The sequence below is a fragment of the Lacerta agilis genome, chromosome 9 (genome assembly GCF_009819535.1).
Source record: "Lacerta agilis isolate rLacAgi1 chromosome 9, rLacAgi1.pri, whole genome shotgun sequence".
In the NCBI taxonomy this organism is placed as follows: Eukaryota; Metazoa; Chordata; class Lepidosauria; order Squamata; family Lacertidae; genus Lacerta; species Lacerta agilis.
In genome coordinates this window covers 30,628,012-30,772,190 of record NC_046320.1, presented here as the reverse complement: position 1 = coordinate 30,772,190, position 144,179 = coordinate 30,628,012, and the positions used below count along the sequence as shown (strand labels likewise).

General features: G+C 40.9%; 2 protein-coding genes across 2 annotated transcripts; one reads left to right on the top strand and one right to left on the bottom strand.

Annotated features, from left to right (window-relative positions):
• Positions 1-59,943: 59,943 nt before the first annotated feature.
• ANXA10 (annexin A10) lies at positions 59,944-90,126 on the top strand. The gene is made up of 12 exons (XM_033160301.1): positions 59,944-60,140; positions 68,430-68,511; positions 70,219-70,313; positions 74,855-74,968; positions 76,997-77,087; positions 78,603-78,682; positions 79,924-79,977; positions 80,061-80,154; positions 81,177-81,272; positions 82,083-82,141; positions 87,997-88,119; positions 89,885-90,126. The coding sequence occupies exons 1-12, from the start codon at positions 60,123-60,125 to the stop codon at positions 89,951-89,953; spliced, it is 975 nt and encodes a 324-aa protein (XP_033016192.1). The 5' UTR covers positions 59,944-60,122; the 3' UTR covers positions 89,954-90,126.
• Positions 90,127-91,790: 1,664 nt separating this feature from the next.
• On the bottom strand, positions 91,791-137,855 carry DDX60 (DExD/H-box helicase 60). The gene is made up of 38 exons (XM_033160303.1): positions 137,814-137,855; positions 132,635-132,841; positions 131,347-131,407; positions 130,654-130,843; positions 128,878-129,219; positions 126,295-126,411; positions 125,214-125,375; positions 123,767-123,919; positions 122,463-122,604; positions 121,020-121,175; positions 120,351-120,459; positions 119,721-119,836; positions 118,579-118,742; positions 117,949-118,201; positions 116,746-116,918; positions 116,256-116,420; positions 115,294-115,443; positions 113,658-113,777; positions 112,239-112,334; positions 111,364-111,479; positions 109,923-110,056; positions 109,631-109,740; positions 109,427-109,531; positions 109,163-109,285; positions 108,652-108,779; positions 106,625-106,777; positions 105,942-106,080; positions 105,481-105,633; positions 103,269-103,373; positions 102,326-102,526; positions 100,727-100,831; positions 99,670-99,811; positions 99,196-99,317; positions 98,548-98,695; positions 97,904-98,046; positions 95,374-95,525; positions 94,640-94,702; positions 91,791-92,391 (listed from the first exon to the last, which is right to left on the bottom strand). The coding sequence occupies exons 2-38, from the start codon at positions 132,753-132,755 to the stop codon at positions 92,292-92,294; spliced, it is 5,232 nt and encodes a 1,743-aa protein (XP_033016194.1). The 5' UTR covers positions 132,756-132,841; positions 137,814-137,855; the 3' UTR covers positions 91,791-92,291.
• Positions 137,856-144,179: the final 6,324 nt, after the last annotated feature.

The following is a 144,179-nucleotide window of genomic DNA, read 5'->3' as shown; positions in this document are numbered from 1 at the left end:
GAGGAGATACATGATGAAAGTGTTTCAGTCATTGCGATGAAAATGATGGAAGATCAACAAGCCGTAGTATTTTATCCTATGAGCTATTGAGAATATCATCTTTTAAGAAGCATTGCATTTCAGTATTCATGCGTGATTTGATGATTCCCAATATAATTTTTAAGAAGCTATGTCAGAAAAGCTACAGGATTTACCTACAGCATTTGGGTTCCCACATGAAGCCAATAAATTCCCTGTGTGAAGAGAGGCAGAAATTACACCAGTGGATGTAGACAAAGAAAGCAGATTTTTTGACTACAACCCAACCAAATGGCCAATATAATGGTTGGCCAATGTAACACCAATTTTTAAAAGGTGATCTGGGGAGATCCAGGAAATTACAGGCAAGTTAGCATTACAGGAAAGTGTTTTTGCCAAGACATACACGGAAGGATATGCAAATCTCAAACTCCAGAATTGGGGTTAAACACGGAATTAGGTAAGAGCAAAACATGTACAGTATATAAAGTGCTGCTAAAATATGGAAAGGAATAAAATGAAATGTTAATCCCACCCCCCAAAAATGCACATACAGTAAAAATATGAATAAAATTACAAAAATAAAGGGATGTAGTTCTCATCTATATAACATAATGTTGTGACAAACAATAATTAGAGACCAAACACATTTCAACTCACAAGGGATTTTCCTCAGTGGTCAAGGAACTTGTAACATATTTGTCACCATGTTCGTTACTTGGTGTACTTAAAGTCATAGGAAAAAGAAAGTGCGCCCCCTTTGAATTCTGTGGTTTTACATATCAGGGCATAATAACAATCATCTGTTCCTCAGCAGGTCTTAAAATTAGGTACATACAACCCCAGATGAGCATCAACACATGACATATTACGCTGTGTCATGATTTGTTTAACAGAAAAAAAGCCAAAATGGAGAAGCCACGTGTGAAAAATGAAGTAAACAGAACCGGGGGGGGGGGGGCCTGCCGGGGAAATAGCCCCAGGTGCCTTTTTTTAAGGGGGTGCTGCACATTTGGCACATTTGGTGCCTCATGCCACCGTCCTGCCAGTTGTGTGCCATTGTGCTGACCAGCAAATCATTCAGATCAGATCCCAACTATACCCTGATTATTAACCCCCAGACAACCAGATGACTGTCAGATATTTGTGAAGCAATGTGCAAGGTACTTTCTCAGGAAGACAGCACAACCCACATGTCAATCATCTGATGCCATAATGGTATCAGGTAGAAATAAGGAAGCTGTCCGCCTACCTGTCAAAGTTGTCCCCCGGAGTGGGGACTGATAATGGTTCACTGGGCGTAAAAACCTTTTGTACCCCAGACAAAGACTCGCTGAAGGAGGGACACAAAATCTGGTATGTGCCCTGCTATCATTCTCCAAGACCTAGAGACGGTGATGCTCCTTAATTGCAAGTTTGTGGCACTCTCAAAGAATTTTCATAAGTACACTTCCAGGCTACTTCCTTAACTTCAAGCCCTGACTTCAATCCCTCTTTGTTCTGAGTTATCACTCCAAGCACCGCACAGTGCTCTATATTTTTATATGATAGATTCTTCTGGCAGGTACTATAAGATTTTTTAAGATGAAAGAGATTGACATGAAACAGCGCCTCCCCCTTTCTCTCATACACACACTGTTTGGTCTCTTTGATGGCACTTGCAGACTCTTCAGGCTTTTGCCTTGGTTCTCAAGCTGTGGCAATTCAGATAAATGAAATTTTAAATAGATCATTATGTACCCACTCCCGCAGCACTGAAACCAAAGTGAGATTTGGGCAGTGACTGACTGAGGCTGGTTGGAAAATGCATTTGAACCCACCTTCGCAGCCAGAATGAGTCAAAACGGGCTGAAAGTGGACAAATCTTGTTAGACATCAGTGAGGATTTGGGAGGCCAGCTTTACAGAAAAAGTTGATAACAAGATATAATGATGTGGTTTTATGTAAAACATTTGCCAGGCATATCGTTGTAGACACAGTTGTGATTAAAATCTCTCCTCTGTTTTTTTGGTTTTGTTTTAGCATTCTCAATTAAATAATGGGAAAAGAATTTGCTTTCAGAAATGATCAAAGGGGAAAGAAATTTTATTTTAATTCTCATGGGTGGGGGCTGGATTTTGTTGTACTTACCTTACTGTCAAGGTAATAAATGTGTATTTTCTTTCATTCTACAGACCATGTCTTCAGTATAATTCAGCCTTCCCAGGTGCCTGCACTTCCTGAAGGCCCCATGATATCCTTGGCTGGGCATTTTTTGTAAGTTTAGAACTGTGAGGAGACTGCGTAACATGCACCTGATATCTGTGTTGCTGTTTTTGTTAACAAGGTTGGTTAAATAATGCAGATGGAGTTCATGGTGGAAGGGTATGGGACACCATAATACTTTACTGAGTAAACTGAACCAGCAGAGTATATAACTTGAGGCAAAAAAAAAGGAGAATCATCAAATTGTAGAGTTGGAAGGTAGATTTTGTCTTTCATTCTTCAGGCCTTATTCATAGCAGGGATAGATATAGAACCAAATAATAACTTTTATATATGTTTTGATACTATCACTGTTTGATTGTTTTAAATAGCTGTTTTTTCTGTTTTAAGGAGTTCTTATTTTTATTTGCAAGCTGCCTTGAATCCTGTGAGGGGAAAAGTCACAGTATAAACAAATATAATCAGTGCTTTTTTCTGGGGGGATGCGGGGGTACGCATACCCCTAAACATTTTATGAATCTTTGTACTTTTGTCCATTAACTGTATTTATTTTTCCCCATTTGAACTATAAAATGATGATTTTCTTGAGTTAAAATGACAGTACCCCTAAACATTTTTTAAAGAAAAAAGCACTGGAAATAATAATAATAATAATAATAATAATAATAATAATAATAATAATAATAATAATTCTGAGGAAAAACTACCTCAGAATTCCACAGCCAATCAGAGCAGAAACTACTTCAGTGAGGATCATACTGCTCTGACTTCTCCATGACCTCTCTTGGTTAGCTGAGTAACATTGAGAACAGAATTATGTACCTATGCAGTGTCCAGTAATTTCTAATGAGAAGTGTTTGTTGATGAGTCAAGAGTCTCATATTTGGATAGACTAGTATTATGAAAAGTTCTAAAAGGGGGAAATGAAAGACTCTGACCTCTATATTTTACCACAATAGTCTGTCAGGTTATGGTTGGTGTCCCAAAGCATTATGCTTAGGAGATATTTGAGTGTACAGTGTGTGTGTGTGTGTGTGTGTGTGTGTGTGTGTGTGTGTGTGTGTACGCGCGCGCATGCACACATGGATGTGCGTGCATTGTAAAGATCTAATAGATTGAATGCATCGTAAGGAGCCAATTGATTGTGAAAGCAGTACCAAACTACCTTTGAAGACCCTCACTTCACCCACACCCACCCAATTAAAAAAAAACCCACTTATGGCTTGCAATCTCCATGTTTCCCAATGTTCTGATATGTGTTGAAAGCTGACTTGTACAAAGGGTAGTGGGTTGTTGAGAGCATCATTCAATTCTTCTTCAGTGTTGCCAGGCAATTTCTTTATCTGGATTATTGAGGCTTTCTCTGTCTCCAAAGACAAAAGCACTTCCAAGATAATTGCAGTAGGACCTTGAACACCGATTAACATCTCGGTTATTGCAGCTGCAATACCATCAGAGCCTTGCATATTTATTTTTCCCTAGGTAAACATCATATTGAATATTGTGCTAAGAGGTCTACTTTTGAAAATTCTGTGTTGAGAGAGAGTTTGTCATTCATTCAAAATACATTACTAGCATGGGTATAGAAAACATGGTCAAATATATGTATTAATATATATGTATGTATAAAACATGGTCAAATATATGTATTAATATATATGTATGTATATATATATATATATATATATATATATATATATATATATATATATGGTCTTTTTCAGAGTTTGATGAGGGATTTCAAAGGATTTGAGCATGAGCACCTACTGTTAATATAAGTTTATTTGAACTGTTATTGATTGATTGATTGATTGATTGATTGATTGATTGATTGATAAGGGCTGGAATGAGAGTTATTTAATCCTAATTTAAAGCCATTTAGGCTGGTAGCCATCACTGTCTGCTTAGTTTAACTATGTGCTGTGTGGACTTTGTTTCTTTACTCCATTGGAGAAGATTCTCCATGAGGAGAAGATGACACCAAACTGGGAGGGTATCAGAATCTGCAGAAGACAGAATCGGGATTCAAAATCACCTTTATAGACTGGAGAACTGGGCCCAAGCTAACAATATGAATTTCAACAGGGACAAATGTAAGGTTCTGCACTTAGGCACAAAGAACCAGATGCAGGACACCTGGCTTGTGGACCACAAGCTTAGGCAACATTGGGATGCAGCAGCAAAAAAATAGCTAATGCTATTCTAGGCTGCATCAACAGAAATACCGGGTATAGTATCCAGATCAAGGGAAGTAATAGTACCACTCTAATCTGGCTTTGTCAGATCACATCTGAAATACTGTGTCCAGTTCTGGGTGCCACAGTTTTAGAATAATGTTGACAAACTAGAACATGTGCAGAGGAGGGCAACCAAGATGATCAAGGGTCTGGAAACCAAGCCTTATGAGGAATGGTTGAATGAGCTGGTTATATTTAGCCTGGCAAAGAGGAGAGTGAGAGGAGAATAGCCATCTTCAAATATCTCAAGGGTTGTCATATGGAAGAAAGAAAAAGCTTGTTTCTTCCTGCTCTGGAGGGTAGGACTCAAACCAATGGTTTCAGATTACAAGAAAGGGCTAGTGTGGAGGACTCCCTGGTCCTGAATGGGGTAACTGTTCCCCTGAAGGACCAGGTGCACAGCCTGGGAGCCATTTTGGATTCACAGCTGTCCATGGAGGCACAGGTCAATTCTGTATCCAGGGCAGCTGTCTACCAGCTCTATCTGGTACGCAGGCTGAGACCCTACTTGCCCGTGGACTGTCTCACCAGAGTGGTGCATGCTCTAGTTATCTCCCGCTTGGACTACTGCAATGCACTCTACGTGGGGCTACTTTTGAAGGTGACCCGGAAACTACAACTAATCCAGAATGCAGCAGCTAGACTGGTGACTGGGGGGAGCCGCCAAGACCATATATCACCGGTCCTGAAAGACCTACATTGGCTCCCAGTACGTTTCCGAGCACAATTTAAAGTGTTGGTGTTGCTTAATCTTACTTAAGTAAGATTTGAATAAGTTTAGAGTATTTTGGAATTGGTTTTTATTTTTGTGTAATTAGATGTACTTTCTATGTTGTATTTTTTCTGTTTTGTAGTGGTTTGTAGTTATAAGTTGTAGGTTTTTAATGTTTATGTCTTTTTCTTTTTTCTTTTTGTCTTTTATGTCTTTAATCTGAAAATTTTAATAAATTCTTAATGAAAAAAAAATTAAAAAAAATAAAGTGTTGGTGTTGACCTTTAAAGCCCTAAACGGCCTTGGCCCAGTATACCTGAAGGTGCGTCTCCACCCCCATCGTTCTGCCCGGACACTGAGGTCCAGCGCCGAGGGCCCTCTGGCGGTTCCCTCACTGCGAGAAGCAAAGCTACAGGGAACCAGGCAGAGGGCCTTCTCTGTAGTGGCGCCTGCCCTGTGGAACGCCCTCCTTTCAGATGTCAAAGAGATAAACAACTACCTGACATTTAGAAGACACCTGAAGGCAACCCTGTTTAGGGAAGTTTTTAATGTGTGACATTTTAATGTATTTTAATGTATTTTTAATCTTTGTTGGGGAAACCCAGCCAGATGGGCGGAGAACAAATAATAAATTATTATTATTATTATTATTATTATTATTCTGACTAATCATCCGGAAAATCTTTCTGACAGTAAGAGCTGTTCAACATTGGAACAGTCTCCCTCGGGAAGTAGTGGACTGTCCTTCCTTGGAGATATTTAAGCAGAGGTTGGATGGTCATCTGTTGTGGATACTTTAGCTGAGATTCCTGCATTCCTGGATTAGATTATCCTTGGGGTCCTTTCCAGCTCTACAATTCTATGATTCTTTGCTACTTGGTAGTGGTTCTTAATTATAAACTTAATTATGCTCAGGCAAAAACTGAGAGAAGGCTTGCCTCACCCCCTATTTTTGTCATGAAATTATCATAGAATTATTATAGTGGGAACATGAGGTTATTTTCTCCTAGCATTACCTTTGCTGATGTGTGAATTGTACCATCTGCTTTCTCTACAATACATGGTTAGCAGAAAACAAGAATATTTTTCCGAAATTTTGCTGTTCATGAGAATTTAAATGGTTAAAGAGGATTTTGAACTTACATTTGTGGCAGTGGTGTGTGTCTAGTGCTTCCGTTCTGCTCATGCAACAGACTTCCACTTGCACAACGGAACTTCTACCTCTTCTTCTCTCCTCAAAGGTGCCCCCCCCATGCTCCCTCAAAATGCACCAGAGGGTTGGAGGACTCTCTGGAACAATTTTTTTGGGGAGGACATATGGAAAGAAGACAGGAAGAGGAAGTCTGATGCACCAGTGGAATGCCACCCACCCTGTACTGAATACAACCCTAAGACTGAGACGGTTGAAGATTGTGTGGAGAGTGGAACAGAGGAAGGAACTGTGATGATACTCAAGGTAGAGAATTATGATTCTTGCAGATATAGTCTAAATCTGAAAGAAGAGGAAGAGTGCACAGAGAAATGAATTTAAGACCTTTTGTTCTACCTGATATCTAACCATGGGGTTTTTAAAATAATAATATTTTTTTTAAAAAAAATCTACTCCTCCAGTTTTCAGCATAAGGAGGGCCAAAGAACCTGTAGTCAGTATGGGAATATACTCAGTAGCAGTGAGGTAAATTCTGAAAAGAATTAAGTGGGCTAGCATCAATTGTCATCTTTCCAAAATCTATTAGTTTAAAAATCATGTCAGATAACAAAACGGATGTGTATTGCTGCCTTCTCCCAGTCCATATTGAGCGACAATCATGCTGATCTTGGACAATGTGATATTAACAAGGCGTATAGAGAACCAAGCTGTGTTTTCTGCCGGATAACATTGCCAGATAAATTGCCATTGTCACCCTATCGCCTTTCCTGAATGTCATACACACAAACATACTCCCATCACATGTTCCCTAGTGGTCCTTTTAATTATCACTTTTGCATTCATCAAGTCATTGCTTGTCACTCACCATTACTTTTTCTCAGTCTTATTGCAATACTTCTTCTCTTTTAAAAAAATAATAATTTCACTTTTCTTTTTCAAGTATATAGTGTTTATCAGCTTCAATCTTCGTCACAGTACCTAAACAAATGCAGGTTATGGATTACTGTCATCAACTTGTCCTTTTTCTTTTCTTTTCTTTTCTTTATCCTAAACACTTCCTGTCAATGCTGATTTTGTATTTGTTACAGTACTGTTGTTCTCCTGTCTCATCCTCTCTAAATGCTGGCCAATGATTTCTTCTCCCCCGCTTTCCATTCTCTTGCCATTACGCCTGTCCATACAATTGCAGCAGGCTGAATCACAGTGTTTAGCAAGGTCTCCTCAGCAGCTCGCTGCTTTTGTCTCCCTAAGTGCATTACTTCTGCTTTGCTTGGAAGGATAAAGCTGTGTTCTGCCCTTGATCTTTCCACTTTCAAAGTTAGATTTCATTAGATGGCACTCATCATAATTACATATTGAGATCGCTGCACTAAGGTATTCTTACCCCCAGTACATTGCTGTACCCCTTTGTAACACATATTTTCACTTCATCTCAAGATTGAAGTATTTTATGTACGGAATGTCCTGTGGTTGAAACAGGGCTAACTGAAATAGACTCTGGTTTTTGTTTTGTTTTTAAAGTATTTTTTTATTAAAGATTTTCTTGATTTACAAAGGTATGTGCAATGTCTGTCTTGTATTTTTTTCCATGTAACATTTTTACAAATCAATATGGCTAACCTGATCAAAAACACCCACCCACCCAACTCACACAGGAGACCAAAGAACACCACAGCCAACCACAAAAGAACAATCATGCCCCACGCCAACCCCGACCTCTCTCACCACCAAAGGAGCACAAGCGAACAACAGAGAAGCTGACAAGCAACGCTGACACCAAACCCTACATATATTAAGTAAAACAGAAAGATCATCACCCCACCCCACCCATCACCCCATCCCACCCACCTCTTTCCCCCTTTTCTTCCTAGTGTCTCAACAAATGAAATAGACTCTGTTGATTAAAAAAATAATCATTTCTTTTTCTTTTTGCGAAAAGGGGGGAGTAAGCTTACCCATTTAGGAAGGAACTGTTGCTGCCTCTGATGAAATACAAATTTATAAAATCAGATCATCATCTAGTTCAACCCCCTGCAATGCAGGAATATGCCGTTAGCCCACCACGGAGATCAAACCCACAACCTTGACATTATCAGCATCACACTCTAACCAACTAAGCCACCTTCAAATTAAGACGTTTCATCTGTGATATTGCAGAGTCCCTCCAAAGAAGGGGAAGTCTTTGTAAAATCTAGTTTCAGGCAGCAGCATGACCCAAGTAGAACAGAAGCTTCATCAGAAGTGAGCAGGGTTGTGTTGTGTTGTGTTGTGTCATGTTGTGTCATGTCGTGTTGTGCCTTTTATCCACAAACCCAGAGTCAATCGGATTAATATGCCAGACAAGGGCTTGAAAGGCTGGTCCAGGCTGGAGCTGGCAGACAAATTAGCAGAGCAAGGAGACTGTATCAATAAAAAGAAAATGCATAGTACAGGAATGTCTGAAATGGGAAAGCCACATGGAAACTACCTGTGGGCAAAGACCAGGCAGAAATGGGAAGGAATATGTAAGCAGCAGTAGTGGACAGTAAGGCAGATTGATGCTATACAACTGCAACACACATTGTTGCTGCTTACCGGGAGGTAGAGGGGGAGGTGGGATGTAAGAGAGAGTTTGGCATAGTGCAAACAAACCAGCAGGTTTGGGTCTGCCACTGAGTTCGCACCACCATGGCTTCACCACTGCCTTTCCCACCCCACCCCACCCCAACCTCCTTGTAAGCAGCAACAACAACATGACAAATTGAAGATCAGTTGAGTGGTGGAACCCCACAACTGGCAGGAGGTATAAGAGGCTCGGAGAAAGCATCAGAGCACTTGACAGCTGTTCTGGACATATTTAGAACGGATCAGTCAACCAAAGTTCCCATCAGAGGCATTTGTAGGCCAGAATGGATGCCTGACTGGAAAGGGCAGCAGGCCCCCAAGAAATAAACATCCCCTTTCACATGCTGGCATCCCAACCTCATGTAAATGGATATAAAGTGTGATGTTTCCCTAGAAGACTGTGACGGCTGCTTGAGTGTCCACACAGTGTTACATGCATTGCACTCCAATTCATGGGCTGCCCTTTGGGCAGCAAGTCGCATCCTATCCATTCACATTAAGGCTTCACAAACCACTCATGGGAACCCTTCATTATGGGTTTTTTTTTTAAATAAAAAAATATTTTAGTTCTTTTCAACTTTAAGCATATTTCTGTCAGGCAGGGATTTCAGCAAGAGTTCAAAGAGCAGTCAAGACCTTATGCCACTTCAACTGATGCCTAGCAAGAACTAATTTCTCCCGTTCTGCAATGGAAAATGTTTAACTATGAATAAGAGAAGTACGGTTAAGAATAAAAAGGTCTGTGAATAAAACTGGACAAAAATGTTTAACCTGTAGCACTTTTCTGAGGATAATTTTCAAAGCCATTTGCAGACCAATGCTGTCTGAAAGCCAAGAGCTTCAGTGGATGGGACTGAATAAGAAGTTTAATTTAGGTTACTTTGAGCCTCCTGTTGTTTGATTGTAGCAGTTGCTGTCTTAACAGAAGTAGGAGTATCAATTTGGACAGTAGTGCATTTTTTGTCCCCTGCCTACAACTACTTTGCTAGTCACTATAAAATAAAATGCAAATGCAGCAGCTTCACAACTTGTGCTGATTTTATTTACACAATTGGAGCTTTACACAGATCACCATGAATATTTAAAGAAATGAATAGAAAGGGGGTTGGAGACTCTTGTTTACTGACCACTAGAATCTAGGTGCTCTCATGAGATCTTGTGGGAACCTCCAGAGCCCTCGCGCAACCCTCCCAGAGCCCGGTAAGCAAGACAGAGGGCTTTATAGCTCCATTTGCACATGAAAAAGAGCTTTTAAGCCCTCTGCCTTGTTTACCAGGATCTGGGAGGATTGCGCGAGGTTCTCTGGAGGCTCTCATGGAAGCTTGGATGATGCAGTTCCGGGGTCATTTTGACTTTGTGCAGTTTTGCCTTTGCACACAACTCCTAGGAACATAACCCTCATGTAAGTTGTGATCACACTGAATCTCAACACATACTGGTAGGAGTACATGTCCCGATAAGCTTGGATTATTGCAATACTTTTTTGTTTGCAAAATGTTAATTTAAGATGTTGGCTCCGTTACACACTCACGTGTGGAAGCTGCTTCTGAGCTGTTTTGTCCTGGGACAGGGGTGAGCAGGGGGGAGGGAGAGAGAGAGAGAGTCTCATTTCTACACCAAAGCACATTTAAAGCAAATTGTTTTTCCCCAAAGAATCATGGGAACTATAGTTTGTTAAGGATGCTGGGAAGTGTAGCTGTCTGAGAGATAAACTACAGTTCCTAGGATTCTTTGTGCTTTAAATGAATGGTGTAGATCTGACCAGTGCTAAGAGCGTATATATGCCACAGCAGGATGCAGATGCAGAGGAAACGATCGATTCAACTGGCGGTCTCAGTGCCGTTGTGGTACCCACCCTCCAAGGCCATGTGGAAAACAACCATAGAGAAGAGGCTCCCAATCAATTCTGTATGTGTACAGAGGGATGTTTTTACCACTTTCCACGTAGCTTGACTCAGATGGTACGTTTTGCATTTCACTGTCACATTAGGGCGTGTTGAATTTTTCATCTTTAAAAATCCTGATTTGAGGGGTGTTAAAAAGTTGTGGTATGATTAGGTAATTTGAAATATATTTTGGTTACTTGTAAATATTTAGGTCTTGCTTGGTAAATATCTATGTGAAAAGTTCCTACTTTTTAATTTTTTTAAATTTTTCTGTCATTTAAACGTATATGTTATTCCCAAATTTTCATGAAAACAGATGTTGATATGTGCCTAAAATTGATTACAAGATATTGTAGTTCTGTTATATATGTATTGTAGTTATCTGTATTATTAATATTAATATTAATATTAATATTAATATTAATATTAATAATAATAATAATAATTATTAATATGCAGTTATCTGTATTATTAATACTGGGTATGTTTAGCCTGGAGAAGAGAAGGTTAAGGGGTGATATGACAGCCATGTTCAAATATATCAAAGGATGTCATACAGAGGAGGGAGAAAGGTTGTTTTCTGCTGCTCCAGAGAAGCGGACACGGGGCAATGGATTCAAACTACAAGAAAGAAGATTCCACCTAAATATTAGGAAGAACTTCCAGACAGTAAGAGCTGTTCGACAGTGCAATTTGCTGCCAAGGAGTGTGGTGGAGTCTCCTTCTTTGGAGGTCTTTAAGCAGAGCCTTGACAGCCATCTGTCAGGAATGCTTTGATGGTGTTTCCTGCTTGGCAGAGGGTTGGACTGGATGGCCCTTGTGGTCTCTTCCAACTCTAGGATTCTATGACTCTAATATTATACAATGGTATGCGATTTCTTTTTTGCTTTGTACAACCAGTGATAACTGCTTCACTATGACTACAAAGAAGAGAACAAGGCAGGGAACATTCACACATATGAGCAACCTTATTGGAAGTGGAAGAGACATGTTGCCTTCTGAATTACCAACTTTGCGAGACATGTTAAGATATGGACTGTTGCTGAGAGAACAAAGTAAGTGAGGATATGAGAAACTATCCAGCTGCCAGTGTTGCAAAAGACTTATAGCCTAAAGTACTTGAAAAATGGGAACGAGCAAACTGTTCTTTTGTTTTCCCTGTTGTGAATTCAAGAGTTACAGTATTAGCAAAGATTCAAGAAAGTTGAGAGCAAGCAGAAAACATATCCCTTGGAAGGGGCAAGTTAGATATTAAAGAAGCCTTTGCTTCAAAACTTGACAAGCTCTTTGACATTCTCAATTGCAAATGTGAAATCATTATGTGCTCTGAATTTGGCTGTGCTACAGATTGCACAAAAGAAGCTCACATTAATTGCACATGCTCTAAAGACAAGAAGATCCCAGTGAAAGAACTTGCTTTCATTAAAGGCCAGAGAAACAATATTGGTTCTATTGGACCACACCAAATTGGTTTGCCAGATTTTCCAGAACATAACAGACTGATAAAGAAGCAAAAGCGAGGAGAAGTTGAGAGAACAAGACTTGCTGATGCTGAATAGAAAAAGGAATGTTTGCAGACTTCTTCACTTCCATCACATGAAGAAAGTTCCTCCGGGGTTGGAAATGAAAAAGAATCTGATACAGAAGATGGAAGTGAATCAAATTATGATTTAGCAGCTCCTTCAACTTCTAATGGAGAGAAACAGTACAATACATTAGATATTCCTAATGTTGCTATGCAGAGCATCAGATACGGTGTTGGTCTTCGTGCCACAGCTGCAATTACCACCGCTGCATTTATTGATATTGGCTTGATCACTGAAGAGAATACGAAACTTGTTGTTGACCACAATAAAGTAAAGAGAGCACAGGAGAAATTGATGTCATCATTAGACAATGAATTTGAAGAAATTCAAATTCATTGTAAGGTGGCTTACAACAGCAAACAGACTTTGTCGCTTGTGAGTTTCCAAACATGGCCTAAAAGGCAAAAACCTCAATAATTTAAGGCTGATTGTAGAATACATTGTTGGTGTGTACTATCCGTGTTGGTTCAATATAAAAGTAAAGCATTTGTGGATAGAAGGCCCATGTCATTTGTTGTTTCAATTGCAACAGCTTAGACTGCAAAACAAGGCTGCTGTTTTGCCGACTGTTAAGCGTTCAGCGTGGTATGCATTTAGTGAAATGTTAATTCAGACACTGCTGTGCTCAAATAATAAGGAAGAAAGGAGAGCTGGAATTCAAAAGATCATCGATTTGAGAGGTGGCAATGATGATATATTTGGAGACCTTTCAGTACATCCAAGGAAGACACCTTCTATAAACACCTCTGCTTCAAACTTATTGGAGTTGATAGACTGGTTTGATGGAGTTTATGAACCTCCATTAACATGCAAAATCACCTTGACAGAAATAAAGGAATTTATTGACAAGCCTATGCAAGTTCTTCAGTGGCCTTGTCATGGTCAAGGGATTGAAAGATGTGTGAAACAAGTCATGGAGGCTGCAGAGAGGCCAAGAAGCAGGTCGTCGGCTTTTGTCAAGAAATGAATCAATACAGGACTTGATGAAACTTGTTATTAATTCCAATTAATGTTATTCTTTTTTTAAACTATAATAGGACGTTATAAGATAAAGTGATGATATGTTGTTACAGCTGGAAATAAAATTTCTTTATATTTTGCTTGTATAAAATGATTAAAAACTTTAACTTTGCTTCAAAATGCGAGTTTTTGGCTTTTTTTAAGTGTATTTCAAACAAATCTCAATTTACCAAGCTAAACATCAACCAATCATAAAAATAATTGCAGATTTGGATTCCTCATGTGCAATTACATATTTTTAGACCCCCTCATTGAGCAAATTCACAAAATAAAATTTTCCGTCCTTAAATGACACGCCCTACTGTCACATGGCCCCATTATTTATGTTCCCTCTCTCTACCTACACTCACATGTATGTAGAAAGATGCTACACATCTACAAAAAAGATGGCAGCCAGAAGGCTGGGGTGGTACATTAGAAAGAGGATCAGAGTTCAAAAAGTCTGAGCAACATTGCTTTAAAAAAACTGCTTCTCATCCTAAACTTTAAATAACCTACAGGCTCAAGCCTTGGCAAAAGTTGTTCAGAGTACTTATCTAAAACATTTTCAAGCAAAGGGTCTAGTGGGACTTCTGGTCTCCTTTCTCGATGTGTTATGTTATGCAGATGTTGGCCTGCAAATTTTTCCTGATTGCTCTTAAATAGTACTCACCAAGAGGGAAGTTTTCCTCCCCTGAAATGATTTGTATTTGAACCATGAGAAAAAGCACAACAGATGCATGCGGTCTTCAATAAAACACACAGAGAGGCATTTAAATCACTTGCAGTACAGTTATTTCTTGGTGGAATTACCATTTATATCTAGATGTAAAACAGATGGTGGGAGTCTTGGGTTGATGGGTTTGGGCTATTAAAATAAGCTTGTGTATGCAGTTAAGGAGGACATGTACCAAAAGGGGGGGGGGGTTCCCAACCACTGAACATTGTTTCATAGACATCAAAAAGGATGCCATAGGAAAGAGGATGTTACTGTGTCAGAGAGTTCTTATTGTAATGGCCATTAGTGTGTGTGTGTGTGTGTGTGTGTGTGTGTGTGTGTGTGTGTGTGTGTTGCTAATGACTTAACCACACAACAATCCTTGCTTCAGACAGAATGCACACACAGCCTTAAAAGTAAAGGTCTCCCATTATGATGAATGAGTTACATATGGGGGTAAGTGTGCATACTTTTAGTAACAGTGGAGTGGAGTGGTTTGGGAGTTTGACCAGGGACCCCACTCAGCCAGGACACTCTGCTGAGTGATCTTGGATGTGTTAGAATCTCTCAGTCCAGTCTTTTCAGGATTGCTGGGAGGATAAAAGGCAAATGTATGCTGCCTTGGAGCTCCTCGAACAAAGGATGGCTAAACTATGAGAAAGTTAACAAAACAAAGCATTGCTGTGTATAGAGTGCTCCACTTAGCACTTAGGCATACCATTTTCCAGGATATGCCATTCCACCCCCTGTTTTCTGTCCACACACACTAAGTACTGGGTGGTTTTTAGGGTCTCCAACTCTTAGGGGTGTCTTCTAAATATTTTGGGGTACTTCTGCAAAACTTGGATTCCCCTCCCCACAGCCTGCTTCTAAGGGATGGTGGAGTAGGATAAATTTGATTCAGCTTGCATTCAAAGGTGAACTTAACAAAAGCACACATTCCAAAACAGAATGTGAATCGAAACACAGCCGTCCTTTGAAATTCACAGTTCCCTGAATTTTGCAATGCAGTTCTCCTGCCAAATAATGCATACAAAAATGCATATATGATACCACTGTACTAGGTGAAACTATGCATATAAACAAACATAATAGCAAAAACAACTTACAAAAATGCATTCTATGGGGGTAATTGCTTTTAAAAAATGTGTATATTAGCAGAAATTCACCCTAAAATACTGATAAATTTTATATATATAGTTGTAAACAGATGTGGAGATGTGAAGAAGAGAAGTTAACTTGAGACTTAAAAAATGAGATATGAAGATAATGAAAAACTGATACCTCCTTATGCATGGATGATGCTAAACGGCCCCAGCCCAGTATACCTGAGGTCCTCTTCTGAGGGTCTTCTGCTAGTTCCCTCACTCCAAGAAGTGAAGTTACAGGGAACCAGGCCAAAGGCCTTCTTGGTGGTGGTGCCCTCCGTGTAGAACACCCTCCCTTCAGACATCAAGGAGATAAAGAATTACATCTGAAGGCAAGCCTGCATCGGGAAGTTTTTAAAGTTTGACATTTTACTATGTTTTATATATGCTGTAAGCCACCCAGAGTGGCTGGGGAAAACCAACCAGATGGGTGGGGTATAATAATAATATTTATTATTATTATTATTATTATTATTATTATTATTATTATTATTATCCATACTTGGAAAATGAGTTTGCTATATCGGATTGCAAGGGCCCCTGGGTAGTGAGACACACATTCACACACACACACACACTTTGTGATCCCTGTCAAAGTGTCTGGGTGACTCAGAGGTTGAGGGCAAATTCTACTATTATTGCAGCAGTTCTAGCAAGTGTGATATAGATATGCATGGCAGCCATTAGCTTATACAGGAGAAAGTAGAAGGCTTTACTTAAGACAAAGGTTTGATTCACCATAGAGTAAGTTTAGCTTCCCACAACAAATTATTAATCATAACTAATATGGCATCATGATCTGCAAACTTCTTACAACCCTCACTACCTAGACTTGCATGTCAAAATGAGAAGAACACATTAAACAGTTGCCAGTATTGCTAATTTTTAATTAGCAGTCCTAAAACTTGAGCCTTTTTTTTAATACTCTTCTAAATCCCAGGGGCAAAGTCTATTATCCCAAATGGATTTTTCATAGTAATGCTAAATTGAGCATCACAAATGTGTCGTACACTAATTTAGCTCAATTTGATAGGCATTTTTGATCAGCGCGTCTTAAGTGTTTAAATGAGAGGGATGTGGGAACATTATGAACATAATTAGTTCTTTAGCCTTCATACTTAGGCTGCATATTTTTAATTCTAAATTGCTTCTATAAAAAGGTTATTCTGGTTGCAATATATTGAATAATAGACATTTACAAAATGTAGCCACATTGACATATAACACCACCAGTTGGAGAGTGGGAGGGATTTTAACAGCACTGTTTTATTTGATACAACAATGAATACATTTTAGATACCGATATGTATACAGACATTTAGAATTGCCATTTTATACCCAGCCCATCTAAAATGACTACACATCACCAACAGCAGGCCATCTAACAGAGACATGCATCCAGGAATTTGACCCTGAAACAAACCTAGATGCAAGCTCTGATTCCATATCCAATAACTTTTCTAGGGCCTAATTACATACCAGTGGGACCTTAATCCACCCACTCATCCTCCAGCATAATAGCTGTCAACCTTCCTTTTTCTTGCATTTGGAAACGGCCATAGCTGTCAACCTTCCCTTTTTTTGCAGTGGGAAACGGCGCTGGAATAAGGGAATTTCCCGCAAAAAAGGGAAAGTTGACAGCTATGATAATAGATGGGTTTGTGTTCTCTTCTCTAACTAGGACAAATGGGTCACTCTCTATGCTAATGAAGAAATGGACATGAATCCATCTCCATTTTAAAAAAGGCCACATCCAGAAACCAGTGCGAGATTTCATTCTCTCAGCATTGGATGCCTACATGAAAGCCACCATTTTTCAACAATAAGATGACACTGATAATCTGGTTACATATGTATATGTATATATATCTTACAGTATGGAGAGAGCTTTGCTTCCTTGCCTCAGACATTAACATGTCTTAAGTTGCTCCTGGAAAAAGTCATGAGCGCGTGCGCGCGCACACACACACACATACACACACACACACAGTTCAGGATATTTGCCGGGTAGTTTAATGGTGCAGTTATACATTTGCACCTCCACACGTACCCCTCTGAACCTTCTTGGAACAAGACCCATTTCAGAAAGAAATCAGCATGTTGGAATTCCCCTGTCCATTTTGCTAAATATGAAGCCAGTGGCAAGATAGACAAGGAAATTAACCCGAGCCATTTATTCCCACTGTATAAGGACAGGAAAGGCAGCAGGCCTGGAAGGAAGGAGGAACCCTGCTGCTACACTTTATTAACATTGGCTCCCTGAATAAATGGCAATCCTAAAAATACCATTACACAGGACACTGGGCTGCTTTTGAGTGGCTTTGTCACAGCATGAGAGTTATCTTAAACAAGATTACAGCAAAGTGTTGTTGCTTTTTTGTGGGGGGACAATAACATCTAGCTCAGCTGCTCAAGGATAAGCTACAAAAATGTACATTTTCCCATGTACATTAGCTAGGAATAATACGTATGGGGGGGGGGAGACACCAGAAATCTGGTGTTTATTTATTTGCCACAGCTGAGACTTCTTGTCACAATATGTCAGAACAGAAGAACCTTCCAATGCCACAACTGTGAAGAATGCCTTTTGGCAAATACTGTAGCCTACCTAGAGCCTCATTCCTACATCTGATAGCCAGCGGGGCTGTGATCTTCCATACATATTGCAAGGCAATCGCCTCTACTTGTTGGCCTTAAGACTTGTGGTGATAAATGGCTCCTGTGAGTGAGAGTGCCTACAATCCAGCTTGTGCATTATCTCTTCCTAGCATTATTCTCAAAGGGCATGTCCAGGAGAATAGCTTTACTATGCAATTATTTAGCAGTGCTATCGTTTCTTTCATATCCTACTTCCTCTCTTTTCCCTAAACGTATTTGACTTGTACAACAATCATCCATATTTATCTAAACAGTATATTGCACTGCCATTTTGCAGATTTAATGTTACCTTCCATCATTTTTAGAGTACAACAAAGGACATTTTAAGTAGTTTTTTTTTTAAGTGTGTTCATAGCCTGCCTATGTATCACCATGTACGCATGATTCTTATCCTCTATTCATTCAAGGGCTTGCTTCCATATTACAAGGGAAATGGATAGAAAGGAAATGAAGAGTGATGCCTCCACCCCTGCCATGATAGCACTGCTAAGGTGACCTTTGATCAGATGCACTCCAGAGCTGGACCACAGGAACCATTCTAGACAGCGAGTCTATTGTGAAGTCGACCAGGTCATAGCATGCTGGTAGGTATTTAATTTTAAAATACTTCTATCCCACAATAATGGCAGTGGTATGGCATCACAATTAACTGATTTATAAATAATGCTTGGTTGATGTTTGGGGCAAGCGGCGCTGTGGTCTAGACCACTGGGCCTCTCAGGCTTGCCAATCAGGAGGTTGGCGGTTCGAATCCCCGCGACGGGGTGAGCTCCCATTGCTCGGTCCCAGCTCCTGACAACCTAGCAGTTCAAAAGCACCCTAAAAAGTGCAAATAGATAAATAGGTACCGCTCCAACGGGAAGGTAAACAGCGCTTCCATGTGCTGCTCTTGTTTTGGTGTTCCGTTGCACTAGAAGTGGCTTAGTTACAACATTCAAACACAACATTTAAAACAATTTCAAACAACTTAAAATCACAGAAATAAGGTGGGTCCTAAGAATGTACACCTCAACTGTCAAAAGTCAGAGTGAAGAGGTACATCTTCAGCATTTGCCAGAAACCATATAATGAAAGTGCCAGACATACCTCTGTGGGGAGGGAGTTCCACAACCTAGGGACTGCCACAGAGAATGCTCTGGAGTCAAACACACACACGTTAAGCAGACCAGCATGTACGCAATTTAGCACAATATAATCATTTTTGCGAAGCAACTTCTCCTAATAGAATGCATTTTTGTATACTACCTTCACTAATATATGTATTTTTATGCACATTTTACCCTGGTATATGCATTTCTTTAACACCTTACTTGGCTGGAGAACTACATTGCAAAATTCAGAGCAGTGCAAACTTTGTAAGATGACTATCTTTTGGCTCTGGTATTGTTTTGGAAAATGCAAATTAAGGAGGTTCACCTTTAAAGGTGGACTAAACCCAGTCCCTGCCCCCATCTTCAACTTCCACATAAAACTACTTTGTAGAATGGGAGATCAGAAGACGGTAACTTCCGCCCCAGGAGGTTATTCCGTGCAAAGTGAGGATACACACTGAATTCCCCTTTCATGGTTCAAAGGATTCTGGTATGCTCTCTAACTTCATATGCAACAACCCTTCCGGCTACCAATCACTCTGCTGTCTTTTATAACGGAGAGATGACAAGATACAATAGAGTAGCTTTGCTGACATGGGGAAGGGATGTCTCTCCACCTTCTATTACTGACTGAAAATTACCTGCATGTGCTAATTTGGGCTCCATGGGTATCCTCTGCCCCTCCCTGACACTGCAAAGCTTGGTATGCTGGGTTTGAGAAGTACCATATATACTTGAGTATAAACCTAGTTTTTCAGCGCATTTTTTGTGCTGAAAAAGCTGCCCTCGGCTTATACTTGAGTGAGGCGGGCGGTGGGGGCGGCGAGAAAGAAGCCCTTTCTCTCTGCTCGTGCCGCCACCCGCTCTCCCCAGTCAACCATTCCTTAAGAAGTGTACAAGAACGGCGGTTCTTTACTCTCCCAGGCAGCTTGTTCCATTCCTGAACTGCTCGCATAAATGCAAACTTGGCAAAGGAGGAAGAGGAAGGAGCAGCCCAAAGGGCTGCTTTTGGGCTGCTCGTTCCTCCTCCTCCTCCACAGCGGCAAAGGTGAACCGGCTTATACTCGAGTCAATAAGCTTTCCCAGGTTTTTGTGGGAAAATTAGGTGCCTCGGTTTATATTCGGGTCGGCTTATATTCGGGTATATACGGTACCTTGTGCTTGAATCTATGAAGGAAACAAAAAGCAAAGTGAAACCATAAGCTAAACACATACTAGTGTAATTTTAAAAAAAACCAACCACCCACCCATCATTATTAGTGCATTTTTGAAATAGCTATCACATAATCCTGCCTACTTCCTCTGAAAAGACAGGGACATTCATTTTCTTTGCTCATTCGAGTGAGGACAGGCGAACCCCTTAGCAGTCCTTTCAGGAGACTCACATTCAGACACACAGATTGGGTATATCGACCTCAATTTCATAACTTGCTTTAAAAAATTCGCAAAATTGCAGTTTGGAACTGTAGAAGGCATGCTCTATCAGAAGGTTTTCCTGAAATGTCCTCAATGGAATGTGCAATAGTCACATAAGGGAACAGCTGCGCTCTTCATGCAGTTGCATTTCACTTTAATACTGCTTACCTTAAAGAAGTGCCCACTGACATTTGCATTTAGGGATGGTGACTGTATCCTTGAACTGAATAGAGAGCAAATACAGAAACACCTTTACATGCATGTGTGTGTTTGTGTACTGTATATTGTAAGCAAGTACAACACAGAATAAATCTGCTGAGGACTCCAGTCTGCAAACTGCACATATGCAATTCTCTCTCCGTAAAAGGCTGAAAACAGAGCTACTCACATGACAATATCCCGAGAGAAGATTCTCCCCATCGCAGAGATATGCTAGCATAAACACAATGTGATATGACAGCTGCCAGGACAAATTGCAGATATGTATTAGTAGGCAATTCCAGTCTGTTTAAAAACAGTATCAAGTGCTATGGGTGCACCTTTCGTTTCGAAAGTCATTTCATTAATTTCCATGTCTCTTGTACAATGGTTCACTTAAGACCCCACCCTCCACCCCAACACACACCTCTTTTAAGGTTCTCTGCCTTCTGTATAATAAAGAGAAACACAAAACACGGACGCATGATGCATTTCAAACGTAAACAAAGCTAATGTGACGTCGAATCATGCAGATCAGCAAACCTTAAAGTGGATGGAAATGAATTACCTCCCCAGCACTTCCTTTATTATTCTTAAATGGTGGGCGAAGCTCCAGCATTTGATTGGCATTGGCCGGGGATGTAGCGTCTGTATTTTATTCTCTGCTTTTTCAAAAGCAGAGAACAGAGTGGGTTGAGATGGACAGGTTGTAATTCTGAGATGAGAACAGGTTCACCTTTTCTACTGCAGTCCTAGGAGCTTCATAGCAAGCTCACCATCTTCTTGTTAGAAAAAAAATCATGGAGGGTAGGGCATCAGTTGCAGCCAGTCATGGTGGCTATATGTAACCTGCCAGGAGCAGGAGCAGTGTGCTTCTGAATACCAGTAGCAGGGAACACATGCAGGAGAGAGCTACTGCACTCAAATCCTGTTTATAGGCTTCCCATAAGCATTTGGTTAGCTGCTGTGAGGACAGGATGCTCCAGCAGATGAGCCTTTAGCCTGATCTAGCTGTGTTCTTTAGATTCTTAGGTCAATCCCCAGTCAACAGGCAGTGCATGACTAGAAGATCTTTGAAATCCCTGATAATGTTAACAAGAGGAAGAACAATGTGGCCTTAAAGATGAACAGATGTAGTGACATAATGTTTCATGGACTATAGCTCATTTCATCAGGCACATGAAATGTGCCTTCTTATGGAAGAAACCAGAGCTCATTGATAGAGAACACACCTTGCATGCAGAACGTATCAGGTTCAAAGCATTGGAATCTTCCTTTAAAAAAAAAGGATCAGGTAGTTGGTGAAAGGAAATACATTTGCCAGAAACCATCTAGCTGGGTTAGATGAAGCAATGAACTGATTTAGCAAAAAGCATTTATTCCTGTGCTTGCAGATTGTATATATTATAAATATGGTTATTATACTAACAGTAATACTTGATAATAGTATTTGTTGTTGTTGTTGTTGTTGTTGAGGGAGGACTTCTGAGTGCAGATTTGATATGATTTTGACTGTTTTGAATATAGTGCTCCAACTGCTCTTGGTTGCTTTGCTGGTTGGTCCTTTGGCAATTCTTCCACCATTGGGAGAATTGGATTTGTTTGCTCCTGCTGGCCTGTTACTGTTTATTTGTGCTTTGAAATTATTACACATTTTACATGCTATTGGCTGATTTTTAAAGCCTCCTTTCAATTACTCTTTTTGTCAAAATCTCTCGTGATTTCACAGCAGCTTCCATTTTCAGTGCCACGTGTTTTAGTTAGCTCGTATTTTTAGGATGCCAACAGAAATGGGACCAACTGCATGCGAACCCAATGCAGAAGTCTAATAAATGAGATACAGAAAGATCTCTATACATTTTGTGAGAGAGTTTGAAGCAAATGTAAGATGATGCAGGGTATCATCCCATAGAATTTAATTAACCATCTTACCCCACTTTCTATTCTTTTGTCCATATGAAACATACTTGTCCTTATGGACAAATGGAGACCAGTGCACTCATTTTCTGCCTTCCTTTGGTTTCTCCAGCCTTCTTTCATCTTTCAGGGGTCTAGACCTCAAATTCCCCCTGCCATACACCCAAAGCAACTCTGCCTGTCTCCTCTCCCTTTCCTCTAACTTCCCCTTCCCTGCAACCTCTCTTAGACATGCTAACAGCTATCTTTTTATCTTTTCTGGTTTGAGATTGACTTCACCCACAAAGGCGCACTCCTCCATTGTCTCCCAAGACAGACGGATGCCAACAACGCACATTCAACTGCCCCAGTAGCTCCTTACACTGCCATTTACATGAATGGGGCCATTGTTTCTAAGCCTAATTTGCAGGGAAGCAGGAGTGCTTGGGGAGAGGAAGGGTAGCCCTTCTCTCTCTCTATCTGCCACCCCCCCCCCGCCTAATGCTTATGAATGGAACCTTTTCTTCCAAAGCCTAATTGCTACACAGGGACAATATTCAGTGGGGTGGCAATATGCTGCCATCCCCTTGAAAATTGCCCCCCTGTTCACAGGTCTTTATCCTGGTCTTTTTGAGATGGAAGGCGAAAGGTTGATTGCTTCTCATTCTTATGTGGGGTAGAGAGGAGTGGGAAAGAAATTCTCTTTTAAGCTGGCCTTGTAAGTAAAGCTACAAGGGGGTGGCAGAAGATGAAATGAATGAACGAAAGCGTTTGTGTGACATTCCGTTGAACAAAGTGCCCCGTTTTGAAGAATTTGTCATAGCTGTGCAGTAAAGGCTTTAGTCTATTTGTGAAGAACATGTAGCATGACAAGGTCATGCAGTTTCCACAGCAAGAACTTGAAACACTTTTCAAGATGATTCATCTTTCTGCTGGTGATGGAAGGGACTCGAGTCATGAGTCCTTCGTTCAAAAGGAATGAAAGCAAATAGAAGGTGAGAAATCAGTATGGATTCAAGGAACAAAATCAAACCACTATGTTGAGGAAACTATAAAACCTCAAAACACAAGCTATAAAAGTCTGAACTCTTTTTCGTGTTGACTGAACTGGCAAGGAAGCATTCAGTGATTCATCTTCATTGCTATACTGTTCAAGAACTTTCTGAAGGCTACATTTTTGCTCTCTCTGTTTATTTGACAAAGAGAGAAATAATGCTACACCAGAGCCTAGACGATCCCTGGAAGGTATACCTTTATTTTTTTAAGACTGAAATCCTATGCAGGCTTACTTCTAAGTCCCACTGAACATAGTGGGGGGAGTTACTTCTGAGTACATGTGCATGGTATTGCATTGTTAATTTCCAAAATGCATTTGCAGCAGTAATTATAGTTGGGCTAAGGCAAAGAAGGAAATTCCTCTTCAACAATTCCATGCCTCAAAATATACTTCCTTCACTCATTTTTCTTCAGCATGGTGAGCAAGGCTAAAATTGGTACTTGTCCATTTTCAAGGACAATAATGATCAAGTAGGAATCGTTCCCACTTTAGCTAATGCAAATTGCTACCATTCAGTGGAAAGCTGTGCTTTCCCCCACTTTAAACTATCACCATGTTTTGTTATGCTACTCCAGGAATGACACACCCACACTTGTCTAGCCTGGATGATGACCGATAGTGTCCTGAAATGAAATTCAAATGAAATTCATCATGACATGGATTATGACAATCTGTCTTCCCCATTCCATCTCTGGACTGTAGTAAAATTGACAACTACAGGGAAGCGATGTCACTTTTATCAATGGTGTATCTATCTAACTTCACATACACACATGTGCGCTTTTGAAAAGAAGGGGAAACACCAGGGAAATTGATAAGGCTACACCCAACTTTGTTAGTTTTACAGAGATGGAGTTGTGGTGTGCTGAATCAAATGCCATGCTATATTTTCCCATGAACACTGAAAGCAGGGAATGAATGATCTGCACATGTATAGGGCTAAGAAGTCAAAATGTGAAGAATGCCATTCCTAAATGTTTATGAGGAACTCGTTGAGGAGTTTCGGGTAGCAACCCCTTTGCCTCTGTGGAGTATTCACAACCTGACTAACCACACACACATCCCCAAAATCTCCTTAGTGGTGACTTCAATATATTTCTTAAAAATTACTGTGTGGATCAGATCCCATTGATATCATGTGAAGTAATGCTATCATTCTCTTTTTAACTGGCAACATATGACTTTTTATTCTTATCATTGTTACATCTTGACAACTAGACAACGTAAATGCATTCTCTATGTTAACAATTGCTAAAATGATATACTATACCCCTTTTTCATTTATTTTTTAAACCACTTTTTATGTTTTGTATTTAAATAATAAATAAGAATTATTGTTTCATCATGCATCATGTGACCTCTATAACCACAGAATTAGCAACTTAATTTTATCTATTTTTAATACCACACTATAATTGTAACACTAGAACTGTTTACTTCTCAATAAGCTCATTCAAATTAACGGAACAGCCTGATAGACTTCCAGCTAATTACATATACTGTACGTCAACTCAAAAAAGGACCTAGTTTCTGATTTAACACTAATTACCATAATAGTAATGCTAAGAACTGCAATAATAATATAAAACACTCTCACAGACTAAGAATTATAAACATTCCCAGGGAACATTTCCAATACAAGTCAGAGACACATTAGGTGTGATGATGGATTTGATGACCCAAAGATATACACAGGGTCATTCAGTGGAGAATAAAAGAATATTTATATAGGTGACTATTGTGAAATGAGATTTCTTTCACTCTTGATAAAAGCAAAAATTCTGATTTGAGGGAAATGAAACAATGAAAAAAATGTTACTTGTTGATTGCTAATTTTATATAAGTTTGTAACTTTTTTAAAGTGAAATATTTGTTTGTTATATTTCCTCCCCATTTCCCCACAAAATGGTGCACCAGAAAGATAGCTAACAGTATAAATACAAATAAAATTTAATACATACCTCTGAAACCTGTAGGGCTGTCTCTCCTTATGAAATGTGCTATCTTTCAGATTGTGAGCCATGGTGGGCCTTGAACTCCTCAAAAGGGGAAATACAGTAGAAAGGACATGCTATTTTTTGCATCAGGCCGAGAAGCCAAGGAGAACAACAGCCAGAGGCTGTATTAGCTGGATCAGATAACAAAGTGTCTGAGCCTGGTGCCAAGTCACTCACCATTCAAATAGCTTATCACTGTAACATTCCAAAATATATACATGCCTGTAGTAAACACCTCTCTCATCTGATTAACTGGAACCTGTCTCTAAGATCTGTCCTGCCAGGTTGAGGAAAGTCATTACAGAAGAACACAGCCGCCTCTCCATATTGACACAGCAATAGCATTGTTTGAGGTTGGCGTCACAACTTCACAGGGTTGCAGGGACAATATTGAGGTTGTAATGCGATGTAGGGAACAATTTGTTGCAAGGTTCAGCTGCTGAGATTTAACCACAAGGATGCATTGTGTCTTAAGAGCAGCTATTGCTGTCGCATTGTTTAAACAGCTCATAATAACGAGACAGACAGGAGCTCCTAAATAACTTCCTCTGCTCAGCCTTCAAATGCAGGTTGACCTCAAATCACGCGAGCTTCCTTTGCTTGCTTTGACCTCAGCCTCCCAACAGCCCACTTAAAAGGAGGAAAAAGGAATATACTGACAGACTGGTCAATATCTCATAGGAACATGGTTCCATTAGCTCAGTATTGCCTTCACTGACTGACAGTAGCTCTCTAAGCTTTCAGACAAAGGGCATTCTAAGCTCTACATGGGAATGCCAGGGACTGACCTTTGACCGTCTGGTCACAAGCAGGTGCCTGTCCCCAATGGCTCCTGTTTCAAACTCCAGTGTGGTGTAGTGGTTAAGAGTGGTAGACTCGCACCTCCACGTGCAGCTGCTGGGTGACCCTGGGCTAGTCACACTTCTTTGAAGTCTCTCATCCCCACTCACCACACAGAGTGTTTGTTGTGGGGGAGGAAGGGGAAGGAGAATGTTAGCCACTTTGAGACTCCTTCGGGTAGTGATAAAGTGGGATATCAAATCCAAACTCTTCTTCTTCCTTGACTGGGTTCAAAACCGGTTCTCTGGTTGTTTTGCTTGCTGTGCCTTGATGCTCTGTGAATTCAGCCTTGTTATTTGCTTCTACCCCATGCTTTGATTTTCCCCTGATTCTGCTCAGCAACAATGTCTGCTTGTCCCCCAAGAGTCTGAAAGAGGTTCCTGAAATAAGGTTCCTGTGCAGGGTTTTTACGTACTGCTAACAAAGCTCAAGTGCAGATGTAGGAATCCATGGGACAACTCAGCATGGGTCCCAATTTTCATCCATGAAGCCATTTCCCCCCCACATCAGGGCCACTTACCCTTCACATGACATGAGGTGAGGTGTGGGGCAAATGGTAACATGGCTGCAAAGGAGCAAAAGGGAACCTTGAAGAGTGCTCTCAGATGTTCCTTGTCAAAGTGAGGCATGTTCTCAGTGCCAGTCAGCTGATCAGCAGTGAGAGCAAACCCGCTGGGCTCAGCCAGCAACGTTCCTCTGCAGCTAAAGCTCAAGGCCACACCCACCTGTCAAAATGTCCCACAGGAGTCAGGATGGTCAGGATGCAGCCCACAGCCCCACAGACATCTGCTTTGGATTATGGTTTACAGTAGTTGGTCTGTGCACATAGATTCTAAAACTTGTTCTGTGGTAAAATAAATAGGCATGAAGTTTCCTAAAAATAGTCATAGTAAATACAATCTGTTCAGTTATGTCATTAAAAGAATGAATGGAGCTTCAGGAATCATGGGAACATCATAGACATTCAGCTACTACAAAGCAAAAATCTAATGCAGTACCACTATGGTGTGTTTCCCCTGAAAAACGATGAGTTCAATGAGAAGGGCAATAATTTTATTTTCTCAAAGAAATACATAGTAGTTGCAAATTCCATAGTGTGTTGTGTGTGAATGACTTTTTTGTGTGTGTCCTGAATCTTCTAAATTTCCTTCCTTTGCATGGCAACTGTAAGCTTCACCTCAACAACGACTTGCAGTAGAAGTTGTAGCTCATGTTGTCACTATCTTAATATCAAGATATTAATTATATCCTTCAGGACAGGAGCTCACTGCAGACAGTACAAGAATTCTCTTGTCCATATCAACATGAGAAAATATGATAAAGCTAAAAGCTCGAACCCAGCTCTCTTTGAATTCACACTGAAACTCATAATTAGTTTGATTTAGCCTAGATAGTTACCTTAAATCATTAATTTTTTTCCCCTTGTGAGAATCTTCAACAGCTGAGGGGCACATAATTTGTTCAAAGCAATTAGGATGTCAAAATTCACTCTGTAGACCTGATTCATTAGCCTTTTTAATGCACCAATTTTTTTACGGTAAGTATAGAAATGTGAGGGGTCCAGGGAGCAGATTTATAATGTCAAATGATTGGGATATATAAGCTACGAACATTCAGTAGCCCCTCTTAGCTATCTGTACCATATAGAAATAATCAAATCCCTCAGAACAGAAAAAACACTGTTATGTAGAGAACTTCTTAAGAATACCTCAGTATTGGTTGGCGGAGATGTAGTGACTGGATGCATTGTGCACACTGCTTAAGCACATCTGTGCATTTTACTCATGCCTCTTTGACACACCATCCTCCATGGGGTGAGTGATCACAGCTACCCACAATCCACTTCTGACATCATAGCTACCCAACAATGAGTTGCACAAACATTACATTATCTGGGATTTTCTGGACAGGAAAATGTTTTAAGTGTAGGTATCTACAAATGGAACATATATACATGAACAGCAATAAAATATAAAAAAATACAAAGTAAAATTAGACAGGATGAGTATTCACAATGTGATATGTGAAACTTTGAATTATATGAAACTAATTCAGTCTGCAGGGGGAATCTTTCTAAGAGAAGGCACCACATTCAGACCTCTGTGCAGTTTGTTTTGGTCTTCATGTGATGGCAGAAAAATTATTGCAGACTAATTAAGTCATTTACATTTAGGTTGGCTTGCAACTAGACTTCTCCATTGAATTCTTGTGCATTTTCTTGTTGGTATTTTTCCTATATTGTGTTGCAGAACTTCCTTGAGCCAATTGGACCCACCCTTTCCCTTCCTCCATCTCTGCTACTTCCAAGGGCTAGATTTTCTTCTTCTCCTGTTTATTGTTTGCATCACATTGCAAACTGGATGACGATGATCTCTTCTGACTTATACCAAGGAACTGTTTAAACTACAGCACTGCAAGTAGTTAAATAGAAATCAGTGTAAAGGAAGGATAGGTGGCAAGGAAGTGAAGGGAGGCTGGCTAGCATCACTGTACTCAGAAGGGTGGTTTAATTATATAATGCACATTTCCCATTGCAGAGTTACTTTTTAAGAAGAGAGCCAGTGTGATGTAATGCCTGGAGTGTTGGGGTGGTAAAGACCTTTTAAAATTTATGAGCAAAGGTGCGTGGAGGAGGGGAGCTCCATTCCACCTTCTCACTGCAGTCTAAAAGGTCTCAGGTTCAGTCTTTGACATCTTCAGGTAGGGCTGGGAAAGATTTATTTCTATCTAAAACCCTAGAGGTACTGCCAGGCACTGTAGACAATACTGGATCAATGATCTGACTCTGTATAAGCCAGGTTCTTTATGTTCCGGTGCAGTTGTCTTCCAGCCAAATTTACTTCCAATATTGGTGTTGGGATGGAAGAAACCTGCTTGACAGCATAATCCTAAACATGTCTACTCAGAAGTAAGCCCTGGGACTTACTCCCAGACAAGTATTCATAGAATTGCAGCCTGAAGCACACCCTGGTAAGGGCAGTGGAACCAGTAGATTCTTTGTTATGTGAACAGTTTTCCGTCCTGTTCTCCATTCTGCTTTATACATGACTGAAGCAGATGCATGGAAACCTACAATACCATGTCAGTGGAAGATGGGATGCTGCTTTATACCGAGTCAGACCATTGGTCCATCTAGCTCAGTATTGTCTATACTGATTGGCAGAAGCTCTCCAGTGTTTCAGGCAAAAGCTTTCCACAGCTCTACCTAGATACTGAATTTCTTACATTCTGCAAAGCAAATGCTCTAACACAGAGCTCCAGCTCTTCCCTGAAATGTCAGTTTATTTTAATTTAGGGCTTTGCATCCATCCTGCTCTTCAACAACTTATTGTGATTGGGCTGGGGAGGGAGAGACACACTCAGCCTTACCTACTTCATGGTCGTGAGATTCCCTCAAGGCACTCAACTGCATATAATCTTACCTTTTAGTAGTTGACTAATTTTACCATTATTATTATTATTTTTAGATAAAAGCCATGACATGTGCTATGGCAAATGTTAAGGAATATTATTGCAGCTTTAAAGATGTAGCTCAGTGTTTACTATACATTTATATACTATATTTATACATTTACAGTGGTACCTCGCTAGACGAATGCCTCGCTAGACGAAAAACTCGCTAGACGAAAGGCATTCGCTAGCAAAAGGCTGACTCGCAAGACGAATTTTCCCATGGGCTTGCCTTGCAAGACGAAAAATTTTCGCGATTCCCCCCCCCCCCGTCAAACCGCTCTTCCCCCGTTGGTGCTTTGCAAGACGAAATTTTCGCTATACGACAGCACTCGCAGAACGAATTAATTTCGTCTTGCGAGGCACCACTGTATATATTTATACATTTACATATATACATTTATTTATACACTGTTCTTATCTGAAGAAGTGTGCATGCACACGAAAGCTCATACCAATAACAAACTTAGTTGGTCTCTAAAGTGCTACTGGAAGGGGAAAATTTTTATTTTGTTTTGACTACAGAAGACCAACACAGCTACCTACCTGTAACTAGAACTATACAGACCATTAGTCCAAGAACAAAAAAAGTATCTACTTTCATGCAACATTGCACAGCTTTTGGGAGTTGAGAGTTCATCAGTGCTCAGGGCATACTTATATTCATTAAGCAGAGTCTGTTAGTCAACTAAACACATTTATATGAAATTAATTAATTTGAATACTGAATCATTAAAAAAAATCTCCCATAGCATTAGAAATAGTGGAGCACTACAGTGCCATTAAGGACCATATGCACTGTAGCCAATAAAATTAATGGGAGAATCTGCCAAAGTGCAAAATCAGTATCTTACACAGATACAAGCAAATGTGAGTATTAATTTACATATGCTATATTCCTTTATGTAAGATTGTGACATACTTTGTTTTTCTAACAATGCAGCTGATGTGGCGAGTGCTCTTTAATCAACTACGTAGTGGTAACGAGAATGAATTTAGGAAGCTATTTGTTGCTGATCTGGGAACAGACAAGTTTCACTTTCCAAAGGAAGAACACAAAATGATCATTAATCTGGCTCCAAGATGAACTGAAGATGCTTCTCAGCTCTTGACTGTCATTTGATTCACCCACGACGAGACCTGCTGACACATCATCATCAAAAGATGACTGATTTGAATAAGCAAACATGGCAAAGATCAGTGGGAGGAAAACTTGGAGATGTGAAATAACAACCAGATAAAAGGGAGTTGAGTATTACAAAAATGTAATTGCATCTGTGAACCAGCTGCCAATCTCTTTGTTGCATTTGTCTGTGCCTTGAAAAGATTCACTGATTGAAAAGATTTCCTCCTCCCCCCCGCCACCCCGCTTTCAACGTCTCACAGAAGCACACATAGAGAGCAGCCTTTTTTAAAAAAAAAAAGTGTTGTCATTTAACATTTATTTAGTGGCAACAATACGCCAGCAGAGCAGGTCCACAGTCTTGCCATTTCAAGCAGCTGTGCCATTGGAGCCTAGAAATACACAACAGGACCCTTGCAATGATGGACTGAGTTACAAGCAGTGTGCCACATTTCTAAGGAGGAGATGTGGTGGTAGGAAGGCCAGCAAAGAAGCTGATGAAGTAGCTACTCCTTTCCGCTCTTCCTCAGCATGCCTTAATGTGATAAGAATTTGCAGTGCATATGGACTCAGAAGTAAGCCCTGTTGAGTTCAGTGCAGCACACTCCCAGGTAAGTGTGCTTAGCACTGCAGTTAGTAGAATTGAATATTATATCATAATTGTCTAATTGTGTTATTCACGGATATCTTGTGTAAGTAGCTTTGAAGAGGCGCCTTGATAAAAAAAAAAAGATACTTACAAATGTTTTAAGCCCTGTTATGTTTGATGGGACTTCCCACCAGGAAAGTGTACATAGGATTGCAGCTTTAATAATGCACCTGAGAGCTACTTAGACTGTGCTTAATCTTGAAAAAGAATTCCATCATTGTGAAACACTCACCATGGCTTTGTAAGCATCCTCTTGATGCTCAGAGCACGTCATTCAGAGCATGTGCCCAATAAATTTCAACAAAAAATTAAATAAGTGGGTGGTTACTTGCTATTGGATAATCCATGCCTTTGCCCTGCAGCCACAGGAGAGAAAGAGAGAGTGTGTGATCTGGATAAGGACTGCAGTGGAAAAGGAGTCAACTCTTTCCCCGTTTTTCTGCTGAAAAACATTCCCCACCTCACAATGCTATTCACCGTGTTAGGAAAAATCAAACTGCAGACAGGATTTTACATGTAGTTTCCTCTAACAGAGCAAAGAGAAGCTCCGGGGGGGGGGGTCATTTTCCTGGAGAAAACAAGCTTTCGCACTGTGCTCCCTTCCCCTGACCCCTGTGGCCGGCATTTGCTAAAATGTAAAGAAATGAGACTTGATCACAGATCACTGTCTTCTGCTTTCGTTTGTCCCCTAGACAATATGGTACATGCAGGCTGCCCCCTTCCCTTATTCACCGGTCCCCTGTGTGTGTTGAATCCAAGCTATTATCAAATGTGCACTCCCACTGAGAGATGGTGCTGCCATGTATTTGGAGAAGAATCTCTTTAGGGGGCGTTTTGTGCATTTCTGTAGACTAGGGAACCATTGTCCTCACAGCTGCAGTTCTGTCCTCATAGACTGTACTCAGAAACTTTTTTTGAAAGGATGCCTCACTGTTAGCTTGTTCCTTCTCCTTAAAAGTGCACACCTCCCATTTCTTGATGATTATCATTTGAACACCACAGAAGTAGAAGCTATAAATGACTGTTAGCACTCAGCATCCCCCTGGTACGTTACTTTCCTTCATACCCATGTTCTTGCTTCACTATCCAAAGCAATAGCCAATTGTCTGGTGCATTTACCACATCTTAAGAGATTTGATGGATTTCATGAAAACATAGCATATCACATCAGTACCAAGGTTCAGCTCCTGTCAGTTCTTCACCATGGTGATGGAGATAATGAATGGCATCTCCTGTAAGAAATCAGAAAATGGATAAATAAGAAAAGCTAAATTGTCCTTGACTTGGAACAGGATGATCGCAAATACTTGTTTCCACTGAATATGTCTTTCAAACTCCACAGTATTTCTGAAGTGTTCCTTAATGGCACTCCAATTCTTATCACATTTAGGATGAAAGTGTGCATATCAAAATGGAGCCTCCATTATTTTCTATTATTGCAAGCAGTATGAACATCAGGGGATTTGCCTACCACTAGGGATAGGGGATTTTTTTGATTCAGTCCACATTTAATTCCCACTTTCCAAAACAATATGTGAACCAAAATACAGCCATCTTTCAAAATATGCACTTCTTTGCTTTTTGCAATGCAGTTCTTGAGCAAAGTAATGTGTTTAAAAATGCATATATTAGGAGAAAGTGTGCATAGAACTATATATTGTTGAAAACAACATTAAAATGCATTATGTTACACAAAATTCCTTGGCAAAAATGTGTACAAATGTGTATACATTATTGAGCCCCCTAGAAAGGGTGTTCAATAATTGAGATACCAATGCTGAGTGGGTCCTGCCACCTGTTGCACCTCAGAAAATAAATGAAGTAGTGCTATGTGACTAAAATGCTAGCACAGTTACAAAATTGCATAGATCTATACACACGGGTGGCGCCTAGGGCTTGCTGATCAGAAGGTCGGCGGTTCGAATCCCCGCGGCGGGGTGAGCTCCCGTTGCTCGGTCCCAGCTCCTGCCCACCTAGCAGTTCGAAAGCACTTCAAAGTTCAAGTAGATAAATAGGTACCACTCCGGTGGGAAGGTAAACAGCGTTTCCGTGTGCTACTCTGGTTTGCCAGAAGTGGCTTTGTAATGCTGGCCACATGACCCAGAAGCTGTACGCCGGCTCCCTCAGTCAATAATGCGAGATGAGCGCCGCAACCCCAGAGTCGGACACGACTGGACCTAATGGTCAGTGGTCCCTTTACCTTTACCTTTATACAAGTGTATGCTGAGGACTGTAGAAATTACAAGCAGTGATTAACAGAGGCAAGGCAAAAGGAAGACATTTGGGTTTCCTTCCTGATCCTCAGTCATACTGCCAGGCTTTGGGAAACAAATTTTGGAAAAGGATGCTGTGCTTACAGAACTTCTGGACTAAACCTAGGATGGCTTCAGCAAGTTTCCCCATACCCAGGAAGCTCAGAGGACAACTGTTCTTTCAGTCTTCCCTGACTCTGGTGGAGCAGAATGTAGGAAAATCTGTGTTTTGATTTTGAAGTTGTAGTGAGTGTTGTCTCTGTTATATCCATGTGTTCACGTCATCACTGATCCTAGCATGACCCCCCCCCCCTGGTTTTTCAAAGTGCCTCTCGCAATATGAACATACCAGGATGCCTTAATCGTTATCTGAGCCTTTTTCTGGGTGCCACCACTTGAGGGACGTTCAGAGGTTTGTGACAAGAGAGTTGTGTTCCCCACTTGTGGAATGTTTTTCCTACATTATTCCCATGTCAGGTATCTCTTCTCCCAGGCTTTTGGTGAATTATGACAATTTTGCTGACTACTGATGGGGGAGTTGCTGCAGTTTTGGGAGGGGGCTTTTTAAAATAGGTTACTGTATGCCTTTCATTGTAATTTGCTGAGTTTTTACCCTTATAAATTTTGTAAGCCACTTAGAAACTCCTTATGTGCCCAACGACTAATCAACTGAATAAATAATTATAATGATGAAAATAATAATCAGACTCCACTAGAGAGGGAACTGCAGATTCCTTTTCTCCTTCAATAAACAGCATTTTCCAAATAGAAAATTCCTCAGCCTCTGTTAAAAAAAATATGTACAAGTAGGATTTACTCTCCCTATGCCAGCACAACATCACTCTTTGTGCATTATTGTGTTATACTGGTTTTGTTGTACGACTAATGACTGACCTCCTGTAGAAGAAATATGAGTGCTATTGAAACCATCCATAATCGCTACATTTATTTTATATTTTTCAGCTCTGCTAGGGGCACTCCTTAAAAAAAAAAAGCTCTTCCCTCCTATTAAATTGTTAAATTGCAGACTCAGATTAACAAATATTCTCTTCAATGAAGCAGACAATTTGCATGTCTTGGCAAGCGTAAGGAGGAAAAAGAATAAGGTTTCCTATGATTGTTAAATTATATTAATATTGGCATATGCAGTGCTACTGTGGTGTAGCTTTTACCAACTGTGCATATATTTCTTTCTAGCGCAAGCTGTCACTTCGTAGAAACAAACCAAGTTCTTTCCAGCGACTTCATCCCTGTGGCTCATTGCTGGGCAGTGTACAAACTGGATTCCCCAAACACATTTTGTTGAAGCATTTGAAAAGTTAAAGGAGGCTTTGGGAAATGGCATGCTTTAAGCTAAAGAGGAAGTTCTGCTTCATTTCATCCATCATGGTCCAAAATCTCTTTGACCACTTCCTGCCTACAAGCGTGCACAAAAACGAACACAAACATCCCATTCATTTAAACTAAAGCAGCTTCATATATGTTGAATGATTGCACACAGATGTTGCTACCATTTTCAGGGGAGGTGGAACTGAGGGTCAAGTGGACAGAGTTATGAATGGCTTGGAAGAAACCTTAAGTGCCCACTAGCTCTTGTCAACTGAAACTCAGTCATTTAACACAGAGACACAATTCCATCTTCCTGGCAGCTGTTAAAGGTGACAGGGAAAATGTCTTCTGGCAGCCTCACTTAGTTCCCCAGAGAACAAAAGTCAAATTCAAGATACATGCAGTAGAAGAATGTTGTATGAAGGCAATACTGGAATTCACAGGTTGAAACGCAGCCTCAGTAGGCTCAAGAGGACAGACTAAAGCAAGTCAAGTCCTATTAAAGCACCTTGAAGTTTTTCTTAGTCCTGTGGCAGAAGTGACAGAACATTAGCTCCTTTTCCCATCTTCTTATATCAATAAGTTCTGCTAATTTGATAGAAGCAATCATTGTGACCCTTTATTTGTTGCCTCAGTGATAATTACTGCTTGGGTCATGCTTAGAAAACCGTGCTTCCAATTATAAGATGCAATGGTATAATGTAAAGGTGATTCCACATGTTTTAGGCAATTAAGCAGGGTGGCGTGTCAAAGAAAGGGAGGGGGGAGGATAGTGGTTACTGGATTAATGATGAGCATGTATTCAGCTACCAAGAAGTTTTGTTGGCATATAGAGATTTATTATTCAGGTAAAATGAAATATCTGAAGATATTATGGCAGTGGAATTACACTATTTAGGCTGCAGTGCTATAAACACCCACCTAGGAATAAACCCTATTGAACTCACTGGGACTTGCTTCAGAGCAGTCAACATGCATGTCAGTGATGTGAAATAAGCAGGTTGAAAATTTGTATTGAATCATTCCCTGCTGAAGCAAGCTTATGAGGCAGAATACTTTATCAGCTCACTATCAATAATTTATAAAAAGCAAGGTTGCTTGCTGAGGTAGATATTTCTAGGAACTTCCTGTTTTCTGGTATCTTGCGCTGAAACAATTAGGGCTGAATGATGGGTAACAGGCCTACAAGTGGTTAAGACATAAGGGTCTCTCCTACTATGGCTTGTGACCGGTACTGAAGACAATTTGCCTCTTAAAAACCTCCACCACACATAAAGCGTTTTGAACATCTAGAACATAATATGCTTTTAGACATTCAGCAGCATAAGCTGTTGGACCACAATCTGATCCAGATCGTAAACAGTTTCTTGAATGTGACTCACATTAATGTCAAGTCACAATTACAAAGGCAAAATCTGAAATTCTGAGGGAATGTGAAGCGTTCAGGAGTTTTGTTTCAGCTCTAGTTGCAACCTCAGGTGGGACTGCTGAAAGGAAAGTGGTGTGAAAATTCCCTGGGTGCTGCTGGAGATAAAGTGACCGCAGTGTAAGGGCAGAGTCAATGTGCTCAGAATCCCCTGACATGGAAGAGAGCGTTCAGGTCACAGAGGAAGGGGAGGAGAGCCCAGCGATGAGGCGTCAGCTCCTGTAGACCCAGGGAATCGTGAAGTGGTGGAGAGCAAGCAGGCAGCCTCGCAGGCACCGCAAGGGTTAAGTTCTGAATCGCAAGGACAAGAGACGGGGTCAAAGGAGAGTCAGGAGGTAGATGCTGGAAGCGGAGGAAGAGGTCTTGGCGGTATCTGAACTAAGTGATTCAGACTAATGGTGATTAGCTCGTCATACCTTCTGTAAATACTTGTAAATAAAGATCATAAAAACGTCAACGGTTGAAGTAGTGAATTACTATGAAGTGAGAAACTCCAACTCTGACACGCAGGGAGATTGAGTTTATAAGGGAAAATGGCAAATAGTTGTAGGACCTGGGTGTGACTGGGTAGGAACTGGCTCAGGAACACAGAAAGTTGTGCTACAAAGGAGTGGTATGACATGTCCCCACCCCAGTCTAAGACAGGAAAACAACAGAAGAGTGGAAATGGAGACATGAGACAAATACTTTGTACTTAGTTACAATAAGCTATTGGGACAAGAGGAGGCATTGGAGATGATGTTATGTTATGGCTAAGGGAACAGGCCTTATCAGTGGCAGCCTCCCCCCCCCCCGCGCGCGCGCCACTGGTGGAATGCTTCCCACAGGAAGGTTTGCTTGGCATTGACTTTGGTCACATCCACACAATCCCCTCATAGAATCCTGGGAAATCTAGCTTGCTAAAAAGTGCTGCGAACTGGAGCTCTGTGAGGGGTTCTTTGGGGGAAGCTGAGTGGTTTAAATGTGCTTTAAGTCAATGGTGTGGATGTCATCATATACATCTTCTTGGCACATTGTGAAGATGTTCCAATTCTGTCAGGCATTTTTTGGATATTGTTATGGTCTTTGTGGCTATTTTCACTTGTATTTTGGTGATAAATGTACATTGTGCTGGGAGAAGAGGGAGAGGGTATTCCTATTATTTGAATGATATTTGCTTTTAGTCCACTGTTACTGATTTTGTTATATTTACACACACACATTCCCTACTGTATGATTTCTTGCAGACTAATTTTGCTTTAAAAAAAGCAATAAAATATATTATTCAGGAAGACAAATCTCATCTCAGCCAAAATAGCAAGCATATGAGGGACAGATACATAATATATTGTAAAATACTTAGGACTCAGCTAGATTGGTAAAGAAAAAGTTATTTATATGCATTGTATATGCGATATAACATTGTGCCACCAGATGGCGATGTGACACCCTGTTTTTCTCTACCTGTTTTCCCTGTTTAAATTTACAACGCATTTAACTGAAATGCTTCTTCAATGTGTCTAGATCCAGACTTAGTTACATACATCATACAATGTGTAACAAACTCACCAAGTAGTCTTATGTAAGCCACTGCTTCTCAACCATTGACCATATGGAGAAAATACAAACCTATCTTGCAGGGTTGTTGTACTGACATAGCATGTGCAAAAATATTTACACACACACACACACACACACACTATAATAAAGGAAATGGGGAATTGCAAAACAAAACATGGAATGAATTTCTCCTACTATTACCACCACAAATACACAAACTTTGAACAGAGCAATCCACCACCCCCCCTCCGGAATAGTACAGAACACATCTTTCCATATGAACACCAGCATTTCCCCAAGGGAAACATTCAGCAGAAAGATGTCTTTCCCCATCACTCTAAGATTTTCCCCAGGAGGATCCACATCTTTTGCCGAGGAGACAAAAGAGTCCAATAAAAACAACTGATGAAAAGAATTCACTCCTATGAGGTAGCTGCAAAGGCTTTTTCAAACAGTCGACTCCTTCCACGACCAGCCCTCCCATCTCTATTTAAAAATAGGTTTAAGAAAGAATTATAACACTGTGGTGCATCTATTTTTCTATGGATGTTTGCTGATCTGACTCCCTCCCCCTGCCCCCTTTCAAAACATCTATAAAGCCTTGCCAGTGAATGGATGATTTGCTTTCAGTTCCAGCAGGTACACTCCAGGCTCACTGCAAGGCTTTTCATTTTAAAACTGCCTGTGACACACCGCTGCAATGCTACCATCCGCCTGAGTGGCAAATTCCCCTTAAACAGCTATATTGAACACATACAACCCACACCCTCCAAAACCTGAGTACTTTCGTTCCAGTTCTTGAAAGCAATTCTAACATGAGCCAAACTTGAATGCTGTGATGCAGTATGAGATATGGACCAGTGAGAGGCTGTCCTAAAATATGCAGTAAGAATATCTCATATGACAAAAGGCAAATAGCAGAGGCACCCTGTTTATTTTAAGAACAACTGTGCCAGGGATGTCTTGGTCTCATGATGTGAACCATAGAGGAGTTAGGGAAGAGTTAGAAAAGAGATGGAGGAAATTGCTGCTCAGGTCTAGCTGGAAGATGACAACAGGGTATTTTTTTAAATCTATGTTGAAAGAGCAAAGGTCCTTTACTGCCCTCACCTGGAATAAATGAAACCAGCAAAGGAAAGTTGATTGGTTAGATTAAAAAAAATTGAAAGAGAGGTGACTTCAAGAAAACTATAGATCTTCTCATCCATGCAACAGAGCCACAGTTCAATGCTGGACCATTTCCTGCAAAAGACCCCAGGTTCAATTCCTGACATCTCCAGGTGTTTCGGATTATCCATTTACTAATAGTAAGGGTCCAGTCCAAATAGCATGATGTTTTTTGGGGAGTCAGCCACATTTCCAGTTTGATCCCAAAGATGTAACAGTGAATCTTGCATCATGGCAACTAAAGTGTGATCCAATGCTTGGAAATTCCCCAATACAGTCTTGGTAAATGCAGTTTGGTGACAGCCTCTGTGACTCCAGTGAGCCAAAACGAAAACAAAATTTTCAGCAAAATATTGGGGAGAGAACTCTGCTCCCTCTCCATCTTCACCAGAGCCATGTAATAATCCACACTGTAGAGCAGAAAGAAATAGAAGTAGGGGATTCTAAAGTCATTTCTCCTAGTTTAAATTAGCACCCCAAATTTCAAGTGTATAGTCTCTAGAGTTGAACATTTCCCCAGGGTTTTCATTTACAAATGCTGGTCTCTGTGGGCATCAACAATTTGATGTACAAAATTAACTGGGATTTTGTCAAAAAGCAAAGCCCCATCTCTGTAGGCGGGGACCACAAGATTGGAAAGGTCCCTAGTGCCAATGTCATATTTAAGAACTGATAAAAACTAGTTGTGGTTGTTTTTAAAGCTGCAATGGCATTGCTAGTGGGACAATATGTGATGAGTCATTCTTTCAGATAGTAGAAAGCAATCAATTTATCTCTATATTACTTATTTTTGTTACATTTGTATCCTCTTCACACTCCCCTCAGTGAAGAGGGAACAGGGCAACATAACTGTGTCTGGGGCAATTTAATGTCAGTCAAACCCTATCTAAAACAACTGAGAATTCAGCTATTGTCTATAAGCAGTAGTGTATAATATAAACCTGCCACAAGGGTTCTGGGTATTGGGGGTTCTTGTGACAACTTATTCCCTGAACTAGACATGGACAGAAAAGCGAACATTAGCAATTGTTTTGAATACAAATTTTGCCTGTTGGTGGAAGTTTGCTGGAGATGGAACCACATCGACCTGCCGAATCATGAATCACATCCACCCACCCTCTTAAATTCTCCTCCCTTTCCCTTTAGCTCTAATAGAAAATAAAATCTGTACCTAACTGTTTTCTGCTCCCCTCTCCTCCTTCACCCATCATTTTGCATTTCAAAATTGAAAAAGTCTTCAGAATTCTTTATTCCTGTCCACATGATATGGTACAATTGCCTCATGGAAAGATGAATAACACAATGAGGTAGCATGTATATGAATTGTGTCTCACATATGCTATTCAACCTTTTGTGGCTACCTTTCTTCCCAGACGTGGTGAATTTGGTTTGAAAATCTGATTTGTGGTTACTGTGGTAACGTCTTGCAAAACTTGTGATTCAGACCTGTGATGCCGTATTTTAAAGGGCCTTTTTTTATAGACACTCCACGGGGCCAGTCATTGAAACGCACATTTATAATGCTGTACCTTTGCCCTCATCTGCCCGCTTTCCAATCGTAGAGCTTTTCACAATCATCTCCCGTTTTGTAGTTCAAACTCAAAATGAGATAGAACCTTTCAATTACTTCCTACCGCTTCATGCATGCAGTTTTCAGTTCAATGAATTAGCCTCAACTCCAAAGTATTCTTTAATGGAAAGTGAAACAGTTTTATCTTGTCCGCTACTGATGCTTATCACTAAGGTCTTTTGAAGGGTCCAGGTTCTCTGGCTAGATTATAAATCTTCTGAATAACAAAAAAAAACTATATTATTGGGGAGGTTACTCCATTGTCTCTCGAGACAGATGGATGCCAACCAACCAGGAAACTTCTGAAGAATCAGTGTGCAAAGTATTTCTTTTCTTATTGCATCGAAAGAAAATATCTTTACTAAAGATGCTGGTATAGCATTTCAGAGTCTTAAATACTGGGATATGTAAGTTTAACCCAAACAAATCAGATGTAGCCACCTGCCTTCAGAAGCTTTTTAGTCACGTTCCTTCAGTCCTTCTGGATAGGTTGAATTCGTAATTATTAAATTTTTTGTATTTTAAAAATGTGTAAGAATGCAAAGGATTTATCATCATCAAATTCATCAGCTCATTGGAATTTCATGTGCAGCAGTTACTTGCACAAACTGATTCAAGCTTCCAAGAGGGATGAAAGTACAATGAAAATGAAACTTCTTATTCTACAACTCTCATTCCAGGCAGAATCAAACTAATAAGAAAAGAAGGTAGAATATTGATTCCGTTAGCAAATTAAATCCACAAACCTTTTAATCCCAAATGCTTAGACTTTAGGCAATATACAGAGCAATCCTACCTGGTCAAAGGAGGGAGAATTCAAGATTCACAAATTGACAGGCCCCTGCTAGGCAGAAGCTGGGAGCGAGGTTACCTCTCCACCACCACCACTGCCTTCTGTTGGTTGTATGTGTTTATTTTTCTCCAAGGTTATCACCCTGTTCTACTCCTCCTCCCAAAAGAGTTTGCATGCCAGCCCCAGGTCTGACCATTCAGGAGACATGTAAGGCAAAGAGATCCAACGTCTGCCCTGCTCTATCCACCAGACTCTCCAAAAAATATTTCTCTCCACTGAAACACCAGCAGTGGAAGAGGAAACCCTGAGGTTTCTCTAGCTGTAACGAGGAAATCTATGTGGTCAGTTCTCTGGAGAACGAGAACTGCAAAATTTATGGCCCCAGAGGTAATTTTCCAGGGACCACAGTATTTCACCATTTGTCTAAATCCTAATAAATGTTTCACTAAGGCAATTATGCCACTTCACTTTTTATTGACTTGAATTGCCCACCAGTAATATTAGCTAGGCAAAAGACTCGTCATAATTCAAAGATTCCACTCACTCACTTGACTGGTGGGCTTCTTTTGGCTTTCCCAAAAGCTGGCCAGGAGATGTTCTCCTCTCCCTCCACCCTTGGCAATTAAAATTTGGCCACCCGCAATATTGGACAATACCTGGCGGGTATTTAGGAGGCTGCTGGGGAGGGTGGAGCCAGTGGGAAAACTTCTCTTGGTTTCCACTTGGTTACACTCTCCCTGCATAAAAAGAGATCTGCCTCCCAGCCCAGCACCAAAATCACTAACATCTGTAAACAATAAAGTTGTGGCCTGTTTCAATCCAAGAACATTGTCCTCTGTTCTTTTATCATATATGCAAGGCACCCTTTGGTGGGTTCACTGCGCCTAAGCCCACAACAAATGTACTTGGTAGGAAAGTGCATCAATTTCAATCATATCTATTTTCAATATGATTTAGGAAAAGTGGTGCAAAAGTGTGGTTAGCCTTGCTTAGGAGTTTTGCATTATCATCCAAATATTTAAAAAAACCAGATGAGTATTTCAGGAAAAAAATATATTATTAGGCTAACAGTCCAGAAAAAATGCTGTTGTAAGAGCTAAAAAGTGGGGGGTGGGGAGATATATAAATTGTGATTATCTGCCATGATTGCTATGGATTGGCTAGATTGATATTACTGGCTAATCCTAATGGGTTATGTGTCATCCAGCTCAGTCATTTTTCCATGCTGTCTGTCCATTAGGATACCTAAATGCTCTAGAGCAGGGGTGGCTAATGTGATGTTGAACTATAACTACCATCATCCCTGGCTATATCAACTGGGACTCATAGGAAATAGAGATCAGCAACATTGGAAGGGTGCAACATTGTCTACCCTTCTCAAGTATTTCTCAAAAATCTGCAAGCTAGATATGGATTGTGGCTAGCATGCATTCAGTTTTAGACATCAATGGTAGGAGATCAATGAAACCAAAGTAAATGGTAATGTGTGCACAGCCTTAGTTTCAGCAAGGTGGTGGCCTCATCACATGTTATCACAGAATATACCGTCATTTCATTAAAATCTTTAAACTCCATGGAAGCGGGACTATGGCTAGATTGTATTTCACATTTTGTGTACTTCACAGTGAGGACCATTCGCAGTCCTGTTGAAAGAACTGGACTATACACAAGATCTGTGAATTATAAGTCGGAAACTTGGCAAAATCACAAATGCCCAGTGACAGGAATTTCAACCCAAAAGATTTCCTGAGTAATTATCTCTGGCCTTAAGTCTTGCCTCAAGCCATCAACTGTCATTAATCTCCAGGAGTCACTCTCTAGTTTCTGAACAAGCAGAACAAATGAAGGTCAGTGTGAGAAACAGGCTTGTGACAAGATAAAAAAGCAACATTTTGACCCTAAAAGAATCTGATTCTGAGCACTGAGAGTCTCCTGCAGGACAATTTTTTTTTACTTGTTCTTTTTACTTGTTCACATATTTTATTATGTTAAAAAAGATCCTGGTCTTTTTCTTCAGTTGACTTTGAATCAATACTGTGGTCAACTTGACTCCAGCTCCCTGGCCCATACTGATCCTAACAGGTGGGGCAACAGCTCAGTGGTGGATCACATGCTCTGATGTAGAAGGGTCAACTCCTGGCATCATCAGTTAAAAGGATCAGGCAGCAGGTGATGTGAATGACCGGAGAGCTGCTGCCAGTCAGTGCAGACAATACCAGACTTAATTCGACAAAATATATTACCTTGTCTAAGGCAGCTTCCCAAGTTTCTAAAATTCCTCCAGGGCACAGCATCTCTGATTCACATGCTGAGTCCTCCATCGACTCCCCTTACCCACTGTAAATGAAACAAAATTAAAAAATTCTTTCCAGTAGCACCTTAGAGACCAACTGAGTTTGTTCTTGGTATGAGCTTTTGTGTGCATGCACACTTCTTCAGATACACTGAAACAGAAGTCACCAGATCCTTAAATATAGTGAGGGAGTGGGGGAGTGGGGAGGGGTATTACTCAGAAGGTGGGAATGGGCGATCAGCTGATAGGTGTGGAAAACCTGTTGACGACTCTTAACTCTTAACGGCTGCAATTAGTCTTGCAGGGAAAGGCAAGGGGTGAGATGGCTAAAGATAGCTTTGTTATGTATAATGAGATAAGAATCCAATGTCTTTGTTCAGACCAGGCTTCTCCATAGTTTTAAGTTTGGTGATAAGTTGCAATTCAGCCACTTCTCTTTCCAGTCTATTTCTGAACAGAAATAGAACTGTTGTCTGAAAGACTGCCTCCCTCCACTAAACTAGACAGTAAAACCCAATCGAAACACAGTCCAATTCATAGAGAGATCAAGATCAGAGGGTATAATTATTTAAAGGTGATTGACACTGCCATAAGATATAATACAACTTAAAGTGGTTTAATGGACATTTGCCCTTCCCTTGGAACCCTGGAAATCACAGCTCTTACAGTAATAAGTGAACCTTCCCACATCATAATATAATCATAAATGAGTCACTGATTATGAGCGTCATCAGCAAAAACTTGGCGGGGGGGGGGGGGGTGGCAGGCTTGGCTTGCATTGGTTTCGCACTAATGGGACCACACATAGCCATGGGAATTTTAATGGATGGTCCAGAGAAAACAGTGAGTTGCCTGGGCAACGGGGCAACACTCCTATATCCATTGCTAAAGTCAGCACTTGGCATTTTTGAATTGGCCAAGTTGCTGCATATATAGAGCAATTCTGGCTGGTTATGGCATTGTTTGGCATGCTCATTTGTTTTTAAATGGCTGGTGTTTTGCACATTTTTAAAATTTGTTGATTGCTTTGTTGTTCATGAAACAGATTCCCCTACCCCTCCAAACAGTCAGGGATTTTTGTTTTCTCAGCAGCTGGACTAGTGATTTACTTTTGTAAAGGTCACATTTACATGATGCATGCCCTGCCCTTGGGGCATACTTGAGGAGCCATGATATTGCTCTGTAAATTACATGCCCATTTTTAAAAGTTCAAGTTAATTTCAGCAGTGAAATGAGCCAGCCAACTGCCGGCGCGGCAGCTGCCGTTTTGAGCACCTAGTCTAAGGAATGCGGACCACAGAGGCACAAAAGAGGCACATAAAAACCATTGTATTATTGACCTAAATTGCAAGCAGAAGACCATTACCTGGAGCAAGAGCACTTTGAAACACAATTGCATATTGTGAAACAGATATAACCAAATCTCAGCAGCAGCACCAGTAGTTCTTCGAAGTGGGGCTGGGGCTTTCTGAGAATAATTTGCACCTCCCAAAACTGATGAAGGCATTCCTGGCAGTCAAAATCAACCCCTAGCTAACATTCAAAGGAAGAAGGTGTTGTTGTTTTTACACCCAATAGGACAATGCAGACACAGTTTGGGAACTACCAAAATTGTTCCAGGTCAGTCTAAGGAGAACTCGGGAGTAAGGTTTGCCCATCACTAGACTCAATGCATGCTGATCCCAATTCATGTTCCCATGTATTGATACGCATTGTGAGGTGTACATAACATATAACGCCCAGTCCTGCTAGAAGTCTTCCACTAGCACAACAGAGCTTCTCTCACTCCCTGCATACTCTGCACTCCCCTCCACCCCCACCCCCCCCACCCCCCGTGAGTGACTCAGGAGTGGAAGGAGAACCAACAGAACAGTGCACAGAGAAGGAGAGGAGGGATGTGGCAAGCAGCAATGGTTATACTGATGGTGCAATTGCCATAAAGCTACATTACATTCTTTCCACAGTGTGTGAAAGAGGCTACTGTAAAACACCTGAAGAGATTCTGATAGGAAAAGGTGTTCCATGGTACTTTTGAAAGCTAATTAATACCCCAGGTTTTTAGAATGTCTAGTTTATAATGAATATAATCTGTGGTCTCCTCTAGGACTACAGATGATCAAAACAGAACTTCACTATATAAATAAATCAGACTTGTACAGAACTCTTTCTATTCCCTGTGTTGCATTCAAAGTACGTCATTTGATTTTTGTTAAATAATAAAAAGAGAATAGTAGAAATATGTTTCTGTAAATAAGCTCTATGCTAAATTATGTACCAGCATCATAACTGGGAAACCTAAAGTGGAAAAGAAGAGGGGTTAGGAATTTTAACCATAGTCACAACTGTCTATTGAATATTTTAAAATTTAACCATGTTTTGATTGAAAAAGGAGATGCTGATAATCCTCAAAACAGTCAGTCACTGAGGATGAGCCTCTAGCATAAAATGGTGTACAAACACGACGTACTACACTATATATAATTCATACTATATTGATTTGTGGTTGTGTTGGTTTGGAAACAGAAGAAACAAAAACAAAAAGTTGGATGTGATCCAACAGTTTATGATCTATAAATGAAACCCTCGAATTAGTATTCATAATCAGAAATGCAAACTTATTTAATTACACAGAATGTATGTGTGGCTGATAGGAACACCTATGAAAGCTATATTTACACCCACATAAATGAACATTGGTGTGTGTTTTTTCTAAATTCCTTGCAACATTGCTGTGAGTGAGTTGTCCCAAATATTGCTTTCAACTACCCATCTGCCTTAACTCTATTTATGGAAGACTTTAGGCAGTGTGTTTCACTGTATCACAATCAATGGGTACAATAGTTTTTGCTTGTTTCATAGACTACAACTGAGCTTCATACAAAGGAGTGTAGATAAACTTGCAAAAACCTGTAGTTACTCTAGGCAGATTGTTCTACTTACATGCCCTTGGCACATAAAATAGTTGAAGAAAATATAGCTTTTAAACTATAAAAAAACCCCACAGAAGTGAAGTTTCTACTCAACCTATTATATTTAGCACTGGCTCTGTGGGTCTGTTGTGGAGTCCCTTTAGCATGACCCTAGTGAATAAGTTTTAGGTCGATATATGGAAGTAGTTATTTTGCAAGCTTCTCATTAGGCCCCTGACTATTTGTCATTTCACAGAGCAATATTAACATAGAAGAAATTCACTATGCAATGGTAAGCAGTTACCATTAGGCATGGCAAAGGATTCCACAATAGGGGTTATTTTTGGGTTAGCATTGAATGGCAGGAAACTGTTAGTTGTTTCGTTATTATTCATTGAGTATTTATAATCTATTATCATTAGTATTTTATATATCAATTGGGAAACATTATGGATTTTCTACCTTGGACACCTTAATTTTGGGGGCATCTTTGGTGATTAACTACCTTTAATATTTCAGTGTATGTACTCCCAGTAATTCCAACATCAACATTTCAGCTTTAAAAAATAGAAGAATCATCAGTACATGCATGCCAGAGGAGAAATGAATTTAAGTATCAGAAACACATAATTCTGTGTTAAATGAAATTTCAGATTTCTGTTAATGACACAGTGCAAGGTGAAATGTGTTTTCTGCAGAAGGGCCATCTCATTAAAGCGTCAGGTGCTTTTTCAGTAAGTCTACTTCCTTGTACAAACTTCAGAAATTATGATGTCTGCCAAAGAGATTATTTGAAAACCCTGCGAGGTGTGAAGGGAAAGGGAAGCAAACGAACACCACACTCTGGTTCTCTCACTCTCTTTTAAAAAATTGGGTGGTAGCAACAATTCTTTCCCCTAGTAAATTAGAACTGAAAGATGCTGACAAGATGCACACATTTCAGGTGCCAGAGTCAAGAGAACAGATGTTACACAGAAATTGAACTCAGAAAACAACCATTAACCATCCTAAATCTGATTTAGAAGGGTAGACATTGAGCTATACACCGTCCCTCCTCTTGTGTGGCATTTCCTGTTATTACACCAATCAATAAATCAATTATGATGTGATATAGAGCTGGAGTATTAAATCAAAATCTATATTATTTATACCAGTAATTTAAGGTTGCATTGGACTCTTTTCTAGTATCTTAAGACAGTGTCATTTTTTGCAATGATTTACTGAAATGCACGAAGGTGGTTTGTTTGTTTTTTTACAAGCCACTTGAAGCAACTTTGGGAAGAGATGGGAATGCCTGAATGACAGCAGCTGCTGGAAACTGAGATATGTGAACTCTGGTGGACAAGGCTCCAGGCTATCCTCTTCTTCTCTTCCCTTGGCTGGTTGTACTGTCAATTTCAGTGCAAATAAGTCTAAAGCCCAGTCCCTTGGCTTCACTTCCCATAAGGAACACATGCAGACACATAGGAAACTTCTAAAATTGCAAGAAGAATTGATCATTCACTAGGCATCTTTAGACAGACTGTTTTGTTTGTCCTCCTCAATCCCCCCCCAAAAAAACCCCCAAACCACACACAGTGCAAGAGAACCACAAGGATGATCCTCTTGCTGTGTTTGAAAACAAAACCTAAAATTTAAACAAGATATTGGGGGGGGATGCTAAAAACTTAACTAGAGTGAGTGAGGGAGCCACCTCAGGTAGCTGATCTTGGGTATTATGAAAAGGCAGCAAATGTTTGATGCTGATGATAACGGTATCCAATGCACTCATTACTCTTGTGCAATGATCGGCTCTTCTGCAGTGGAACATTCCTTCCTTTCCTCCCCAGTTCTGCTCCAGAAAGTTGGGGAAAACCCCAGAACATCTTTGCGGGGGTTGGGGAGGAGGCAGAAGAAAGTTCCATTCTGTAAGCATAAATCCTGACATCAAGGATCATGAAAACCCATGTGCAATTCTGCCACTGGCTTCATCCCCACCTGCTGCCATTTTGTGACAGGTGGGCCTCAGTCATTCTCAGCAATCTCATGTGGACACAGCAGGCAGAAAGCGTGGGAACTCCTAGAAGTTCGAAGTTTAAAAAACAAAACAAGGGGACTTCCCAAAACACCAACAAAGCCTAGAGCAGTTGAGTTCACAGCAGAGGTAAGAGCAAATGCTGTAGAAGGGAACCAGCCTACAGGGAAATCAGAAAGACACTCAACCATTGTTTCCTACCATAACTATCCTGGAATGAAGAGCCAGGGCTGCTTCATTCTTCTTGCCAGGAAGTGACCTTGTGCGTAATTAGCAGAAGAGATTAATCCCTTTCACTTACTCCTGCAAACATTCATAACAATGACTTTTCGGTTCAGAAAGCTATGCAGAGAAAGCAAAAGTCCTACAAATAATGCCATGATTATGCACCGGCACAGCTCTTCATGTTAGCCATACATTATTCAAACACTCTCCCACTGTCTATAAAAGGTTGCAGTCAGGCAAACATTAAGCAGAAATAATATCATATGACTGAGGCGGCACAATTACTGAGGGTGAACAGAAAATTGAAAACAAAACATGAAGCAACCTTGAGAGGGAGGGAAGTGGGGGAAAGGAATAGGCAGAATTGAACAAATTGGAAACAACAAATGAAAGCCCCTCTCAATAAATTATTCATCACAAGTATTTCATACAGATTTATTGGATATCCTAGGAGTACAATCCAAGGCGTGAGGCGGCTGGCTACACAAGTCCATTGAACTGATTGCAGTTCCTGCAGGAGCAGTGCTTACACTTGAAGCTGGATGTTGAAGCCACAAGAATGGATTGCGGGCATTTGGGCCCTGAATCTGGGCGTGATTTGTATTCCTTGGGTGTAGGAATGGGAAAGAAATTCAGTTTGGTTTGCACTTCAATGCAAAACTCCCTAATTTGCACTTCCCATAACAATATATGAACAGAAAAGCAGCCGTCCTTGAAAATTGACACTTCTCCAAATTTTGCAGAACAGTTATTTAGTCAAGTGATGTGTACAAAATTGTAGCTAGTAATGTATTTATGTAAATGAAAATAACACTCCGAAATGCATTATTGTGAGGGAAATTGCTTGCTGTGTATAGTAGGCAAAATTTGCACTAAAATGATGGTGAATTTTGTGAGTACTTTTTTAAAAATTGCAAACTTATGTAGCAGAGGATTGGAAAGGTGACGAAAAGAGAGAAACCACAATGGACAGATTTGTCCATCTTTACTTACAAAGTACAGTGTTTTGATGAAACAAATGCAAAATATGTCCCCTTGCACAGCACCTCTGAGCATCTAAAGGTTACCCTGTGCTTCTTTGGGAGGAAGGGTGGGATATAAATTGAATGAATTAAAGAATGACTTGTAGCTTTTCATCTTCACACACGAACGAGTTTTCTGAGTAAACACCATTTCAATCTAGAGATGGAACAGTGACATACAGCTAGTACTGGACAAAACTTTCTAAAACAATACATCAAGTGAAACACAATCAAAATCCACACAACTCTGAAATTTGCAACGTAATTCTCTAACCAAGTACCTGCTAAGGTAAAGTGTGCATATAAATGCATATAATGGTGAAAATAACATACAAAAGCACATTATTATAGGGGAAGCTACATTGCAATAATGTGTATATTAGTAGAAATTCACACTAAAATGCTGGGAATTTTCATGAGGACTTTTTAAAACTGACGTGTTGAGGATTGAATTTAAGATTGGTAAAGTGAGAAACTGAGAACCCCCAAAATTGACATATTCACCCATCCCTAGTTATGGGACCATGGATTTCAGCCCTATGGCCCAGCACTAGCTGTATCACTGACCTTGTATATTATCTTCTGAAATCCATTATCGTAGTGTTCACTGTACAGGATTTCTCTTGCTTCTTGCTATTCTCTTTCTTATTTCCTTAATGTCTTTGGCCTGTTACAGGTAGGTAGCCATGTTGGTCTGCCATAGTCAAAACAAAATAAAAAATCCTTCCAGTAGCACCTTAGAGACCAACTGAGTTTGTTCTTGGTATGAGCTTTCGTGTGCATGCACACTAGAACAAACTTAGTTGGTCTCTAAGGTGCTACTGGAAGGAATTGTTTTATTTTTTTATTTTGTTTTGTCTTTAGCCTGGTTCACAGCTTCACACTGGTCTGAAAGAAAAAGAAGCCACGGCCTTATCTTTCAATGACAGAAAAACCAAGCAGAATGTATCACTACAGAGTAAATCAGAGTCAGCAACAAGCTATGGGTTATACGGTATGCCATTTTGGTTCCAGTACTTCCAATGCATAACATGGTAGCCCGTGTCAATTTGTAAGCTAATAAGCTAATATAGTTCAGCATATTTTAACTCCCCAAGAGCACAGCATGTAGTCTCTTATCTGCCTTGTTCCAAATTTGATTGCCAATTAGAAAAGAGAAGAGAAAATAACATTCATGCCATAGGGTTAAAAAGGGGGGGGAGGGGAGACTTGAGCATTGTTAACACTGACAACCACAGCTGCAAAATAAGTAGTTAGCACCCATTCCAGAAAGCTCCTTTGTCTTTAGCAACTCCTAATTCAGGCAAAAAGTTAATATTTTATATGATGCAAAAAAGAATGAACACTGCAAGATGAGTAAAGCAAAACGAGAATGGTATTTAAACATAATAAACGATTGTATATGTTACAACTAATTTCATAGTATGAAAATGTCCTGAATAGCAGAGTCTCTTATGATCTTTGTTTTGGAGTCCGTCCAACTATAAGTGACTTTTCTACTTTTACATTTAATTGTAAACCGTATCTACTCTTAAGTTATCATTAAAAAGCAGGTACTAATTAGAGTCAGAGAGAAATGCCAACAAACAGTACAAAGAAGGGGGGGAAGATTCAGCTGGGCCCAGAGTTGGGGGAAAAAAGAAAATTATCGCTTTTTCCTCAGTCGTCCAAATCATTTCCATTCTGCTTTCTGTGGGGTTTTTTTTTTTTTTTTTTTTTTTTTTTTAGTAAGCACTGTTGGTAAAACTAGCATTCCTGGGATGTCTTTTGTGCCTTTGAGTCTCATACTTCAAGTGAAGACCCCAAGTGTATACGTTTTAAAAGACGGCACTTGATGAATAACATAATAGCATAAAAGAGCCAAAGACCCATCTAGTCTAGCATTCTGTTCCTCTAGTGGCCAACCAGAGGCCTTTGGGAAACCCACGAGAAGGCCCTCAGCACAACAGCACCCTCCCCACTTGTGATTTCCAGCAAATGCATCTGCCTCTGACAGTAGAACATAGCCATCTGGGCTAGAGGCTATTGGTTGACAACTTTTACATAACAGTTATGCATTTTATTTAAAAGAAAACCACACCTGGATGTGCAATTTATCTATTTTTCAGATGATATGGATGTGTCTATGATGCTGATGTTCCTCATCTCCATGTGTTTGTAAAGGTACATAAAAGCTGCAGAGCCTTTCCACACAATTAGAGACCCACAGTTCCTGATCAAGTGGTTAGAGCCTACACACAAGCAACAAGTGGGATAATCAGCCTCTAAGACTTGAGTCTCAGAAATTGAATTGCCTCAAATTAAGTTGGAGATTCATTCCCCATGTGCAGTCATGGGATTGTTGTCTATCACATGACTATGTGTTTTGATTCCACAGGAATGGGGTGTGCTTAAGAAAGGATGTTTGTCTTACTGTGTTCCTGAAGTGGGACTGTTGTCCTTTGTCCTTTCTTTTTGCTACCTGATGCTAGAGAGAGTGGGAGCCATGATGAAGAGCTCAGTGCGTAAATAAAGTAGATTAGCCTACATGCTGAGTTGCTGTGGTCTGTCACGCAAGCTGAGCAAACCTCTGCGTATCCATGAGCGTGCTGATGTCTTCTGGCATCATTCGCAGTGATGTTTGGGCTGAAGGAGTTAAGAAGCTCCCAAACGATTGGCCAGGAGGAAGGGACCATGCCAGTCAGGCATGTGTCTCTGCCAGGGTCCTACTTGCAAGTAGGCCGTTTCCTGACACACCATTTACACTTGCCCCAGACATTATGTGCAGCCTGGAATGCCATGAATCTGAGGACAATGGGGAAGGGTTAATGAAAGGGAGACACTGCAGTGAGAAAATTAATGAAAGAAGAAGGGAACCTATGAAAGAAGGTGCAGAAATAGCTGGGACTGAAAAGTCAGAAGCTTCGCTCACACCCAATACTGAAGCTAGTCACATCCATATCATGTGTTGAAAGCACATGCCCCCCCCAAGTATACTGGGAACTGTAACATATTCCTCACAAAGGTACATCTCCCAGCACTCTTAATAAGCTACAGTTCTCAGGATTCTTTTGGGGAAGCCATGTGTTTCAAATGGATGGTGTGGATGTAGCCTGTATTTCACAATGGAGTGACAGACATCCTTAGGAGGGGCAGGGGAATCCATGCCAAATTCTGTTCAGAAGAGTCCCCACCCTACACATTTGTGTTGTTGGAGTGTGGAAACATGAGATGGTTTCTGCTTATTACAATACTCTGTAAATGTTGCAGGAATTGTTCCAGTCAGTTCCTAAACTTCTGGCAAAATGAACATAATACAGCTAAATACATCAGAAACATAATGTCTGATGTCATAATGTGGTTTATCCCAATGTCTTCTAAGTGGCCATAAATGTCACAATAAGCCTAATATTCTTGTTATATGATAAGTTTATGTGGCGCTCACAAACCACTGTGAATTGGCCAAACATCACACTAGACCAGGGTAGGCAATGTGATGTCCTCTACATGTATTGAAATACAACTCCATCAGTTCCAGTAAATGTTGTCAGTGGTCAGCAATGATAAGAGTTGCAGTCCACAGCATCTGCACAATACCTTATTGCTTCCTCCTGCAGTAGACTCTGCAAAATACTGCTGGGAAACAGCAGAAACACCTCTCAGCTCTCAAACATCTATGTTAACAAATCTCTGGTTAAAGGATGCCTTCCCATTTCTGACAGCTTCCAGGTTCTGCAATAGTATTTCTACTTCCATTGCAGTTGAACCAGCCATATGCTGTTTGCTCAGACATACAAAAGGGAAAAGTTGACTATCTGTGGAACATATTTTAATGTTTGTCATTAGTACTTGCAGACCTAACAAAGCTATCAAGTGTATTTACTTGACCACACATTTCAATTCTCGGGGGAATTTCTACAGCAACACCTGAAACCTATTATACATCAACAAAGTGAACTTTGTTTTTAATTAATATGCAAGATTGATGTGCTAGAAACTCATTTCCAGGGAAATGAATATGATAATTTGATGCTAGCTCATTTTTATTCTTCATTTTAATTAAAGTATTCTTTTATAAGTATAAGGCCATCTAATTGGAAATTAATAACACTGGATTATTTTTAGCCAGGATTTTCACCAACAAAGGCAAGGTCAACCAGATTCCTAATAAACATTGCCATCCTGGTCTTGCATTTTCAACAAGCAAGAGGGGGATCACTGTGAAAGTGTCTTTAGCACAAATATTACCACTTTGGTAGAGAGAAACAAACAGAAAGGGGGCTGGGGAGGAGAGAGGAAAGAAAACAAACAGGAAGGTGGGTAAGAAAAAGGAGGAAACTGAAAAAGATGATACCAGCCCTATGTGATCCTTGGATGAAGGGCAGTTTAGAAATTCTGATGATGATGATGATGATGATGATGATGATGATGATGATGATGATGATGATGCCAAACTCTGTAAGCTATATAACCAATAAAATTGTGACCATTGTAGCCCCTGTTATAACCCCAGTTCAGCCTACATGCAATTATTGTTCCCAAGTGTGTGAAACAGTCCTGCCTTATTTATACCATAATTGCAATTGCCTTTTAATAGCTATTCCATTAGCACAAGGACTTCTGGCTGCACCACAGAACTCCCTTCCCTCCTCTCCCCACACTGCCCATAAATCTGTTCTGGGTGTTTATCCAACCCTCTTGAGAAGTACAATTGTGCTAACAATGTCTGGGTGTGGGAGTGTTTAAGTGGATCTGAGAAGTTTACTCGAATGAATGCTAAAGTACGTATATAATATGACGTACTGTTAAACAAGTTTCAGGAATTGTACATCATGAAGGAAGCTGGCTGAGTTGGTCTTTGAGATCTCTAGAAGTCATACACTATTTCTATTAATTTAAAATAAAATTTTGTAAACTTCAGATGAGGATATTATAGAAAATGTTTATGTTGCAATGCTTCTTTTGGTTACTTTTTTTTTTAAGGCCTTGAAATGAAGAAATTGTTTCAGTAGATTATGAAGTCACAGCCACAACAGTCTGCAGACATCTCTCGATTTTAAAAGCAAAGTCCTTTGGCAATATTTGTTTCAGTGTTAGCAACCACAAAAGGAATACCAAGGTTCTGTTACAGGGGGTGAATGGATATGTCCTGAATTCTTCCTTGTATTTTAGGTTGGGACTCAAAATTATTTTCCCCAGCTCTTCCAAAGTTACTCCAAAGAACCCTGCTTTCCTCAGTGCTGTTCCATCACAGTACTGAAAAATTAAACTGAACAATTGTACAAAAGTAGACATAACAACTATTCATAAGAACATTTAGTACTTCAGGTCTCAATCACTCACATTAGCTCTATATAACGAGTTTACTGATACGTAATTGACTACACAGTTTCCCATTTAATATACATGTGATTTTAGCATTAAATTCTTCACAGAATATCTCATTATTATTTGACAAAGTTATTATTTGACAAACTAATGTGGAAGTAGTGCATGCAATCTGTCCCTCTTCCCATTATAGGCCGATTTAATAAACAGTAAAATTGAGTTGATATACAAATCACCCTATAATCCCTGATCACTAAAGGACTTGACACTTTTGTGTTTATTCTTGCATTTTTGTAAATATAATCTATTTTGTATGACACTGGAGAAGGATGTCAGTGAATTGTAACTACTCTTCAGCAAAATAATAATAATAATAACAACTGAAAATCATGAATGGAGAGCACATGGAGACGCTAACTGCTTTTTATTTTTAAGTTAATATTACTGAATCCCAAAGAAGAGAGGGAGAGAAAGAAAGGCAAAAATCACGGTGCAAACTCAGTTTAAGCTATATGTTCGTTGTTATCAAGTGCAGTACTTTACCTTCTCCCATGGGAGTGAATGGCAGTCAGTCAAGTCTGAGAGAAAGTTAATGGGTGTGCTTGGGGACATCATTAGTTCAAAATAAAAATGTATGCCTTTCATTTGTGATTCCAGCGCTTTGAATGAAGGTCAGGTTTTGTTCCCTATCAACTGTCCCACATTGCAGCCATTAGAATCCAGAAGAAACCAGGAAGAACCAAGCAATGGAATGACGCCGGTGTTCAATCAAATGCCATACCAATCCAGCATAGATAATCGACAGCAAATGGAAAACATCTAGCCACTTATATTTGTCTGACATCTTTTAGCTGGAATGTTTCCTGAACTTACTTATTTGTATTTGCAAACCGCTTTTCCTGAGGATGGGGGAAAGGTAACACGACTAAGGTTTTTGATCAAGTTCTTGATTTAAGTGCCAACCATTCACACCTTTTTATGAAAGCATGTACTGGTGAGGGAAATGGGATCACAATGGCTGTCCCCATCCCAAATTTATACATGTTCATTTTGAATGTATGGCTGGAGTCCTATCCATACAAATCTCTGCATGCTCTTTCCATGAAATCTGGAAAGCTGAAAAGGCAGTTTCCAATCACACTGAACTCTCCATGTCTACTGTTGTACATATAGAGGTCCTGGTCACAGGGTGGTAATCTACTGGGCTTTACTCAGGACAGACCCACTGAAATGAATGAACATGACTACGTTAGATCCATTAATTTCCAATGGGCCTGCTTTGAGTGACCAGAGCCTCTACATGTACACCCGTATACATGGAGAGTTCAATGTGATTAGAAACTGCACATTTTTAGGCTGAATACCACCCATGGCAGATACTGCTGCCATGTTCTCAGTCTTCACAATCGTTATGTACTTTCCTTAGATGTGTGGAGGGGGTTATTCTCTGGCATTATCAAGAGAGAGGAAACAAAACTTCGCATTACTAAGATGTGTCATTGTTCATGTGCTACAGAAGCTTTTAACTAACTACACCACCAGCATTTCACATGAGAAGCATAACATCAAAATTACCGATAAAATGCTATTGAACTCTTGCTGCTATCAACCCTGAACAACATGGCCAATATTCAAGGATGAGTTGTAGGCCAGCAATATCCAAAGCAGTAGTGGGGAACCGCAGTCCTAGGGACCAAATGCAGCCTTCCAAGACCTCTGTCTCGCTATCAGCAAGTAAAAACAAATCTTTAACATATGTAAACTAATAAGCTGCTAAGGTGCTAATTTCATTTAGTGTAACCAACCAGATGGTCTTCATTCTAGGGCAAGACCAAAATATATTGAGCATATCAGCATTCGTCCCTCCACATTTTCAGCTTTTATTATTTACTCTGGCATATATTTGATTCAACTGTGCAGGTGTCAAACATCAGTAGAAAGGAAATGTATAAAAGCTTTCTTTGAGGTTAGCATTTAGGGTTTGCTGTGAAACAACCAGTCTCTAAAGGAATCTCATGCCTTAGGTCTTTTTCCTATTCACTTTTGCATAGATAGCTAGAAGCAATGCTACTCATAAATAATTATACCATGCATTCCATTTGGTAACTGCTGGTTTTTACTTTTAAGATACCAAGTTTTCAAGGTCAGTACTTTCCTTTAACAAACCATACTTTGATACTAAATCTTTACCTATGTGTCTCATTTGTAAATACTGAAAAAGATTGCAAATGTTGACCTCCCATATCAATTTCAGTACACAATTTCAAATGTTCATCCTTGAAAGAGACTCTATACTTAAATTAATCTCATTTTCCTGCCATTGTTGAATATTACCTAAAAAGGTTTTTGGTTTTATTTCCTTATTATATGGTGCAGCTGTAAGTGGTGAAAGTTTCAGACTTAATTTTCTTATGTACCTGTTTCATATGGTAATCAATTTTTTAAAATAAAATAAAATATTTATTTATTTATTTTGTAAATAGGTTTGATCTTAACATGTCCTTATCTTTTTTTAATAAATATTTTATTGTATTTTCGACTTCTTACATCCGCCATTGTCTCATACATTTTATACGTACTTTTCATTTGTACTTATTTTACAAATTATATTCCACTATATAAATTAATAAAGTGTATGTACTTTCTCATATATAATTTCTTTTTCATTGGCTCATTTTCCTTGATTCCTCGTGCACACAATAATGACAGTAATGCTGCTAATAATAAAAGAAATAAAAATATAAAAATATACATATTATATTCTTTTATACCTATTTAACAATACAATACTGAAGGGGGGAAAACGAACGAAAGAAAGAAAGAAAGAAAGAAAGAAAGAAAGAAAGAAAGAAAGGGAGAGGGAGAAGAAGAGAAAAAAGGGGGCAAGGGGGGAATGTCCTTATCGATTTTTCTCTGCAGTGCCAGAGCCTGTTTATAAGTCTGGTTGAGCTCATTTGTTCTGGAAGTGTAGATTTGTCTGTCTGAAGCCATGCTTTTAAGTGCATTGACACTGCTGCTTTGTAGTATGTTTTTACCAAAAAAATAAATTTTAAAAAATCATTAGCATTTCTAATAGTCCACTCCTAAGGCTTCCTGTGCTGACAGAGAATCACAAAGTACATCATTCCACAATAACTGTATGAACAAATAAACTGGAATTTAGATACAAGTCCTTAAGTGTGAAAACTTAAGCACATTTTAAGTGTGGTGGAACCAGTTTAGCAAACATTCTCTGACCTTGGAATGCAGCACTTACAACACACTTTAACTGTGTAACTTCACTCTTGACTTTCCCAAAAAATAGCAAGAAGATTTGACTGCAAGACGGATTTTTATATTCGGTAAATTCATTAGTATTTCTCTAAGTGCACAATAAAGATTTTGAGTTAATGGAATATAGGACAAGAGTTAAGAACACACACTACATATGCTATAATAAAGCTCAGATATAGAAGAGAGAGCTTATAGTTTTACATGTTTGCACACCAGTATATACATTTAGATTGCAATTATGTTCCCATTTTTCCTGACAGGAAGCTCCATTATAATTCAGCAGGTTTACTTTTGAGTAGACATGTATAGGCTCATACTGTTACATTCCCAATGGGAAACCCATTTTCAATAATTTTAATATTGTTTCATACTTACTACCAGTAATTTAATCACAAAAATATTTATTACCAACTTCAGCAGGGGCATGTTATCTTGGTTGTTCAGAAAACTGCATCCCCACCTACGCAGAGCAATTTCCCTCGCAAGATTTAACGTCTTACTGTCTGCAGTTTTGAAAGGCAGATTCTCGAAAATCCCATACTCTGAAAGATACTGCCCTTTTGGCACAAAACAGGTCAAATCCATCACACACGCTTTATTGTATTGCCCATTATATGCAAAAATATGTGATAAATATTTGGCCTCCTTTTTTAAGGAGGAGATTTATCGCACTGACTCTTCCAGGGCGTCTTATCTGCTGAACAATTGTAGTAATGACATTGTAGAGAATGTGGCAAGATTTTTGAGTGACGCTATGAAATTACGTTACCATAGGTCCTAAGAGCCATCTTCGTACCTCATGATGCCAGGGCAGTTTTATCCTTAAGTATCTCCTACTATGTTTCGTTAACTGTGTTGTGTTCTGATTCATGCATACGATGCATTTTTTTTATGCCAATAAAGGTGATTGATTGAAATGTTCTGTATTTCATTCATAATCAGGTATTGAGTCAGAAACAGGAAAGTATGAACAAGGCCCTGCTCAAGTAAATCATTAACAACAGTATTTCTGTAGGTTTAACACTTAGTTCTGTGATTTGTTAAATTCTCTCTCTTGATTCAACACAGTAGGAGATAGGGTGTTATTTATTTTATGAAATAATGCTGTTTATTCATATCTGAGTAATGGCTAAGTACACTCAGTGACTCTGCAAAAGCAAGGTACATACATTATCAGGTTCTCCTCCCACCCGGTTACCTTGGAGCCTAAAGCGATTGGAGAAAATAATCAGCTTGATTGCCCTGTTCCTACCAGTTCATCAACTGAAGAACTTTACAGCATTTGAGCTTCTTTTCTTCTCTTTTTTCAGTATCTTTTCTGAACACACCATCCAGCTAGTTTTTTACTTGGAGATTTGTGCCAAGATGTATAGCGGGAACTACGTGAGTACAATTACCCACAGTTTTCAAATTAACCTTTGCTTCTTTTCCCCCAAGAAGCATCAGAAGTGTAGTTTGCTGGTGGGAAACTGGTCAGACAGACTGAAGTCCATCTGCCATCAAGGAGCATCAATGGTGACTTATTAAAGCCTGCTTTGTTTAATGATGAATATTTATAGCACAATCCTATACATGTCTACTCAAAAGTAAATCTCACTGAGTTAAACAGGGATTTTTCTAGGGGTGGCAAATTAAAAAAAAAACTGAAATGGGGGAGCAGGCGAATTTCTCACAAAAATGAGAAGAATGGGGTTTATACATTTTCTCCCCTATCTCAGGTTCTACTACTCCTAGAAACTTGCTCTTTTAAAAATAAAGTTGACAATCTGCATATTTTGGTTCATGGGGGGTCAGCAGGGATTATGCCTAGGTAAGTGAGTATAGGATTGTGGTCTTAATTATCTTTATACTGAAAAGATATCTATAAATGTCTTTATAACAGTACTATGCGGAATAACATTAATAGCGTTCGACAATATATTGCTTAATCCATGAGTATGAGGGCAATGATGTCTCTTATAGAGTTCATTATTAATATGGCCAGTAATATTCTTATCCATTCAAAATGCTTTTAGTGTATGCCTCACAAATTGCTCTGAAAAATCAATAGAAGACTTTCATGGGCACAAATGATCTTTCTCTAGCTATACAACTGAAAGAAAATATTTGCAGTAATTTAACTGACAATCCATTTCCTCAAGGAAAAGTACCCTGATCCCACTTATTTTTCTAGTACCGTATTAGTCATTTTCATTTCTAGTCCATTTCTTTCATATTTGATTACCCAAGTTCAATAATATTTGAATAATTCACATGTTTTGCTTATGGGTCTAGATTAACTAGATTTAGTGCTGCCTTTTAAACACAGCAAATGGTTTCAAAGAAGGGCAGCTAGGGGCTGACTCACTTGTTAAATTGGCTGTTATTTCCTCTCAAGACCCCTTCTGCATATGATCTAATTATGTGAGCTGTGTAACTTGTGAGCTGGGAAGTAAATAGAACAGCAACAACTTCGTAGAACTTCACGTGTGATATTGCTTATGTGTAAAGTTGCATCAGCTGAAACAAAGGTTCCATTATAACAAGTCAATCAGATTTCAACCTACTTTCATAAGTAATTCATCTCACTCTACAACATAATAACCATTGCTTGGTTAGTCTTTGGAGTGGGGATGGGGTGGAGTCCAAGATCAAATGTACAAAATACTAGGAATGGAAGGTCAAAAAGACCATCAATTACTGTCACACTGCAGCTGGGCATAACCATCCATGCACTAGCCTTCTCCACAATGCAGACACTGATATTTCACAAACAGGGCACTGGCATTAATAAGTATATCACACCCAGTTTCCTGCAGAATAAAAGAAAACAAGTGATAACTGTAGCAAATCATTGCAGTGTGAAATGCTCCTGTTCAGGGTTCCAGACAATCAGTTATGGCATATTCCAGAATATTCCATTCCACCCTCTCTTCCGTTTCTCCACATGCTCGGTGTCCAATCATCCTGTTCAAAAAGGAACTAATTCCAGTCCAAGTTTGTCCTTTTACAATACAAATTAGTTCCTTCCAGGTTAATCCTCAGCAAAAATAAAAATCAGTACTCAGAATGTTACAAACTGCTGTATAGGGTCTAAAGGTAAATTGAGTAACTCAGTAATAAGACAGGCAGAATGTCAACAGGTGAAGCTTTTCTCATAATCACAACCTTTCCCCCCTTTACAGGGAGGTGGGACCGATTTGGATGGTCCGCCCCCGCCACTTAATAGATCCAAATGGTTTCCAGAGAGGGGTAGGGGATGTTTTATTCCACATTGATCGCCTTTCAGCTGATTCCCTGGTGGCCCGCTGGAATATTGACTGTCTGGCTCCGAAGCGCCCTTTCCAATTGCATGGAGCCCGGACAGCCCCGTGGTTTTCCCCAGAGCTGAGGGCAATGAAACAATCGTTGAGACAGCTAGAGCGCCGGTGGCTGAAAACTCATTTTGAATCAGACAGTACACAGGTTAGAGCTCAATGTTGAGCCTACCAAGTGGCAATAGCAATGGCGAAGAGGATCTTCTTGACCACCTCTATTGCATCTGCAGAAAACAGCAGCAGGAGATTCTTTCAGGTGGTTCGTAATTTAACGGAACCACCTGCGCCATCAGGGCCTAATAAGGCCCCCAAGATCTCCTGCAATGATTCTGCAAAGTTTTTTTGGCAGATAAAGTTGCTCAGATTCGGAAAGAGGTAGATTCCACTGTGGGAGCAGGGCCAGGGCAGGAGAGTGCTAGAGTCCTGTCTAGTTGAGTTGCATGGGATCAATTCCAATCTGTTACCTCTGAGGATGTGGACAGGCTGCTTGGATGAGTGAAACCAACCACCTGTCTCCTTCATCCTTGCCCATCCTGGCTAATAATAATAAGCCGAGAAGGGCTGGGCGATGGGCTCTGCAGGGTGGTGAATGCTTCACTCTGAAAGTGGCAGTCATTAAACCGCTTCTTAAAAAAAACATCTCTAGACTGGCTGATATGGCCAACTATTGCCCATTCTCAAATCTTCCATTCTTGGGCAAGGTGAGTGAGCAGGTGGTTGCTGAACAACTCCAGGCATGCCTGGAGGATGCGGACCATTTGGATCCCATCCAATTGGGATTCAGGCCTCATCATGGGATTGAAACCAGACTGAAACCACCTTGGTCATGCTGCTCGATGATCTCCGGCGGGCTAGGGACAAAGGTGAAAGCTGTTTCCTAGTTCTGCTGGATCTCTCAGCGGCTTTTGATACCATCAGCCATAACATCCTTCTGGACCATCTAGAGGAGCTGGGAGCTGGGGGCACTGTTATACAGTGGTTCCGCTTCTTTCTCCTGGGCCGTGTCCAGAAAGTAGTGTTGGGGGATGAGTGTTCACACCCCTGAGCTCTCACTTGTGGGGCACCTCAGGGTTCCGTCCTCTCCCCCATGCCTTTTAATATCTATATGAAGCTGCTGGAAGAGATCATCAGGGGGTTTGGACTGGATGCACATCAGTATGCAGATGATACCCAGCTTTTAAATCTTTTAAATCAGAACCAGTGAAGGCGGTGAAGGTCCTGTGTGAGTGCCTGGAGGTGGTTGGAGGATGGGTGGCGGCTAACAGATTGAGGTTGAATCCTGACAAGACAGAAATACTGTTTTGGGGGGGACAGGGGGCGGTTGGGTATGGGCAAACTAACTGCTATTTTATTATATGTTTTTCTTATGCTGGTCTGTGACCATAATAAAGTTCATTCATAACTGCCTAATAAGCCTTAGAATGTTGTCACCACAGTTTGCTTTCTGACTTTATAGATATCTGTTTTACTTATTTATAATGAAAGCTAAGAGACCAGGCCTGCTCCTTGAGGGGTCGGGGAAAATATAAGCTAGAAATCACAAAAGATGGCCCTAGCTACCTGCAGAGACAACACCTCTGGTAGCTGCCTTAGCAGGGCCCTTGGAGCTCTCCAAGGTCCTGAATGCTCTGTGTATGACTTACCGGTATGCCCAGATACCACCAGTTTTCCCTGTTAGCCCCAAGTGCCCCATAACTGAGTGGGCATCTTGCCCAGGGACCCCCTCAAACTCGGAAGGACACAAGCGGCCACCACCTGATTCTGGCTTATTTCTCCCTCCCATGGCAGCTTCCCATGGTAACATCCCAACTTTTATGGGAGTTTCCTGCCACCCTCAGGACAGAATTTGTTGGGGGCAGAGGATACAGGGAGCTTCAGTGGGAGGAGATGTGGGAATGCTCATTACATGTGCAAATTTTCACTCATGGAGCACTGGATGCAACCATATATAATTTAAGAAGTAGGTACTATTTATTGTCTTCTGTATGTATTGCACAGGGGATGGAGATTACCCTTGGCTCGTTGTTGTTGGTAATTTGCAATAAAGGTGGATCAGAAAGGACCTGTTTGCAAAAGTAGATCTAAATCATAAGTATGAAACCGTTTGTTTTAAAATGAATTCCCAGCAGAAAAAATTCCGTCTATGAAAACGTAACTTCCATTGTTCTTTATCAGAACAGTGACTTACTAAACAAATATTATCAGAAGGCTGTTCATGCTTCAGACTGCAGTTTTTAATCACCAGAATATTATGTACCATAGAATCATCAGAAGCAAAAAGAACCCACCAGCACAGGTTGGCTGGTTCAACTTCAGAGTCCAACAGTGCATATGGGAAGTAACCAGATAATCTAATATGTGCATAGGGCAGGCATAGGCAAACTCGGCTCTCCAGATGTTTTGGGACTACAACTCCCATCATCACTAGCTAACAGGACCAGTGGTCAGGGATTATGGGAATTGTAGTCCAAAACATCTGGAGGGCCAAAGTTTGGGGGTGCCTGGCATAGGGTATTTCTTTACGAACATCATGTTTGTGACTGAACTAGACCAGAATGAAAATCTGATTTATTGCTTTCTGCTTGTATTACATGCATTCAATTTCTTATCCATGGTTAGGAGATTGGTACCAGTTCTTACGTCCCATCCCTTCTCTGGTTAGTAATAGGTAAGACGTGGCATTTCATCTGCACTGGTGCTTATCAAGGTAAATTCTAATACCATTCAGCTTTAATTCAGTTTAACTAGGTTTGCAAACCGACTTTCTAACCCTTGGTGCCAGTGCAGACACAGTTGTCCACCATAGTTCATGGTAGCCAGGGAAGTGAGAAGGGATATTGCAGGGGCAAGAAGTGGAGGGATTGTGCAAGCCCACACCTGACTTGGGTAAGAGATGGGTAAGATACTGTTAGTGTTTTATTTAAGGTGGAAAGATTGCCTACTTTACGTAAGACAAGCCTCTATTGCCCATCAACTGCATCTGTACGACAGACTGAGTGGGCATGCTGGTCACCTGATCACAGTCCTTCCCACTATGGTGAAATATATTGCATTTCTATTTAAATTTTAGTAAGTCTACAGCTATACATATTTTAAAAATGGCACATGCAACCTTTATGCAAATCTGTCTTCATTTGTCTAAAGTTTTGGTAATGCATTTCCTTGGTTTGGGTGGTGCATAGGTGGCGACCCATGTTTTATCTGCATCAGGACACTGTGGGGCAACCTTCATTTCTATCCCCAAAATAAGTGGAAATGTGGAACTGGCCCTGTTCTGTCCTATCTGAAATCAATGGCTCACAGGCAACCTTTTCATTCCCCAGTCCTTTTTTATTCCTATTTTGTAGAAGCTGGTGGCAACAGTGGAGGGAAAAAGCTCAATTGTACAATATTGATTTAAGCACAGGCTCTTACAGTAACTATTTTAGAGTTCAGCATGTATGTGTGAAGGAGGGTGATTATTGGTAATTTTTCTATTTCTTCTTCTTTTGTAGACCGCATTTATGGTAGCTCAGTAGTCGATTATCCACAGTATTTTGTGATCTGTCTCACAGCAGTTGCAAACACATGTTTTCTATTTTGGGGGAGGAGGGACCTTAGCGACTCTGCAGGTTCTTCCTCACTTTGATTTATGATGTGCTCTCCCATCCTGAAAAATATTTTAGACTAATCTGCAGAAGGAGTTATTGTGATGAGATTGCTGTGTCAAAGCTGCTGGAATCCAGCAATGGCACAAGTATACTGCCCTTTCTAATAATTCACTCTGATCTATGGGGAGGTGTTAGCTGAATATATCGGAGCCTGGTGAGGTATCTTATTCACCAAAGGGTATTTAAGGTCTTATTTCTCTCAAACTTTTACACATTTTTTTCTTCTTGCGAAGGATTCTTTTTTTCTGCTATCAATATTTTCAAAGCAGTGCTTCGGAAGAATAATTTCAATTCCAAATTGATAATGAATTAGGAAAGTGCCAAAGAGGAAAGAATGCGCATTCTTTTCTAAATCTGATGCTGAAATGCAAGTGGGCCGAGTGGTTTGGTTTCTTTCTTTCTTTCTTTCTTTCTTTCTTTCTTTCTTTCTTTCTTTCTTTCTTTCAAATGGCTGCACAGGCAACTTATGTACAGAGAAAAACTAAATTATCTTAAATTCAAAGCTTTTAAGCCAGCTGAACGCCAAGGCTTACACTTATTTTTATTTTTTTATTTTTTTATTATATTTCTACATCACCCTTCATCTGAATATCACAGATTGATTTACAAGATAAATACAGCCGTATCTTGGTTCTTGAACGCCTTGTGGCTCAAATGTTTTGGCTCCCAAACACTGCAAACCCAGAAGTGAGTGTTCCAGTTTGCGAACGTTGTTTTTTTTGGAAGCCAAATGTCTGGTGTGGCTTCTGCAGCTTCCAATTGAGTGCAAGAAGCTGCTGCAGCCAATCGGAAGCCACGCCTTAGTTTTTGAACATTTTCGGAAGTTGAACGGAGTTCCAGAATGGATTATGTTTGAGAACCAAGGTACGACTGTACATAAAAACACATATCATAATAGCAAACAGAAACAATAACACACACCCCCCCACACACACACACAGTTTAAAAAGTAATTTGTTGTTCAGTTGTTCAGTCGTGTCCAACTCTTCATGACCCCATGGACCAGAGCACGCCAGGCACCCCTATCCTCCACTCCCTCCCGCAGTTTGGCCAAACTCATGCCAGTCACTTCGAGAACAAAAGGTTGTTTAATTAGTCAAGGGCTTGGGAGGAAAGCAAGGGGAAATTGTCTGGTGCCTAAAGATATATAACAAAGGCACCAATTGAGCCTCCATGTGAAAAATATTGTTTACCAAGTGGTTATCTCAAAGACAATCTAGGCGTGACAAAGCAGCTGCCCACTTCCACTCTGTCCCAATAAGAAAAAAGTGGTGGTGCCTCTTTCAAAAGGAAAACCTGTGCTTAAAATGTATGCTTATACAAGATGGCTTGAGAAATTCCTTCTCTCCCAGCAGCGTCCTGAATCCCATCTCATGCTGTTCAGGAGGTTTGCTCAATGCTCATGAGAGCTTTCTGGAGGAGGCAGGAAATTGGAGGGCAGGGAGAAAGGGATTGGCAACTCTTGTATCAACTTCCTTCCACTTGTATTGCAGAGGATCTAAGCCATTGGACTCTACTAGTGTCCCTATTTACCAGGGCCGTCCCAGATTTAAAGAAGACATTCCGATTTCTGATTTGATTCCAGAATGTCCCGCTTTTCGTTCGGATGTCCCTATTTTTACCGGGGAAATGTTAGAGGGTATGGTAGGATGTCCCTATTTTCATCCTGTATAAGGAAGGGTTTTTTTATAATAATAAAAAAATGTTGTATTATATTATGTTTTTATATATGTTGGAAGCTGCTCAGAGTGGCTGGGGCAATCCAGTGTGTGGGGTATAAATAGTAAAATTATTATGATGGAATGGGACGTCCCTATTTTAATCAGAAAAATGTTGGAGGGCATGAGCCATTATTATTAGCATTGGAGTTTTTATCCCATTCTTCAGTCTAAAAAGGCTCCTAGAGCAGCTTACAAACGTCAATTATAAGGCAAACTCTACCCTCAGGCCACAACTGAAGAGATTCTGCCCCTAAAGAAAAGTGAATAGAAGGGCCTAGGAGAAAAGCTCAGGCACTAAAGACCCTTACAGACATCCATTTTTTATTCTACATTCCTGATTATTTGTGCTCAAGATGGTATCAGGAAGGTTTTGCACAATCCCACTCTCGATACTGTTGGCACCTGCAAAATTTGTGTTTAAGAGACTGCTTCATTTCCAATTGGTGCATGTCCTGTTTCCTCCAGAAATCATGTAACTTGTCATACCACAAATTTTCTGAGGTGAGAGGGGGCAGTATTATCCCTTTTAACTGGAAAAACTGAGGACTGAGCCTGGGCCCTTCTAATGACAATCCAGAATAAACTAAAAAAAAATTCATTAAAAAAAATTTCTCCAGTAACACCTTAGAGACAAACTAAGTTTGTTTTGGGTATAAGCTTTCGTGTGCATGCACACTTCTTTAGATACACTGAAACAGAAGTCACCAGACCCTGATATATAGTGGGAGGGGGTTTTCTCAGAAGGGTAGTAGGAGATGGGAGAGTAGGAGAGTACTGTACTCCTAAAAATATTCATGTGATCAAAGTAGTAACTTTTTCCCTTTTCGAACTGCAGGTTCAAGAGGCCTGATCTGGACCCTTCCATACATTTAAAATGCAAATATATGTAATTCTAGTTTAGGCCTACATTGACCACCAGGGCATTGCTTTTTTTTAAAAAAATAGGCCAATTTAAATAAAAAAAATAAAATAATAAAAAGGCTCACATTTCTTTTCTCTCAACAGATTCAAGGGACAATCTTCCCAGCTCCTACTTTTGACCCTGTTATAGATGCCCAGATTCTCGGGGGAGCTCTGCAAGGAATGGGTATGCAAATATGTTAACTAACATTCAGAAGCGACCCTTTATTCTGAAATTTCTTTAAATTTAATGGGTGTACAGATACTAGCACCAAAAGCCAGTGGGAGGGGAGGACAGAGAAGAAATGTTATATATTAGATTATCTAGATCCATAGTTTTGCAGGGGGCTGGAATTTGGAGACACTGTCCTACAGTGGTTCTGCTCCTATCTTCAGGGTCGCTACCAAAGTACTAGGATATTGTCACCCAGCTCAATGACTTTTGAGTTGTAGGGTTCCACAAGGGTTCATTCTGTCTCCTATGCTGTCTAATATATATATGAAACCATTGGGAGCTGCCATCTAGATAGTTGGAGCATGGCGTCCTCAGTCTGCTGATAACATGCAGCTCTATCTTTCCATTCCATCAGAATCAGGAGATGTTGTGACAATGTTGGACAGGTGTCTGGAAGCAGTACTGGACTAGATAAGGGCCAATCGACTAAGGTCAAATCCTGATAATATGGAGGTCATGGGGTGTGTTTGTGTGAAGGGTTCCCTGATCTGGAAATAGTATTTTTAACTCTTTGGGGATGTTATAACTCTGGTTTTTAGGTGTTTAGGTTTTAGGTTTTAGCTATTTTGTTGTCGATGTGGTTGTAGCCCTGGGCTCCTTTGGGAAGAAAGGTGGGAAATGATACAGATACAGATACAGATGATACAGATACAGATACAGTCCAGCATTATCATTGGGGGGGAATTAAGAGTATATTCAGCAGACAAAAAATACTGTGAAAACTTTTCAAGAAAATAAGGGACAATCCTTTTTTTCACTCACTGCTTTATATTTAAAAGAAGAATCTTAGTTATATTCAGTAATATTTTTTTTTAAAAGGAAAAAACACCAGCTTTAACAAGGAGAAAACAAAGGCTTTCCAAGCTCCTGTCTCGCTATACTCAACACTCAAGATCATTAGTGGTAGACAAGCTGTCTTCTAGGAAAATGTGCCTGTCCATAATGATCTTGTCTTATCGATAAGCTACTGAAACTCCTTAAAAAGTTCTGACGTCCTCCAGGATTGCCCAGAACAGTTTTTAAATCACTGCTTTTAAGTTATCATTTTAGTACTAAACCCCAATCATAAGCCAGAAACCATACACATTCTTCTTCTCTTTTTAAAATTGGGTTCCCAAAGCACAGAGCATTACTCAGAGGCTACTGTGAAGGAAACAGAAAATAAAAGAGCTGCTGTATTTATTATACAATCCCTTTGCACACATATATATATAGTTTCAATCAGTAATCCAATTGTAAGTAGCCATAAAAACTGGAGCTCAGTAACATTAAAATAAAGATTTAAACAGTATCTGAAGGATGTAAACACAAGGGTCAGATATAAATCTTTACGCAATGACGAGCTCTTGTTCCATGAAAGCCATTATCCATTCTCTTGATGTGCTCATGTCCATTGCCCTTGAGAGATATGGCAATACATCTGATAATGCTAACTATTTGTCAGTGGCACACCAGCAAGTCACAGGCACATAAGTACTTTAAATACCACTGGGGATTGTAAATGCCAATGGGATATTCATTTGTTGATATTTTTATGCAGGAAATGCAATTAACACAGTGGAATAAAGCACAGCAACCACTGCCCAGTGCCAATAACACTGGCATGATAAACAAGTAACTGCTCCCTAATCTAATAATTATATTTTCTTTCTCTTAAAGATTGTGATAAAGACGTTCTAATTAATATTCTAACGCAGCGCTGCAATGCTCAGAGACTCATGATTGCCGAGGCTTACAGGAACATGTATGGCAGGGTAGGTTTTGATCATTTTGTTCACAACTATAGTTTTCGATCTCCTGTTCCTGCTGGTTTTATATATAGTTTCTGCTGTATCCAGAAGTATTGCCATCTCATTCATTGGCTACATGTGAATGAAGAACTATTTGCTTCACGGTCACCATAGGAACTTCAGGTTCTTATTTCATTTCTCCATCACTTTGACCGTGTCCTGTTTTTGATGCAGCAGAAGACTTACCTTCATGGGTCATGTCTACTGGGATGAAGTCTATATGCCAGAATCTTAAAAGCACCAGTTTAGGTGAACCAGAGTTCCTGCAGTGGTTAGATTGTCAGATTAAGACCTGGGAGAGACAAGCATTCAAGTTCCCTTTCAGCAATAAAGCTCAGTGGATGACTTTGGGCCAGTCACTGCCTCTCAGCCTAACAGGGTTGTGGTAGGTATTAAATGAGGAGGGGAACCATGAACTTCACCTTGAGCTCTTTGAGCATCTTGGATTTTAAAAAATAGAGATATAAATGCAATAATAAGAAAAATAATAATGGAATCTCTGCTTTCCCTTCCCCCCAACAAAGTGCGCATACAAGCATACACTTGATGCTATTTCAACTTTTTTTTTTTTTACAACTTTCCAAAAATCTTCTCATGCAATATGGGATGCTGCTGCTCAAGAAACACTACTGCAAAGCACCTTTGAGTTGCAGAACTCATTGGCCCCAAGAATGAGCACTTGGAGGTCATTGGGACATGTGAAGAGCTCTGCTGGATCAGTCCAGTGGCCCATCTAGTCCAGCATCCTGTTTTCACAATGGCCAACCAGATGCTGATGAGAAGCACACAAGCAGAACCTGAGCACAACAATACCCTCCCCAGCTACAATTCTCAACAACTGGTATTCAGAATCTTACTGCCTCCAACAGTAGAAGCAGAGTACAGCAGTCCTGGATAGTAGCTATTCATAGCCTTAGCCTCCATAAATGTGTCCAATTCGCTTGAAAAATCATCCAAGTTGGTGGCCACCAGTATCTGTTGCGGAAGTGAATTCCCTAGTTCAGCTATGTGCTGTGTGAAGAAGTACTTGTTTTTGTCTGTCCTGCAATCCAACATCCAAGACTTAGTGGATGGCAGCATGGTGGGAAGCCCTTGCAAACTCTTTCTGAAGGAGCTAATTGGGTGTGTTGAGGCATAATGCTAAACTATGGCTTGGCATTATGTGAATGAGTTTTGGACTTATTATGTCTAAACCCTTCTGGTTAGCATCAAACTTGGTTTAAGGAAATATGTTATAAAATGGTGGCTTGTTTCCCTAACCCAGTAATAACAGTTCCATGTCTGAATTAGATTGTATGATTTATCCAGGGCTGGGTTGGGCAGTGGACAGCCATGGTGTTTTAGCACGGGAAATGTTCTGTTTAAATGAAATCCTCCAAAAGAGGGTTTACTCTCACTTAAAACAGATTTTTCTGGGTCTCTTCATCCTTAATGTAGCAATTGGATTTGCTGGTAAATATCCATAAATGAGAGGTGTGGAAACTTAAAGGAAAAGCCTTTCCTCCATAATGTTTCTGATGGTTTTATAGTACCTAATATTCTGTTCAGATATTACCTCAGAGGACAGCCAAAAATCACCAAAGTGGAGGACAGGAAATGCCACTTGACTTAGCCTGCCATCATAGGGTCATTTCTGTGGCCGATAAGATTAGCATGATAATTTTTGTAAACCATTTCCAGCAGGGCTATAAAGCCAGGCTATAAGTATCCTAAATAAATGTGTGTGTGCATGGCAAATGTGATTGTCAGATAAAATTTGGTGCAACCCAGAACCTTTATCCAAGTATCAACTGTTGTTATCAGGTACCAGGACTGGAAAAACCCTGATGCCACACTAAACCCACCTTTGAGATGACCTCATAGTCTTTATGTATAGGGAGAAAGAAGTGCACTGCATGGCTGCATCAGGGGACCAGGATCACTGTCCTGTCTACTGACTGATATCCATGGGTCCATGTAAGACACCCTTGAGCCAGCAGAGGCTAACACAGCTCAGAACAGTTGCAGAGAAGCTAAAAGAGCTATAAGGCTGTTGCTTTCAGTTCGAAGACCATTAATGAGGAACTTGAAAACACTGGCATTAAAATGAATTCCAAATTGCAAAATGAATTTTAAAAAAGCAAAAACAGATGCAAGTTGAAGCACATAGTTCCACTGAGACACATATTTCCATTAAAATACCCAAACTGGTTCTCTCATTTAGACCTAAGCACAAACTTCTCTGAGATGCCTTCTTACAATTACCCTGTGCTTATTTCTCATATCCGAGATAATTAGAAAATGTTAATAATGACAATTCAGAGTTGTCTTGTCTTATTTTTCACTGCTCTTCTCCATTTACCCTAGTTCTAATTGCGGGGGTAATTTTTAATTAGCCTCCATTTGTATTATTAATCAATTCCTACAGGCATGCTGTCAGCAGCAAATGTCTTAATGAATTAATTTCTATTCCATGTGTGATTTAGTGGCTGTCAAATGTATCTAATGTGCATTCAGCAAAGATTACACATTGTTTCTTCATCATAAATTCATTTTTAATTTGTATGTCTCTTTCCTCATTGCTTCTCTGCCTGCTATGTTAATTATATTCATTGGGCCTGTGGTTACCTTTAATTATTCGCCTTCTGAGAGCAGCTTTTGCATTAGCCGTGCTATATTTCATTTATAGTTTATATTACCCCTTTATTGCTAGATCCCTTGGTAATGAAAGTAATCATACACAATTCACAAAGAAACACTTAAAGCCAAGTTGCACTGGAGGACACATCCCCTTGTGTTTTGATTCAGTCAATCAAAATCTAGACCTTGAATTGGTGATCAAAGCAAAATAAAAGGCTGGTGAAATGAAGAAAAGATAATATGCTCCTACCCAGTAAATATGATTCATCTATGGATGGAGGCTGAGTGAGGATTCAGCTGATGAAAGAAGTACTATACATGCAAAGAATGGTAAACAGGGTAAAATTGCAAAATTACAAATCCCATATCCGGTATCAGAGGATTGTGTACACAGTGATCCCTTCTAGAGCTGTACTACAGCAGGGGTGTGGGTGTCTGCCTCCTTTTAACAGATGGTCATCGTGCCAGCTGTGGTAGCACCAAGCAGGGTGTTGGGAACAAACCTTCCAACAGGTGATAGGCACTGATGTAGTTGATCATTCCAATTATTTGTAAAGTACCCACAGCTATACATGAAGTAATTTTAATGGGGGCTTGGGCATTCTGGGACTAGTGCTAAAACACACACACACACAAATTCCATACCCCCCTAGCACCCTGATTTTCCAGGGACAGCCCTGTAGTTACAGAAGCCATCCGAGTTTCTGATTTGATCCTGGGATATTCCATTTTTTATTATTTTTCCTCCACATCTCAGAGAACAATTAAAAGTGGTGCGTGTAGAAGCAAAAATGGAGTCCTGTTTATACTGAAAATGAAATCATTGCACTAGATGAAGGGAACGGTGACACCCTTCCTATAATTTTGAAGGAAAAGGTCATCAATCCTCTTTAAATTCTTTAACTGCAATGCTTCAGCAGCCAACCATTTCTTAGGCAACATGGTGAGTGTTGATTCCTTTATTTACAAGCAGTTGTGAAATGGAGCCTGACACCATCTACTACTCAGAATGGCATTGTGTTCAGTGGAGCTTACCCCCAGGTAACAGGGTCAAGACTGGACAGCTTTCACTGTAATCCAAAGCATTTTCATTTGGTACTAAGTTCAATAGGATTCAGAGCCATCTTTCCCATTGGTGTTAGTGGTTCGTTGCGCCAAGGTGCCAGCCCCTCGGGGCGCCCTAGCGAGTGGGGGAGCTGCATGGCTTTTCCAGCAGCCTCCCTTTTCCCTGCAAGCCTGCCAGCTGCGCCCCACCGACTATATGGCTAGTAGGTGTGCAGCTTTCTTCCTATGCCTCCGCAGGAGGAGAGAGCTCCCCGCACAGGATTAGGATGGAAGCTGTGTGCAGATTCCCTCCCAAGCTTCTGCATCTGCTAAAGACGGCCTTGCTCCCTGTCATTGTCCTCCTCCTGCTTCCTGGTGAAAGGTGGTGTGCAGCCTTCCCGGGTTGCCTTCTCGGGCACCCCAACGCCAGAGAGCATGTCCACCAGCATATTTTGCTGCTTGATTGCCGCCACCACACCAGGGATCAGGGCAGTGGGAAAGGCAGAGGACATTTTCTACCACCCCCTCCTTTGTTTTGGAGTTGCGGGGGGGGGGCACCAGAGGGATCTTTGCACCATGGCGCCGGATATGCTTAAGACGGCCCTGATAGGATTTACTCTCTGGTATGTTCCTGATCATTCTCACAGTTTCTGTTGCTGTTGAGGGGAAGTGGTTTTGTACTTGGTATGTTCAGTGTGACAAAGCTGCAGAACGCCTCCTCACTATTACTAAGATTATACACTACACATTGTTATTCCATCACTCATGTACAGTAAAGCAATGAATTTGCACTGAGAATGCAGGATGTGCAGGATAACTAGAGCTCATTTTCTTTTCCCAAGGATTTACTACTGGACCTGAAAGAAACTCTCTCGGGTCATTTCAAGGAAGTTATGGTTGGCCTGATGTATCCGCCTGCGTCATATGATGCCCATGAACTCTGGCATGCTATGAAGGTACTTGTTGAACCCTTCTAGACATTTATATATAGTTTATTTATTGAGATTTGGCTACAGACCATAGGGTCAGGATTTTATTATTGAATCTGGAGTGAATATATCAATATTAAGTCCAGGCTATCTAGCAACAGGGGTGGGCTTTGGTCTTTCAAATTTTAGCAGCACCCTGTGTGAGGTTGAAATTCGGTGGCCTCTATCTCTTGCCTTCTGTTCTGCTCCATTCACTATGTCACAGTTGTGACACCCTGAGATGCCCCCTAGGCTCGGCACGTAGTGCAGCAGAACCAGTTGTGCTGCCTCTGATAGCAAACCACCTCCCCTTTGGACAGACCAAACTGATCACTAAGATCTTCCAAGGAGAATCTGCTGGTCATTCCACAACCTGCAGATTGTCTCTTAATGGTGATGTGGAATATCTTCTTGATGAAAGCCCCCAATCTCTAGAATCCCCCCCCCCCGAGCATAATTTGTGAGACAGAGATAGTAATTACTAGGGCTGGGCAATATATCATTATATCATCCAAAACCATTTTGAAGTTCACATCGTGATAATTGTTTCATAATATTTGATCTGGCAATGTATCGTCAATCACAAGGTGTGTAAGGGCTAAGCAATATCTGGTTTTCAACATCACAATAACTCAACAGCTAAACATTGCAATGTTATCAGCAGCTAAGCCTCACAATATCAGCAGCTAAACATTGCAGTCTACCACAATGTCTGAAATAAAGATGGAACTATACAGAGACGAACAGGACAATATCCTGGCAACTGCTACAACTTAGGAGTCTATGCTAGCAACTGATACTACTGTTTACCTAGCTCTTAGATACTTTTATTGAATAGTATTGTTTGTACTTTTTATGTAAACTGCTTAGAGAATATTAATATATCAAGTGGTATAAGCATTTTATAAATAAATAAAATGGGAGAAAATATGTACATGATAAGTGGTGATTCCACAGATTTTAGGTATATATTTAATCATTTAATTTGACTTTTAGCATGGAACAAACCTGTGTATCACTATATATAAACAAGGACCATGAACCAGAACAAAAGCAGCTGATTGTTCATCACAAATTAATTTTTATGGCCAACACGTGGAACTAATAGCTACTATTGTCCGGCTATTATCTCAAATTCTGCACACAAACATACCCATTGCAACTGTCAATGGTGAAGCTGTTTCTACATGGACTCAAACCTTGTTCCCATTATGGTTTGCCTAAGCATGAAATAGCCACATTGCCTGGTCCCCTGCATATTTATTCATAATTCCAGTGAGATGACTCATTCTCAGATAAGTGCACCTGGGGTTCCAGTTTTAGCATAGCAGCATGCTACCAAGCTTCATGTATGCAACTGGGACTCTACACAGTAACAAAGCAGAGTGCACTATCACTGCTGCACAAGCCTGATCTTGTTCCACACTTGCTGCAGAGAGACTTCTTCAGCCTGAATTTAATCCATCTGAACTGGTGAAGCAGGGAGAAAGCACTCTACTTCATCAACCCAATCTAGATTGCTTTCTTCCTCAATGGTCACCTCAATGCAATTATGGAGGAAGCAGAACAGGACAGATTAAGGAGATGGCAAGTCAATGAGATGAAAAAGGGTGTCCAAGGGAGAGTGCCACGGACCAGATTCAGAGACCTGGGCTGCAGGTTCCAGATACCTTTTTTTAAAAACTATTTCATAAGGACACTGTTAATACTGGCACACTTCATTTGGAGCTGAAATATTGCAAATATTGGTGCAACTTATCTCATTTTCCACCTTGTTTTATCAAAGGAATGGCAATGCTTAAATTCAAAATGTCACAGGCTTAGGCAGTCCAATGCTCAGTGACCAATGCACTGTTAAAAACCAATGAGATTTTTCAAATCACTGCTTCTCAGGAAAACAAGAACTTGAGGGAAAACACGGCATGCTGTATTTAATGTAATATAATGTAATAAATGTATTTGTAACCACTGGTTTATACTAGCAATGTTTTGTTTTGTTTTCCTGCTTTGACATAGGGGGCTGGCACAGAGGAGAATTGCCTCATTGACATATTAGCCTCGAGATCAAATGGAGAGATCTTCCAGATGAAGGAGGCCTACCTAATGCGTAATAATCCCCATTGTTTCCTGCAAAAATATACAGTTGCAGCTGCCATCTAGAAGAGGCTAAATGCCCAATTATATTGCAAGCCTACATGCGTCGTGCTACTTTGTCATTAGTTTCCCCACAGAATCCTGGGAATTGTACTTTGACGGGGTGCTGACAGGATTCCACACACACACACCAGAAAAACTACAGTCATTATTATTATTGGAGGCTGTTAAACTACTTTGAGGCTGCAATCCTATATATACTTACTTGGAAGTAAGACTCAGTGAAGACAGTTGGTCTTACATCCAAGCAAACATCATAGGATTAAGCAGTAATCCTGTAGCACATGTAAGCTTTAAATATGCCACAATTATCCAAATAGGCAACAAAGTACAATAGCAATACCTTTCTTACCACTCCGTCCCTTAATTAAGTTGTGTTTTAGAAATAAAATGCACAGCTCTACTTTATTTCTCTGAAAATTTATATGCAGTAAAATGAGGGTTCTGATAAGCATTGGGCATGATTGTTCAACTCCATGTTTAATACCAAGCATAGCTAAAACAACACAATTATTCTGTGGCCACGAGGAGCTTTTTGTTATCCTACTAATTTACCTCATTGAAGATGTGGGAAAGGACCAGACCACAAATCATTTGTTAAGTAAAATGGTGGCATTATTAGGTCATTAGAGCAGGATCTTAATACTATTCCACGTTGGAACAGAAAACAATTTTTAAAGTGGCATAAAATTTGGTTATAATTAATTCAGATACATTAAATGAATATATTTTTGTATTTGTGAGTTCCTATGTTTACTTTGTAGAATGCCTCCTAATCAGAATGTAGCACATAGAGAACCATTATTTCCCATTAATAAAAGGAAGATATTATACTTCACACAGTGTCATTTTAGGGACTCTTTTTGCAGTTGCTATTTGAGAACGTACTTTGCTTACTATGCTAAGTCTCATCTGCAGCATAGTTATCATGTTAATTATTATTCACCTGCTTGGTGTAGAATATTCACACCCTTCCAGTCCATCTCCTGTTCCCAATATCCTTATATTAGAGACAAATTAATTTCCACCAAGTTGTGCAGCTCAGTGGGTTTCCATATTGACTTGCTTCCCAAGAAACCTTCTATCCCTCCAACAGAAAGGATTCCATGAAATGGTCCATAGTGAACAGCCACCTCACAAGAGCCTGGTCATCATTTCACACAAATTAGTTGTGCATACACACAAAAGCACACACACACATACACCCTACAGATGCACATTGCAAGGAGTAAATGGGCAAATTGTTTCTCAGCGAAGCGAAGCTGCCATTACTGCTCTTATTGTAGGATTGCTTGTATCCTTGAATTCTTTGTCCTAGTGATATTATTTACCTTTTCAGTGTTAAGCACCTTGTGTCATGGCTACCGTCTAGCCAGTAGAGAATGCTTTAGACTTTTGAAAGGCATTGATTGGAAATATCAGCTTTTACTCATACGTAGTTGAAATGCATTTATTGTGTTCTTCCTAGAATACGATAGTGACCTTCTTCAAGATATTGATTCTGAGACCTCTGGACACTTTAGGGATACACTTATGAACCTTGCTCAGGTATTGTTTGCACAATTATTTTAAGAATCGTATGGTTAACAAGGCAAAAATATTTGCTTTGTCCTGTGTTGATTGGATTTTTTAAAATGAACTTTTGTAGAACGAATAGGGGAGAATTCTTTCTGAATTTTCATCTACAACTTATTTTTTATTTACTTAGAAGATTTCTATCCTACCCGTCAGTCCAAACAATCCTCAAGGTGGCTTAAACTGTCTCTGTAATACACACTTCTTTGGTCACGTGAAATCTCGTTTCTAATTGCTGGAGCAGAACTCACCTCCCACCTTATTTCAAATGGTATTCACAAGGTATCTGTGGTCCAGTTCACACTGATGCCATCCCACTCCCTCTGTAATTTCCTGATTCACAGTAAGCCAAAGTTTGCCATTGCATCTGAATCAGCAAACTATGGTTTGCACTTGACTTCCAGACACAAAAATGAAAGTTATGCTTTCAATATATATTCCAATTCTGGCTTGAAGGGCAAGTACTAGCCAGATATTGTGAATTTGGATGCGAAACTATGGCTTGTACTAAGTAGGGGGCAGGAATCAGAGTGCATGAGGGGTGCAGGGAGGATGCAAGCTTCATGTAATGCTAAAACATGGTTAGCATGTCATAGGTGGGTGTTTAATCAGATGTGCTGTTGTCTTTAAAATGAAAATGATAGGGTGGAGTGTGTTTAAAATAACCAGGTTTAGGAGATCACAGAGCCTAGGGCTTGCTAATCGGAAGGTCGGCAGTTCAAATCCCCGCATCGGGACGAGTTCCAGTTCTTCAGTCCCAGCTCCTGCCCACCTAGCAGTTCGAAAGTACATCAAGTGCAAGTAGATAAATAGGTACCACTCTGGCGGGAAGGTAAATGGCATTTCTGTGTGCTGCTCTGGTTCACCAGAAGTGGCTTAGTCATGCTGGCCACACCACCCAGAAGCTGTCTGCGGACAAACACCGGCTCCCTTGGCTGGTAAAGCGAGACAAGCACCGCAACCCCAGTCATCTGCAACTGGACATAACGGTCAGGGGTACCTTTACCTTTAAGAATGCATATATGAGGGCATGTATCTATGGTTCAATCTTGGAAGGTGTGTAGCAATACTAAGGAGCATGTGCACTACTCTCATTTAAGTAGCTACAACTAGCTCCATGTCAAATGAAAGTGATCTATGGGCTTCCAGGGCAAGGAGTGTAGCACACTACTGTAAATCACCACAAATTCTCACTTCAAGTTATTTATTTCCAGGGAACCAGACAAGAAGGGTATGCAGATCCTGTTATGGCAGCTCAGGATGCTATGGTATTCAACAATTTTTGAAATTAGTTTGAAAGGTTGTTTGATGTAATCGCCTCCTGCTCACCGTCGTTCTTCTAATGGTCTAGGTCATATGGGAAGCGTGCCAGCAAAAAACTGGAGAACACAAGAACATGCTGCAGATGATTCTGTGCAACAAAAGCTACCAGCAGTTGTGGATGGGTAATTCGTTTTCATCACGGCTTCACTATGTCAATATGCAACAGAGAGAGTCATACAGCACTCGACATGCTCAAACGCTAATATTCCAAGAAATCAGCTAACTTCGTTTAATTCAAACAGATTGCACTTGAAGGCCAATTAACACATATAAATGCGTATTTCATTGAGGACAAGGCTATTGAAGGCTGCCAGCCATGATGGCTATGTTCTAGCTCCATCATTGGGAATGGGCTTTGCCTCTGAATGCCAGTCACACACAAGTCCTGTTTGCAGGCTTTGCAAGGAATCTGGTTGGCCATTGTGAGAAGCAGCTGGTGGTTTAGATGGGCCTTTGGCCTGATCCAGCAAAGCTTTTTCTTATTTTCTTATGAAGCAGCTTCTCCACACACACCCATGCCCAAACACATCTTCCGATATGTGGGCTGACCTAGATGGACTACAATGCAAAATGGGTCCATTGCACAAGTTGCACACTATTTTTTGCTGTGCCTAACTGATATCCATGTACAGAAGGAACATATTTGAAACAACACTATTGTGTAAAATAGCCAGAGAATAGACTAGAATCTATCATACTGATGTTCTCACCTTGGCCAAATAAGTCATAAGTGACAGTGGCTACTGTAGTTGTTACATACGGCATATATGCGTAATTGTTGGCATCCGTCTGTCTCGGGAGACAGTGGAGGAGTGTGCCTTTAGGGGTGAAGTCAAACTGTTGGAAGGCTGCAGCACCTGCTGTAGCTGTAGAGACAGATACAGAAGAGACATGTTTTGTTGCAACGGGGGCAGATGAAGGCCATTACAGTATTATTTTTTCAGTTTAAGCAGTAGTGATTGTCAAAGCACATTCCTTGGCAACAAGGCCAATGTGTTTTTTTCCCCAAATTATTGAATACTGTAATAGATCTTTATTTTAAAATCTTCAAACTATCAATAAACTAGAGCACTAATATTTCAATTCATTCATTAAAATTAACTGAGAAAAAACTAACTGCTCACCAGCCATATATTTTCTTAAGTTTTCCAGGAGTTTCAGAATATCTCTGGACAAGACATAGTAGATGCCATTAATCAATGTTATGATGGATACTTTCAAGAACTACTGGTTGCAATAGGTAACAAAATATTTATAAATTTCACTACACTATGATATTACTTTTATATTTTAATATCCTTTATATCGTCCCTTTCTTAAAGTCACACATTTTGAATATATGCAATACATTACCACATATACAAAAATAAAAAATAAAAGAAATGCAAGCTGGGAAAAGCACTATGTTCATTTAAAATAACACTACAATAAGCTCTCCAACCTACCAGCTACTATTCGCCTGGAGAAAATTGCTTCTCACTTTGAATGAGCAGCTAATTGTACTTCTGTTTTATTGCTGTTGCTACAGATTTCCTGCACCATGTTCAGGAAGTCTAGATCTTCACTCAGTGAAACTATTGACAATGCTTAAAGCTTTGTAGACTCCAGTTTAAATACTGTTTTTCAATGAATTGGTCTTGTTGACATCTGAAGAGACCATTTCAAACTGTAAAATATTTAATGAAATAGATGGCACAAAGACAATTAATTGCCTGCAGCCTTTGAAACTTCCAGTGAGTAATTATATTGATAGCCCCACTAGAAGATTGGAAAACAAAACGTTTTAAGGCCAACACTGCTCATGATGTTGGAGTGTCATAGAGCTAACTATAAACTATGAAATTTTAAGTCACTTAAGATATCGGTGTTCGTTCTGTTTGTTTCTTCCATTCCAACCCATTCACCACCAACTGTCAGAAAAAAACATATTCCATAAAAGGTGGAAAGAAATGGACAGGCTCACACCACCCAAGACACAACTAATGATTATTAATGTCAAATTTGTTTTGATTTTTAAGTTTCTAACATTGTTGTCTGATTTCCCCCTCAGTTCTGTGTGTCAGAGACAAAGCTTCCTATTTTGCATATAGACTTTACAATGCGATTCATGTGAGTATTTGCGTAATTTGAGAAGCACAATTTTGCAATTATTTTGTTTGTACATGGCCCCATTCTCCTCTAAAGGAGTTGTAATCCTCAGTTTTAAAGTGCTGCTTCCTAGCTTTAGGGGCTTTCTCGTGTCAATCACAAATCCTAAACAATCCACTTGATGTAGTGACAATTGCAAATGCAACCCAACAACACTTTTCCAAAAATGATTCAGGATACAAATCACTGCCAGGTATACAACCTAATGCTAAATGTTTCTACTCAGAAATAAGTTTGTTGGGACATTGGTGGCATCCACACCATACATTTATGAACATTTATAGCACTTCATCTGGGAGCGGGTGGCGCTGTGGTGTAAACCACTCAGCCTCTTGGGCTTGCTAATCAGAAGCTCGGCGGTTTGAATCCACAAGACAGGGTGAGCTCCCACTGCTTCTGCCAACCTAGCAGTTTGAAAGCACACCAGTGCAAGTAGATAAATAGGTGCCACCGCGACAGGAAGGTTAACAGCATTTCCATGTGCTCAAGCACTCATCACGGTGTCCTGTTGTGCCAGAAGTGGTTTAGTCATGCTGGCCACATGACCCAGAAAGCTGTCTGTGGACAAATGTCGGCTCCCTTGGCCCGAAGCGAGATGAGTGCCACAACCACATAGTTGCCTTTGACTGGACTTAACTGTCCAGGGGTCCTTTACCTTTTTACCTCTGGGAATATGGGACTGTACATTTAACCAACCCTCATTGAAGTTGCAGTTCTTTCCAGCATCCCATATGCTCAGGGTAAACATGTGAAATGCCTGGAAGAACCTGCTGCAGATTATTTCTCTGAATAGGTGAGAATGTAGAAGGAGCCAGGTGACAACAGGGGCAGTGCTAAAGGCAGAGTTTTAGCCCTTCACATGAGTAATGACTAAAGGAGCCTTAAGGGCCATGCTATTTAAACAAGGCAACATTGGTAGGCAAGGAAGAACTGGTGTCAAAAAGTGACTGCATCAGAAATTCTCCATAGCCAATTGCTTAGAAGAATAAGATTCTAAACTGCTCTCCCAGTGGACAAATGCCAATGTGAGAAACTGGTGGACTCTCAACCAGAAATTTTTTAGCAGAGGTTAAATGGCTGTCTGTCAGAGATTCTTTAGTTATGATCCCTGCATTGCAGGGGGTTTAACTAGATGGCCCTTGGGGTCACTTCCAACTCTAGGATTCTGTGATTCTATATGCATCTTCCAAATGAAAACAAATCTTTACCATCAGTTGAAACGGTACTATTGAGTGTGGACTGACACTCCCTCTGGTGTGCAAACCTGAAATTACATTTGAGGAGGTGCCATCATGCAATAAATCGTCTGCTCTGTGGTTTGAAAAATAACCTGGACATTTTCAGATGCATTATTTTCTATAGAAACTTCATTTGCATTCAGAACAGCTTAAGTGCCAGCATGTGGCAATAGGATAAGCACCTATACACACCAAAGAACCCTAAATACTGCATATTTCATAGGCCAGTTTGCACTTAACTGCTGACTGAGCCTTGTCGCAGGAAAGTGAGCCCATCATTTCAAAAAGCTCTTACTTCCAAATAGTGTCCATTGTAATTTCTGAATAGACATCACAAGGAATTTTCCCTACTTTCTTTTGAGAGTTGATCAGTGGGGTTGGGAAGAGTCAGTGGGGGTTGGGAAGAGATCAGAGGGGCAGGAAAGTGAGCCCATCATTTCAAAAAGCTCTTGCTTCCAAATAGTGTCCATTGTAATTTCTGAATAGACATCACAAGGAATTTTCCCTACTTTCTTTTGAGAGTTGATCAGTGGGGTTGGGAAGAGTTGCTTCTTGAGATTTCAAGGAGCAGGGTGGGGCAGATCAACTCAATTTACCTGCTCTGTTTTTAAACATATATTCAATTTAATTTCCTGAGAATAAGCATTGCTTCCTCAAGTAATTATTGAGGAATTTGCACAAGAACCTTTTGGGAGAAGGACTGACCGTGAAGTATAGTTTGTCCCTCTTTCTCCCAGAGGACAGCTGGATAATAAAGTGACAGAGTAGGTGCATAGGGGCAGTGTTCACATATAAAGCAAGGTTTGTTTGGGTGTTTTTAACACAAAAGAGTGTGTGCAGGTGAAGGAAGGTAAACCTTGTTCCTTCCCTCACTTGAACTCACTGTCTTCTAATGTACAAGCAATCTTCTCCCTGACTCACTCACTTCCAGTATGGCATGGAAGAAAATTGCTTGAAAAAAATAGAACATACAGGTGGGGAGAATGAACTGTTTCATCCCCTATCATGGGAGGATGACAGTTATACCACTTTATATGTTAACAGTGAGGCCTCTGTATTTTTTCATTAATAATAATAATAATAATTTATTTATACCCCATCCACTCTGGGTGGCTCCCAACCGAATATTAAAAACATGATATAGCATTAAATGTTAAAAACTTCCCTAAACAAATGCAGCTTTCAACCAAATATTAAAAACATGATACAGCATTAAACATTAAAAACTTCCCTAAACAAATTCCCTAAATAAATGCTCAAGGTGAATTACAATATACCACACACACCCTTTGTAATAGTTTATAATAAGAGACAGTGACTTGCTCAGAAAAAAAAACTAGGTACGCTTCATGGCCAGATTCCTTGCGCCTTCCTGAGATCTATGTGCCATAGATGCTGAAAGGTATTTTAAAATGCCGATGAGGCAGCAATTTGCATATATTTCCAAATTCAAAGTTGCTGTTCTCCTCTTCTCCAGTTTGCTGCTCAAGTTAGATCTTCAATTGAGCTGTTAAAATTAACATTTGCACATCCCCTGCAAAGGATGGGCAGGAAAAGTACAATGGTGAGAAGTTACAGTTGTATCCCAATTAAAGTACAGTAAATTGCAGAGTAAGTCTGACTCATACACGCCCATGCTTGAGAGACTTCTCAGATCTCTACTATAGCATTGTTTAAAGTGCTTAGCCCATGCCTTAGAATGTGAAGTAATGAGGAGACAACTGGAGCCTATAAAGTATTTTTCAGGCATAGTCCTTGAAGGGCAAGAGAGGACCAGTGCACAGATTTTCAAGGGTTTTTTCAGTTCATAAATGTACCTGCATCCAATAGTCACATTAGCATATTAGCACAGATGTTCTGTGTTCATATGTTCAATGGTGCAGCAAACAAATGTCATTTTGGACCATATTAAAAAGAACTTGCAAATGCATATACACTAGCCAATTGCAATTTCAGAGGTATCTGACACAATTACAGGTGAAACTCAAAAAATTAGAATATTGTGGAAAGGTTCATTTCTTTCAGTAATTCAACTTAAAAGTTGAAACTAATATATGAGATAGACTCATGACATGCAAAGCGAGATACATCAAGCCTTTATTTGTTATAATTGTGATATTATGGCGTACAGCTGATGAGAACCCCAAATTAACAATTTCAACTTTGGGGTTTTCATCAGCTGTACACCATAATCATCACAATTATAACAAACAAAGGCTTGACATATCTCGCTTTGCATGTCATGAGTCTATCTCATATATTAAACTCCAGTAGCTAATGAAAACAATTGCTTACATAAATGGACTTTTCCACGATATTCTAATTTTTTGAGTTTCACCTGTAAATGTGTATACGTTAGTACCATATATTACAAAGGTTTTCCTGTAAAAAAAAATCAACAGTGTGCAAGATTTTTCTAAGCTCTTCATCATAAAAATCAAACTGCAAATGGTTATTTTTATTTCCTTATCACTGCTTCCTCTTGTAAAAAAAGCCCCTTCATAGATCAGTGTTTTTCAACCTTTTTTGGGCAAAGGCACACTTGTTTCATGAAAAAAATCACGAGGCACACCACCATTAGAAAATGTTAAAAAATTTAACTCTGTGCCTATATTGACTATATATAAAGTAATTCTCTTGAATTTTTCAATTTTTCCCACGGCACACCAGGCAACATCTCGCGGCACACTAGTGTGCCGCGGAACAGTGGTTGAAAAACACTGTCATAGATAATGGACAAATTTATCTTGCCATGTGAGCAGGACATACTGGCCAGCTAAGTGTAGTTCAGAATTCTGTGTCCTCTAGATGTCACCATTGTTCCACAAACCTCATGGTTTTCTAGTCAAGTAACTGGGTACTCCTTATATGGGCTGATTTAAGTTGTTGGTTGTACTAACTAAACAAATAGGCAATTACTGAAGCATCAACAAAAATCATTCAGCAGTCACTCAGGGATTTACTACTATCATAAACCCACATTTTCTTGAAAGTCTCATTGTCCCAAAGCAAAATAAATGCAACTAAGCCTGTAATTCTATACACACTTACTTGGAAATAAAACCTATTGAACTCAGTGGGATTTACTGAGTAGACATACATAAGTTTGTACTGTTAAGATACAAGAGGAGTCCTTGACTGCCCAGGACTCCCCTGCAGTGAGTGCTTGCAGGTCCCGTTCCTGCCACTCACCACCTGGCCCAGGGCAGGGCCTGACAGGCCTCATAAGGACGGTTACTGTTTTTGGTTTGTATTGTTATATTGTATTTTGTTTTTATATTGGTTTTATTTTGTTCTTAAGGGGGTGGGTCAGGGCTGCCTGGGAGTGGGTCCCAGCCAACAAAATGGCTGGGGCAGGTTCCACCGGGCGGGGGGGGGGGAGAGAGAGATGCACTGGGACAACCGATCTCAGTGATCACGGGTAGGGGGAGGAGTTACGCTAAGATCAGACCATGTCATTACCGAGGAGGCAGGTTTAGTTGTTGTTTGAGGACTATCCCTGCCTCCAGGTCTGGTCTTGACCAGACTGATACTGGAATCAGTAAGTGATACCCACATGACCTGAAGGTGCTGCTGTGCAATGCCAGGTCAATGATTCATAAGACCACTGCCATCCATGATTTGATCGTGGGTGGAGGACTTGACCTGGCATGTGTAACAGAGACTTGGTTGGATGAAGCACATGAGCCTGTCCTTGCCGCTGCTTGTCCACCAGGTTTCTCTTACGCACAGTGTCCAGGCAACTGTTTATCAGCTCCATCTGGTATGCAGGCTGAGACCCTATCTGCCCACAGACTGTCTCACCAGAGTGCTGCATGCTCTAGTTATCTCCCGCTAGGACTACTGCAATGCGCTGTATGTGGGGCTACCTTTGAAGGTGACCTGGAAACTACAATTAATCCAGAATGTGAGCTAGACTGGTGACTGGGAGCGGCTGCCAAGACCACATAACACCAGTCTTGAAAGACCTACATTGGCTCCCAGTACATTTCCAAGCACAATTCAAAGTGTTGGTGCTGACCTTTATAGCCCTAAACGGCCTCAGTCTAGTATACCTGAAGGAGTGTCTCCACCCCCATCATTCTGCCCAGACACTGAGGTCCAGTGCCGAGGGCCTTCTGGCAGTTCCTTCTCCGCGAGAAGCCAAGTTACAGGGAACCAGGCAGAGGACCTTCTCGGTAGTGGCACCCGCCCTGTGGAACGCCCTTCCACCAGATGTCAAAGAGAAAAACAACTACCCAACTTTTAGAAGACATCTGAAGGCAGCCCTGTTTAGGGAAGCTTTTAATGTTTAATAAACTATTGTATTTTAATATTTTGTTGGAAGCCGCCCAGAGTGGCTGGGGAAACCCAGCCAGATGGGCGGGGTATAATATATATATACTTTTATTTAACCCCTTAGTATGCAGAGTACAGCACAGTCTGTACAGTAAAAAAATTATTACTCTCAACATTTCGCACAGCTGTATTCCATGACCATTCATCCTAATTTATTATCCAAGACAAAAAGTTAACCTGTTTCAATGCATATATATAAAAGACATCTAAAACAGTCAAATGTCTCCTGTCCCCTTTCAGGAGTTAGGATTCCATAACAAAACAGTTATACGGATACTGGTTGCTAGAAGTGAAATAGACCTGCTGAACATAAGACAACGTTATAAAGAGAGATATGGAAAATCACTGTTCCATGATATCAAAGTAAGTATGTTTGGGTTCACTGTAATAATTTAAAATAAAAGACAGCAATCATTTTAGACATCCATGCATATCCTCAGCTATCAAGAACACAGAAAGTAATTGCTTCTGAATGGACCAACCAACTTCTTGTTTCTTAACAAATTAAATCATGTTCCTCTTAACTATTTGCACCATGCTTACAGTTACTACTGGTAAAATGCACTGCATCTCTGAAAGATGTCCAGTGGCACTGCTTTTGTTCTTACTGTATATGTTTCATACTTGCCCTGATCTTATTGGAAGCCAAAACAGGCTCAGTGTCTGCTCAACTTAATGCAGTTGGTGTCATTTCCATGAATAAAAAAAAACTCAAAAACATTGACAGCAATTCTGTTACTCCAAAGCACAACACAGTGTACTCCTTATTTGTGATATTAAACTATATCTCATCAAAATATAGTTTCTTCAAAATAGAGTTTAATATATTTTATTTTACTCAGTGCAACCAATTTTACACCAGGAGAAATTCAACAACACACTGCTAGGCTACCCAATTGGTGTTAGAAATTCCACCTTTAGAATGCAACAACTAGCAACTCTTTAAACTTATCCAGTATGTTCAATTAGTTATCTTATTCAAGATCTCAAGTTAGTTGAGGAGCATACAGAAAATTCCCACAAAGTAGATCAGAGACTATGGCCCCAAACTTTGCAATCAGTCCCCCAAAAACCCACTGAATTCAAAGTATGAACCATATGCATAGCAAAGCTTTTTTGGCACAGAAACTATGACAGACAAGATGTTGTTAACTGATAATGATCCCTGGCAAAAATGATGAAGTTCCGATTACACACAGCGTTTATTCATGTACCCATGCCACTTTTCAGACAAACAGAGCAAGTACAACGTACCAGGATGGGCTAAGAACCTGTCCTAGAATGTTGTGACACACTGTAGATTGTGGGTTTTTTTTGTGAGTCTGCCTTCAGATGGTGGTGTTTGTTGTATTAGGTGGAGGGGGTGAATCCATAACCTGGCCTTCATTCTAAGGCCCAAATATAAACCAACCACAAGTAACAACAATGGTTGGTCTATCCTTCTGGATGGCCAAGCCAAAACAATGGAGGCAGGAGGCAGGGATGAAATACCGTAAGACTAGGGCAAGATAGAATCATGCCCACTCAAGGCACTTCCAGGTGACCTGTTTATTAAGTATGTTTGCAGAAATTAGACATTGGCTATTTAATGACCTCTTAGTCTGACTTGTTTGCTGGGAGGTTATGTCTAAAAAAGTGTTGTCCCTCAATTTCTGGAGTATTTTCCCATCAATTTCCATATCACAAAAGTCTAATCTTTTGAGGAAGCAGATTTGTTGCATAAGACCTGCCAATGAACTACAATTGTACAGCATGAATTTGCTGGTATGAGATTGAATCCAAACCCAAAATAACCAGTCTGGAAACACCCTCCCGTGTTGCTACTGCACTTCCTCAACCTGCATATGACACTGCTAGGCCAAACAGGAGTTTCACTGAGAAAGAACAAGCACAGAGGCAACTGAATATCACCTCTGTCTTTTGCTTCTCTGTCCTGCAAGTATATGAAGACTATCCTCAAACTCCATTCCTCTTGGTTATATCTGCCCTACACATGCCAAGTTCAGAAACTCCTATCAGCAGCTCTGCCCTTTAAAAAGTGATTAAGTTCTTGCAGAAAGCAACAGGGTTGCTGTTGCTGATTTTTTTTAAGTGTGTAATATTTAATGAAAATTTATTTATCTTGCAGCATTTTTCCTCCGGACATTATGAGAGTGCTTTACTTGCCATCTGTGCAGGTGATGCTGAAGATTATTAGAAGGAAGAAAAGTTACATTAAAAATGAAAAAGTTTAGGGATGGAAATGCTTTAAATAATAAGAGATTCAAGTTGTGCTCATTATTTCTCTGTGTACTAATATACTTCCCAGTGTGATCAGTTCAATGCCTTTTCTTTTCTAAATTTGTTTTGAACAAATATAGATTTTCACTTACCAGAATGAATATTTCGCTATTAATATGTTGCATTTTACAAACTTACTTCAAAGTAGACTCTAATAAAATCCATGTGATTCCTTTCCATGCAAATGTGTTTCATATTGTTAAGTATGTCCCAGTCTCCAAACCATAAGAAATCTCAGGGACTGCAGCATATAACTTGGGTTTGGCTTCTTTGGAATGAAGGTTACTCGAGCCTCAAGCATCAATACTCCCACAAATCCTGCTCTCCCACATTCATTTTTTAGGGAGGCTCTTCAATGACATGGTTCGGGATCAAGTATAGGGAGCAAGTTGGGCATCTTTTTTTTGCCCCATTCCAAAGATGAACTGTCAATTTATTCTCTTTCAGATACAAACTTTCTCTCCAGTTTACCTTCCAAGCCATTTGTTTCCATGCACCCCATTGCCCTCATTGACAGTGTACATTACAAAGCAGATACTCAACAGAGCATGTGAGGCAATTGACTTACCAAACAAGTTGGTCTGACCATTATGACAGTCCCTTTTTCTGCAATAATCAATTTCACAGGGTTCAGAATCACATGATTGGAAAAGAGACCCCCCCCCAAAAAAAAACACCCATTTAGATTAACTCCAAACTCATTACACTATCAACAACAGTATGGCAGGACAAACCGATACCTGTTTATTCAGAAGTCCCACTGTGTTCACTGAGGATATGTGCAAAGGATTGCAGCCTAAGAATCACGATGTGTCATTGATAGACAATTCTTGTTTTGCTTCTCTCACACAAAAATATAGACCAGACGTGTTAATATTAGGGCAGCAAAATCTTTTTCATCTGTTTACTATATATTAGCAGTATCTATTCTTAATAAGCTCCATAAATTCATGCTCCAGCAAAGCCATGATCCTGCTTATACCTCCCAGAATTGTACCACACATTGTATAATTTGGGGAGTTTTCCATTTGCTTCCCAAATTGCAGACCAGGAGGATTGGGGAAACTCAACAAAGGGAGTTTACTTTGTTGTTTGTTGACTTATTTGTTAGGATTTAAATTGTCCCTAATTCTATACAAACAGGCAAAAACAAAACACCAAGAACTAAAACAAGCATTATTTATTTATTCATCTTCCCTTCACCATAAGGTGCCAGAGTAGGTTACAATAATTACAACACAAAGTTAAAAGCATATGATGTGTCCTAAAAATATATATCTCAGATGTTAAAAGCCAGGGCAAAGAGGTGTGTCTTCAACTACCTATCCCTGTGTAGTCATTTAAAAATAGGCATGCTGATTTATTTGACATTTTTTTTGCCAACTATTTGAACGTACATATGAGAAAAGCATAGGTAGAACAGATTGATAACTCCCCCCCCCCAAAAAAAAGCATTTTACAGTAACCTCTGAGGAAGCAATAGCACAAGGAGAAAAACTCTACTGGGGAGTTAGAACTTTTGAGAAGGGTCAGCAGGTGGCCCTGTCCATAGTATATACCAGGGGTCAGCAAACTTTTTCAGCAGGGGGCCGGGACACTGTCCCTCAGACCTTGTGGGGGGCCAGATTATATTTGAACGAATTCCTATGCTCCACAAATAACCCAGAGATGCATTTTAAATAAAAGGACACATTCTACTCATGTAAAAACATGCTGATTCCCAGACTGTCTGCGGGCCAGATTTAGAAGGCGATTGGGCTGGATCCGGCCCCCGGGCCTTAGTTTGCCTTCCCATGGTATATACTGTGTGGTGCCTTCTGTTAAATAAAAATGCTGTCCCCTTCACTTTAAACTAGTTGAGTACTCCAACAAAAACTCATATTATGGGCAAACTGAAAGGCAGCCTAATGAAGACTGAACTTTCTAAGTGACTGTAGACCACTGAAAATAATTGAAGCGGGGTATGGGAGAGAGACAGAAGACTAGGGAGAAAGGTGTGCAGTGCCCTTGAAGAACACATAGCTGGCTGGGACCCTGAACAGGAGCACTCCACGCAGCCACATTTTGTTGCTGCTTCCTCTTGCATACCAGATCATTCTAAAATGTTAAAATTTAAATATTCGCATTAGACAGCACCCCTAATCAAACGGATACGACATATCCATTCAACCAATCACTGGTGTCGATTTGATGCAACTGCAAACTGTTATCCCTTCTTACAAAGCATCATATTTTTGGTGCAGGCATAATTGCAGTTACACCACTTCCAGTTTTTGCCAGTAGTTCTGACTTAATTGTTCAAAGGCGCACACGACGTTATCATCCTCTTTGTCGCAAAGTTCACGCAAAGAGACACTGGAAAAGAGAAGCAGAAGTAAATTAAATGTTTTTTTGAGGAAGAGGAGGGGGTGTTATACAGCTTCAACCCTGAAAGCTCCTTTGTTGTATTTTGTTAACATTTTTGTGCCTGAAGTAGAGCCCACACGAAACCATCCACTGCGCTGCTAAGCACATTATTTTGAAAAGTATTCATGCATCATTCGGCTGTCAGTTTTGGCCTTCCTTGATTCTCCCCATGGTGCTTCTTGAAGTCCTGCTACATGATTGGGCCAGTCTTGTGTTTCTTTTTGGTTTACCTGAATTTAGCATCTATCTAAAATAAAATAAAAATACTTTTGTTTTTGTTGCCTCTGAGATCTGACTCTTGATGTTCAAACCACGTTCAAGATGTTCAAACCATGTTATGGCTGATAGAGAAGAGGAGTGACTGGAAAGCCACCCAGGTCAAATATTGAAAGTTTTTTGTCATTTGGATTCATCACTGCTAGCAAATCCTGACGAACAACAATCACACCTTGGATGTAAAGATGGAAATGGGAGGTGACGACACCCACTGGGGTTGGTTTACCATGTGAAAACTGGTTGGATTATGATGTGTTTGAGAACTATGGGCATATAAAGTCACCCAGACTACTCTCTACACACATGGTAACAGTGGAGGCATCAGGAGGGGAAAAATTGCAGAGGGGGGCACAAAAAGAGCAAAGTATATTTTTGTTGGGTGAGTTGTACTTCATGTGTTAAGATCTCTGAAAGATATATAACAGTATGTGTTAATGTCAGCAGTCCAACAAGGGGGGAGGTGGAAAGGCAAGTGCTTGTTTTGGCCCCTGATCCCTCTTCTGGTGCCACCCAGATATGAAAGGCATCAGTCTACTGACCTCTGTTAAATTGTTCTAAAGCAGGCATGTGCAACACATCAATTGCAATCGACCAGTTGATCGCAGGATTGGTTTTGGTTGATCGAGAGTGAGAGAGAAGCAGGGAAGGATCATGGAGCAAGGAAGAAAGCAACTCAGAACGGAAGGAGGAGAGAGAGAGAAGCCCAGCGTGCTCCAACTAATAATAATAATAATAATAATAATAATAATAATAATAATAATAGTTGTTGTTGTTGTTGTTGTTGTTGTTGTTGTTGTTGTTGTTGTTGTTGTTATTTGTACCCCACCCATCTGGCTGGATTTTCCCAGCCACTCTGGGCGGCTTCCAACAAAAATCAAATACATTTAAAAAATCACACATTAAAAGCTTCCCTAAACAGGGCTGCCTTCAGATGTCCTCTAAATGTCTGGTAGTTGTCTATCTCTTTGACATCTGGTGGGAGGGAGTTCCACAGGGCGGGTGCCACTACTGAGAAGGCCCTCTGCCTGGTTCCCTGTAGCTTTGCTTCTCGCAGTAAGGGAACCGCCAGAAGGCCCTTGGCCCTGGATCTCAGAGTCCGGGACTAGCTCTTCAAATCTGTGTAAACTAATATAAAAATATAGTTTGATGTTTCTCATTTGTTTAGTTACTTGTCCATCTAGTAACTATTTGGATCTGTCACGATGATATCCAAACATAACTACTGTATCTGTGAAATAAAGATCCACTTATTTATTTATTTATTTATTTAATGACTTCGGAGGAGTGGAAGAAGGGAACACTTGCTGAAGAATGACAAGGGAAGAATGTGGTAGATCACTGCCAGTTTTTGATACTGGATAGTAGATCACAGCCGACCTGAAGTTGGACATACCTGTTCTAAAGAACTAGAGTAAACAAGCAGGACTTCATTGCATACCTCAGAGGTTTTCAACCTTTTTGGGTCCACGACTCCCTTGACCAAATACATTTTTCTGCGCCTCCCCCCGTCACAGCCCAGTTATGTCACCCCTTGCCTGCAGAGTTGGCAGCCTCTCACCCTTTTTCAAACACCCTCCTCTCCTCTCCCCTCTCCTTGGGAGTCCTCTGGGCAGCTACACCTGCTGCCCCTGATCTGAGCTGCCCCCCTGCCCCAAAGAGAAATGCCTCCTCCCACTGCCCACGGGGGCCTGAGAAGCACCCCCTGGCAAGCCCCAGGGGCACCATTCACATGTAGAGCTTGTAGCCAGGGCTGCTGTAACCAACAGCTGTGCAAGCCTTTGGGAGGCAGAAATGCGAGAAGCCATCAGAGGAGGAAGGGATGGAAAGAGGGACAGAGGCCAGTGTTGCCCACAGCACCCATGACCATCATTCAAGGCACCCTAGGGTGTCAAGGCACACTGCCTGAAAACCACTGGCATACCTGATGACTCGAAGAGCAAGGCCAAAGTCTTTCAACAAAGCATAGGCATCTCCTTCATGTATACTAAAATTGGAAGGAAAAGTAGGTTAGCCGAGTTATGTATTTCATGTACTTTTATTGTTCTTAATAGCCTTGCTCTCCAAGAATTAGTCTAATTTTCTTTTAAAGCCACCCAAGTTGGTAGCAATCACTTCCTCCTGTGCACACGAGTTCTACAATTTAGCTACGCAGTGTGTGAAGAAGTATCTTCTTTTATCTGTCCTGAATTGTCCCACATTCAGCTTTGTTGGATGTCCACGAGTTCTAATGTTATGAGAAAGGGAGAGAAACTTTTCTCTATTCACTTTCTCCATGCCATGCTTAATTTTATAAATATCTATCGTAACACCTCTTACTTGCCGTTTCTCAAAACATTTCTCCCTGAGAGGTTTGTAGGACAGCAACACGAGAAGGGGTCTTTTCTGTGGAGGCTCCCCACTTGTGGAATGGTCTCCCCAGGAAGGTTCACCTTAGTTACATATCTTTAAGCACCAGGAAAAACATTTCTCTTCTCATAGGCTTTTGGCTAATTGAACTGTCTATGGCCTTTTAAACTTTGGGGCGTGGGTACTGTTCCTGTTTGTTACTATGATATGCATTTTTGTGTTTTTATATGTTAAGCCACCCTCAGATGAAGAGCGGTATAGAAATTTGATTAATAAATAATGAAAGAAAGAAAGAAAGAAAGAACTCACCTGTTATCCTGTGCCATTGCTGCCAGAGATCCATGTTTATAGAAGTCGAGCACATATGCATTAAGTGGCATCATTCTTCCCTGATTATCATACCTCTTGGAATAGAGGACTGGAATGTTTGCATCATTAATGCCTATTGTGCGCAGTACGACCTGCACAAACAGTAGAACAGCATTCCCTTTTCATACCACTCAGTTACTGACCAACCCCTTTGCCATATAGTAATAAAGCTGCCCTGAACCTGGATGAGATCCCAAGAACAAGTTTCATGTGCTTAAGGGGAGAATGGCTGCATTTAAGGTTGCATCTGCAGTATGCACTTAAAGCACTATGGAACCACATTAACCACCATTGTGGTTCAAAAGAATCCTGGGAACAGTAGCTTGTTAAGAGAGCTGAAGGTTGTTAAAAGGTAAAGGTACCCCTGACCATTAGGTCCAGTCGCGGATGACTCTGGGGCTGCAGCGCTCATCTCACTCTATAGGCTAAGGGAGCCGGCGTTTGTCCGCAAACAGCTTCCGGGTCATGTGGCCAGCATGACTAAGCCACTTCTTGCAAACCAGAGCAGCACACGGAAACACCATTTACCTTCCTGCTGGAGCGATACCTATTTATCTACTTGCACTTTGACGTGCTTTCAAACTGCTAGGTGGGCAGGAGCTGGGACTACTTATCAAACCTTTATTAGGCATTTACATATAAAATCGCAAGAAAAAGAATCACATACTGGGACTAAACAACGGGAGCTTACCCCGTCATGGAGATTCGAACCGCCAACCTTCCAATTGGCAAGTCCTAGGCTCTGTGGTTCAGACCACAGCACCACCTGCGTTGTTAGTTGTTAAGAGACCCCTATTCCTCTCACAGAGCTACAATTCCCGTAGTGGTTTAACAATCAATTTCTTGTTCTTGGGCAACTCTGGGAATTGTACATGAAGTCATTTTGTGCCTTTAGAAAACAGGGGAAACACAAGCACAGAATAATCTACCATCCATGAACTTATTTTCATACACTATTTCCATTTTGGTGCTGCTGTGTAATGCCAGGTCAACAATTCACAAGACCTCTGCATTCATGACTTGATCGTGGATGGTGGAATTGATCTGGCATGTGTAACAGAGACTTGGTTGGATGAAGCAAGTGGGCCTGTTTTAGCTGCTGCATGTCCACCAGGTTCCTCTTACACATAGCAACCCACGTCATGTGGGCGGGGAGGGGGGTTGCAGTGATCTTTAGGAAGCCATTAGCTTACACCAGGTGTCCTATTAGGAAGACCTAGTTTTCTGAGTGCATGTTCTGGAAGTTGGGCAATAGGGGCAGTACAGGATTCCTTTTGGTGTACCAACCTCCCCACTGCACCAAGAATTCCCTGCCTGAGCTGCTTCAGGTCATGATAGATGTTAACATCTAGGCCAACACAACCTTACCAGGGGCCACTCAAGACTTCATGGAAAGCATGGCTTCCACGGGGCTGTCCCTGAATAAGTTTGGCCCAACCCATAGCCACAGACATGGCTTAGATCAGGTGTTCACCTCTATGGATGTGGATGATCTGACATTAAGTAAAAATGGAACAAAATCATTGCCATGGTTTGATAACTTCCTGGTGCAACTGGACTTCTCCATGACTCTTCCCCTCCACAGGGAGGTGGGACTGATTCAGATGGTCTGTCCCCACCACTTAATGCTTTCCAGAGAGTGTTAGGGATGTTTTATCCCATGCTGATGGCTTCTCAGCTGATTCCCTGGTGGCCCACTGGAAGGCAGAGTTAACCAGGACTATCGACCAGCTCCATCTGGAGCTGGTACACCGACTGAGACCCTACCTGCCCACAGACTGTCTCACCAGAGTGGTGCATGCTCTAGTTATCGCCTGTTTGGACTACTGCAATGTGCTCTATGTGGGGCTACCTTTGAAGGTGACTCGGAAACTACAACTAATCTAGAATGCGACAGCTAGACTGGTGACTGGGAGTGGCCGCAGAGACAATATAACACCGGTCCTGAAAGGCCTACATTGGCTTCAAGTACGTTTCTGAGCACAGTTCAAAGTTTTGGTGCTGACATTTAAAGCCCTAAATGGCCTCGGCCCAGTATACCTGAAGGAGTGTCTCCACCCTCATCGCTCAGCCCGGACACTGAGGTCCAGCTCTGAGGGCCTTCTGGCAGTTCCCTCACTGCAAGAAATGAGGTTACAAGGAACCAGACATAGGGCCTTCTCGGTAGTGGCACCTGGCCTGTGGAATGCCCTCTCATCAGATGTCAAGGGAGTAAACAACTATCTTACTTTAAGAAGACATCTGAAGACAGCCCTGTATGAGGAAATTTTTAGTGTCTGATATTTTACATTTTTTATACATTCTGTAAGCCGCCCAGAGTAGCTAGGGAAACCCAGCCAGATGGGTGGGGTATAAATAATAAAATGATTATTAGTAGTATCATTAGTATTATTAGTATTAGTATTATTATATGATCTTGAAATCTTTCATCAAATCTCCAGTTTTATACTTTATAATCTTTTCCACTTACATTGTTGACAGAGCCTTGTTGCAGTATATCAAATTCTGTATTTCCTGACAGGCACACAAAAGGTGAAACTGCTGTCCTTCCTTCATCACAGCTCATTAAGTGAGATGCAAGCGGTGAGTCAGGTGGTTCTTTACTTGAAAAATCTAACAAAATGATTAAAAATGTGAATTTATCCACGGGTGCACAACTCTATTATAATTGGATAATAGATGAATGAACATAAATATAGAAAATATATATTTATACTTTATATATAGTTGATGACTGAAGTCCTCAGATCTCCCATTAAATGTGACCATACATCCTTGTGCTCTTTTTTGTCCCTATTGAATCTAAGTCAAAAGATGTGCAACTGAAGCAATCACATTCACCCACTGCCTACCATGCCTCCATTCCTACCTTTCTTCTGTGCAATCTACCTCCAGCATGCCGCCTTTCAAATTGTACTTGCTGTAACCCGCCACAAGTTGCAAATCAAACCCATGTAGCTTCCCAGGGACTCCTCTGGGATCACAAGGTTGCCCAACCAGTGGATCTCTGCCAATGGAACAGCACTTGTGCCACCTGAAGACCTTTGATTCCTAATTGATAGGCTTCAGAAATGCAGTTTGTATTTCAATGAAATACAAATAATGCCTGCTTACCAAGTTCTGAAAGTGGAAGTTTATATTCTTGCTGCATATCAGCCATGGTGGAAACTATCTGCAGAAACTGTCCAAAATTCTCTTTTATTTTGGAGTTGTACTCATGCAAAGCAGCAGCAAAATCTTCAGGGAGATCCTCGAGAAACACCTAAAGACAACAGAATACATGTAGTTGCTTGAGAGATAAATAATAATTGTCAAACCGTATTTAAAACTTTAAATCAGAAAATACATTAAAAGGGGGGGCAGAATACAATATCTAGATCACCAAGAGAGCTCAAGTGACTTTGGCTGCAGAATTTATCTCATAATCCAATCTATGTCACAGAATTAGAGTACTGTGCAATACAAAAGGTGCTTACGTGTATCTTTATGCCTTACTTCCATAGTATAAACTTAATTTATCATTCAAGAAGTTGTCCACATAGAATCAATAAAAATGCAAGGGAGGAGAGCAACTTCCAAAGAGAATTAACAGCATGTGGATTCTTCTGTTCAGCTTTTATCAGTAGTTACTGAGGTTTTTTTAAAATCACATCATTATCTCCATCTTTTGCATCATCCACTCATCTTTGTACCTTCTGAACAAAGGTGGCCAATGACCTTTCCCACATTTTCAGTGGCAAATAAACAAGCTTTTGATCTTACCTTTGATTGGTAAAATGTCGTTCCAGAATTAAGAACAGCAGCTGGTATCCATCTTCTTCCAAAAAGATGTGCCAATACTAGCACCAGCTTTTCCATCACATCCTGAGAGAAAGCATGTGGTCCTGTTTGGTACAGAAATTCACATTATTACAAATTAATCAGTATAACCCTTTGGGAGTGCAATCTTAATGCTTATTTGCATCTGTGACTTTACCTGCCCACAGGTGTAGGGGAGATGGGGGGAAACAGCCTCCTGGTCAAATTAGGATCTCTTGTGGTTTGGTCCATGAGCTGAAGGTTCTTTGCCCTTCATCTATTAGTTACACTTATGAACATTGACATGGCAAGCCCTTCCTCACTCCTCCAACCTGGAGTGGAAGTGGTCTCCAAAACAGGATTGAATGGAGTAAATCACTCTGCCAAAGCAGGGAAGGAAGCAATTGGTGCTCTTTCTCTGTGCCCATGTAAACATACCTTTCTTGCTTCGTTGACACAGCTTATGGAATAAGCCTTTCATGAGAAAATCAACTAGTACAATATTGGAAGGTTCATGAAAATGCAAATGAGTCACGAGTCCAGTAAATCCTGTAGTATTGCCTTCCCGATCCACATATCCCTAAAGTAAGAAAACACTGTATGTATTCAGATGGATTCCCACCCTAACTCATGAGGCAAACTGCAAAATACATTCTTATTTTAATCATAGTGTCACTTGGGAGCTGAAAATAGAAACACTCATGTTTGTGCAGGATAACCATAAAGCGACCAAATGTTGTACAATAACACAGACTAGCTAAATGTCTTAAATATTACAGTGACCACAGAAGATTAATTTAAGAAGTGGGCCTCAATTTGTTCCAGAGCACATTCATGCGCTGTTTTGAGTACTGAAGTACTAAGCACAAATCTTCTAAACTTGCTGTTTATAAATCTGGGCCAGAACGAAAACCTCTTAACTTTTTTTCAGGAATTTTGGTGGGAGGGTGAGGGGGGGTTATCCATGAAACCTGGCGGACATATATTTCAGGGAGCAGGGTTGAATCATTTTGGTATGGGACATTCCTATTTTTGAACAAGGGGAAATATAGTTGTTGGTGGAGGCACAGCAATACTCGAGCTCTTGGAAGCCACCATTTTTCTATTCCCAAAAGAGTTTGGAATGATACTGCATTGTTTTAGTTCAGGTGAATTATTGGGGAGAAAATGGCTGTCAGCTCCTGGTGGTATCTGAGAGGTGGATAAGTACTTTGCTACCACAATCGTGGGCAGAAATAAAACTGCATTTTTCCCTGAAAGGAAGAGGAAGGTCTCCAGCATTGCTTGCCATCCCCTACCAAAACATACAACACATCTGAACATTGACAAAATATTACACACCCACATGGTTTTATCACCTTCAGGATGGTGAAGTAATCATTTTTCAGCTCTACAAAAACAAGGCCATATCCACAAACAACTCTGCACACCAGAGTGCAGTACTACATAAAAGCCAAGATTCCACTTGATTAAATAAGAAGACTTGGAAACTTACCTCTTTCACAAGAAACTGTAATGAAAACAAAAAATACACCTTTAACATCTTGAGGGCCCTTGGTTGTTTGAAGGCTAGAAGTGAATGCTTCAGTAATGACAAGACCTTTGGGAGAGGAAAATAGATTAATACATTTCCTTTGCAGCTGGTTGAAAGGTTTGAGAGCAAGATGTTAGAAAACTGGCACTGGGCTTAACATCGATTCTTGGAATACCAAAATATGGTCAAAGGAATTGGCTGAGAAATTGGCTGAGAAATTAACATGTCAGGCCAGAACAGTAAAGGGCAAACACAATTCCTATTCCTTTTCTAACATATAGCAAATGTTTATTGAATCCATATAGTAAATTGTTCAGACTGTGGCAGTCATCTACCCAACACTCATTGGAAAATGTGGCCCGACCTTTAAGAGTAATCAACTGAAACTTTATTACATAGCATGACATTACATTGGGACAAGGTATTTGTTGTTTACTACTGTAACAATAGTTTTCTAAAAATGTATCTTCCATACAATGAAAAATAAACAAAAAAACTTGAGCATTAGCATTTAGTGTTTTTCTTTAACTTGCAGAATGAGTTTTGAACATGTGTAACAAAATGCACTGGTTAGAACATTGTCAGGAAATTAGTTGTTTAATTTAGGCTGCAATTCATAACACTTTCCTAGGTATTTACTCTTACTGAAGTCACTGGGAGTTATTTCTAAGTAGACACATTTAGGAACACCTTGTTAAATTAAGCTAGGAAAGAGTCATACATTGTTTTCCAGTGCAATCCTATGTCTAGCAGAAGTAAAACCCAATGTGTTCAGTCCCATTGGCTGGGTATAGGATTGCATCCTTCATTAGATAAGAATTGTTTCGAAGAAGAAGAAGAAGTAGTAGTAGTAGTAGTAGGGTGGATTTTGTCAGGAAACTGCCCTCGCCAGAGCTGGAAGCGGTGCCAGGGCTTTTTCAGTATCGGGAACCCCCATCTCCACTGAGCAGCTCGTCATCTTCCCCCAATGAAGGAAGCGATCACTCTTCCAGTGGGGAGGGGGAGATGAAGGCAGGAAGTGGGAGCAGGGGCTGTGGCAGGGATGGAGAGCCTCTGCGCCAAGCGGGAAGAGGGGGAGAGGGACCCTTTCCGTCACTCCGTTTTAGCAGGGAGGAAGGACGCAGAGGGGGGAGGTGGGGGTTCAGGATCCCGCACCTTTTATGTTGGGCAAAAAACCGGAAATGGACATTCTCGGATTCTGCAGAGGGGTGAGCTGGACGTCTTTATTTTAGCTCCACTGTAAATATCTGCCCAATAAAGAACTTAGTGTTTAGAAGTTCTGCGTTTGCCTGATTTCTCATGAGCAACCACTGAAACTCCTTACAGATTTGATATCCTACTTTATCACTACCCGAAGGAGTCTCAAAGCAGCTAACATTCTCCTTTCCCTTCCTTCCCCACAACAAACACTCTTTGAGGTGATTGGGGCTGAGAGACTTCAGAGAAGTGTGACTAGCCCAAGGTCACCCAGCAGCTCCATGTGGAGGAGCGGGGACGCAAACTCGGTTCACCAGATTACGAGTCTACCACTCTTAACCACTACACCACACTGTCTCTTACCTTGGCTTTTGCATCCACTTTATCATTTGCTTTTGAAGCCAACAGCAGGAGTCTCAGTATCAGAGAAATACTCAAAGGGAACTGTCCGCGAAGTTCAGGTACATTAGATTTAATGAGCTTCTGTATTTTAGGCAACGGAATGTCATAGAAAAAGACATCACCCAAAAAGTCTTGACCTCGTCGCCCAGCGCGTCCAGACATCTATGAAGAAGCAATCAAAGTCAGAAATCACCCAAGTAAATAATCAAGCAAAATTTGAAATCAAAGCATTTAAGGCTGTAGCAGAGAAGCTATCCATACTGAAGGAGAAACATGCTCTTTTTTTCCTTTATCAAATAGATAGATAGAGGGATGGGAAGAGAAGAGGCAAAGGGGTTAAATGATAACGCTTTATGGCCTATACCTGTGGGCATCAATTTCCCTTCAGTGTTGTGTCTGTGGGGGCAGTAGTGAAGGAAACTTGAGTTAATTCACTTTACCTGTAAGACCTAAAGTCTCAATTTCCTAAGGGTCCTCCATACCCAATACATCTGAGACTAAACTACAGGTGACCTTAAGTCATGCAAGTCTGCTCTTGGATGTAGTGTTGTTTTTAACAAAAAGCCAGCACAGGAGGCCTGATTTGGATCAGAACTGCAACATGGGGACACGGGGCAGTGGTGGCTAGTACCCACTGAGAGGGGTAGGGGCAGGGAGTAGGGAAACCAGCAGTAAGTGCAGCCAGAGCCAATGATAAGCCGAGCCAATTCAGTGCTACTTATTGCTGAGTTCTGTAAACATAGCACTGAGACTAAACATCCTTTCATATTGGTCTCTGTGTGTTTGTAGGTCATTGATGCAATAATAATGTATTAGTTGTGGGTTCATGCTGGACTGTCCACCCATCCCACTCTCCAAAAACAGCCGTGGACTTTTGACTAGTCCTAAAGATTAATCTCATTACCTGCCTATAGTTCAGAGCATCCAAATATACAGAATTCTGTACAAAAACAACAGATTTACATGGCATGTTGATTCCCAAAGCCAAGGTTCCTGTGGCTGTCACCACCTAAAAGAAGAAGAAACAATCAGTGGCAGTGCAAGTAAGTAAGTCCCATTCAGCTTAGTGAGACTTGTTCCCAGGTATTTTTTGTAAGGGTGCTGCCTTCATTGTTTTAAAGGATGGTAGTTAACATCAACTGTTGTTGTTCAGTCGTTCAGTCGTGTCCGACTCTTCGTGACCCCATGGACCAGAGCACGCCAGGCACGCCTATCCTTCACTGCTTCTCGTAGTTTGGCCAAACTCATGTTAGTAGCTTCAAGAACACTGTCCAACCATCTCATCCTCTGTCGTCCCCTTCTCCTTGTGCCCTCCATCTTTCCCAACATCAGGGTCTTTTCTAGGGAGTCTTCTCTTCTCATGAGGTGGCCAAAGTACTGGAGCCTCAACTTCAGGATCTGTCCTTCTAGTGAGCACTCAGGGCTGATTTCTTTGAGAATGGATAGGTTTGATCTTCTTGCAGTCCATGGGACTCTCAAGAGTCTCCTCCAGCACCATAATTCAAAAGCATCAATTCTTCGGCGATCAGCCTTCTTGATGGTCCAGCTCTCACTTCCGTACTTTACTGCTGGGAAAACCATAGCTTTAACTATACGGACCTTTGTCGGCAAGGTGATGTCTTTGCTTTGCTAACATCAACTATCAATGTTAAATAAAACAATCCTTCCAGTAGCACCTTAAGAGACCAACTAAGTTTGTTCTTGGTATGAGCTTTTGTGTGCATGCACACTTCTTCAGATACACTTCTTCAGTGCATGCACACGAAAGCTCATACCAAGAACAAACTTAGTTGGTCTCTAAGGTGCTACTGGAAGGATTGTTTTATTTTTTATTTTGTTTTGACTATGGCAGACCAACACAGCTACCTACCTGTATCAGTGTTAAGACCATAATGATGTTTATTCATGCAACACAATGCAGAGCTACATAAAAGGGTTTTTTTTAAGGGTGGAGATTAATAAAGAAGCATACTGAAAAATACAGATCTGAACTCCAATTACTGGGACTTGCTGATATTTAGCTAGATTCAGTTTCTAGTCCACCTTTTACCAAAGCCCTATAGGGTACACTTGTATATATTTTCTTAATAAAGTGTGATCAAGAAAGCATCACTGTCTGTGATCTAGCATATCAAGCATGTTATTTTGGAAAAGCCTCAACTTGTTTTCATTTATCATAGCCCCCTAAGACCCATGGGAATATTAAGGGGAGCTGACCCAAGGACACGTCTGCACTCTATGCCATGTTCATATAAGTTGGCCATAAAACCACAGAGGCTGGAGGAAGAGCAGAATCTCTTTTCAAAGCGTTGGATAATGTCAGTATTACCGTGAAAGAAGGAAGACCAAGTATATAACTTGTACGGAGCAAAATCCAAATTAACAGACCAGCTATTAAATATAAAGCTATCCATCACTTTTAGCACTAGGCTTGCTACACTCCAAGGGGTCACAACAGTGGAGCAGGGCCCCCTCATTCATACAGCTTAATGAACCAGTTTAAAAGTTATGCCAGCTACATGGAATGCCGCAGGGGTTTTCTTTTTTAAAAAAGAAATCAACAATTTTAAATGAGGCCCAAGTGGTGGGAAGGAGAAAAGGTAAGCTATGCCAGTCAATCCCCTACCTCCCCATTCAGCTGTCACTCATTCCTTTTTCCACCAGTCCCTAGGGTAGCTATTGTAGCTAGTTTAACAAGGGAAGAATATTAGGATCACCATGCTGTCCATGAATTTACAACCAGTGCTGGATTAAGCCCTGTGGAGGCCCCTGGGCAGTCGAAATCTCAGGGGGCCCTCACAAATTATCTCCTAATACTTTTTTATATTTCCCAACCAACCATTTTAATAAACCCATTTTATTACAAAATATTATTTTGACCCATTGTCGCAGGGTCCCTAAAAGGAAAGGGGCCCATAGGCTGGTGTCTACTCTGCATGTGAAGTAATCTGACACTGCTTACCATCAAGTTAATTTGACTTTAATGGTCAGGAAAAGGTTTTAAATAAACCTATGACAAATAACTTTGAAGCATACAGAGATAGTAGGTGATTGGCAGTATTAACAAGGCACGTATACACACAGATTACATATATACAAACTGAAAATTGGTAAACCTGCAGAAATCCCTTTCTGAAAAGCATCTCCACCATTTGCTTCCCTTTGGCGTCCAAAGCAGAATGATGATACCCAATGCCTCTTAGTGCCAAGTCCTGCAGTTCCATTTTCTTTCTCGAGTATCTTAATCGATGAAATATCTTGATCAAAGACTAGTGGAAGGAAAGTCTTAATATGTAAGAACAGTAGATGTTTCAAAGCAACTCGTCATTTCTACATGATTGCATAAATGTAAATTGACTTTAACTGAACACATGTTAGAAAACCTTTGCCTATTTAATTTTACATTTTCTAATCGTGTTATTTGGGGAGAATTTCATAATCTCAAATATACTTTGGATACACACAAATATAAACATAGTGGTCTATGTTACAGCACTTGATTTTACAGGTCTAATTTTTAATGAAGATCGAAGTCATTTTTACTTTAATACTGGAACTTAAAGAGCTTTAAGCTTACCTCATCATCAACAGCATGTTCATTTGCATAGGTGCAGTCAGAAGGAGTTTCAGAAATCTTCTTTAGTTGCTTCCTTAGGCTATCAAGCTCAGCTTCCCAAACTAATTGTTTGCCATAATTACGGACTTGTTTAGTGTCACTGCACAGAAGTACAGATAAATTACCAAACAATTTACGGATCCTCCACTTTGCTCCCAGTGGCTTTTTGGGCGGGGGGGGGGGGGCAGAAGGCCAGAATGGGCAGTTGGTGAAATCATGTAATTATTATTTCAACATGAAATGTTGAAATCTTATAAAAATATGAAAATGTGGGAACAGAAGATCAATTATTACATGCTTTCTGTATCTTATCTGCCTTTTACAAAAGAGGTATTTGCCTAACGATGTGGAAAGGACAAGCTTACCTTTGATCACTTACAGCTGAAAAGCAGATAGATGTCATATGCAAATTGGTGGTTGTTGTTTGCCACAATTATGAAATTATTATCAAACTTAGTTCAAGGAGGCAAGATAATAAAAGGGGTTAGTAATCCTTTTGAAAATGGGGGTCTTTTTAAAATTGTTTTATAAAGATAACAATTGTATCTAAAATGAGAATACTTATTTGATGTGATGTATCCAAATACAGCTTTTTATGCAATAAAAGTAAACTACGGAGGCAAAAAAAGGTTTATAACACTTACTCATTTTGCGCCATTAAATATTTTTCTCTCTTTTTACACTTTTTTATTAGCGAATCTTCTTTTTCAGAAGCTCGGATGGGCTTTTTACTTTGCTTCTCTTTTAAGAATTTGCAGACATCATGAGCCAAACGTTCCACTCCATTAATATTGAATCTTTAAAAAGAAGTGTTCCAACTAGGGTTATTTGTTGGTAATTAGATCCCTTACCATAAGATTATATACACGACTATTCCGATTCCGAAATAAGTCCCACTGAGTTGAATGGGGCATTTACCCACATTAAGTGGGGATAGGATTGGAGCCTTATATTGTATCTTCTCCCGAAAAGTCTCATTAGGCTAGAATATGTTTAGGTAAGCTTTAAGTACCTTGTAGCTTCCATAGGCCTACTGTTAATAAGTAATGCCTATGAACTTGCATGCAAATGAATACCTATCAATAATTAGGGCTGTTACTAGATTTAAAAATAAAATCTCACCTTTATCATTTAGTGAATTAACTACATGTTCTAAATTTTCATGTGCATAAAATCCAGATGGAGAATGCATCTTGGGAACTTGCTTCTGAATTACTCTAATGGGCTGCAATGGGCTCTTTGACTTGCATACCCCCTCAACACTGGAGTTGCTGTTGCTTCCCGGGATGAGGCAGGGAGGCCGCGAGGTCAGAGCTGTGTTGGTGCATGAGCAGAACTGATACAGCACTCCTGCAGGTTCTCCCACCTATCCCTGACCTCACTGCCACCCTTATTGTTCCAGTAAGTGGCAGCAGTACAGCTCTGAGGAGGTTGCCAACAAGACACCACCTACAGTGCTGGCTGCCCCGGGGAAGGGGTAGAAACTGTGAAGGTAACAAAGTCATTAGCACAACATGCTTACCAGGTTTTTGGGGTTCTTTGGTTTCTGTCTTTATCCCACCCAACAGGGGCCTACAAGCATTCTATTTGACCCTCTACTATTTGTATGGACATGCTGCTCACCCCCAACTCTGACACTGCTTATGGTGTATACAGGGCCGTCTTAAGGGGATCGGGCGCCCTGGTGCGACGATCCCTCGGCGCCCCCGGTGGGCCGCCTCTCCGCCTACCTCCCTCCCGTGCTGGCCGCCCCTCGGGAGGGGGGGCGAGCGGGGGGTGAGGGGCGTGGCGCTGCAAGCCGGCCCCAGCTGGAGCGCTGGGAAGGGCGCGCAAAGCCCCGTGCCGCTCCAGCGCCACGCCCCTCATCCCCCAAGGGGCGGCCAGCACGGGAGGGAGGTGGGTGAGCGGGGGATGAGGGGCGTGGCGCTGGAGCGGCGCGGGGCTTTGCGCGCCTTTCCCAGCGCTCCAGCTGGGGCTCCGGAGGGCAGCCGGCTTGTAACTTGCCCGCCGGCGTGCGAGCACCCGCCCGCCCGCAGGGGCGGGTTGGGGAGGGGGCGCCCGGTATGCCAGCAGGCTTGTGGGGGCGCCCCTGGGGGGCCTGGCGCCCTGGTGCACCGCGCCACCCAGCTCCTATGACGAGACGGCCCTGGGTGTATACATCTTATTCGTGTGTAGCCTCTGTGAGGAAGGCCCAATCGACGAATGTGTGGCACGTGTTATCCCACTCCACACTCAGTGCAAGACTATTTACACATTTGCAGCATCTAGACAAGGCCAACGTTGAACTGATTAGTGGACCCAGAGAACCAAAAGTGAGAAACGCATTCAGGAGGATTTCCATTCACTGTAGATATGTTCGTTCCTACGCTAACGAATTCAAAATGCAGTGATCAGCAAAGGCAAACAAGTAAAGTTTACGGAAGTGATTATAAAGAATCCTCTCAAAAAATCAGTTACAGAACTGCTTCTGCTGAAACAGCATTTTAAAGAGACTTCATAATAGACTGTATCATAGAGGACAGAACTTTCATTATGAAGTTTAAAATAACTGCTGCCTAATCGATAGTCGTTTTTGTTTATTGTTGTTCTCTGCCCCAATTCCAAATTCGAATTATCCACTTCATTGGTTGTGTGTCAAGACAGACATATATACCTCCATTGTCTTACTTACAGGAAAAATAGTGCAGGCAATTTATCCATCCGTTTTAGCTTGTCAACAAAATGAGGGAAGTGTTTTCTCATTGCATCTTCAGAAGAAGAAGTAGATTGAGGTTTGAGCAGCTGCAGCACTTTGTTTCCCTAGGGGTTAAAAAGGGTAGCAGCAATGAAAAAAAATCCTTTCCATTTCTGGATGATTTTTTTTTTTGGGGGGGGGGGGGGTAAGCAGTAATGAATAATGGCACAAGAAAGTACAGAACAAGGTTAATAGTGTTTCAATCTGAGAAGCTGAGTTAATTATTCAAAAACAATATTTGGTGCAGAGAATAATATATCTTTGCTTAGCTGCAGTTTCCCGATGCTTTCTAAAGTGCAAAACTAAAACTGGGGTGGTGGTCTCCACCATTCCTCCTCTGCCCAGTTCAACTCCCTGACACAGCCAAGTAATAGACTGAAAATATTAAGATAATATCTAAGGCCTTTAGAAAATAAAAAGAAGGTAGAGAGGTGGAAATAATAAATACCTGCCTACTGCAACCATGTTTAATCCACATTTCTAGTTCTTCTTTCAGCTGTTTCTCATAAGTTCTTGCATCAGCCTTTGTGATGACCATTTTGTCCTTAAAAAACTGCTCAGGTTCCAGTTCCTTGACATCAAAGATCAAGGGGGAAATAGTGACCACAACTGTGTTCTCAAATAAATAAAATAGTATCTTCTTTTTTATATAGGTAACAATCGCTTTGCATATTTGCAGATAAACATATCTATGTAAACAGCATGTACTTACATTCGCTCTTGGCCAGTCTGTCCTTGCCTTTACCATTGTGTCATACAATATGACAGCTTCTCGGGGAGAAAGAGAAAGGTCCAAGGGAAAGCCGTACCTCTTAATCTGCAATGCCAAATAAATAAGCAAGCACTGAGTAGCATGTTACAAATTTCAGGGGTTATGCTATTTCTCCATAATATCCCAATGTGATCTTAAACTTACATGATCCACAGTTAATGCAGCATAGGGATGATAGTGATGGATAGTGAAGTCACCTTCGTTTAGGGAACATACATACTTTTCTAAATCATTGTATCTCTCTTCATATACCACTGAAAGCAGAATAATCTGAAATAAGTGATCCGGTAATATTTAGGTTATAAAGCCCAACACAAACCGCTTTAAACTCCAGGATCAACCTGATGTGGATTTTTGAAACTCTCAAGATTTAAGAAGATAAACAGAAAAAAGTAATCTCTCTACTATTATAAAAGTTTTGATTTTGGGTACATACCTAACTTAACTTTGTATGATGTTCTGACACTCTGCTTCACTTTTGCTCCTTTCTTAACAGAAGTGGAATGGTCAGAATTCCGCGCTATTACAGCTTCAGTATGTTGCCAGTATCTTTTTACTGACTGTAGCCATCTGTTAGGAAGGAGGAGGAGAATTACATTCCCAGGATAAACACGGCTCTTTGGGCTCTATCTACAGTATCTCAGTAGCAGCCCATGCAGAGCCACAGAGCTGCCTTCCTGACAACAGATGAAGATGATGATTAGGCTGACATGCCAAAATGGCTTCTAAGCAGGTTACAAGTATAAAATCAATAATAAAACCCATGCAAAATTAAAATACACAATAAAATAATTCTACCATACACTGAAAACATCCATAATTAAAATATGCAATTAAACAAACCAGTTTAAAAGCATAGCAATTAAAACAGCTTTTTGTTTTTTTGTTTTTTTTTAAGTTTCAACAATTAGATCGGAAGGTTCTAAGTTCAGGGAAATGATTTCATCAAGAGCAAGCAGAATGCCTGTACTCATGAAGCATGTCGTATTTCAGCAGGGAGGGCATTCCACAACACCACTGCCGATAATGAAAAAGCCAGCCATGTTGGTGGATTACCATAGGTGTCCTTTGATGTTCCTCTCCAAGGTTCTTACATGTGTGTAAGTAGCCCATGAGAGTTGACGTAGCATGGCAGTTAAAGATAGTAAGATATGTTCATGACGGAGCTCAAATCTTACCTTGGCCACTAGCTTGAAAGCTGTTCTTTGAAAAACACATTTTTTTCAGGTTTGGCTCACTATCTGAATAACACTGTCCTACTACAGAGCCTAGGGCTTGCTGATCAGAAGGTCGGCGGTTCGAATCCCCGCAACGGGGTGAGCTCCCGTTGCTCAGTCCCTGCTCCTGCCAACCTAACAGTTTGAAAGCACGTCAAAGTGCAAGTAGATAAATAGGTACCGCTCCGGCGGGAAGGTAAACGACGTTTCTGTGTGCTGCTCTGGTCTCACTAGAAGCAGCTTAGTCATGCTGGCCACATGACCCGGAAGCTGTACACCGGCTCCCTCGGCCAGTAACACGAGATGAGCGCCACAACCCCAGAGTCATTCGTGACTGGACTTAACTGTAAGGGATCCTTTACCTCTGCCTCACAGAACTGCAGTAAGGTTTACTAAGAAGTGCATTTGAGTAAAGTGATAGAAATGCTAGAAAACATTTTCTATAAATGTTAAAAACTATTAACTGTGCTTATTTATTGATTTGCCCAAAATGAAACAATCTAGATGTTCCACGTTATCCTTGACGTATGGAGACCTGCAAATTTTCACATGGTGATCTGCACTTTAAGATGCAGTTTTAGACACAACCCTAATCTAGTCGATACAAGACTTTCAAAGTATGTTTCATTCAGTATCATTCAAAATTTACACCCATCTTACTCAGCAAGTTGTTTGGGGTTGCTTATGGTTGCAGAGAGGGCCAAAAATGGACATCGAATCATAACCAGAAGATGCTCCCAAACTTCTGCTCCAATTTCACCTCCAAGGCAATGGACCTGAGGGGGGGGGGAGGAATGGGCCTAATATATTAATGTTATATAATGTGGACATGTTTTTATTCTTTTTAGTACGGAATAGTTGTATAGCATGCTTCCAAAATATCCCCCAGATACACTGCATTCCTCTAAGGCACCACCACATTCAGGTTTAGGGTGACCCTACATCAAGTTTATCCATCACCACACCTATGTACCCAACACTCGTAACAGTGAATGCCAATTTATACAAAATAATATAAAGGAATACATCCATCAGTTCATTAAACAGTACTGGCTAAGCCTGCTCCTGACGGCAATTTAGTCCCTTTCTCATCCTATTTATACAAATGCATGTGAATTTAGTCCTTTCTGAGCCACAGAGTGCAGCTCATTTCCTTTAACCCACAGAGTCGTGGTCCTATCTGCACAGTGGCGTCTCCTCATTTGCAAATCTTCAAAGCTGCATCTTGTGCTCTTGTCAGAGCCATGGAGCTGGCCTCCTGACATTGATGTTGCTGCTGCTCACATGAAACAGGGTTTCAAAGATAACACCAGCAGCAGCATCAGATTGAGGCCAGTGATCCAACTGGTGTAACTGCATTGGCCTGACCTTGTCAGCAACCCTAGTCTGGTAAGCAGCAGGGTTACTGGTGTCTGATTTCTCTCTGCCACACAGGCCACTACAAGTTCTTGCGCATGCCAGAGCACAGCATGACAGGCCTTTAGGTATTGGATATAGATTCTTCATTAAATCTGCCAAAAAGAATGCACACCTACCTCATCAAATATAACGTATCGTATCTTCTTGGCCCATTCTTGACGACGAGGTGACAGAAGTAGGATTTCTAAACACTGAGGGACTGTTACCAGTATCTGAAACAAAACATAGATGGACTTTTAGAAACATCCCTTCTAATAAGAGGTTTAAAGCAACATGAACACTTTCGGAAAAGCAACTAAATATCAATAGACTATTTTTTTTAATAAAAAAAAGAACAGTGTAGAAGCATAGTTATTTCTAGAAAAGGAATGCTCAATGCTAGCTTATCCTTGATGTTCTGCCAACCTAAATCCTCTGGCAGAAGCATACTGCCACATACATCAGTGTAACAGGGCTTCCAACATTATCTGCAGCCCTGTTATCTGGTCAACAATATTGTGCCAATCCTTTATGTAATCCTCAGTGGATATAGTGGGACTGGGTGATGATTAAATGTGGACAGGATTGCACTGTAACCCTATGGAAGTGATGGGCAAGGTAGTACCCTCCAAATGTTGTTGGACTACAATGTACATCATCCCTGTCCATTGGCCATGCTGTCTGATGGAAACACTGACTAACCCTGTATAATTATTTGTCTGTGTAATGAAAATTAATTTTCATAATTCAGCATTTGAAGGCTGAGAGATACTGGTCATGGCAACTGCCTGAGACCTGTTCCCTGATGCAAGGCCCATTTCCACCTGGCCTAGGGGGAAGGGCCCACACTCGCCCTGAACAGCTAAAAGAGGCTCCTGGGAGGCCACTGGGACATTGCTGGAACAAGTCTTGGGTTGGGGCAACGGGCTAAAATGTTTTAAACGGTTCTAATTTTGCTTCCCCTGTTTAATTTTTGTCGGGCTGGTGTTGGTTAAATGTTTAGTTGGGGTTGGTGGTTATTTTAATTTGGGTATAACTGTAAACTGGTTGTTGTTGTTGGTTTTTATTGATTTATTGGTTGGTTTGTTGCTTATATGGGATATCTATGCTTGATGTTTTGTTGTGTTTCATATGTTGTAAGCTGCCCAGAGTGGCTGGGGAAACCCAGCCAGATGGGCAGAATTTAAGTTAATTAATTAATTAATTAATTAATTAATAATATATGACATTAATAACTGTGAGGGTAGATGCTTGCTTTTAAATGCTTATTTTAAACGGCAGTATTTTAACTTTTAACACAATGCTCCTTTAGAAGAGTGGGATATAAATTTAATTAATAAATACATTTGTAACAAGGAAAACCTTGCCTTTGCAAATACTGATAAGAGCATTGCCTTTTTATCCAGTTATAGTTTCCTTCCCATCTCCTTTCCTTTTTATTTCTTTCCCCATTCGGCTGTTTTACAAACACTACCCAGGAGCTTTGCCCTAACTAAAAGCATTAGCTGAATAAATGCCTTGGTTAGAAAAATCGGTAATAGCCACATATGACTTACCTGGCTATTCAAGGCATCATGGCGATAATCTCGAGTGAAAACACCACATAAGGCAACACCAGATGGAAGTGCTTTATCAAATCGATTAAAAATGGTTGCAGACACTTGATTAACGAGCGCCTAAAAGCAGCACATTGGGAAGGCAAGGTAAGATGTGGTTTATCAAAGGAGGACTTCATAGCACACTTCTCTCTGAGAACATTCAAAGCATCAGGACTAGTCTGCTCCTTTCTTTGGTAAATGAATAGACCAACCTATTTTGAGTACAGTCGTACCTCGGATCCCGAACACCCTGGAACTCGGACATTTTGGCTCCTAAACGCCGCAAACCCGGAAGCGATTGTTCCGGTTTGCAAACATTCTTTTTGGAACCTGAATGTCCAACTGGGCTTCAGCGGCTTCTGATTGGCTGCAGGAGCTTCCTGCAGCCAATCAGAAGCCATGATTGTGTTTTCGAACGTTTTGGAAGTCGAACGAACTTCCGAACGGATTCCGTTCGACTGCCAAGGTACGACTGTATCCTCATAAACAGAAGCAGGTTATAAATTATTAGATATAAATAAACAATGCACATTGTTGCTGTTAATTAAAATAATATCCTGCCCTTTCTCCCAAAGGAGCCTAGGGTGGCAAACAACTACTATATACAGAAAAAATACAGCCAAATCTTTAAACTTTTAACTGCAATTTAACTTAAAGATGGGCACAATGCTTTACTTGCTACACTTTCACCAGTTTGAGTAGCAATAGGAAGAAGTGGAAGGAGGCTCCTGACAAAAGTACACAGGGATAAATTCCTCTACGCATTGTGAAAGGGCCCCAGGGGCCAAGTTGCTCCACTGGTAGAATTGTACCCACATAAAGGCGTGGAGTTTTGGGTAAAAGCTGGGCACCATGGGGAAGAGCACAGCCTCCCTGATTCTTAATCACCCTCAATGTTTAGACACAGCTACAAACATGTTGTAAATACACAGGGTTGTGACCTGGCATGAGTAATCTGCCTCCCATTTATCAAAAAATTAAGATGACTACTCCCAATTCCTGCCACATTTTTATGCACTCCTTGGGATGGATTGGATGCAACTATGGTGCATTTCTCTTCTCTCTGAAATGTGACTACAGGTTAAGCCTGTAACTCTTAGTTGCATGGATCAGCTTACAGCAGGTATGCTAGGGCATTTAAAGCTACAGGTTCCTGTTCTTTGTAGGGGTGCAGGGGTTCTATACAGTGTTGCCTCGCTAGACGAAAATAATTCGTTCTGCGAGTATTTTCGTCTAGCGATTTTTTCATCTAGCGAAGCACCAATGCAAATCGCAGTTTTCGCTAGACGAAAAAAAGAAAATTTTCGTCTTGCGAGGCAGCCCCATAGACAAGTTTGTCTTGCGGGGCAGCCTTCTGCTAGATGAATGCCTTCGTCTAGCAAGTTTTTCGTCTAGCGAGGCATTCGTCTAGCGGGACACCACTGTATAAGGAAAATGAAGGCAAGTGAGGAAGAAGAGTTTTCAACCTGCATTTGGTGTTTTTGATCCTTATATTTGATCCCTCTATGACCAGAACCCAAACAATGACATGTTTTATTACAGACTGTGTATATGACACATACTTTTTGTGAAGAAGTTCAAAGCTATTTCCTACCTTTGTAGGAGCAACATACACAACCACACTTTCATCACTGTCTCTCAAGATTTTCTCCATGCAATAGTAAGAGGCATATGTTTTTCCTGATGATGTAGGAGCAACAATTACTGCAGATTCATTATTATCGACAATGTCAAGAAGTTCTCTCTATAAATAAACAGTGGTGTGAATGCTTGTCAATAATTATCTTGTTCATATAATTGACTTCCATGAATATTTAGAAGCTTCACTTTAATATATAAGCATACGTGTGGATAAAAACAGAAACATATGCCAAAGCTGCACAGATAAATGTCCATAATACAAAATATCTGTTGCTGTGCCTGCACAATATCATGTCAGAGACAAAGGCATAGGTGAGGGATGGGAAATTTGTGGCCTTCAACTTGTTCTTGAACTACACTGCCCATACTTGCTGGAATTGATGGTAGTTGTGGTCCAACAACCTCCAGAAGACCACCTGTACAGATGTCTCAACCCCGTATACCTGAAGGAGCATCTCCACCCCCAAAGTTCAGCCTGGACCCTGAGATCCAGCTCTGAGGGCCTTCTAGCGGTTCCCTCAATGTGAGGTTACAGGGAACCAGGTAGAGGGCCTTCTCAGTAGTGGCACCCATCCTGTGGAACATCCTCGCGTCAACGTCCAGTAAATAAATAGTTAAGTTTTTTTAATGTTTGATGTTTTATTGTGTTTTTAATATTTTGTTGGGAGCTGCCCATAGTGGCAGGGGCAACCCAGTCAGATGGGTGGCAATAAATAACAAAATGGTAGTGTTGATGATGATGTTTTCTTACACAAGCAAACTTTATGGTCAACTAATAACTTGGGGGAGGGGTAGGTGGATGTATGAAAGTGTACATAATCATCCCCCACACCAGCTGCTAAAAAGGCAACACCTTATATATACTTTCTCTACAAAAATAGGAAAATTAACTTCGCAGCATATTGTTAACAATACCTGCCATGTATCTGGAATGAAGTGATGCACTCTGGGGTCAGGATCTTTTCTTTCTTCACGCATAAGATAGTGGCCCATGTATTGTAGCTGAAACCGAGAGGACCCCATGCCAATGGCATATTTTGCATGCTTTTGCTTAAGTTCCTTTCTCTCATGTTCAGATACCTACAAGCATTTAGATATTTCAGTTTGGCAGCATATTTAAAAATGACTGGGCTTCCCCCCCCCCCCGCCCCAAGAGTAAATACGTAGTATGAATCAAGTAGAAATAGTATATCTAATTAAATATATCTTAACATAAAGGGACAATTCAGCTAACACACAGTTCACTTCTAATAAGGTCGCTATAACAGCAGTGGCTCAAACAAGTATTTATACAGTTCCAGAAAAAGCTGCAGGCTATATTTTACAGATAGGGCAACTTGCTCAAGAAAATCTAAGTGGAGTACCTTTGCATTTGCATGCAAGTGTTCCATAATTACACAGTTACCTTGATATATTTTAAAGAAATCGCCAAGTTGTCAAATCCAAAGTACCAGAGGCATTTTGCAATCTGGTGGAAATCCGTCTCCTTCAATAAATCCTTATGGTCATAATTTTCAATCAATGAGTGGATTCTTCTCATCACTTCAGTTGCTATATTTAAATTTTTCTCAGTTTTACCTTGAGAAGTAAAAAAGCAAACTCACTAAAATTCACCGGCCATGATGGGTCAAATCATTCATTAGTTATAATTTGTAAGGCAATTCATCTGAGTAATCAGGTGATAAATGGCACGTTTTTCCTCAAAAGTACCGGTAATCATTTTGGAAGAACCCCATGTTCATGGAACCTATGTCATGTGGGAAACCTATCAAATGTAGAAGGAACCTGGAAACCAGAGGTTTGATCTTGTCTGTAGTTCTTCCATAGTGAGAGGAGCCATGTGTTTTTCTTCACACGCTAGCCTGAAACCTAGCACAAAAGCAAGGTCCCTTGTAAACTCTATTCTAAATTAAGTGGGACAGTCAGGCCTCCTTTCAAATCTGCCCCACCTCATCCATATTATTATGATTATTAAAATTTGTAAACCGCCCTTTATCCATAGATCTCTGTTTAATACCTATTTGGGCTTCTGCAACATCACAGCAGCCAATGTAGGGTAGACCTCATAGAAATCACTGGCCTGTATCCGCATTTGCCTGATCTCATGAGCACCAAGCTGCGTAGGGGGCAGAGGTAGATTTGCAAATCTGCCTCAGTGTCACAGAGTGCGCTTTCTCTTTCCTGACTAAATATTTTATGGGGAAAGTCTGCACAGGGATTTCTGCACATGCTCATCTCAGCAACTGTGTAGACTTCTACTTGCAGTCCTATGAAAATCTTCTCTGAGCAATATGGGGAAGTAGAAAAAAATTAACGTGTAATGAGAAATTGATTCCTTGAGTTTGGAAGTAGTGATTGGTGGTTATACGCAGAGCAACCAAAATGGAACTTTCCATGCACAAAGGGAAGGGAAATCCACCTAATATGGGAAATCTGAGCTTTCAGATATCTCATGATCTAAATATGTCAGACCTTGATAAAGGCCTCAGAATTATATCAACACAAAAAGAGAAGGGGTTCTCATTCTCTCTCACACACACACATATATATATCTATATATCTGACCAGTGTTACCACAAAGCAATAGCCATTTCATGCACTCTCATACCTGCTGCTTTGCAATGTTCTGTCCACAAACCAAAGCAAACATTCAGTGCTGCCATTTCAGCACTACATTTCACAGATGCACTTTGACATTTCCCCAGAAAGACTTCTAGATTCTTAATTCCAGAGGCCATATTTTCTTTAATTTGGTTTTCAATAGTCACTGAAAGGGCACTCCAACGACGCTCTTCTTTTCTCTCTTCTTCAGCTCTTTTCCTTTTCTGGTTCTCCTCAATAATAATTTCTGCTTTTGTCTTCTGTGGACGAAAGGAGTTAACAGCAAATCAATAACTCTCGTTACATTTCAGCTCTTGGTAGGATCCCAGTCATAGCTGTCAACTTTTTCCTTTTTTTAAAGGGAAATTCCCTTATTCCGAATAGGATTCCTCGCAAGAAAAGGGAGAAGTTGACAGCTATGACCCCAGTTCCATAATGTGTGTATGCATGCATGCAATTCTCCCCACACCCACCCCCAAGAAATGCAGCAGGGTGGAGGGAAGTAGGCTGTATGCCGAGACCCTCCAAGCCCCTGAATCCTGCAGGTGTTAAAATATAAGCCAGGCTAGCTTCCTGTTGAGGTGATTATGTGGCTGATGAGGCTTAAAGAGAAAGGAAAGAGAGCTCTGGCTCTTACTTGGACTTTCTTGCTTTTCGTAGCATAAGGAGAAGCCTTCTTTGGAGTTTCTGTCTGAGGAGCAATTTTCTTCGAAATTGTGCCTTCTAGGGATTCCCCATAAAATCGTTGAAATGCTTGCAGTTTTTGATTGTTTCGTAAGGCCCATGGGTCTTTCGTTCCTCCTTCAAGACACACAAATGCATCACAGTGCCCTTTAACATCACCACCTTCCCTAGATGGAACTTCAGTGATCAGAAACCAAATTTCAAGGAGATGCCCACCTCCTTTGTGACTCTAAGCCACTGTCTCCTTAGTCCTACTACTCTTTAATTTATTGTCTACGTTTTCCTATCTAGCTGCTTTTCCTAACAGATGGGTCAGGGCAGCTACACACATTTTCCCAATTCTACTCCCTGAAGGCAAGAAAGGAGTAGGACCCACCACTGCAATGCCATTTTCACTTTGGCAGAGTAAAGCAATAATATCTCTGTTCATAATTAGAACTAGATTCTGCATGGCTAGAGTCAATTCTATTGGGCACTGGAATATGTGGGATGTAGCATCACCTGGAACACATCACCAATTAGGAACCCATGTTTACTATTTGTTGGCTGGTAAAAAAAAGTGATAAATAGACCAGATTGCAGAATCCACAGCAACAACGTAACCACAGTGATTACATAGGATCATATTGGTTGGGCACACGGAAGGTTCACTCCTTCAGAAACATGGGATTTTGACTTTGGAACTACATACTTAACTGAAATCTGACTCTATAAGGCAAAACTTTAACATTAAAGAGTAGACACCCAGATTATTTTTTCCTGTGCACATTCGTGTCTATTTTCTTAAGAGTAGCCATTTCTTGGACAAATTCAGTGTGAGTAAAGTGGAAACTCAGATGTCGAACTTAATGCATTCCGGAAGCCTATCCAGCTTTCACAACGTTCAAAAACCAAGGCTCAATGGGGCAGTCAGCAAGCCCCGTTGAGAAAGAAGAGAAATGTGTCTCAAAAGCATTCAGCTTGTGAGGCACGTTCAAAAATGGAGGCATTCACTTCCAGTTTGTCAGAGTTCAGGAGCCAAAACGTTCGGCTTCCGAGGTTCCACTGTACTGTGGTTGTCCGGGGACTTGGTTGCAGCAGTTTTCTTGTATTTACCCCAATATCCTCCACTTGTCCTGTCATAATCATCACTGAGCGGCTTTCCGGAATGCCAGTGCAGGAGCTCATCGAATTCTTTTTGTTTTTTAAGCGAGATAACAACAGGATCATCACTAAGAAATAAAAATATTGATATGTGGCATTATTCAATGATGATTATATAATAATAAAAACATTCATTGTGTAGATATTCTCTCTGTCAAGGCCAGATCCCTATGTATTTCAGAGATAGGGAGCCTTCGGCATGGGAAGAAGAAGAAGAGTTTGGATTTGATATCCCGCTTTTCACTACCCGAAGGAGTCTCAAAGCGGCTAACATTCTCCTTTCCCTTCCTCCCCCACAACAAACACTCTGTGAGGTGAGTGGGGCTGAGAGACTTCAGAGAAGTGTGACTAGCCCAAGGTCACCCAGCAGCTGCATGTGGAGGAGCGGAGACGCGAACCCGGTTCGCCAGATTATGAGTCTACTGCTCTTAACCACTACACCACACCAAATGTGGCCCTCTAGAACTTTCTATTTGGCCCTTTGGCCCTCCCTTTTACCAGGCCAAATTCCTTGGTATATGAACATTGTTAAATAAATACATGTCCATTCTTGAATATCCAAGAAACTAAAAGAATACATACGTTTTTAAAAATGGCAGATCAGTTAAAATATCCCCAGCAAATTCATCCACTATGGTATTCATCACTGGTATAAGTCCAGGTTTAGGAAGCATCCTCTTTGATTCCTTGTCTTTACCAAAAATAAAATCATAGCTGTTGAGAAGATTACTACAGCAAGAAGTGAAAAGTGTTAAGTTCAAGTAATAGTATTACTGTGTGTGTGTATATGCGTATGTGTGTGTTTGTAATCGTATATATATGGAGAAATGCTGGAAACATTTTCCTGTAATATAAACATGCACTGCTGTAGGAAGGTAATTAAAATATAAAATTGCAAGAAATATAATCATAAATGCAAACTGTGACTGGTCCCTAGTATGTGGGGGGGAAAGTAAAAAAAAAAAGTATACTACTCGTTGCATTATTATGGGAAATCATATTTATCAATGTTTACAATAATTATTGCATGCCAAAATTATAATAATGACTGCATTGTTATATGAAGCTTTACTTAACAATATTACCAACATCCCACAGGATGTAATATATAGAATTAGAATTATATTACGTAGTAATCATAGGAGTTGAAAGAGCCCAAACCCTGCTGATTTAGGAAATCTGAGCATCTTTTAACAGGTGGCCATTCAGTCTCTGCTTTAAAAACTAAAACAAATCCCAGAAGGATATTACCTTTTCCAGATAAGCATTTTTCCTCAATAAATGTTGTAGAAGTTCTTCGTAGAGGAAAAGGTGCTCCAAAATCACATGTTCCAGAGAGTTCTGTGATACGTTTCCACAAAAGTTCATAGTCCCTATTCATTTTTGCTCCTATATCCAAATCCAACCCTAATTTTAAAATGATAAGAAAATTACCATTTCAAAGAAATGTGTATTTGAAAAATAACTTTTGTTTCAAAATTACTATTGAAATCTCTAAAGACGTGATCCTCTTTTCTTCCACACACTCTTTTCTTTTCTTAAGGCAGTTTGCTTGACTTCTCCATTTTTAATCTCATAACATCCCTATAAATTTGCTTAGGTTTAAAAATTGTGCATGACCTAAGGTCATCCACAAAGAAATAAGAGGAAGTCATTTGCTGGTCCAACTCAGGAGCAAAATGCATTGGGTTGGCCCTGGTTGGGGCATAGGAGTGCACAGCATATTTCATTAGGGTGTGCACCCAGGGATTTTATTTTATTTCAAGGAAAGAAAAAGGAAGAGGAATGACAATACCAACAAATAAGGACAAGGAAGAGGAAACGAAGCAAAAACAACCACAACAAGAGTGGTGAAGGCACCAAAAAAGGAGGGGGTTTTTTCCCCTTGCAAACACTCATGCCAAGCTGACTAAAGGCAAGGCGGATCAACGGATCCAAAGGCAGGATAGCTCCTCTTCTCCATGCTTGCATGCCACAAGGCATCCCCCTCCCCCCCAACAGGTTTCTCTCAAAAAAAAAGTGACAACCAGAGTTCAGAGGGAGGCAGGGCCATGAGACAGAAACAAACACAGGCAGAATAAAAAGGCTGGAATGGAGGTGCAGCTTCTGCTGCTGTTGAAGTCAATTGCCCACCACTGCTTCTAGAGACAAATGCAGGCTGAAGCTGCAGATTCATTCCAGCCTTTTTATTCTCCCTGCATCTCTTTTTGTCTATTTCCATTGGTCCCCAATTTTTAAAAACATTCTGGTGTGCCTGGGCACGCCCCCTGCACATGCCTACAGTTAAGGGTTTAGACATAACACTAAACTGTGGTTAATAAAAAATGGAAACGAAAGCTTCTGATATCCTCCTTGTGGTTGCACCAGAGCATGACCCCAAGGCTCGCTGCCCTTTATTCCCATCACTTTTCATGCTATCTAAACTGGTCCAATATGATTTAATGTTCCCCAAACAAGAGATCCTATCAAAGTAAATATTTGTGCTCTTCCGTTGCCTACACAGCTGTCAATCTCCCATGACGCTGTACTCATTGGGAAACATAAAAGATGAAAACCCTGCCTCCTGGACAAAGGAAGAGATGTGTGAGATAAGGCTTCACCTATCTCAATGACAGCCTGCAACTCCATGAAGGCCTTGCTTTCATCATGAAAACACTGGGCCTAAAAATATTATAACTGGTGTGAATAGAATACCTGGGCCTTTTTCCAGTCCATAATAAAAGGCAATGTTCTTCAACAGGAGATCATCACTTAAATCAGGCAGTGTAGAAAAATCCACATTCTTCAAGTCCTGAGTTGCAAGGCATTGCAGAACATGAAATTCACAAAGTTTATACTGAAAGGAGAAAAGAAAAGAAATCTCAGTAAATTGCACAACATAGGGCTCGTTCCATTTATTCAAATGATGTCAATGCACAATATGGAAAGAAAACATTTTCAACTCATCAACATTTAACTCTCCAGCTTAACTGTACACTATGAGGGGTAAAACTATTGCGTTAGAGAAGTTCTTTTTCTGAAATACCTAAATTCCTTTTTCATGGCTACAGGTGTCTAAATCATATTATAAAACTGGTCAAAGGCCCACTCTCCCTTTGCTTGTCCACAGACAGAAGAACAGATGGTCATTCAAGTCTTGGTAGCTGGGAACAAGGAAAGTCGTGATAGGCAAAGCACCATGCCAAGATAAACTGTGCATCTGCATTTATGTGTCTCTCCACAATCACTTGCTCCACCCGCTAAAGCAAGTGGGAGCTTCCCTCACACCTACTGCAAATAGCAGAGGGCCCAATGTGAATCAAGAGCACAGCAGTGACAGCAGCTTCTCATATATTTGCTAACTGCATGGTTGGCATCTTTTCCAGCACCCCAGCTGTTATGGCACATGAATACACAGGATTATTCCCAAACTTAAATGTCTCAGTTCATAAACATAAAGTCCTTGCAAACAGCATTCAAAGTTCCAGTTACAGGTAGGTAGCCGTGTTGGTCTGCCATAGTCAAAACAAAATAAAATAAAAAAAATCCTTCCAGTAGCACCTTAGAGACCAACTAAGTTTGTTCTTGGTATGTGCTCTTGTGTGCATGCACACTTCTTCAGATACACTGAGACGGAAGTCACCAGACCCTTAAATATAGTGAGCAAGTGGGGAGAGGTACAATAAGAGGCCTTCTACATGAGGGTGGGGAGGGAAAGCCATGAGCAAAGTTGCCAGGTTTCCTCTCCCACGCCATTCAGCCAAAGAGCAGTCTGAGGCCTTCATTTGCCCTCATAGATGCTGCCATATACCCATATTTGATTGGCTGCATTTTCTCTCTTTGCCCTTCCAACCATTTGACATACACACTGAAAAACTGGCTACAGAAAAGCACTTTCTTAATAATGTTCCACAAATCCAGCACCCCGTTTTAGTTCTTCCCTGGTTAATAAAATAAAATAATAAAATGTGGCCAACACTTTACTGTAATATACTGGAAGTAGTCATTGCAGTGCCTACCTTTTGCATAAATCTCAAAGTTTCCTTATTCCAGCAGGCTTTGATTAATCTCACCCGCGATCGTTGAGAAAGGGGCAAATGATGTAGGAATACCACACTGAGGCAATACATCCGTAGAAGGTCTCCAACATCTTCCAGGGTTAACAATGTTTCCTTATTCTTTTTGAGAAGCAAAAACAAACAGGTTTTTTTAAAAAAGAAATACATCCTACAAATCAAATTCCTCTGGTTTCCCATTTTTCATCATTCATTTTGCAAATATAAACCTGTCAAATTACATTGGTAAGGGGGCCCTCAAGAATCGCCCAATTTTAAAAAATTAATGTAAGTCTGTTTGTGGTGCTTGTACTTAGCAGTAACAAACATCAATCCAGAGCCTTAAAACCCTGTCAAATGGGCAACTTTACTTATAGTATTGTTAATCTAGACTTTAAAAAGCTAAAGGTAAAGTATCCCTGACCATTAGGTCCTGTAGCGACCGAATCTGGGGTTGCGGCGCTCATCTCGCTTTACTGGCTGAGGGAACTGATGTTTGTCCACAGACAGTTTTTCCGGGTCATGTGGCCAACATGACTAGGCTGCTTCTGGCGAAACCAGAGCAGCGCATGGAAATGCCATTTACCTTCCTGCCAGAGCGGTACCTATTTATTTACTTGCACTTTGGCGTGTTTTCGAACTGCTAGGTTGGCAGGAGCTGGGACCGAGCAATGGGAGCTCACCCTGTCGCGGGGATTCGAACCACCAACCTTCCCATCGGCAAGCTCTAGGCTCTGTGGTTTAGACCACAGCACCACCCACGTCCCTAATCCAGACTTTACTGTGTTTTAATTGTTATGGTGCTGATATTCTGCATAAGAATTACTGTCACAATAATTCTATCATGTATCTTAATTCAAATTACATGATGATACCCATAAACAATGAGGGTAATGATGTGATATTTCAAATGTCGTGGGGGCGGGGGTCATCAAAAGCCACTGAAAAAACTCTTGGTGGTGACAGCAGCTCCATGCAGGTTCAGCAACCACTGAATGTGGATAAACCCAATTGCACAGAGCGTTCTCATGCTAGCACCATGTACTCATTGTAACAGTTGGTATTGGAGCTCAAAGGCTGAATATGGAAAAGTCATAACTGAGGTACTGAGAAAAGTAGGAAAGAGGACCAAAACAACAGCAACTCAAGTGCATACAGGAATATTAATTGCAAAGATGTACTACTGTTCAAATGAAATTAATTTATTTTAATAATTTCTGGAAGCATAGCCAATGTTAGCCTGTTGCAGCAAAAACAATAGAAACATAACCAAATTAATGATGGCATAAAGCTTTTGTGAATGTAGTCCATTAAATTCATGCCAGTTTGGGATTATTTTTCATAGATCTAATGAAGTGGACTGTGGTCTATGAAAGTTTACGCCATATTGACAGTGCTAGCCTTTTCTTGCAATGTATTTGAGTACATAGCACATTCTCACCCCTTTTGCAGAGCTAGTTTGTCTTTCTAGTACTTGCATGTGTGTTTCCAGGACTAGCGAACAGGTGATGATGCAGACAACATACCGAAGATCTTCTTTTTCCTTCTGGAATTGGGCAAATTTTCTATAAGCCTGACATTTCTGAACAAATAATGAAAGATGGAAATGATAGTAAGCATTTTTGTCTTTAAAATCTAACTCAGAAAAGGATTCTATTTTTTTTAAGAGAAATACACTTAGAATCTTGAATGACTTTGGGTGTGAATAAATTGCTATGATTCAGTATTATCTCTCCTGCTTAAATGAAATCCCACGAAAGTATATTGAACTACAAACAGTTCTGCTTATTGATGATCCATATATACAGATGAGCTTTTGGGTTCATTCATTTCCATGTCCCTTTGATGAACATATTACAGTATATTTAAGATAAAGAAAATTTACAGGATATAGGTTTTGGTTTTGCCCTTGATTATGTCTGTTTCTCCACATCCTTTCTGAAGCTTCAAGTCTAGTCTTGCATGTGTTAAAAAGATGTACATCTGTAGCACTATTTGAATAATTCCAGCTGAGTGAAGGGGTACAGCCTCCTCCTAAACTTACCCCGACACGTTTTACATGTCAAGGCTCCCCACAAAGAGGTCTAACTTGCACGGGGAGCTGCTCTTGCATGGGGAGTAGAAGAGGGTTCCTGCTCCAGACCTTCTCCATGCTCAATACAGGGAAGTTGGCAGGGACACAGCTGAAAGCATGGTGTCGCTCTCCATTTGCTCCCATGCACTTGGAATCACATGTGGGAGAACGTTTAAACAAGCTTTTGCATTTGAAACATTTTCTGCTACTTATTTTGTACCCTTCCCTATAAGCAGGGAGAAGAGCACAGAAAAGGGGCCATTTTCCTTTCCTTCTTTTTCTTACATTTTTCTTGCTGGACCTGGCTGTTTTAAATATCGTATTTCCAAACATTTTCAGAAAATTGGAAATGCATTGATGGCGGTGATAACAATGGGAGAACCAATTCATCAGCAATGAAAAAACCTACCGGTATTACCTTTCCTGCCAAAGCATCCAGACTTGGACATCCACAGAGAAAAAAGCACACTTTTGTACCAGATTCCTTCCAGTACTTAACCAGTGATTGGCAGTAACGTTTAAGGTTCTTTTCATGCTTAAAAGAAGAAAAAATCATGAGCATAAATTGTGCTGCATAATCCAGCCCACATTAGCACTCCTAAATCACACTGATTTCCCACTAGGATGAAGTATTTTGTTAATTATTGCCCTTAATCACTCGGTACTCGTGTGTAGAGCATTCCCAGGATTAATTTAGAGAAGGGAGTCGCACATTTAGACCCTGCAGCTATCAGAAGAGAAAGCCCAAGGCACAAGATGTGTAGCAATGCTGTGTGATCAGGGCACCAGCGCAAAAGAGTGGATCAACCGCTTGGAACCCCTATGCTTAAGTAGGACCCCACACATTGCACTTTCAATTCAGACAACTAGAAGCAATGTGTACTTGTTTAAGAAAGAAGATGCAAGGTGGGAGTGGGGTTAAAAAGTGACCCTGCCCCAAAGTGATCACAGCAATGCCTTACATGGGAGGAACACGTGAATAGGGTTATCATCATCAACACATCATGATCACATGAGTAAAGGGCTGCCTGTGACTTTGCACCCGCCCACTCAGCTCCACCTGTGATCTGTGTGCCAGGCAAAGGTCTGAAGAGAAAGACAGCTGTATTCTCGTAGGCTCCTTCAATACCTCACCCTGTTCCGCCCTCCAAAAGAACCCACATGTCAGCAAACACACATCAATTGGAAATGCTCAAAATGGTTACCGCCAGTATTTCATTGAGGGCAAGAGAGAAAGCCTGTTTAAGGATAGAGCTTGCTATATTCAGTTTTTATATATAATTGTGCAGTTTAAGAAAAAAAGGGTTCGGGTCCTTTTGCTTAGTACTATTGTTTTACTCATATGCTAATTTAATCAATTATTCAATAAATTAAATAAGATTATTATATCAGATGACAACCCTAATTAATAATCATGACAAACAAGATAAAATTGTGGAAATCTGTTTTATGCTAATTATACTATCTTAGTAATTTATCCTTGTCGTATGTATTCTTGACTATTTTACTGCTGTTCGCTCACTGCAGCCTTAAAACGTGGCGCGGCGCGGCTCCGGTGCCGGTCGGAAAGGGCCCCTGGACTTTTTTCCCATAGGAACGCATTAATTAAATTTTAATGTGTTCCTATGGGAAACAGTGCCTCACAAGACGAAATTTCCGCAAGACGAAAAGTCTTGTGGAACGAATTGATTTCGTCTTGCAAGGCACCACTGTATAGGACAGTCTCCTATGTTCCACATTTGCCATGGTGTTCTGAAGATGGAAATGGAGAGAACATTTGTTCCCTGCCATTGTCTGATGATGCATCCAACTTGCTGAAGTTTGGAGAGCGCCTGGGAACCTCATGTTTACTGCCTTGAGCTCCATGACTAAAGAAAGAGGATATAGTGGTATCTCCAGTTACGAACTTAATTTGTTCTGCAGGTCCATTCTTAACCTGAAACTGTTCTTAACTAGAGGCATCCTTTCGCTAATGGGGCCTCTTGCTGCCGCTGCGCTGCCGGCACACAATTTCCGTTCTCATCTTGGGGCAAAGTTCTCAACTTGAGGTAACTCTTCCAAGTTAGCGGAGTTTGAAACCTGAAGCGTTTGTAACCTAAGGCGTTTGTAACTCAAAGTACCACTGTATACTAAAACAAATAAATAAGCAGATTGGAGGAGCGCATTAGGCAGAATTTGCCAGTGTTGGCCAACATAAACAAATTCTAAGTGGCTGATATTCTTTTATTTTCCTACATAGAACGTTAAAAACCTAGTGAAGTTCACAACATAGTAGCAACCTCAAGGATAACAATGAGCTCTTCACGTGACATGTTCATGTACTCATTTGTTTCCAATGACGACACCTCAGAATTGGGAAATGCATACTACTCGGAGGGACATTTGTTTGATCACTTTTAGTTATTGTTGCATATTTTTATATAGTGATTTGTTTTCTATTTAAGTTACCTCTGGGAATATGACAATGCATAAATAAAGTAGCAGTAGCAGTTCAGTTTATGTTTTTGTTCAAGGATTCCCTCCCCCCTTGACTTTCCCTTAAATTATGAATAAGAGCAAAGTCAAGGGAAACATCGCCTAATGTTAAGTTGCAAAAAGTACCCTGTTTTGATCCTTACCCCTAAAAATGATAGTTGTGTGTGATCACACAGGAAATGCCTCAGGGTTGTAGCTGATGAAGCCAAGGCTTGCTGTGCCATGCAAGAGGGAGCGCTAGACCTACCATTAGATACAGTGAAGCTGCCACCTCAACTTCTTTAGGGCATCAACAAAGAGCAGCCAATTGTTAGTTGTTCAGCTGATTATTATTGTATTTTTACTGCCAGAAAGGGGGACCTGTGATTGCAGGATAGCCTGTCTCAGGTGCCAGCCTGGGGTACCATGCATTTTGACTTGGGCACAGGGGAAGGACACCATTTTCTGCCTCATCTCAGGAAGTAAGATGTCTTGGGCCAAACCTGTTCCCTTTCCTTCACTGAAGGGAATTTACTCTACTATTTACCTGTTTAAAATACCTCTGATATTTGAATAGACTATTGATGTAGTATCCATAAACTCTGATCGCATCTGATGCTTGGCCTGAAGTAAGCACAATGTTGACACTCCTTGACAAAGTATGCAAAATAAATACATGGAGGAAATTAGTGTGCAGTTGATCCAACCCTTCATCAGCGACTATTAAGAAATATGGATAGTTGTCTTGCAGAAATTCCTGCCAACTACTCTCTAAGCAGTTCGAAAATTCAGTATGTATAGGAATTTCAGTGTTGTTTCTCAGATGGATGATCAAAGCATTACGCAAAGATAGGAAATCAGGATTTCTGAAATACGCATGTTCTACATCCTGTAAGGGGGAAAAAAACAGTATATATGAAATACTTCTCAATGTATTACAGTAATCGAGACATAGAACATTAAAAGCAGTATGGCATTTCTTAAGAGTTACATTAAGGCTGCAATCCTGTCTTAACATGCACATGGAACTCACTTAAATCTATCCACATATATATGGGTTTGTGGTTATCACCGAATGGAAGAATAAAATAGTATCCAGTAAAGGACTGGGCATTTACACATGAAGAGACTCCCAGTGCCCTCTACCTGGTCCAGACAATACACCAGACACAAGCAGACAGATAGATAATGGGATGTTCAGCTTCAGGTCCAGTGGCTGCCATTTTTAGGGTCTTCACTTCTCAATGGGAGGGGAGCATGGGAGGGTGAATCAGGGACTAACTTAAATCACCTTCATTAATTTCAGTGGGCCAAATCTGAGTTAAACTTAGCTGAATACAAAGCATTAAGGGTCAACCGCCTTTCTTGCACAGAGAAACAGAGCAAAGTGTAGAAAAACGGGGGTCCCCACCCACTCTTGGCTCTGGTCCTACCCACCACTGCTTCCGCTTCCACCACATTATGCACCACACACCGCCCCTTGAAGAGATTCAAAGGAGTGCAGCTCTTGACATAGAGATGTCTCCGCTCTCGTGGTGGCCTGTCCATGGTGCTGAAAGCCCTGTATCAGATTGTCTTTGCAGTTTAGGCTCTGAAATTACTGTATTCTGCATTATTTTTATCCTTTGCTAACCATCACTGATCAAGGTATTGTTTGTGGATTGGACACTGGCTGTCAATGGATTTTGCCTCCCTCGGACTGGACAACTGAAGCCAAAACAATTACATTTTCACAGTATTGCTTTTTGTTGTTGTTTTTGGTCTACTATTAATTGAGATACTTTTTGTGCTTGATCAGATACAGTCATACCTCGAGTTGCGTTTGCTTCACGTTGCGTTTTTTCTGGTTACGAACACAGCAAACCCGGAAGTGTTTACTTCCAGGTTCGCCGCTTCACGCACGTGCAGGAGCGATCTTTGTGCTGCAGCAGCGCTCTATCACGCCACGCGCACGCACAGAAGCGGCACTCTACTTACGGACTTTTTGGGGTGCGAACGGCACCCCGGAACGGATCACGTCCATAAGTAGAGGTACCACTGTAGAAGAAAAGGCTGGTCAGGTTGGTCACTTCAACCTAGTGAGCCAGATTTTTCCCACAAGTTGACTAAGCCTGTTTGAAGGTTTTCTATCATGTTCAAAGCCAGGTAAGCAAGTTCAATGGAATAAAACAGCTTCTTTCTCACAATTGCTACATCTTTGTATTCTCTTCTTGTGACTGAAACACCTGTGGTCAAGTTAAACAAACACCAGAAGATTGAACACATTTTTTTCCTCCAGTGAAGAAAACCACTGTATATAGTAAAAGTACATTTTACTTGTTACCTTGAAGAAAACAATGAAATATTTTGCTCCTTTGCTTGTTAAATCCAGGAGAAAGCGCTCAACTAGGTAGAAAAAGTGCAAGTTTTGTCCACGCTGCAATGTTAGTTCTCTTGCACAAGTGATAAATAATGAATCACCATCAATCAGAAAAAACTCTGACTCTACATAGTCATTCAACAAGCTGACATATCTGGATTAAAGACATAAAACAAACAATGCAATTTAACAATAGTTTTTTTAAAAAAATGCCATACTGATACACATACACACACTGGGTCCTTTTGGTGAAGTGCAGGTAGTATACCAAATCAATCATCATAAAAAAACCAAATACCTTCTTTCTAAACCACTGATTCATAAACTAACTGAATAGTGGCTTGTAGTCATAGTGATTCCAATCTTCCATTAGCTTAAGAACCAGATCTTCAGAAATCCTGTTCCTGATTACATATCCCATTTGGGCTGACAGACACCAGCGTCCAATAGAAAGCTTGGGATGACGAAGTCTAAAATGGCCTCAGGGTGTTCTGGGATACTGGTTAATATCAAGAAATGTATTCTCAATCACTACATACTATTTCCCTTCCTAAGACTGCCCAGGTCCTCTTTCAGACCTAACAGCAGCTAAGCTAATGAAGGGGGGGGGAGCCACCTCCATTGTGACACTACAGGAGACTAGCTTATCATACTTACTCAGCTTTTGGTATTTCGTCCATAAGTAAGCAAGTAATTTGTGCCATGCATCTCTGTAGCTCTGTAAAAGAAAAATGCAGACAGATCTTAGATTTATCACACACATTAGCCAATTTCCCACCAAGATCCTAAATAGCCCAAGAGGAAAACTGTGTAAGAAGCTATGATGTAAAGCGACTTCTTTTCCAAGTTTCAGAACAATTTTATAAGATCCTGGTCTTGTCCTGGGTGTCAGTAAGCAAAACCCCCCACTCATCCTGAAGACCTCATCATTATGAGGCGGTGTGTGTCGGTATCCACAAAATGCTGTGTGAGTTTACTAGTTTACTAGTAAAGTGGAACTAGCTGATGCAACTGGTTGATGCAATCAGCCTGCAATACTTACTATAAAAGTGCTGGGTCAGAATGACTCAGCAGAAATGTGCTGGCAGGTGATTAGCGATCATCAGTATACCTGTAAAAGGGAAACCTGTCCAGCAGTGTGAGTAGAAGAGTGTGGTCAGAGAGAGAGAGGGGGGAAAAGGTCTTCCTAATTGCCTTAAGGTGCAGCCAGGTACTCTGTTTGTCTGTATGAACTGCTCGTGTATCTTAGCCTGTAGATATCTGTAAATAAAGGTAAAGGGACCCCTGACCATTTGGTCCAATCGCGGACGACTCTGGGGTTGTGGCGCTCATCTCGCTTTATTGGCCGACGGAGCCAGCGTACAGCTTCCGGGTCCTGTGGCCAGCATGACTAAGCCGGTTCTGGCGAACCAGAGCAGCACACGGAAATGCCGTTTACCTTCCCACCAGAGTAGTACCTATTTATCTACTTGCACTTTGACATGCTTTCGAACTGCTATGTTGGCAGGAGCAGGGACTGAGCAACAGGAGCTCACCCCGTCACGGGGATTTGAACTGCCAACCTTCCGATTGGCAAGCCCTAGGTTCAGTGGTTTAACCCACAGCGCCACCCGTGTCCCTTGTATATTTGTATATAGCTCACAATAACTATACTGCACTGAAGAACCTGGGACTTTGAGTATCTCTGCTAAAGCACCGTGGAGGAATTCGCGACAGTGTGTTGGACTAGGACTGGGCATTTGGCTAACGTGTGAAGACGCACTACACATGTACCAAGTTATATGTAGTGCAGCTCCACCATGTGAGCGGGAACCCTGTCTGAATTATATGAGCTCCACCTACCTAGTGTTACACTACAATGAAACAGGATCCTGGAAAAGGCATCAAACATATTCCAAAGAATATGAACACATATAAAAATAAATAAAACCATATAGTTACTTGCCTGGATTTTGGAAATCATACAAACATGGTTCACTAGGAACTTTTGCCAAGGATGCTTGTTTGGGTTGGTTTAATGTGGAAAGAGAGGTTTCATCTCCTACTGAACTTTCTTCAGAAGCCATGGTGGGTCTATGGGTTTTGACATATGAATCAGTCCAGCTTTGGAAACTTGGTGTACTTACACCTGGCCCATTACTGTTCCATACACCTTGAAATTACCAAGCACACAGAGATATCATTCTACTATTTTAAAAATATTTTCATAGCTGAAAATACATCTGAAAATACATTGACACCAATTTATGGCTCCTCAGTCCATATGACCCTATGATTCCCCCACTCACCCCCCTAAAAAAATCAGCATTCAGCAAAACTATTGTAAAATTGCCAAAATTGGTTGAAAAACAAATAATTTTTTAAACCTATTGTAAAATTGGTAAGATGCTTCACAAAAGTAAACACCAGAGTTGTCATTGCAATACTTCCTCCTCATTCTCAGCAGAGGCGTTTCTCTGTTTTTACAAGACGAAGCAATAATACATTTCACTCCAAAGGTCAGGAAATTTATGACGTTTGCAGAATTATGAAGCTCTCATGGGCAGTACTCGGTAGATACGCTTTTCCTGCTACATACTTGTAACACTATGTTAGATCATTTTCCTTCTGAACAAATATCACTGAGTGGCAGTACCATCCATTAATGGATGATAGCCAGATGGCTATGCTCAGAGGCAGAATCTCAGTGGTTCCTAGTTTCTGATAAACACAAATAGGGAGAGCACTTTTGTACTCGTGTCTGTGTACCAAAGAACTTTGTACTAAGTTACCGAAGAACTTTGTACTAAGTTAGATAAAAATGTTGCAGTAGAAATGGATCACTTTTATGAAAAACGGAAGTTGGACCATATAAAATGCCTTCAGTTTGAAGTCCACAAAATTAGCTTAGCTATGTTTATGACTATTTTAAAACTCAACTTAAAACATTCTCTCCAGAAAAGGCCTTGTGTTAAGAAATGTCAGAAGCTACATGGAAGCTCATTAATTTTTAGTATGCCCCATTAAATGCTGCAAATTGTCTCCTTGAGTCTGATAAAACCCACATTCACCACAAATCTTACTGTTAACTTCACACTCTACCCACCCACCCCCTTTCCAGAAAAAGTATCCACTGGTGTCAGGAATTGTGAGGGGAGAGCGGACAAGGGGTAAAAATAAGAGTTAAATATATTCCCTGCTATGATAGCCTTTTCTCCTGCAAGCTGATTTTTTTATAATGCAAAGGAAAAGATTTAGGGACCCGTATATTTTCCCCCATGGAAGGCATGTGATTTTGAACAACAGCCAAGGAAAGGTTTAAGCATGAACACACTCTTTTCTATGAGCTCCCACTCACAGAATTCAGTCTTACAAGTCTCCTACAAGTGTGAGAGATTCCAGGCTGCACAGCCAAACACTATGTGCAACTCAGCCCTTATAATGTGTTCATTTCTTTCTATAAAGCCCTTCTTCATCAAATCAGATTCTAGGACCAGGAACCCATGGGAGGTGCCAGGAGCAGTGCTGGATTTGCATATAAGCTAAACAAGCTATAGCTCAGGTCCCCACTCTCTTGGGGGACCCAAAAAAAATTAAAAGGAAAAAAAAACTGGGTGTACATTTCCAAAATGTAAGACAAAAAACAAATAAAATAAAACCTACATACAGCAACAGTGTTTTGTGTTGTGTAGACTCCTATGATGTAAGTAATGGGCCCTGCCTGCTAGCCGGCTCCCTAAAATATCACTGGTTTGCTCATTTCTATATATAGGGTGCCTACATTCTGCATGGACTGGTACCGGTAGCATGGCAACATGTAGCATGCAGATGCAGAGTATAAATTTCATGTTATAGCAAGTTTCTAGAGGCTAGATTATGAGTCTTTGTAAAGCGTGTTTGTAAAGAAACTTTTGTTATTGCCAAATGCCAATGTGTTTGCATTATTAAGTTTGTTATGAATAAAAGAATCATTTTAAGTTAGAGCTTAATAATTATTTAACTATTAATATATTTCTTCTTAATTGTATTTCAGTTCAACAGTTACTTTGATAAAATACATATTTTGTTGTGTGCAAATGGCTTTAGATACCTATTAGGTCCATAAATTACCATATAGCATACCTGTATATTCAATACACATGAAAACAGCGACAATTTGTTGTTGACAAATGACAGCTGGACATATAAAGGACCCCATTACCTTCAGTAGCTTAGGGCTTCATCAAACCTAAATCCAGCCCTGGCCAGGAGGGGGGACAGGAAGGGGGCAAGCGCCCTCAAATACCCAGCCCACTTGCCTCCCTATTTCTCAACTCCTGTCATTACCATATGCTCTTATTTTTTTTGTTCTTGCCCACTTTGACGCATATGTGCCCCACCCAGTGTTTTTTCCCCCTGGTGACACTACCGCTTGCCCCACATTCTTAGGGTGAGTATCCCAAAGCTTCACAGTTGCCACATCCCTGCCTTTAGTCTGACTCTGCAAATTTGGGGGAGGCTATCAGATGGTTGGACAGTGTTCTCGAAGATACCAACATGAGTCTGACCAAACTGCGGGAGGCAGTGGAGGACAGGAGTGCCTGGCGTGCTCTGGTCCATGGGGTGACGAAGAGTCAGACACGACTAAACAACAACATCAGTGGGTAACCAGCAATCTTATTTTCAGTTCCTTTGGTGGCTGAAACAGATCTATTGTGTGGATCTGATCATAAATATATATCCTAAGCCAGGGGTCTTGCACCAACTACCAGTGCTGAAGAAACTGAAATTGACCAATTCTATGAAGACTTACAACACCTTATAGAAATGACACCAAAGAAGGATGTTCTTCTCATTATAGGGGATTGGAATGCTAAAGTAGGGAGTCAAGAGATAAAAGGAACAACTGGCAAGTTTGGCCTTGGAGTTTAAAATGAAGCAGGGCAAAGGCTAATAGAGTTCTGTCAAGAGAACAAGCTGGTCATCACAAACACTCTTTTCCAACAACACAAGAGACGACTCTACACATGGACATCACCAGATGGGCAACATCGAAATCAGATTGATTATATTCTCTGCAGCCAAAGATGGAGAAGCTCTATACACTCAGCAAAAACAAGACCTGGAGCTGACTGTGGCTCAGATCATCAGCTTCTTTTGGCAAAATTCCAGCTTAAACTGAAGAAAGTAGGAAAAACCACTGGGCCAGTAAGATACAATCTAAATCAAATTCCTTATGAATACACAGTTGAAGTGAAGAACAGGTTTAAGGATTTAGATTTGGTGGATAGAGTGCCTGAAGAACTGTGGATGGAGGCTCGTAACATTATACAGGAGACAGCAACGAAAACCATCCCAATGAAAAAGAAATGCAAGAAAGCAAAGTGGCTGTCCAATGAGGCCTTACAAATAGCGGAGGAGAGAAGGCAAGCAAAATGCGAGGGAGATCGTGAAAGATACAGGAAATTGAATGCAGATTTCCAAAGAATAGACAAGAGGGCCTTTCTAAACGAGCAATGCAAAGAAATAGAGGAAAATAACAGAATGGGAAAAACCAGAGATTTGTTCAAGAAAATTGGAGATATGAAAGGAACATTTTGTACAAAGATTACCACAATTAAGGACAAAAGTGGAAAGGACCTAACAGAAGCAGAAGACATCAAGAAGAGGTGGCAAGAATACACAGAGGAATTATACCAGAAAGATATGGAGGTCTCATACACCCCAGGTAATGTGGTTGCTGACCTTGAGCCAGACATCCTAGAGAGTGAAGTCAAATGGGCCTTAGAAAGCCTTGCTAACAACAAGGCCAGTGGAAGTGATGATATTCCAGCTGAACTATTTAAAATTTTAAAAGATGATGCTGTTAAGGTGCTACACTCAATATGCCAGCAAGTTTGGAAAACTCAGCAGTGGCCAGAGTTTTCCAACCCAGCCAGCTCCTCCGAAGCTGCAGCCAGAGCGCTCCGCTTTTCCGTGGGGGGGGGGGGGAGAGAGCAGAGAGCAGAACGTGGCGGCGGTGCCGAGGGGCAGAGGGCTGCCCCAACCCCAACACACACACGCAGGCAGAGCCCTTGAGCTTCTCTTCAACACCCCTTTACTGACCCACACAAAAAAAAAACCCTCTGGCTTGATTCAACACACACACACACACACACAGCCCTTGACTTGATTGAACATACACACACAGCACAGCTCTTGAGTTTATTCAACACCCCGCCCCTTTGATTCAACACCCCCGTACACACACGCACACACCTTGACTTGATTCAACACACATACACACCCTCTGAGTTTATTCAACACCCCCTTTATTTGATTCAAAACAAACACACACACACCCCTACAAACACACAATGCACACCTTGACTTGATTCAACACCCAGGAGAGCAAGCCCAAGCTTGCTCTGAATATGAGAGGGTTTTGTATGTGGGGCATCAAAAGCAGCAAAGCATACATGCATTTGGGATCATATGGGGTGCATCTCTCCCCCCTCATTAGAGAATAATAGCTGGGACTATGCTCATATTTTTCATTGATATAGCAGCTATAGCAGCTGACTGCACAATCCTGTATATATAGCATTAAGGTAAGAAACAATATATGCAGTGTTATATTTGTTTTAAATGTCGCAATGGTTTTGCGGCTCCCAGTTTTTTTTTTCCTTCGGAAACGGGTCCAAGTGGCTCTTTTTGTCTTAAAGGTTGCAGACCCCTGTCCTAAGCAGATGAGTGTAGATCACAAAGATCTGGTGTCCACCCACTTCCAATCCATTTCGAAGTTCACCCTGACACTAGCTTTCAGCCTTGCTGGGCTCAAGTCAAGCCAGCCTGAAAAATTAGAGCCTCCCTGCATGGAAGAGCCCTGTTCCCCATCACCATGAAGGGAAGTAGGTAGCTCCCTCTGCGTACTCAGTGAACTAGGCCAGGCGCTCTGCATATGCTCAAAGACACAATCACCCTCCTAAGCTGCCTAAGCAGTAGCAATGTCGTTCTGCGCAAAACTCCAGGGCGTAAACTCTTCTCTAGCATGGGATGCCCCCGGGGACCTTCTCCACGGATGGTCAAGGCTCCTTTCCTGGCTCTCCTTTCCAAATACTGTACCCCCGACAAGCACGCACACGCAACATACACTCTTCCACCGAAAACCTCCCGCCCTCTTTTACTTCGTTTCTGCGCGGTAAAAATGGAGATGAGCGGGCGCCTCTTCTCTCATCCGCGACGCGCGTCTGGTCCGGAAGATGCGCGATCGGGGACGCGGGGAGTTCCCTTTACGCATCGCGGAGTCAGCGGCGCTGTCCAATCAGGAAAGCAGAAGCGCCAGCTGTTCCTTTGAGTTTCGCTTTCGTTTCCTTCTATCCAGCACTTCTGCCCGCGATTAAGTTTCGTTTCTGGCGGAGCCTATATTGAGAACCTCTCCCCTTGATGCAACAAGATGAAAACGATCGCTGTTTTCTTATGGTCCTACAAGTACAATGAACGGTGAGGGGGCGGGGTAAGGATTGAGCCCGCTGTGCTCAGGCTAAAACGACCTTCACGGTGACATTTGTGCAAGTTATTTCCATGTCACTAGTGATTGAGGACCTTGCGTTTTACAGCTCCTGTGTATACAGGCAGGATCAGTCTCTCCGGGAAGAGGCTTGAATGTGGCAGTGGGCTTAATTCCTCCCCATGCGTTCACAGGACATAGCTGGAAGAGGGTCCCAGAGCCACTTTTTATTGTACATTCATGAAGTTTTGTGGTTCAGGGCGATTCACGTGCTATCCGGCCTTCAATATTGCTTGTGCCTGCAAAAATATTTGGGGGCGGTCACACTGCTTCACTGAGCAGCGCGTTCCACTGATGAAATCCTGTGCCCTTTTTTAATACCGCAAATGTTTTGGTTTGTTTTTGTTCTGATACTGTTGTGTCCTCCAGCTAGCAATAATGTGGTTACCATTGGGGATGCATCGCAGAACTACTAATAAAACAGAACAAATCCATCACTAATGCACTTTTGTTGTGATAGGAACATATTGCAGGTGCAAAACACTGATCTGGAGCAACCCCGTGTGGAAAGGGTTACAATTATTGTGAAAAGGTGTGTCCTTCCCCCCCCCCCCCAATAATTGACTTAAAATGTTTTTTGTGTATCTTGACCATTTTGTGATCTGCAGTCTTGCAGGGTGTGTGTCTTCCAACTCTCTTGATTCTGTAATCTATGACATGAAACACTCCCAAAACAGACTTCCAAAATGCTTCTGAGTTCTCCAGGTTTAAGAGCCAAAGAAGAGGAGAAGACGAGTTTAGATTTGATATCCCGCTTTATCACTACCCTAGGGAGTCTCAAAGCGGCTAACATTCTCCTTTCCCTTCCTCCCCAAAACAAACACTCTGTAAGGTGAGTGGGGCTGAGAGACTTCAGAGAAGTGTAACTAGCCCAAGGTCAGCAGCTGCATGTGGAGGAGCCGGAGAGTGGACGCGAACCCGAATCCCCAGATTACTATCTACCGCTCTTAACCACTACAAGACACTGGCTCTGAATAGGTAACAGCATAGTCTGGATAGGTTGGATCTGAGCAGGAAACAGCAATTAGCTCAATCTTATTCATGATTTTTTTTAAAAAAAATCTTCCTTTCTAACGTTCTGGTTGCTCCAGAGTCCTGTGATGACTGATTCACCTGCGCAAGGCGGTAACATTACCAAGGGGGTGGGGTGTTGGATCCGCATTTAAGTTCCCATTCTCAGCAAACAGTCCTAAGGCGTGGTTCATATGCGCTCGCCAGCTAAGTGGTTATGGTTCTCGTGTTTGTATTTGTTTTTTTAAAAATTGTAAAAAAAAAAAAAGGAGGGGAGTCAGGCTCCAGGGGGCGCTAGCGCGCTTCTGCTTCAATGGCGGGGATTAGAAACTGGGGGAAGTTTTCGCCGGAAGCTGCCTGGGAATCCGTCGTGTTTTGAGTGCCCTCCTGTATACACGGGGGAGTCACGTTGAAGAAAGTAGGGGCTTCCTCCTGAGTAGCACTTCATTCTAAGCTATCCAAATTGCGGAGAAAGTGGAGGAACTTGCTAATTAAGAGGCGGGAAAGGGGAGTCACTGCGGGGCATCCCTGACAGCGCACGAAGAAGAGACTGCAGGTTGCCATGGAGCACAAGCGGCGTTTTCCGCAGCAAGCTGCCGGAAAAGGAATTGCGAGATGTTGCAGAGACTCCAGGGAGAGAAGGGGCCTCAGGAGGTCCTTTAGTCCAATCCCTTGCGAGAGACGGAAGGACTCTCTTTCCACACGTTCACCTGCATTCACACCACACGTAGACAGCAAAGCACACACATCGGAATTCACATCATCCTGAAATATGCCAGAAGAAAATGGTGTCAAGCAAAAAAAAAAAAAAAAAAAGTGAAGGGAAAAGGAACAGCTTAGTGAAACCAACCCTTAGGCAGGGGGAGCAGAGCTGATGAACTCCTCCAGACAGTAGCCTAAGCGCCTGTTGCTGAGGCACTTCAGCTTTTCTTGCAAAAACACTTTCTTCAACCTGACTCCCGGGTGTATAGGCCTACAGGAGGGCACTCAAAAATATTAACCCAAGTCTCAGTTCAAAGGAAACAGTAGTCTTAATTCAGCACACGAGTAATAATATGGGCGTCCTCACCTTACTCTGTGTGCAGTTTTAAAAGATGGGCCAATTTAAGACTTCTGGGCATTAGCAAAGGAATGCGAAGGCGCAAGCATTACTGGGAATCTAATGCATGAAGGGCTCTAGTTCAGTGGTGGAGGCCATATTTTGCAGGCAGAAGGTCCCAGGTTCAGTCCCTGGCATCTCCAGGTAGGGTGTGTGTGTGTGTGTGTGTGTGTGTGTGTGTGTGTTTGTTTATAAATATATATAGAGAGAGACCATAAATATATATATACCAAGAACAAACTCAGTTGGTCTCTAAGGTGCTACTGGAAAGAATTTTCTATTTTATATATATAGAGAGAGAGACCACTATATAAAAATTGGGGGGGGGGTGTTGCAACAATTATATGTAAAACAGTATGAAAATGTGAGCATATAAAACTCTTATGGAAATGTGTGTTCTTTATTGCCTGCATCCGTGGGATACAAACGGTTTCATCAGGCATTTAAAAGTTAGAACAGAAAGCACCTGCTGAATGTCTATTGGCAGTGGATTCCACAAGGCATCTTCCGATGTTCCTCTGACTGCACAAAAGTTAGTCCCATTGAGCTGCAATCCTTATACTCACCTGGGAATAAATCCAATTGAACTCAGATGGGTTTGCTGTTATATTTTCAGCTTGTAAAAAGTTCATATGTACTGCCATTACAAACACTCTTTCTGCTGCAATGAGGTTTTGCTATCCATTTTCATTGTCATCGCCACCTCAATGAAAGAGAAGTAATTTGCCTTTGACTTGACAGCATAAGGGATCCTCCACGACCTCTTTATTTAGCATTCATCCTGATTTGATTACACAAACCTTAACTTACTTAGTGGTTACACTATACAATGTTTAGAATACATCTGAAAGCAAGCTTTTAATATTAATATTAATATAGGGACGTTTTTAATATTTGATGTTTTATTACGATAGTATATCTGTTGAAAGCTGCCCAGAGTGGCTGGAGCAACCCAATTCGCTGGGTGAGGTACAAACAACAACAACAACAACAATGTCCCGCCATTACTGAGCATTCATTTTGATTTGTTTATGGGGAATCCACCCTCCATTCATATTTATTTCCTTGCTGGGTGTTTACACATCTTCCTGTTGACTTGTTCACCTCACAACTTTTCAATGCTTTTACTGGCACTTGCCAAACCACCAAAAAAATGTTGGTTTGTTGCAGTAGGGCAGGAGAATGCTTTAAATCCACTTTAACTGTGCAAACTCAAAGTTCCAGTATGCACTTGGAATCCTTCCCGCAAAATACTGACAGTCTGGAGGCAACCTCAGTCATTATCATTGTAACTGAAATGACATATAAGGAGGCCTGGAAGCCTTCTGCCATCACCTTCTGGAGCACCTGTCTATTAGCCAATCAAATAAGAAAGAGGGGGTGGAGCCCGGGGACTCTCCAACTCTGTGGAAATTCTTTCCAAAAATAGTCCTGAGTTGCCAAGTGCCTTCCAGACATTTCCCTAAGCAATTGCAAACTCCCTTGCTCCCATCCTTGCCTTGCGCTGAGTTCCCTTTATCTGTTTGTTTTTGTGGCATTTTATCAGTCAGACACTATTTGGTTTAAAGGCTGGTTAAATATTGAGTACTTTGGCACATTCCCATAGCAGAAATTGCTCCCTTGTTTCCCCACAGAGCGCAGCCCACATCCGTTTACATTGTCGTCTTTGTTTAGCCCGCGCACACACAGCTTCTGTCATCGGTATGCAGCTGTCTGCATTTGTCTAATGCCAACTGCTTTTCATACTTGCAAGGTAGAAATCCTGATAGGCAGGCTCACTGTCACACACAAGTTGTTGGTAGGAAAAAATGAAATCTCTTATCGTCTTCCTTTTTCATAATAGGGAAATTCGAGGAAGTGTCTTTTCAAGTAGTCACCCCGTTCTGTAATAAACTCGCACGAGATAAAACTCCCTTTCAGATTTAATCATATAGTAAACCACATTTGGAACAAATGTTAGGGCTTGCACCCCGCCTTCGTTATTCCCACCTCACAACTGACTGTTGTTATAAAGAGATATAGGTAATTGGGGTGATCCTGTTAGACAAAATGAGGTGCTCCCTTCCATTCCTTCTGAGCTTGTCAAATCAAGGGAATTCATTTCCAACACATCATATATTTTTACAAGCCGGCCAATTTGCTTGCAGGAGAAAATTCCTCCCTGGCCCCCATAATATGGCAACCGAATTAACCATAGCAAGGTCCATAAACGACGTGCCCGTGTGGGGATAACCAACTTCCGGGATAACCAGTAATCCTGGAGAGCCTGCTCCCACTGGTTATGATGGGTCCGCTGGTTATGAGGTTTTACTGAAGGTCGTGAGAAGTTTTCTGGAGTTCCGAAGGTTGTTACGAAGGTTCCGAAGAAGAAAGGATAGGCAGCGAAAAGAATAGCAAAAGGTGCGGCCTAAAGAAGGAAAAAGGCCAAATAAAAATAAGAAATAAGAGACTGCAGTCAATGGTTGGGGTGCGCTCTCCCAACTACTCTCTGTGCGTGTTCTTTCTTTGGTTTCTCTTTCGTTTCTCTCCGTGCTTGTCTCGCGTCCTCTCTCTTGTGTTTCTGTGCGCACTCCACACCGCTAACAGAGAGCAGGGGCCATTTATTGATAAATTGAACAGCGTCATCATACAAACATAAACCAATCAGAGCATTGCATTAGCCTGTGTTTCCGGGCGGGAAACAAGCTTGCGACCATTACTGAGAGGCTTCCTGGCGCGCTTTCTAGCAAGCGCGGAGGGATCCAGGCAGCAATCACCAGCCGGATCTCTTTTCTTCCGTGCAGTAGCGCGGAAGGTTTTGTGAAGCGGCAAAGCGTGGGAAGTCCCAAAAACGTATTCCCACATGCCCGCTTCCCCCCCTCTGGGCAGGCCCCCGAAGACTGGGTGGGTGGGTGGAAAATCCCAAGATGATCGGCCAAGAAGACAGCCAACACCTGACCGTCCTCTTAAATAGGCTGGGGTGGACTGCTTGCAGCTCCAAGCCCCATCATCTGATTGGCTGAGCGGGCACTGCCCGCCCTTACCTGAGGGTCCAACATGGCCTGTGGTGGGCAGTGCCAGCCACCCCTCCCCCGGGCCTCACCTGGAAAGATGGCAGCCTCCCTGAACCCGCCACGCCATGCAGCAATGGCCGCCCGCCCGCAGTTCCAGGTGAGCGGATATTATCCTGCACAGTGCACATTATCATTTTCCCAAACATATATTGCACTTCCTGAATCAGGCAGTCTGCTGATTTTCCTCAGCATGGTTAGCACTTTGTACACATGGTCTTTAGTGAACTATGGCACACACCAGCAATTTTTTTTTTCACAAAACCAGCATTGAAGCAAGCAGTGAAAGAATTCTGTCATGTGCTGGTTTCTCTTTGATGCATATGCATTCAATCATGCCATCCTAGATTTTTTGTGTTTTCTCCAAAGACATAATGTGTCTTTCCTTCACGCATAGAGCATGAGACTATTGATCTCAAGGTCATAGGTTCAAGCCCTACATTGGGCAAGAGATTCCTGCATTGCAGGGTCCCTTCCAACTCTATGGTTCTATTATTCTCTCCAATCCAAAGCTGAACCATTGAAAAAGATTGATTATGAAATATTTTATTTAGAAGGATGAATAAAATGTTGAAGAGATGGTGTTCATTAAACACTTATTCTCTTAAAATGCTTTATGAAGAGTGTAATAGGAAGGGGTTTTTTAAATGCAAGATTACGTACAGTATCAAATCATTACAATTCCTGTATACTTGAGGGCAAGCAGTACTGTACAGCTCTCAAATGCAAGAGCATTGTCTTATTCCAAGAGATGCTGCCATTTTCATAAGGAAGAAGGATTTCGTTTCTTCTTTGCTTTTGGTTTCCTCTTTTAATGTACAGT

What these genes read in the sequence shown, in the direction of transcription:
- ANXA10 (XM_033160301.1), top strand. An exon ending in GGGAGCTCTGCAAGGAATGG is followed by an intron (nt 68,512 to 70,218) that starts GTATGCAAATAT and finishes TTTCTCTTAAAG; the next exon opens with ATTGTGATAAAGACGTTCTA. An exon ending in CACTTATGAACCTTGCTCAG is followed by an intron (nt 78,683 to 79,923) that starts GTATTGTTTGCA and finishes ATTTATTTCCAG; the next exon opens with GGAACCAGACAAGAAGGGTA.
- DDX60 (XM_033160303.1), bottom strand. Translation starts at nt 132,755, where the DNA reads ATGGCTTCTGAAGAAAGTTCAGTAGGAGATGAAACCTCTCTTTCCACA. An exon ending in TGGATGCTTTGGCAGGAAAG is followed by an intron (nt 125,376 to 126,294) that starts GTAATACCGGTA and finishes CAGAAATGTCAG; the next exon opens with GCTTATAGAAAATTTGCCCA. An exon ending in CTGCATTAACTGTGGATCAT is followed by an intron (nt 109,532 to 109,630) that starts GTAAGTTTAAGA and finishes TTGGCATTGCAG; the next exon opens with ATTAAGAGGTACGGCTTTCC.